Source organism: Cornus florida, unplaced genomic scaffold (assembly GCF_030987335.1).
Source record: "Cornus florida cultivar Cherokee Brave unplaced genomic scaffold, ASM3098733v1 CherokeeBrave_3.0.0_Hap2_Chr04, whole genome shotgun sequence".
Lineage (NCBI taxonomy): Eukaryota > Viridiplantae > Streptophyta > Magnoliopsida > Cornales > Cornaceae > Cornus > Cornus florida.
This window is the reverse complement of record NW_026775574.1, coordinates 81,656,811-81,800,989: the sequence shown is the minus strand read 5'-3', so window position 1 is coordinate 81,800,989 and position 144,179 is coordinate 81,656,811. Positions and strand designations below refer to the sequence as shown.

The 144,179-nt window shown below is 36.7% G+C and overlaps 7 protein-coding genes across 15 annotated transcripts; 4 read left to right on the top strand and 3 right to left on the bottom strand.

Annotated features, from left to right (window-relative positions):
- The first annotated feature begins 17,100 nt into the window (after positions 1–17,100).
- LOC132303666 (putative FBD-associated F-box protein At3g50710) lies at positions 17,101–22,275 on the top strand. 4 transcript variants are annotated; one of them, XM_059801021.1, is made up of 6 exons: positions 17,102–17,260; positions 18,831–19,114; positions 19,589–19,695; positions 19,853–19,984; positions 20,086–20,355; positions 22,021–22,275. In XM_059801021.1, exons 3-6 carry the CDS (start codon positions 19,615–19,617, stop codon positions 22,075–22,077), a joined length of 540 nt encoding a protein of 179 aa, XP_059657004.1. In that variant the 5' UTR covers positions 17,102–17,260; positions 18,831–19,114; positions 19,589–19,614; the 3' UTR covers positions 22,078–22,275. The 4 variants fall into 4 exon arrangements, with proteins under 4 accessions (XP_059657005.1, XP_059657004.1, XP_059657003.1 ...); XM_059801020.1 differs by lacking the exon at positions 19,589–19,695; XM_059801019.1 differs by having other exon boundaries at positions 18,831–19,695.
- A 7,750-nt stretch (positions 22,276–30,025) lies between these two features.
- LOC132303665 (probable methyltransferase PMT21) lies at positions 30,026–36,136 on the top strand. 3 transcript variants are annotated; one of them, XM_059801015.1, is made up of 8 exons: positions 30,026–30,406; positions 32,051–32,354; positions 32,449–32,597; positions 32,707–32,902; positions 33,319–33,529; positions 34,074–34,746; positions 34,856–34,933; positions 35,525–36,136. In XM_059801015.1, exons 2-8 carry the CDS (start codon positions 32,073–32,075, stop codon positions 35,745–35,747), a joined length of 1,812 nt encoding a protein of 603 aa, XP_059656998.1. In that variant the 5' UTR covers positions 30,026–30,406; positions 32,051–32,072; the 3' UTR covers positions 35,748–36,136. The 3 variants fall into 3 exon arrangements, with proteins under 3 accessions (XP_059656998.1, XP_059657000.1, XP_059656999.1); XM_059801017.1 differs by lacking the exon at positions 30,026–30,406 and adding an exon at positions 30,498–30,522; XM_059801016.1 differs by lacking the exon at positions 30,026–30,406 and adding an exon at positions 31,522–31,659.
- Positions 36,137–45,735: 9,599 nt separating this feature from the next.
- On the top strand, positions 45,736–54,294 carry LOC132303662 (cyclin-dependent kinase F-4-like). 2 transcript variants are annotated; one of them, XM_059801011.1, is made up of 19 exons: positions 45,736–45,955; positions 48,326–48,580; positions 48,655–48,706; positions 48,815–49,415; positions 49,501–49,579; positions 49,675–49,743; positions 49,831–49,920; positions 50,007–50,145; positions 50,492–50,594; positions 50,697–50,749; positions 50,834–50,900; positions 51,289–51,397; positions 51,630–51,695; positions 52,071–52,139; positions 52,233–52,296; positions 52,394–52,516; positions 53,278–53,309; positions 53,417–53,498; positions 53,874–54,294. In XM_059801011.1, exons 4-19 carry the CDS (start codon positions 49,408–49,410, stop codon positions 54,089–54,091), a joined length of 1,371 nt encoding a protein of 456 aa, XP_059656994.1. In that variant the 5' UTR covers positions 45,736–45,955; positions 48,326–48,580; positions 48,655–48,706; positions 48,815–49,407; the 3' UTR covers positions 54,092–54,294. The 2 variants fall into 2 exon arrangements, with proteins under 2 accessions (XP_059656994.1, XP_059656995.1); XM_059801012.1 differs by having other exon boundaries at positions 45,737–45,955; positions 52,403–52,516.
- Positions 54,295–55,301: 1,007 nt separating this feature from the next.
- Positions 55,302–64,765, bottom strand: LOC132303663 (protein BREVIS RADIX-like). Of its 2 annotated transcripts, none has more exons than XM_059801013.1 (6): positions 64,277–64,765; positions 62,670–62,829; positions 57,405–57,823; positions 57,050–57,182; positions 55,786–56,150; positions 55,302–55,673 (listed from the first exon to the last, which is right to left on the bottom strand). In XM_059801013.1, exons 2-6 carry the CDS (start codon positions 62,772–62,774, stop codon positions 55,595–55,597), a joined length of 1,101 nt encoding a protein of 366 aa, XP_059656996.1. In that variant the 5' UTR covers positions 62,775–62,829; positions 64,277–64,765; the 3' UTR covers positions 55,302–55,594. The 2 variants fall into 2 exon arrangements, with proteins under 2 accessions (XP_059656996.1, XP_059656997.1); XM_059801014.1 differs by lacking the exon at positions 64,277–64,765 and adding an exon at positions 63,955–64,138.
- A 9,585-nt stretch (positions 64,766–74,350) lies between these two features.
- Positions 74,351–95,586, bottom strand: LOC132303661 (glycerol-3-phosphate 2-O-acyltransferase 4-like). Its single transcript, XM_059801010.1, has 4 exons — positions 95,262–95,586; positions 75,286–75,344; positions 75,131–75,194; positions 74,351–74,596 (listed from the first exon to the last, which is right to left on the bottom strand). The coding sequence occupies exons 1-3, from the start codon at positions 95,449–95,451 to the stop codon at positions 75,141–75,143; spliced, it is 303 nt and encodes a 100-aa protein (XP_059656993.1). The 5' UTR covers positions 95,452–95,586; the 3' UTR covers positions 74,351–74,596; positions 75,131–75,140.
- Positions 76,874–81,901, top strand: LOC132303660 (receptor-like serine/threonine-protein kinase SD1-8). Its single transcript, XM_059801009.1, has 7 exons — positions 76,874–78,332; positions 78,420–78,533; positions 78,772–78,983; positions 79,781–79,991; positions 80,102–80,339; positions 80,451–80,598; positions 80,725–81,901. The coding sequence occupies exons 1-7, from the start codon at positions 77,018–77,020 to the stop codon at positions 81,031–81,033; spliced, it is 2,547 nt and encodes an 848-aa protein (XP_059656992.1). The 5' UTR covers positions 76,874–77,017; the 3' UTR covers positions 81,034–81,901.
- Positions 95,587–136,027: 40,441 nt separating the features above from the next.
- On the bottom strand, positions 136,028–139,754 carry LOC132303659 (receptor-like serine/threonine-protein kinase SD1-8). 2 transcript variants are annotated; one of them, XM_059801007.1, is made up of 7 exons: positions 138,273–139,749; positions 138,069–138,179; positions 137,670–137,893; positions 137,250–137,460; positions 136,928–137,165; positions 136,669–136,816; positions 136,028–136,549 (listed from the first exon to the last, which is right to left on the bottom strand). In XM_059801007.1, the coding sequence occupies exons 1-7, from the start codon at positions 139,618–139,620 to the stop codon at positions 136,238–136,240; spliced, it is 2,592 nt and encodes an 863-aa protein (XP_059656990.1). In that variant the 5' UTR covers positions 139,621–139,749; the 3' UTR covers positions 136,028–136,237. The 2 variants fall into 2 exon arrangements, with proteins under 2 accessions (XP_059656990.1, XP_059656991.1); XM_059801008.1 differs by lacking the exon at positions 136,669–136,816 and having other exon boundaries at positions 136,325–136,549; positions 138,273–139,754.
- Between the last annotated feature and the right edge of the window lie 4,425 nt (positions 139,755–144,179).

Sequence of the window (144,179 nt, the reverse complement as noted above, 5' to 3'; positions counted from 1 at the left end):
AATTTGGAAGCAATTTGTGCTATTCTCTTGTTTTATGCTTCTTCTGCTGCTACTTTTAAGCAGTGGTAGAAAAAGAGTAGTTGCTTCTATTTAGTTTATTAGTTAGTGTTTTGTCACGCCCCGCTTATGGAAGTTGTGCCACGCAGGCGACACGCAGACATTGAGGAGGACGCTGCCTGGTAACTGCATGGCAAATGGAGTTTCTAGAGTCTTTCGGAGTAGTCCAGAGTTATGTGGAAGATTCTAGATATGTGTAGTATATTCTAGAAGTGTGTGGAAGGTTCTAGAATTCTCCAGAATTGTGTGGAGTAGTATGGAGGGTTCTAGAATGTTGTAGATATGTATGGACATGTGTAGAAGGTGGAAGAAGATTCTAGAAAATCAATCTCCACCATTAGTTAGAATGCATCCTAACCATCCATTAGGGATGGGAATGCCTATAAATAGGAGTAGGACTTCATTTTGTAACCAACAAGTCCTAGAGTGAGTCTTGAGAGCCTTGTAGAGAGCTTGAATGCTAGCCTTGTACAAAGCATTCTTTGAAATAATAGAAGTGTTCTTTCCTTGCCAACTTAAGTGTCTTAGTATGTGTGAGTGTGCAAGCCAAGTGAGGAGAGGGCGAGTGCAACTACAACACTAGTAAGCGCACGAGGGGAGTGTGTTGGCTAAGGTGTGCACGGGAATTAGGCTGACCAAGTACTTGCGAGAGTGGAAGCAACGTCTTGGTGCCGCACGGGAGCAGCTAGAGTGGTGCTGAAACTTTAAGCCCGTGACAGTTGGTATCAGAGCAGGTTCGTCAAGGGAGCTTTGTTGGAGTAGACATGGCTAGCAGAGGAGACCACCAAGTCCACGTCTTGGAGCAGAGCTTGGAGGAAAAGCTTGCCACACACTTGGTCTACATGGAGACTAAGTTTAACAGGCTCGAGAGAAAGATGGCGGAACTCTACGAGCTGATTGACGGCATTGCCAACAAGGCGCGAGAGAAGGAAAGGGACTTGTATGATCAAGTAGACGACTTGCGCGTGGAGATTGCCGAGTGCAAGAAGGAGTTCTCCCAGGCGCGTGAAGTCGTGGTGAAGCCAAGGAAGAAGAAAGCGCCAGAGCCCAAGGAGTATGATGGGGCAAGGAATGCGCGCCAGATTGATAACTTCTTCTGGCACATGGAGCTGTACTTTGAGTGCATGGAGATTGAGGATGATGAGGAGAAGGTGCAGACAGGCACCATGTACCTCACGGACACTGCCGCTCTATGGTGGAGGCAGCGCTTCACCAGTAGAGGCGCAAGAGCAGTTGACACATGGGAGGAGTTCAAGAGGCAGCTCAAGAGGCAGTTCTACCCTGAGTGCGTTGAGGACTTGGCCATGATCAACCTAAGGTGCCTGAAGCAGAAGGGCAGCATAAGGGAGTATGTGAAGGAGTACTCCAACTTGATGCTGGAGATCCCAGAGATGCCGGAGCGGCAACGCGTGTGCTTGTTCATTGATGGGTTGCAGTCTTGGGTAGCCACAGAGCTAAGAAGGAGGGAGCCTAGAGACTTGGCATCCGCAATGGCTATAGCGGAGCGTCTTGAAGACTTTAGGCGCGATGACAAGAGGGCCACGTCTCCCAGGAGGGACCACGGCAAAGGTGGGGGAGACCGTCGCTTCAAGAAAAGGGGCTCGCCCAAGTCAAGTGATGATGAGCACAGCGATGAGGAGAGACGCCCACGCCATGATAAGGGCAAAGACCATGGAGAGAGGTCTAAGGCTAGTGGCAAAGGGGAGCGCCGCGATAAGGGCAGGTGGGAGCCGAAGTGCTACTTGTGCGAAGGGCCACACATATTGCGACACTGCCCCAACAAGAAGACCATGAGCGCCCTTGTGAAGGATAAGGGCAAGGGCAGGGTGGACGATGGGGGCAGTGATGAAGATAGGTGCATGGGGGCTATGCAGATGCTGAGTAGCATGGCGCATGACACCAAGAAGAAGGGCAAGGCAAAGAAGGTAGCTGGGGTGCGCTATGTGGATGCGCAGGTTGGTGGCAAAGCCGTGCAAGCGTTAGTTGACACAGGCGCCACACACAACTTCATTACCCCAGAGGAGGCGCAATGACTTGGCTTGGAGATGCGCAAAACGGAGGGATGGATTAAGGCCGTCAACTCCGAAGAGGCACGCGTGAGTAAAGTGTGCAAAGAGGTGGAGTTATGCATGCAAGGATGGAAGGGCAAGGCCGACTTCCAAGTTGCGGAGATGGACGACCATAACATAGTGCTGGGGCTGGAGTTCATGGACAGGAACAACGCCGCGCCACTACCATGCCTTAGTGCATTGATGATACTTGGAGGTGAAGAAGGCAAGGCCGCATGCATGGTGCCGCTCGTGGGCAGGAAGGAGAGTCCAGAGGTGGCAATTGACACGATGGAGCTCGTGAGGACCTCACATCTCCCAAAGGGCGCTCGTACATTTGGGCCAAGGACATATGCGCAAGTGCTGATGACCTGCGAGAGGCAGGGTCAGCTGAAGAAACCGTGACAAGGGCGTCACGGAAATGGGTGGGCGAGAATGTCACGCCCCGCTTATGGAGGTTGTGCCACGCAAGCGACACGCAGACACTGAGGAGGACGCTGCCTGGCAACTGCATGGCAAGTGGAGTTTCTAGAGTCTTCCGGAGTAGTCTAGAGTTATGTGGAAGATTCTAGATATGTGTAGTATATTCTAGAAGTGTGTGGAAGGTTCTAGAATTCTCCAAAATTGTGTGGAGTAGTATGGAGGGTTCTAGAATGTTGTAGATATGTATGGACATGTGTAGAAGGTGGAAGAAGATTCTAGAGAATCAATCTCCACCATTGGTTAGAATGCATCCTAACCATCCATTAGGGATGGGAATGCCTATAAATAGGAGTAGGACTTTATTTTGTAACCAAAAAGTCCTAAAGTGAGTCTTGAGAGCCTTGTAAAGAGCTTGAGTGCTAGCCTTGTACAAAGCATTCTTTGAAGTAATAGAAGTGTTCTTTCCTTGCCAACTTAAGTGTCTTAGTGTGTGTGAGTGTGCAAGCCAAGTGAGGAGAAGGCGAGTGCAACTACAACACTAGTAAGTGCACGAGGGGAGTGTGTTGGCTAAGGTGTGCACGGGAATTAGGCTGACCAAGTACTTGCGAGAGTGGAAGCAACGTCTTGGTGCCGCACGGGAGCAGCTAAAGTGGTGCTGAAACTTTAAGCCCGTGACAGTTTGGTAACTATGTATTTCATGTCAAACGAACTTCTCTAAAATGCAAAGGTGTAGGGATTATAGGGTCTTCTAAGAAGGTCAGCAAAAAAGGAAGAAAAAAAAAAAAATGAAAAAGGCGGTTTTTCAAAAGTTATCCCAAACAGCGCCTTAAATAATGTCATAGAGAACTTTGCATTTGTCAAGTCACTTTTATTTAGCTCCTAAGATGATATTCATGGTACACTGCAGTTTTTAGTACATGCTAGTAAATAAGAAGATCTTGAAATGTTCATTAGATGCTGAGTTTGTTCGACTCTAATTGAGGTGAAAACATACTCTTTCGAAAAAGTCCGCATTTTCTTTTTTAACCTTCAGGAATAATTTTCTGCACCAATTATAAAATATTATCATTCGTCTCTTAACTTGGCTAATACTCAAGATTTTTACAACGAATGGTAGCCGTCCTCCCTTAATATTGGGTCGCTTATATATTTCATTGGTTTCTTGCTTGTTGGCATCAGATCATTGACGAATCTTACCGGAACTCACTATTGTTCACTATTGTTCACTGTTTCGAAGTTACTGGACTTAGTTGGCTTTTTCTCATATCTTTAATGTTGGGTCTTCAATCACGTTAACATTTAGCACACAAGACCAAGCTTAAAACGCTCTCTCCATATTGTTCGCCATGCTTTCTCGGTGGAAGTCACTGAAGCTTTTCTGCTGGGTCTTGATGCACCGGTGATGATATATCAATGAAACTCACGCTCTTAACTGTAGAATGTGGTCTTTCTAAAGTTGGGTAGCTGAAGCAGAAGCTCTCAGCGGTCTACCGTTGTGCCAGAACTGTTGCAGCTATCACTGTTGAGCATGAAAAAACCGATGGAGTTCGTATGGACAACTGGGTAGGATCGTTGGACTGATATGGGTTTCGCCGAAGCTTGGAGTGTTTCACGGAACTTGGTCGTCTCTGTTAGACTGAATTGGGGTCATCAAGTTAAGTCGTGGTTGGTTGAAGCGTCACTAGACTTAACCCACTACATAGGCTGCAATTAGTTGATGTCTTTTTCAAGATAGTTTGTGAAGGTTGCAACCGTCTTTTTACTTCTTTTAAGGGTAAATTGGGTATTTTAAGTATAAAAAAATCGTGACATCAGTTAAAAAGGTCATTGACCATATTTGACCAGAAAATTGATGTGAATCAAAAAATAAAAAAAAAAGTAAGGGGTTTGATTGAAGATTTGTATATTGGGGGGAGTATTGGTAAACCACGTGGGGTTTAAATGAATTAAACCTTTTTTTAAAAAAATTACGTTTCTAAAAGACCTTCATATTCTAAGAAAAATTATGTTTCCAAAAGTCCTTCATATTCTAAGTCCGAAAACTATCACCGCCGCCACCTCTGCCACCGTTATTGTCGCCGCCGCCGCCGCCGCCACCACCACTATTGCCGCCGCCGCCTCCACCACCACCACTGTTGCCGCCACATCGATGCCCCTGTCACTACCACTGCGACCTTCATTGCCTTTCACCACAACAACTTTCACCGCCACAACCATCGACTTCCAGTACCGTAACCACTAGTCTTCCGCTACCGCTACCTCCACTGCCTTCCCGCTCCCACCAACACTGTCATTGCCATCACCGCCACTATGACGGCCCTGGTTTTTAGGCCAGTGCGTCAGTGATGAACCGAAATGATGATCCGGTAACGGATCCGAAATGCGAAAGCGAAAACAGAAAACAAGACTCTAAGAAATCAAAGTGACCTTCCATGAGGTTGTGGAACTCAATGAGAATTGATACGGAAGCAAAAGATCGAAAATATGACAAATAAGTCCCTAGGGGAAAAATAATAATTTCTGAAACTATGGATTCGAGTGCCACCGAGCACACCGCTGGAAAGACAACAGAAAAACAATTAAGATGGACTCAAGAATCACTTGATTCGGAGTCCGGATGAAGAAAATATGAAACGTCAAAGTTTCAAAAAAAATCAACTTTTCGGGTTTCAAATTAGTGCGGCAAGGGTAATTGACGAGGGGTAAAATTGTCTTTTCAAACAAAAATAGACGTAACTAAGCATACCATTAGATAGACAAGGGAAAATTAATAAATTTAGACTCAAGAATCACTTGATTCAGAATCCGGATGAAGGAGATATGAAACGTCAAAATTTCAAAAAAACTAACTTTTGGGTTTAAAATCAGTGTGGTAAAGGTACTTTACAAGGGGTAAAATGGTCTTTTCATATAGAATTGGATGCAACCGTGCATACCGTTAGATAGACAAGCAAAATTTAATAAACTTAAACTCAAAAATCACTTGATTTGGAGTCGGGACGAAGAAGATATGAAGCGTCAAAGTTTCATCAGGACCTGCACAGATTTTCGGAATTCAAATGGGATTTTGGGGGGCTTAAACGATATTTTTTGGAAAAAAGTTGTGACGAAATGCCCCCTCTCCAAATCATGTTTTCTACATGACCATGTCAAGAGAAGTTTTTATTTTCCAAGTGAAATACCCGAAATGCCCCTAAGATCAGAACATTTTTCGGAAAAACCTGAAACGCACCAGGTTTCCAGATCTGCGAGTTATTTTCGGCATCAAAACGATTTGTTTTGCAAAAACACAAAGAAGAACCCCCCCCCCCCTAAAATCATGTTTTCTACCCGACAATGTGGAAGGAAATAAAAATATATATATACTGTGAAATACCCAAAATACCCCTAGATCAGAAAAGGGCAAGAGGGTTAAAAAGCTGCTATAAGCATAACAGAAAAGTGAACTTTGCACGGGATTTCTGGCACCAAGACGAAATTTTCTAGGAAAATACGAAGAAGAAACCCCCCCTAAAATAACGTTTTCTAAGTGATCATGTGAAGACCGGAATTTATTTCTCGAAGGAAAATCCCAAAATGCCCTTAAACCCTAATATGCAAGAAAAATATGAAATGAATCCAAAGGAAGCTCATTTCACCAAGGAAAGGGTTTTCCCTGAAAACGATCATGCACGCAGACGTAACTTACCTATTAGGATGAAGTACAATGATCCGCGGCTTAAAAATACCGCCGATGCAAAATTCAACCCCCCTTCCCCCCACTGCCAAAAAGGCAAAAATGAACTAAAAATGGGAAATTTGAAAACTAAAATCAACAAATGATTTCAAATTACCGTTTGGCCCTTGGCCACACTTCATGCATAAAAATAAGTCCTAATGAATGTGCTCGTACACACTTTGCACCACCCGATTTGGAAATGAACCTTTAAAAGCTCAGACTTTACTATTTTAGCCCAAAACACAATATATGAAACTAAAATGCAAAAATGAAAACAAAATGGTGTTTGGCCCTTGGCCACACCTCATACATATAAAATGAATGTTAGATAGTGAATTTCACACCCAATGCACACTCCGGCGCATAAATGACATATTAAAACACATAGTTTTCATAATATTCTCATTAAGGCAATTTTAACATTTATGAATATACATGAATTTCAAATATGGTTTGACCCTTGGTCTCATATCTTATACATAAAATGAGAATCAAAAAGTGTACTTAGGCACACATTACAAAGTTAGGATCAAATAACACATTTGACACATATAAGACTACAAATGGCTTTTCAAGCGAACCTTTGCAAAATGGAACCTTCAAGTCCATAAATCATCCAAGCATGATGAGAATCTCAACCTAGATTCCTATACCTGAAAAATGTCCCCACTACGTGGATGAGTAACATAAAGCTACTCGTAAGAAATGAGCATGCATCGACCTAGTATTCTACAATTTTATCACCTTAAGGTGAAACATGTTAAAGGGGCCCATGCCACCTAACGTCTATGCCAAGATGAGACTCAAGAAACATCCTAAACTACCTTAAATCATTTCTAGGATAAAACATATCATTCATGCAATTTAAATAACATAGAAGCATATTATACAAAGTAACAAGATATAGATTCTCAAAGTTCTCAACTTGAAATCTAAAACACGAAAACTACTAAAATGGGTCATGCCACCAACGTCTATGTTCTAATGAATCTATAGGATCATTCCTAAGTTACATTTGAACATCAAAACACAAATCACAACATGAATGCCATTTAACCAACATTGGAACTCCCAATACAACGCATAGAGCCTGATTTCTCAAAGTTAACATCATGAAACTCAAAATAGGAAACCAATTAAGGAACAACAAGTTACGATATCATCTAATTATCAACTTGAAATGAAAAGCGAAATCAAACAAAGTGGATACTTGGACATCACGCCGGATCAGACCGACAATATAGTTACTTTAGGGTTACTAGCCCATGGGTAACCTCCCTATGTGCATACTAGACTGTAGAGGGATAATCCCCCGTACTAGAACCATGTCCTAATTGTAGTCAAACAACGACATCCCCAAGTTTCCAAAATTAACAAGTTGTGCAATAACGTATATATCAACAGGAATATACAAGATAATCAACTATCTACCAAGCACAACCAAATTTGGAAACACATACACTACATACACTAAGTCCACAACTACTATGAGATGACAATGTCGAATCTTCAGAGTGCGATTCGTTACACGCTATAATAACATCACATGTCGAATCTTCAGTGTGCGATTCGTTACACGCTATAACAACATAATTCAATATTGAAAACATAACCCATGAATATAAATTTAACAACAATGTTACTCAATGCTTAAAACATAACCAAGTGAATACGCAACAAGTCCAAATCCATGATCTAAGTATAGAAACAACTTCTAAACCATAATTAGATCCATGAAACAATGCGATAGAATTTAATTAAATAAAAATAATTTAATTCTCTAGATTTCAAATCAATTTCAAATAACCTCAAATTTATATATGTTAAAAGACATAGCATAGTCATCACATATATCACATCAAAAACTTAAATAAGCCCATGGAGCCATTAAATAGATTTTAATTAAGCCTTTTAATTGAAATCTCTAGATTTTCATACTCATCCAAATGCTCTCAAATTAAAGTATGTTAGAGTACATGCCGAGACTTAATTTAAAAGCATATCACAAGTTAATTTCATGTAAGGTATGTAATACCCCTAATTTTGAAAAGATAGTTTTGGTATTTTAATTAAGTATTTGGTTGCATTTTTAATTATTTAATCATTTTGTTACGTGGTTATTTGCATTATTTGTTATTATTTGATTTATTTGAATTTATTTGAATCATTTGGATTATTTGATTTAATTGACTTATTTAATTTAATTGGTAAATTGTTTTTATGTGTCCTTTAGTGTTTTCTTTAATGGTTTAATTAGGTAAATAAATGAGTATTTAAATACGTCAGTTCTTTAGGGTTTCTGTTTGAAGTCCCGTAGGTGTATCCGACATAGATTAACTTGAGTTTTGTTCTATGGGCCGACTCGGATGTAATTAGGGTTCTATCGCTAATCATACAGGGACTAGGGTTTTATTCAAGCCTATATATATAGAGAGCAACACGTTTGTTAAGGTTAGAAAAACCCTATTCACGTACCTAGCATATTAAGAGAAAACAGAGTAAGACTTATGAGAATACAGAGAGGTTGCAGTCGGGGTTTCGGCTATGAATTAACGAACGAACCTAGGAGGAGGGAAGGTGGAACAGTAACAGGTTGAGTTGACAGTAGTCGGACATCGTCGGAAAAGCTTAGAAAGACGGCAACAAGGTTTTGAGTCCAAAACTGCAAAGGCAAGTTCTTTTCTTCCTCTCTCCCGTTGGCTTAATTGGACATTAACTGAACCATGCACGATTTTTATATGTTAACTTTGATTATCTGTTATCTGTGAAAACTTATCTGCAATAATTCTAACATGTATGGTTGCATCGTCTCTGTTTTAGCATAAAAAGTTGCCACTGTTTTAATCTTGTATTGAATTTTACTGTAATAAACCAAGGTCTGAATTAATACTAGATGTGATTTAAGACCTTTAAGTTTAATTTAGAGGAAGAACAGTAAGGTCAGAAGATGCCAGAGATGAAGCAGAAGACACGTAGTAAGCAAAAAGAAGGCTCTTTGATAAAGAGAAAGCTCTGGATTTGAAAGAGAAGGCTCCATGCCAAAAGAGAAAGTTCTTTGATTTAAAAAAGAAGGCTCCAAGCATAAAGAGCATGCTCTCAAAGTCATGGAGCAGGCTCTCTCTCAATTTTGGTTTTTAGATTTGTTTTTACGAATTGTTTTTAGACTGTGGAGGGTTTGAACTGTTTGGATAAATTCTGGGACTTCACAGAGGGGTTAAGTAGTTAATCTTGGGTGTTATTAAGACCTTAAATTGATTAAAGTTTACCTCTGAGTTAATGGAACAAACAGTATAAAATTAATGTACTTCGTATGCTGTTAACGAATGGAAAACGAATTAATTGCTTAATTAAATTTTAGAAATTTAATGGGATTTAATATGTTTATAAAACTTATTTTAAATGCATGATAGGGTCATTTATTTATTAGGTTTGATCTATGCATACTCTGGATGCTAATTGTTGAAATATTAAATCTTTTTCTGTAATTACATGGATTATTGTTTGGATTTCAATTGTTAGAATATTAAACGTCTTTCTGCAATTATTTGGAGGATGGTTTAGACTGTAAATTGCTAAACTTTTATTTATGTGTTGTAATTTACATTGATATTGAGGATTGTATGCACCGGTATGGGACGGTGGCATACTCGGGATGGTTTAGCTCAAAATACTAAGACCTAACCTATCAGATTAAAGGAAAGGATTATAAAATATTGAATCCTAATTTTTATTTAAGTCAGATCGACTGAGTAAGTTGAGTGACTATCTGGATTAATTGTTGTTTGTGGTTAAGTCAGATCGACTGAGTAAGTTGAATGACTATCTGGATTTATTGTTATTTGGGGTTAAGTCAGATCGACTAAGTAAGTTGAGTGGCTAACCGGATTAAGAGTCTTATGTCAAATCAACAAAGAATTGAATGACATACTTTGGTTTTGGACGGACTTTATATATATGATTATGGTACCACGATATGAGCTTGAATCTCAGAGTCGATGGTTAGGGCGCGTATATGCAGTGGATGCGTAGCTGACTATGATAGGTTTAGGTATACCCTGTTAGGCTTAGGTACTCATACCTACTTAGGTGCGTTTTGCATGTTGCCTTCTATTCAGGTTGAAACCCCCTTATATAGTCCAGTGAATGTCCTTAGTGTGGATATATATATATATATATATATATATATATATATATGGATTAGATAGATATTGTTGAGATATCTAGGGTGTATCTACGTATCGGGTCACTGTATGGATTGCAGTTAGATTAGAACTTGTTCGTGGGCCTGACCCACTCTTATATTTTTCAGGTAACGGACGATTCCAGTCTTAGGGCTTGTTCAGCTCAACAGAGGCGGTCATTCACTCTACCGACGACGTAGGATTTCATTCCATGTTTTAGACTTGGTTTTATTTCCGGTTATTCAGTTTCGGTTGGGATTTTATTTAGGGGTCCACTGGATGGATTCCCGAGTTGTACACTTAGAGGTTTTGGAAGGATTGGATTATTTAATCTTTATTGGTTGAGGTTTTTATAAGTAGTATTTCTTTCAGCTTTATTCTATTTCATATTTCATTTTTATATTCTGTGTTCGTTTTAAAATACTTTAATTGTTTGATATTCCCTCGGGTTTGAACCTGGGCCTGATCAATCCATGTCTAGGATCTGAAGGGTATCACAAGGTACGTCTATGATAATTAAACTTTCACAAAAGATAATTATTAAATAAAAAGTGCAATTCTTTTCCAATTAATTCCAATTTAATATATGTTAACAAACGTATCCAAACATAATTTATTGTCATGCTACAATTCAATTCTAAGCTATATACATCCTTGTAAATTACATTTCATACAAAGAAATAAATATTACTAATTTTTTCTAGATTTGATACAAGGCATGCAAACAAGTTGTATAATCATGTGAAACACTCAATACAATACATATATAATCCTAAAACATCCCCTACCTCAATTTGAGATAAAAATCTCAAAAGACACCAAAATGAAACGGCTCCGAATTCGACAATACTTCGGAGTTTTGTCGGGAACATGTGACACCCCACATTTTTCACGCATAAACAAACATGGAATACAAAATGATAATAATAGAAGAACTTAGACCGGAAAGGAAAGCCAATTATTAAAACATTCATCCATCCTTTATTAAATACAATACTCCTTTATACAACTTGGAAATCCTATGTCAAGGATCCCTAAATATAAACCTGAAAGTTCAACGTCGGAAGTAAATAAAACTAAAAGCAAAATAATACATAAAACTTCTACCCTGGATAAGACCGTAAGAGTAGATGAGTTCGGATGGTGGTCCCACACTGCTAAGCCTCAACCTTGAAACGGGTACTAATCGTGTCCTGAAATAACAACAATGGTGGATCAACCCCACGAGTAAGTCCTCTCTACTATGACCCAAATCAGATAATCAAATAAATTAATCATTAATATTAGGAAGTATACTATACCTGTATACACCCTAATGAAACTACACAATGTATAATATAACCTCAACCAGAATAGACGGTGATCACTTAGACTCACATGAGGTGGTTAAGTGTCTCCTTTCCCTACCTGGGAAATCAGCTATTAATACAGGGTGCACGGTACTTACAACACAGACTATAAGTCCTACACAGTGGTAACACATCTCAAGGTACTAATGTATATACTGAGTATATCACTTAGGCAACACATGCCAATAATATTAAACCACATACCCCGACAGCCACACATCTGTCTATAACAACGAATGCATAAGGTATAAATGAGTCTCAATTTATTAGTCAGCTTACATGGTTCTATATAGCAACAAATTCATATAATATAAATGCGACATAATTTATTTAGCAGTCCATTTACCTCCTGAAATGCACACAGTATAATAATAATGATTTGTATATCATTAACAACATAAATAATTCTGTAATGTATAATGGACAATTTATATGAATCAAATCATGTAATCATTTCATTTAACATTAAATAATAACACAATTAATATTCAAATATGTCATTACATTAATTACAACTATACCATAGCGATCCAAACTGTAAATGATATAATTAATGTTTAGAAATATTAATCAAACATAATAATAATTAACGGGTAATAAAATAATAATTTAATGTCCCGTTAATCCCGAAAATATCAACCCGAGGTCCAAAAATACAAGTTGAAGGTTCTAGAAATTACAAAACAGTCCTTAGGGGTATTCTGGACTTTTCCAGCAGCTGTAGAGGTCCCACACGCGCCCTCACGCGCCTCCCAGTGCCTCCCCACGCGGCCTAAGGTTTCTCACACACGCACGCTCTTACACGCATCTCCACGCGCTTTTGGAGTCAGCCACGCGCGCGCACGTGCTGCCACGCGCGCTCTAATGGTTCCTGCTGACGTGGTGTTTCTTGGTTCGTTGATTGCATGGTCTTGCTATGGGCGCGCTACACTGGATGAATCTACCTTATCTTCACCTAATCCAAAAGTTCTTGATACGGGTGTACTGTAGTAACATGGACTGCGATGCACCGGATCAATCAAATTCAACTAATGGCCAGGATGCGGGTTTACAGTGCGCCGCATCACACCGGATCACTCCGGTCACCTTCCTCACTGCCGGTGGCCGGAAAGCTTGCCGAAAATTTCAGAAAAATTCCGGAAAATTCCAGAAAATTCAAAAAAAATCCCTAAAGTCTTAAATAATTATTTTTAGCTATATTTTAATTACATAGACTAATAAATAAATATCTAACACCCTGATAATTAAAATTTCATTAATTTAATAAACTAAAAATAATAATTTATTAAAATCCTAGCATGCTCTTTATGCTCCAAAATAATCTAAATAAATTAAATAATTAATTTATGGATTTAAAGGAGAAAAGTAGATAATAACTTGCCTTATGGATTTGAAACAAATCCGCCGGTTGCGTGTAGTCGGGTAAAATCACCTACGCCGGTCCAAGCTTCTCTCTCTCTCTTTTCCTTTCACTCTTCTAGAATAACTCACTGTTATTTTTGCTCTTCTACTTACGTGAGTTTTCCTTCAAATGGTAAGTTAGCTAACTATTATATATACTAACTAATATAATATATATAATACAAATATCTAACTTTATATTAAATAGCCAAACATTCCTACCTAAACTAAGTTAATGGAAGGCAATCTAAGTCAAGTTATTTGACCTAAAATTCTACCATAGTAAATTTAATCGTATCCTAATATCAAATTTACATCATGACATTGTTTTATTATTATTATTTAATCTTAATACACTACAATACAAATATAATACTTTAAGAAACTAATATTAATTAATATAAAACATAACCAATTATAATATATAGAGCATCTAATCTATATTACATGTACAAACCAATAATATTAATTTAATAATTTAGCATACACAATTCAAAGGTGAATAAATCTACACATTAAATAATTAACCTAATACAAAATTGATTTAAATAAACTCTTTAAAAATACGGGGTATTACAGGACAACGCCATGAATATTAAACTCTAAAAAGGACCTACCAAAATCCTAACTGCACCTCAAACCCGAACTCAAAATTTTGGCCAAAAACGGGCTCTAATAAGGGGGAAAGATGTGTGTAGTCAAGACAAATACAAAACGTAAAGGCACTATGACTTTATAACAAAAGGAAGGAGGTTTAAATGGGAGGAGAAGAGTGGCAGCCTCCCTTGGGCTGCCATGGGAGCTGCTGGTCGTGCTTGAAGAGAGGAGAATGTGACTTTTTAAATTTTGTAACCCCCTATTTATTGTAAAACCCTAAAAGTGCCCCGAAAGAATCTCGCCGGGTCCGGAAAATTGAAATTTGAGCAAACGCACTCAAACGGCAAAACTCCGTGAACAAAAAAGATTCAAAATGAGAAAATATGAATAACAAAAGAAACGGCGTCAAAAACTGAATCCCGAGCAGAGAAATATGTCCCGAACAAGTTCAGCGGCAATTAGGGGCCAGAAACACTAAAAGTGGGGGAAAACGACCAGAAGTCAATTCTAAGAGTATACAACTCGACAAAAAGTGAAAATGAGTCCCGTACAAGGACCCAAGCTCAAAATGAGACATTTTTGCAATAACTTTCATTAATTGCACAATGGCCCATCCAAAAAGTGAAAACTGCACTAATGACCCAGAATGAAAATATCTTCCAAAAATATTTTCTTAAAAACCCCTGAAATAAAATATTTTCAAAAGATATTTATGAAAAACACTCTAAGAAAAGAAAAAGATTATGAAAAACTGTGCATCCATGCCCCTACGGACACCGGGAGCAACCAGAGTACTTTCTTACAAAAGTAAAGATACGTATTTCGTGGAAACCACTTAGGATGAAGGTACATGAAGTTGAAAACCAACTCCGAGCATGAAAAGTGAGGTTGTGCCAAAAAGTGACAAACGGAGAAAAGACAAAATAGGGAAAAAGACTAAAAGTGAATAGTGTCCAAAAAGTGAAAATGTGAAAATGACGCAGTATTCAAAGGAAGTTGTCAATCCACATGAAAGAGTCTCAGAAACCATTTCTGTGCACTCGAGATGACACTAAGTATCGAGACACAGAACTCAAAAAGGAAAAGACAACGGAAAAAATTTATCCGCAAAATTTGAAGAAAGGGAAAGGAAGGAAAATGATCATATCATTATAGCCACGGTCACCACCACCACCACTTACACGACTGCCACCTTCCACCATTACCACAACTTCCTTCCACCACCACCTTCCACCATTACCACAGCTTCCTTCCACCACCACCACTTTCATTGCCTTCTACGCTCATTACTGCCACCGCCGTTGCCTTCTACCATCACCACCTCCACTGTCTTTTACCACTGTCATTGCCACCATCACTACCTTCTATCACTACTATATCCATCGCCTTCCATACCATCATTGCCACCAGCACCGCCTTCCACCACAAACATTGTCACCACTACTGTCATTGTTATCGCCACCAGTATTGTTGCCTTCTTATTGCACCATTGTCATCGCCACCGCATTTCACCACCATTACCACCACCACCTTCCACTTCCACCACCATTGTGCCCGCCATCCACTGACACCCGCCATTTCTTTTTAAAAAATTAAAGATGAATGTTATTTTGTTAATTTAATATATTTGTCATTGAAAATGATCATTTCATTCCACTCTCGCACACCAAACAACATAAGAGTTGTCATAAACAGTATTCAAGTCATACCTCCACTCAAACTTTTCTTAACATGAGCATTTCAATTGTCAAGAGCCTCATCTAGCCTATATATATATATACACACATACACATGCGTACACACACTCAAGAGGAGTTGAACATTAGACTTGATACTTCTCGAGGCATTAGGCCAAGTGACTTACCCACTTGAATCAACCCTTTAGAGTTTATATATATATATATATATATATATATATATATATATATATATATATTTATATTATATTTATATTGAAAAGAAATTATCATTTTACTAAAAATGCTATTAATCAATTCAAAAATATAACTCTTTGACCTTTGACTTTGACTCGATCTAAGTTGGATAACACTAGAGCCCAATTGTTGATTTTATAAATAAGGGTTAATTTCATTGACACCCCATTAGATTTGGCTAAATATCACATTAAAACACTTTTCGAAAATTACTATCACTTAGGTTTGTATTCTTTTCTTAGCCACTCTCTCCACCGACCAGCCACCATAGATATACACATCTCATTGGGTCAACAAAATTTGATACGCATATCAGGAGAAGATAGAATGAAATTTGGAGTGAAATTTACACAATTAGGAAGAGAGAAAGAGTATGTGTATATATATGTGTGTGTGTGTGTGCGTGTGTATATATATATATATATCAGGTTCTCATGAAAAATTTGAAGAATTTCTCCATCTAAAACAAGTATATATAATGTAATTGTAAATTTGAAAAACATTATGGGATAATTTAGTCTTTTAATATAATTTTTAGGTTTAAAATTTCTTTTGACAAAGTCAAAGGTTAATTGTTTCTTTTTATAGGGTGTCAGAACTCTGCAAGCGAAGGTTGGGGTGTGAATGAAAAACGAAACAAACTTTTGTAATATGAGTGATAGTAATTTTCAAAATGCTTTTTAATGTAATATTTGGCCAAACTTAAGGGGGTGTCAATGAAATTAATCCTCTATAAACAAAAACTCCTTCGAGGGCTTCAAAAGTCTCAAAGTGGCCCCTCTCTGCTATTGTATTAGGATATGTATGATATTACTCAAAAGAATGAAAAATAATATATCTATGAATTTAATAATTTTGTAGGTAAAAATATAAAAGATTATATAATAGAATGAACTATATGAAAATCTAAGGCCTTATTTGAAATGCCTAATGATATTGTTTTTTGTTATATTGTTCTTCAAATTTGGAACTATATCATTTTTGGAATGACTAATATTAGTTGTTCATAACATATTAGCTTTTTTGGCTCAAACTTATATCACTAAATTGGTGATATTGTGTGTTTTGGTGTTGTAGCAGAGAAACAAAAACAAAATTTTGAATTTTCCAAAACGAATTTTCTTTACCAAACATAATTCCAATTTATATCAAAAACACTAACACAAAACAATTGTTTTGGTATTGACAAAAATATATCGCCTAAATCTACAAATTACAATAATTACTTGTACTATATACATTGCTTTATTGTACCATTCACCCTTTTAAGTTTTAAATGAAACAGGCCAAGCCCATGGTCCATCTAATCCATCTCGTTAAAATAATATAGCCCAAGCCCATATAATTCACAAGCCCATTATCCATTTTTGCAATTAGGCAATTCTCTACCCCCGTCTCTCTCATTCACACGACCTAATCTGGTAGAGTATTCCCAATTACGCAAAATCGACGGACGACGACCACCATAGGCCTGGTAACCACCGATCGCCGACCAAAATGCCGACAATACTACTTCGCGGTTGAAATTTAGTCGGTTTCCAAGCAGTTTAAGGTATATCTCTTCATCTTTCTCGTTGTTTTCGCTTTAATTTCTCTATAATATTTGTTTCATGCAATAAGAGTTTGATATGTTAGATGAATATTTGAGTTGAAATGATTTATATACGCATTGAATTGTGTATATTACTTGATCGCAGATATGTCTTTTCAACTTTTCCCATGATATACATGTACTTTGAATAATGTTCATCAATTCATTCCCAAACTCTATTTCTTAATTAAGGGATTAATACATAAATAGAGTTCATATTACTTGATTTCGTTCGATTATTGTCAAATTGAGCTTGATTATCGGTAACGAGTTCGATTGAACACGAATTGAACTCAGACACTCTCTTAAGTTTGACAAGCTGAGCCCGAACACTCCGAAACTCGGCTTGACTCTTTTACACCCCTGGACTTACCCAACCAATTGTTAATTATCATTATTTTATCATTATTTTTGGTTGACACCTTCAGAAGTTGGTTCCAGTCATTTCAAGGGAATTATTGTTTATATATTTAAGTGGTACAAAGGCAATGATGATGATTAGGGTTGCAAATGAACTGAGCTCGAGCCGAGCTTGAGTCTGTTCAGGCTCGGCTTGTTCGAGCTGGAAAACCTGAGCTTGGAGTTGGCTCGTTTAATAACAAAAATAATTCAAGCTCGATTTGAGCTCGTGTTCAAGATCGTTTTGGCTTCTTCATGAATGTATACGAGCCTACCCAAACCTATGTTCATGAGCTTACGATCATTAAGTTATTAACATACATACAAACCTATGTTTATAAACGTATTCATAGTCCTATACGAGGTTATGTTTACGAACATATATGAGCGTACACGAGCCGAGCTCAATGTTGTTCAGGATTGACTCGTTTACTAAACTAGCTAAGAAAACAAGTTTGAGCTCAACTTGTTTACTTAACGAACGAGCTCAAGTCGCGCCTTAAACGGGCTAGTAAACGAGCCTAGAAAACAATTTTGAGCTCGGATTGTTTACTTAACGAACGAGCTCAAGTCGCTTCTTAAATGAGCCGAGCATGAGCTTGAAGTTGCCCAATGCCATTTTCTATGTATAAAAGATATGGATTAAGAATATGCCCAGTAACTATATTGTGTGATTCATTAGGATTTTGTTATTTAGTGGTTATCTTTGAGGAATAGGTTTACTGAATTCAAACAGGTTAAGAAAATATCTCATTTTACGGTAAAACAGTTTTTTCAAACAAAAATTTCAGTCTATGTTTTCGGCAAACAAACCCAAAAAATAAAATAAAAAATGAAGACATGTCTATATTGGGTGTGTCACCATTTTTGGTTAACAAAAGTAGGTTTTTGAAGAAGGCGCTACACTTTTTTTAGAGCATTATTTTTCATGTGGCCGTTGTCTATTCAATAGATTATAGATATGACAACCTTCCTTATTATTATTATTATTATTGTTACTACTACTACTGCTACTACTACTACTACTGCGACTACTGCTACCACTATTTGTACGTTCAAAACTCTATATATAGACTATAAGTAGTTCACATTGTTTCACTTGCATTATTTTACTAGTTCTTTTTTTTTTCAGCACCAATTGTCACAGAAGTTATGGATTCAATTACAAAACGTCGCCTGGTGCATAATGAGAAAGTTAGTGTGGAAGGTAATGAAGACAGGATCAGCAACTTGCCAAGAAGTCTTATAGGCTATATCCTCTCTTTCCTTCCAACAAAGAATGCAGTGGCAACTAGTGTCCTGTCAACCAAGTGGAAGTACCGCTGGACCTCAATCACTACTCTAGACTTTGATGATGGGTTGGTAGTTGTACCTACAAATCCTTCTAAGGATTACAAACGAAGAAAAAGTTTAGTGGTAACGAGCTTCATAAATTTTGTCTACCGAGTACTTACACGCAACGTATCAGATTTGCAGAAATTTCATCTGAGATGTACTCGTTATTAAATTTTGTTCCTACTTTGCTTCATCTACAGAGTCTTAAAATTCTCGTTATTAATTCACTTAGATTTTTGGATGATGGCTCAGTTTACAGGCTGTTTTCTAGCTGCCCTTTGCTTGAAGATTTGTCCATAGAAGAATGTGATTGTAAAAATATTAGTGTTTTTAACATTTTTGCTCCGGCTCTCTAGAGTCTAACTATAATTTGTCGGGTGTGCTTTGATAATTCTGGTATGCCTGGTGAATATGATTCCGATGATGACTATAAGTACAAGTTTGTGCTTAATACACCAAATCTTCAAGAGCTTAAATACAAAGAGGTTGCACCAGAAATCTACTCAGTGAATAAATTAAATGCTTGTGTCAAAGCTGACATTAGTTTCTTTCAAGGAGACGGACGTGTTCATGATGGATCCATGGAAAAACTTGCTATAGCAGAATTTGTTGAAAGAATATGTAGAGTTCAGTGGCTTTATTTATCTGATAATTTGATGCAGGTTGGCTTGCTCAACTCTGCTTCATATTCTTCTTCTTCTTCTTCTTTTCTTTTCTTCTTCATTTTTTCCTCCCCATATTTACTTTTGAGACAACAGGTGCCTGTTACTTCTTCAAATATTAATTGACTTAAGTTCGTTTTCTTTTGGCATCTTTCAGTTTTACAGGTTTCCATTGCCAAAGTTTGACCATTTGACTTATTTGGAGCTTGGTTATCACCGAACTGTTCAATGGAAAATGCTACTGGATTTTGTTCAAAGCTCACCACGGCTGGAAACTCTTATTTTTGGGGTAAAGCACTAGTTTTTATCAAACCTCTTTGTTTTAATGGAAAAAAATTACTTGAGCAATTAAATTGGAGTTGTTACTATTTATATATCTCATCTGATTAGGGACTTGCAAAAGAGGGAAACCAAACAACATCCCGTTGGTATCAACTTGAACACATTCCTTCTTGCTTGTTGTTTCACCTAAAGATAATTGAAATTAAGCAGTTCTCAGCGGATAGTCATGAGCTTAAAATGGCAGAGTATTTCTTGAACAATTCAAGAGTTTTGGAGAAACTTATTATTCATCCTGTTTGTCTTCCTGATTGGGGAAAGTTGGAGATCTGCGAAAAAGTATTGATGTTACCAAGGCGCTCCAGGACTTGCCGAGTTGAGGTTATTTGATATTTCCTCGTGTTACCTTTTTAGAAATTTTATTTTGCGAGCAATTTGTGCTATTTTTGAAGGGAGTGTGCATGGTTAAGATATTATCTCGTTTTATGCTTCCTCTTGTTTATGCTTATAAGAAGTTGAAAAATAGTTTCTTCCATTAAGTTTATCAATAAAAAAACACTTCAACAAAATGGAATCCTAGGGGGCAAGAGGGAGAAGATAGGATCAACCCTAACATAAGATGCTTTTGGGCCTAGTTTTGAGGGGGTGAGAAGAGATAGCTGAAACGCTGATGAAGATCTTTGTTGCTTGGAAATGGTTGGAATTTCATTTTTTTCACTTAACAGAATGAGAGGCACTTGGTCTGATATATGAAACGTCCATTAAACCATGAAACAGTTTCTCAAATCTGTTACGAAGAGCTGTCCAAACAATTCAAAAATGGATCTCTATAAAATACAAAGGTTGGTGGATTAGGGGATGCTTTAAGAGGGTCAACAAGAAAGAAAAACAAAATAATAATAATAATAATAATAAATGCAGAGGTGGCAATTCGAAAGTAATCCCAAACAGGGCCATAAATGATGTTATAGAGAATTTCTCATTTGTAAAGTTGCTTTTGTTGCTCATACCATGATTTTCATGGGATACTGCAGTTTTCCTGTACATTATTAACTAGTAAAGAAGAAGATGAAAGGTTTGTTTGGTCTCTATTCCATTTTTAACTGATCTCCTTCTACACGGGCTGGAATATCCTGAATTTTTATTCTTTTCTTTTGAGCATAAATCTGCATGTTTAGTTGAGTTGGTTTACTGTGAATATTGCATGTTTATTTTAGAAAAAGGAAATCTCATATCAAGCTTTATAGGACCAAAGGAAAGAAAAAGGAAAAAAAAAAAAAAAAAAGTCTGCAAACTTCAAAGCGTTACAATTCAGATAGGGAATTTTCTTATTCTAAATTCCATATAGAAATTCATTATTTAACTTTTAGATTATTGTCCTAATTACATTGTTCATGCATAAATATTATATCTTCCATTGTTTTATGTTAAATTGAGTTGTTAAATTATATGAATTGAGATTGCACTTGACTTAATTGTTAACCTATCTGAATTTTGAAATGAAATGTGATATATGTGTATTTGGTTGTAATTCAAATGTTATTTGAATGAAAATTATTATGATGTTGAAATCACTGCAGGTTCTATATATGTTTATTGATGTGAATCAAATTTGTAGTTGATATGAAAGACGGTTTGTATCTTAGGTTGACATGAAATGAAACTGAGAAATTGTACAGACTGTGGTATTGATAATTTAATGTGGGGCACCGTCGCAGGGTTAAATAGTCCCCAAAAGGAAACGAAGACTCACACGAGGGGCACAGTCCCAAGGTAAATGGTTCTGAAAAGGTTTTGAAGATAAATAAAAATTTTGAGGGTTAGCAAAAATATAAAGGAGCCTGATGAGGGTCCTACAGGTTTAATTGATAACCAGGGAGTATGTCCTTGAATCATAACTTTCTATTTGGAGTTATTGTTTATATTCTGATTTAGTTTGCTAAATGTTCATTGTTCTCTATTTATTTTTGTTTTGCATATTAGGCTGTTAGAAATCGGAAGTGTGTTACTTCTCTATTGGCTAACCGTATATTTTCCTCCTCCCAGGTTCTGCCTGAGATGGATGATGAGGATGAGGATGACATATTTGTTCCCGACCCATAGCCTAGAACCAGAGGAGTATTTGTATATTTTTCTGTGTGTATGTATATATTGGCTTTTGATTTTTAACAGATTGATGTAAGAAAGATGGAAATACTTGTAAACCTACACTCGTTTTAGTCGTGATTAGGATCTAATCCTAATCAGTCAATATAATGTAAAACCATGCTGCTAGCTAATTTCTTTTCTTTTTTATCCCTACTGCTAGTGTAAAACGCCTACACCTGTTTTTGTCGTGATTAGGATCTACCCTAACCGGTAAAATTTCCACCCACAGTTTCCTCCCGTTAGACCTGGTTGTCTCTCAATTTAGCGTTCCTGTAAGTTCAAGGTAGAGATAGTTTACCGGTAAAGCTTTGATCTCACGTCTTAAAAGTCGAGAATATTCACCCATGTAAAATCATTTGACGTCTTAGAAATTGAGAATTCATGTTACCTTTGTGTTACTTTCGGGAAATTTTTCAAAACATATAATGTAAAATCATGCTGCTAGCTAATTTCTTTTCTTTTTTTTTTTATCCGTACTGCACGTTGAACGCGCCTACACTCGTTTTAGTCGTGATTTGCATGTATCCTAACTGGTAAAATATCCACCCATGGTTTCCTCCCGTTAGACCTGGTTGTCTCTCAATTCAACATTCCTGTAAGTTCATGTAAGTTCAAGGAGGTGTAATTTATTGGTAAAGTTTTGATTTCACGTCTTAAAAGTTGAGAATGTTCACCCATGATTTCCTTCAATTAGACCCGATCATCTTAAGCGGTGAGGTTTTCATTTCACGTCTTAGAAAATGAGAATTCAAGTTACCTTGGTGTTACTCTTGGTAAATTTTTCAAAAAATATAATGTAAAATCATGCTGCTAGCTAATTTCTTTTTTTTATTATTTTTTTTATTTATTCCTACGGCTAGTTGAACACGCCTACACTTGTTTTAGTCGTGATTAGGATCTATCCTAACCGGTAAAATATCCACCCATGGTTTCTTCCCGTTAGACCTGATTGTCTCTCAATTCAGCGTTCTTGTAAGGCTGTAGGTTCAAGGAGATGTAGTTTACCGGTAAAGTTTTGATGTCACGTCTTAAAAGTTGAGAATGTTCACCCATAATTTCCTTTAATTAGACCTGATCATCTTAAACGGTGAGGTTTTCATTTCACGTCTTAGAAAATGAGAATTGATATTACCTTGGTGTACTCTCGGGAAATTTTTGAAAAATTTTTTAAAAAATTGCGTTGTGCATATGAGACGGAAGAATGGCAAGTGTCGAATGGTAGATTATAGGATAGTTCTCTAAATAAATAGTAAGCTATGATTAAGTATAACATGCCACCCTAGTAGGTACATTTTAATATAATAGTGGCAAAAGGTTAGTGGTAACAACTTGATGGCAAATAATTTAGTATAATTGTGGGTTCAAAACCAGTTGGCAAGGCAATTTGTCATCATAAAAAAGAAGGTAAGTGGCTTACACGGAAATTTAAGAGATGATTGGATTGAGTAACAATAAAGTCACCATTAATTAAACAACAATATATGTGTGTGTGTGTGTGTTTTTCTTTCTTTTTGGGTAAGCAAGATAAATTATAGACAATGCTTGATGTTGGCCCAAGCAAATGTTAATTCTTTTATTCAAAAATTTAAATATTATTAAAAGGATTCTAAAATAGATTAAAATTGGGTCTCAAAAGTTTTTGCTGGTTTTGGCCATTCTTTGATATCTTAGAAATTTTGATGATTAAATTTTGGTTAATCATCAAAATTGGAGAGAGAGGGGCATTGAATTTTCAAATGGTTTCCTTTGAGACCCGGTGCAAATAAGAAAAACTATTATACTTTTTGTACTTTTATTAGTAACATATGAACAAAATAATATTTTAAAGCCTTTTAAGAGTAGTATCGAGTTTTAATTAAATTTTGAGCATGACATCAACACACAAGAATATCAAAATTTACAAATTTGAAGATCATTGTTACTGAAACAAATGTATTGAAATTAGAAGGAAGATCCTTGTTATTAGCAATCTTCTAATAGGATAGGAGGGAAGTATTTTCCAAAAAAATAATCTTCCAAAATTCTAACAGCACATTGTAAAAAAATTCACCCAAATTAAATAGGAACAATAGAGTGGTTTCATTTAGGTGATAACATGCCCCAAAAATCATTTTTTGATACAAAATATAATATGGGGCCCATTCAATGTTTGACTTGTGTTGGTCTTTATCTATATTTCAGCAAAGCATTTTATATTGAGTACGTTCTGGTTCTCCTCCACCAAATCCTCTAGCTTCATGCTTACTTCTCAAAATGTGTCTAAAATAGTCAACTAATAATATGTAAATGTCAAACACAAAACTACCAGCATCCATCCAAAATTTTACCTAATTTTGACCAAAAAAACAAGTAATTTGACGTGGTTTTTCCACCCAAATGTTCTTAAATTCGAATCAAACACTAATTCGTGAAGAAATTTTCAAAGATCAATTATTTAAAATTATCATATACGTCTTGTTTTCCGAAAATGGGGAAATGAATTTGGCCACTTACCAAACATTTTAATCAAAATGGTGTTATACATTCTTCCCAAAAGAGTAAAACTAAAATCAAGCACCGAACAACTAAAAATTTACTAGTGAAGCGAAATCAAGTATTGAACAAAATTATCATTTTTTTTTAATTAACCTCCATTGATAGAAATTATTTATTTATGTATATATATCATAGTTCGTCGAATCGGTCAGTTCGTTGTTCAGTCGGTTTATATCGATATTCGTCCGATTTCGTTACACCGTGATCACGATCAATACCGTGATTGCCAACTATGATACACACACACACACACACACCCACACACCGTGGTTTGTAGTCACGGTACTAATTGCGATATCGGTCTCAATCGTGGTGTAACAGATAACATCGGTGTAAACAGATTAAATCAGTCAATTTATAAAGATGTAAAACAATATCGGACATTTAAAAAAAAAAATTACGAATCAATCGATGCATCGAATATAGATCGAAAGAGCGAATCATGATATACACAACTAAGAGAATCAATTTATTTATTTTTTTAGTTGTAATCGAGTGAGAAAGTCAAGAGACATACTTATGCCCCGGCCAAACACTATCTCTAAATTAGTAGGCGATATTGATTTGCAAGTACTAAAACGAACAAAGACGTCGTGATCAACACAACGTTTTGTAACAAACTTACAAATATGTGGTATGTAGCCTGTCACATGGGATGGCACATGCCATGTGGAATCATTGGGTTCCATCGAATATATATATATATATATATATATATATATACACACACACACACACACACATATATATATCGTATATAATATCATAACGTGGAAATGTAGTAACGCGTTGATATCAGCACCGGCTGCACCGCCAAATTCTATCACCTTAATCTAAGACCACCTCAATTGCATTACACCATCTGGAGGTTCACCTAACCATGTGAACCCATTGAAAACTCTCTCTCTCTCTCCAATTATCATTGACGGTGTCTATACATTTGCAATATCAGGCGTTTGCATTTGTCATTTCATTTCTTAATACATGTGATGTTGGGATGATTGATGATGTTGATATATGTATACCCACTTTGTTTAATTTTTGCTCCGACTAGCACATGATGTTATGATTTAAATGATGTTGAAATTCATATACATTTGATTTAATTTTTGCTGCAACTAGTACATGATGTTAAGATATAACGTTTGATATATATATATATATATATATATATATATATATATATCAATGGGTCGTTAACCAAGTATAATCACTCCTCCGTGATGAAGAGTTCGAGAGAGATAATAGACAATTTGTGAAATGAGCAAGTGGAGTGTATGTTATATAAGAGTAAATACATATAGATATATGAAAAAAGCAACAAAGAGCTGCGCAATGTTTTTTCATCCGAAAATAATTTTTAGATCAATTACTTAAAGCGAATTTTTAAACTTATATATTGTATTTGGTCAAATTATAATTAAGTGGAACCCGGACTTGTGTAACAACCCTCATCGTATTCAGATATAATATTGTTCGTTTTTGGATCAGAGACTTTTCGAGAGGTCACCTATCTTGATACTATTCCAGAATAAACAAGCTTAACTTTGGAATTTTGATGAGTTTACAGCCATTACGTCTTTAAAACGCGTTAATTGTAAACACTAATTTATATGTATTATGGCTCCGTCTTTGCCTTCCTCAGATAATGTGGGATCATAAGATCACAACACCTTGTAACCTGTTAGTGTGGAATCATGAGATCGTGACACCTTATAACCTATTAGTGTGATAACTCGTCCGATGTCTCGCACCCGTCCATATCACACTTTGCTCACAGAGATCGTCATAACTTGTAAGTTACAGAATTCATTCTAACGGATCGACCTAAGTATCACGACTCTTTTCTACCATGTATGTTTTAGAGTCTTCAATTGTTTATTCTAATGATAATTTGCCATATAAAACAAATATTTAGGTTGAAGTGTCTAAATGAATTATTTGACCTATAATTTTTTATGATTTTACCAAATATAACTATTCCACTTCCTTATATTTTCATGCATGATAATTTTTTTTTATTGAATATAAAAAAATCATGATACATCCTCCTAATTCAGAAGCTTGAATGAATGGAATGTGAGAGCACTGAGACATCAGTGGTTCCCACCCTACCACGCGAGATCAGTCCCCCCGCCCCCGCGAGATCCCCCCTCCACCGGTGCACACGACATCAGTGGTGGGGGCCTTCATTTGAAATTCTCCAAATTTAGAGAATATATTTTTCCAATGTACACTTCTTTTAATTATTACAAAAAATTAGAGATAAGTTCCTAGTGTCTAAACTAAGATAAAAATACCAATTTTTACAACAATTTGAATTCATTTCAACCTTCAATAAAAATCTCAAAAAATTTGTCTAACTTCCTATAATAGTAAAAAATGTAACTTGGGATCTTAAACGATTGAATTTAGTCAAATAAATAAATAAAAATAAAAATTTGTAGCGAGATAGTGGAATATGACGGGAACAAACTATTGATTATTGCGTCGTATACAACCAAAGATATGTATATGTCAAAACAACATTCACGAAATTTAATTATTTGGATTTCAAATTAAAAAATTTAGTTTCCATACTTTGGTTCATGAAGATTGTGTATGCATGTCGGTTGCCATAGTTGAACAATTGAATAGCAACAACTCAACAAGAGAGGTCAGCTTCCTCAGACAGCTCACATACATGGGATGTGAAGAAGCCAAAATTAAAGAGTTCCTAAAACAAGAAATTTGAAACTCAAAATGATATTATTCTTAATATGTCGGCATTTATTTGTTTGAATTTAATGCATGCATACATACATACATACATACTTTGAAATATTTGTTTGAATTTAATGCATGCATACATACATACATACTTTGAAAACAAAATTCAATAAACAATTACATAGAACATACCACTTGTTCTTCAAGTCACTCGAACTTGATTTTATGCCGAAATGGAATCTTATGATATTTTTACTTCGTGTTTTTTCTTTATATTAGGTTTGTTGTCATTTAAGTAGTACCTAACGTTTTTAAAAATAGGTCAAAATTATAAATATAAAAATTATGTTTTTGATCGCTTTTTTAGGACATCTATAATCGTTGTGTATATTTTTTTATTTATATATATCATAATAGATTTACACAAAAATTTTGAATTATTTATTTTTAGCTCCAACATTGTTTTATACAAAAATATATTCCCTAATAACAACCCACCAATGTCATGCTTGGACCTTATATAATTTTTACAAACTTACTTCATATATAGTTGATTTGTTAATGGAATAATAAAGAGGGAGGAAAAAAGAAATACGCTGAACCAAATATGTGTAAAAAGGTTGCATAAAATATATAACAATTTTACACATTGGTGATGTGGTAGTGTTTCTTAACAGACTGTTGGAAATATTTTACACAAAAGAGTGTTTTAACAAATTGCTGGAGATGCTCTTAGGCAGTAAAAACACTGTCAATTTTTTTTTTTCTTTCTAAAATGACATTTTTAACTAGTCATTTAATTTTTCAAACTTGGATCATTTTTTACCAAATATGTTTTTTGTGTTTTTACTCTAAAAAATCTATCAACAAATTTATGTTACAAAATAAATTTTGAAATAATATTAAACACACTCTAACATAGAAATATTGTTTCTGATCAAAATAAAAACACAAAGAAAAAACAATTGGCAAATGGGCATAGTAAATGAAACAAGTGAAGTAGAAATTTTCTTACTTGTTTTTGGCCTTTCCCTTTCAAAACAAAATATCAAACAAAATGGGTGTATATAACTTGGCAAAGAAAAAAAGAGGGTAAATTACACTCGAATAAACAGTTTAACGTTTATTATTTTAACTTTCCCTAAAACCATTGGCCAGTTGTTAAAAGTAACTTTGTGTGTGAAAATTACACAGTAATAGACCGTTTATAACGTTTATTATTTTTACTTCCCCTAAACTCGTTCGTCCATTGTTGAAAAGTGACTTTGAGTGAGAAAATCAATAATACTCTTATATAATAATAATATAATATATTACATTTTATATAACAAAAGGGCAAAATTTTTATTTTTCAAAAATTGATTAACAAGTCTTCCAGAAATAAAATGATAAAGGTATAGTCGAAGACAAAGTTAAATCTCATAATAGGTTAAAGTAATAAACGTTGTACGATTTATCTATGTATAATTTGTCCAAATTTAAAGAGAGAGATCGTTATAATTTATCTCAAAGAAATAAATATATGTGTATATATATAGATCAATCCAAATTTTAATTTCTTGGGTAAACAAAAAATTTATCACTCAAAAGAAATTACAAAATTATTTATTTAATCATGCATTGGTAGAATGAGCTTTTCCAAAAGTAATATATAATAGCATTTACTTTCTAGGTCACAGAATTTTTAACCACGCTTAGGGGAGCTTTCCTAAAACAAGATCATAATAAACTTTTCCTTTTCTCATTTCAAATAGTACAATAAATTATATACATAAAGAATAGTTGTGTGGCATTGCCCAAGCAAAGAATAAAATAAAGTAAACAACCAAAATGTAGTGTCGGTGACATGTATTTCGATTTTCTTATTTATTTCTATATTCATTTAAATAAAAGATTAATAGAAGTCTAAGTAGACCTAGTCTCAAATTTTTTTTTTTTTCATTTATTTAATGATCTTTCCTTTTCATGGACGTACAAAGAGGTAAAAGGTTGGTTTCAAAGTCATTATCGAGTATTATGTTAGACTTTTTGAAGAGAATTAATTTTGATAATCATGATTTGCAACGACCAAGATCATCATTGAACGTTTCGTAAATTTGACTGCATTTAATGGTATATAGTATTTTTGAAAAAAAAAAAATTTATAATTCAATTGGACTAAATAAATCACTTTTCAAATAACGGGCAATATGTTTCACCCTTATATTTGGTTCAATATCAAAATATTTGTTTTCTTCCTTGGTAACTCCACAATGATTAATAAATTTTCTTCAATCATTCAATTTATTTTTTTTCTTTTTTCTTTTTTCTTATATATAACATGAAATTTTCATAATATGTTTCTTACTAACATTTTTTTTTTTTTTTTTGGTCAATCAGACTAACTTCAAATGTCACTGGATCATATTTTCTTTGGTGTTATTAAGCCAACTTATTAATGTTTGAATTTGACCAGCATTGATCAATGACAATCTACAACATGGATGCTTACGTGGCATTTCATGATTAGTGGAACTGACCCTTCCTTAACAGTCTCTCTATTGTAACAGTTTGAAAAGCTTTTGCCAGCATAGTTTTAGCTCACCATTGTAATAAAAAATAAAAATCCCAAAATGTCCTGTTCTGCATATAATTCTTTTACCCAATCGATTGACATTCTTGACAGAGAAAGAGACAATGTCTAGAGAGAGAAAGTGAGAAACAGGAGGATTGTGTAGAGAGAGAAAGCAAATGAGATGAAGGAACCTTGAAGGTGTAGTATATAATAAGAACAAGAAACAAGACAGCTAAGGCAAGAGTCACTTTATTTAAAGCTTTTAGCTCTCTGTATACTTGTGTGTGTGCAGAGTCTAGACTTCTCTCAGTTATTGTCCCCCATAACCTCTATATCATAGGTGAGAGAGAAATCTCTCTCTCATCGACCTGGTTTGAGTTGCTGAAACAATTTGGTTGTCCATTTGTAGGACACATTGAGTGTTCACAAATTGTCTGTTATCAGAAGCTGAAATATATCAATCTATCTATACACAGAGAGAAAAAGGTACTACTAGCTTGATTGTTCTCTGCTCTCATCATCATCGTCTCTCACTGTTCTGTTTTTCTGTGTACCTCTTTCTTTCTCTGTCAGATCTCATTCACTGCATTCTGTTGTTACATGTACAATACTTCATCTCTCTCTCTGTTTTCTTGATTTGTTGCTCAATTTGCTTTAATCCCAAATGGGTTTCTTTAATTTTGCAGAAAGGATCTGATTTTGAAATGGGTTCAAAAAGAAACTTACAGTGGGTTTATTCAGAAATATATATATATATAGTTATTGCTCAATTTGCTTCTTTCCAAGTGGGTTTTCTTTAATTTTGCAGAAAAGATCTGATTTTGAAACGGGTTTCCTCCAATTCGATTCTACTTTCCTTAGTTGATTTAGCTTTAAAAAAAAAGAATTAAAAATTTGGAAACTTACAATAGTTTATTGACGAAAAAAATTAATTTCCATATTTAGTTCCACATATGTTTTCATTACTTTCCTGTTATTTTCATTCATTACATATAGATATTTGTGTGTGTAGATTTAGAATTATTTTCTATTATTTGTTCAAGTTGCTGCACAACATATTGTGGGTTATTCAGAAAAAGAAAAATTGAATTTTCATAGTTTTCCTGTTCTTCTCATTCTTTTATATATATTTATATACGACGGTGAGTAGATTAACTTTTTTTTTTTTTTTTTTCTTTTTAATACTTAATTGCTTAATTTGCAGCACAACTTGTTGGAATTTTATGCAATTGTTTGGTGGGTTTGGTTTGGAACTATGTGCTTCTTCTTTTTTTCTCTCTCTTTTTCTCGGTAAATTGCGCTTAAAAAAGGTCAATTTGCTATTGGAATATTTAACAGTGTATCTATCTAATAATTGCGGTTTTTCTTCGGTTTGAAGGAAGAAAACTTGAGTTAATTGCGCACTAAAACACACACAGTATGTGTATATTTTTCTCTTTTCTGCATGGTTAGGTATGAGATTGATTGGTCTCTTTCCATCTTTTCTGACTGACTTTAATGGCCAAGAGGTCCCTCAATTAGGGTGGCTGAATTTCATGAGTTGGGCCCAAAAATATCATGTGAAAAACATAAAAGCATGGTGACATGTAAAGTGAGACTTGTGGGTAGTTGTTGTCAGATCCTCTTCTAGTTTTTACAGGTTTTTATAGTTTGTTTTCATGGACTGTTTTGACCACCAGATCTTCAATCCATCTTTACTATTCTTCTTTCCTAGATGATCTTGGTTTGTTGAGATTCAGGTCTTTAATTTTGTTTATTCCATGAAATTAATTAATGGGTTTTGTTTAATCAAGTATATTTAATCATCTGTGTGTGTGTTTGTGTGTGTTAAAGTTCTGAAGTTGTTACCTAGATGTCAGTTTCTTCTTCTAGAGTGTGACTTGTCTGGTCTTTTTCAATGGTTATGTAATTAAATATTTGATTATCAGTCAAGAATCAAGACAACTTCTGTACTTGTTTCAATTCATTCAATTTATTCCTTCTATGATTTGTCTCTGATTGCCGAGAGGACACAAGTGACTGTTATAAATATTTGCAAAATTTTGATCTTCTGTTGTATGCTCTTTTGACAATTCACATGAAATTTATATTAGATTTTCGTTCTTACAACTTGTGTTGCATATTGTGCAGATAGTTGATTAAAATTGGGACCATGAAGCATAAAGATGGAAAACCAGCTATTCATCCCGACAAAACCTCAAGAATAGTCCCCATGACAATAATGTTTGTTGTGCTATGTGGATTCTCGTTTTATCTCGGAGGAATGTTCTGTTCGGGGAAAGACAGATTGGTTGCTAATGAAGTTGTCAAGGCAGCCAAATCTTCGAAGGAACCGGCTACTAGTCCAACTACAGGCTCTCTCCAAGTGAAGCCAGTTGCTTTCCCTGAATGTGGTAGTGACCATCAAGACTACACTCCGTGCACAGATCCAAAGGTATTTCCAAATTTCTGGTGTCAAAATTTGAAGGCTTTGTAGTATATAGTATTGAATTGTGTAGATAGCTGACATATCTTTATTTTTGTTTCAGAGATGGAGGAAGTATGGTCTTCACCGGCTTACTTTTATGGAACGTCACTGCCCTCCGATATTTGAAAAGAAGCAGTGCTTGGTTCCTCCACCAGATGGGTACAAGTCGCCAATCAAGTGGCCTAAGAGCAGGGATGAGTGTTGGTACAGGTACTTTGGCATGTTTTTAATCTTGTTTTTGAAGGGTTCTTATTTTTAGCTTGATTTGAATTGCTCGGCCTTATAAATTAACTGTTGTCTATTTCGGATCTGGCTTTAGAAATGTGCCTTATGATTGGATCAACACCCAGAAGTCTAATCAGAACTGGCTTAGGAAAGAAGGGGAGAAGTTTCTCTTCCCTGGTGGGGGTACTATGTTCCCGAGGGGTGTTGGTGCCTATGTTGATTTGATGCAGGATCTGATCCCGGAAATGAAAGATGGGACTGTCCGAACTGCCATTGATACTGGATGTGGGGTGAGTTTCATCTTATTATCTTGTTTATGTGATTGAGTATATATAAAATAAAATTCTTGCCGGTTTGCAATTCTATAATGCTGATAGTTTGCTGACTACTATATTCAATTCAGTCACTGAAAAGTTAAACTATCGTTCAGTTCATTGGAACTGATGATTTATTTTTGCTCTTCGAAATTCGTATGATCTTTGGAAAGATGATGGACGTATCTAATTTGTATCTCATTCACAAACAGCTAAATTAGATAGACGAGGCAATCTGCACAATTTATGCTTGATGAAAGAATTATGCTAAGCAAATAATAGTAATAATGCTGTTGGAAAGTCCCAATATTGTATCTTAAACAATAAAGGTAGTTATTTGTAAAAAAATTTATAAACTTGTTGTTTGATGTTTGCAAATATTTTGTGCATAGGTTGCCAGTTGGGGAGGTGATTTACTGGATCGCGGGATTCTAACAGTGTCTCTTGCACCTAGAGATAACCATGAAGCTCAAGTCCAATTTGCTCTGGAACGTGGGATTCCTGCAATTCTCGGCATCATTTCAACACAGCGGCTTCCTTTCCCTTCGAACTCATTTGATATGGCTCATTGCTCAAGATGCCTTATTCCGTGGACTGAATTCGGTAACTACTCTCTCTCTCAAAGCATGCTTACTGTTTACTTTAGACAAAACTGCACAATCAACCACGCGGTGGGAGTAACAAATTATATGTTTTTCTCTCTCTTTTAATTATGGGATTATAGAAAAAATGAAACATCCAATTTTGAATGCCTTAAATAGATACATTTACATCTATCCTCCTTAAAAAACTTTATATTCAATAGCAGCACACGATATAGTTCTTTGGCATCTCTCATTTATGTGTAAAGTAAAGAATATCTTTTACTAAATTCCTCCATCTGATATGGAGTTTATAGTTAACTATGCCGTAGGGAAAAAAAAACGTGTATAAAATCCGTTGCTAATTAGATTTCTTCGATTCTGTTTTTCAAAATTTTGTGTGTGCTTTATAGATTACAATTTCATTACCATTATATTATTTTCGAACTTTACCACTGTATGAACTAGTTGCAAGTGTACTTGTTGAATTCAGGGATCTCCTGCCTCTGTTCAAAATTTTGTTACCACTAGGCATTTTTCATGAATGGAATCACCATTATTTTCAGGTGGTATTTACCTTCAAGAAGTACACCGTATACTTCGTCCTGGAGGCTTTTGGGTTCTTTCTGGTCCTCCTGTGAACTATGAAAACCGGTGGAGAGGATGGAACACGACTGTGGAAGAGCAGAAATCAGATTACGAGAAGCTGCAAGATTTGCTCACTTCAATGTGCTTCAAATTGTATAACAAAAAGGATGACATTGCAGTGTGGCAGAAATCTTCAGATAACGACTGCTATAATAAGCTTAGCCCAGAGACCTACCCACCCAAGTGTGATGATGGCACCGAACCAGATGCAGCATGGTACACTCCACTTCGGCCTTGTGTTGTTGTTCCAAACCCGAACCTTAAGAAACTAGCTTTAGATTCAATCCCTAAATGGCCAAAGAGATTGCACGTTACACCTGAGCGCATCTCAGATGTTCATGGTGGCAGTGCTGGTACTTTCAAGCATGATGACAGCAAGTGGAAAGTGCGGGTGGAGCATTATAAGAAGCTACTTCCTGCAATCGGGACAGATAAAGTAAGAAATGTGATGGACATGAATACAATTTACGGAGGTTTTTCTGCAGCTGTGATTGATGATCCTTTGTGGGTCATGAATGTGGTGTCTTCCTATGCTGCTAACACACTTCCTGTTGTATATGACCGGGGCCTCATTGGAACCTACCACGACTGGTAAGTCCGAATGCATTTATAAACATAATTAAGCTATGAATCTATAAACCTCGTTGTTTGAATGGCACTAGGTGCACATTGTTAAGTTATTTATGTTTTCTGTTTACAGGTGTGAAGCTTTCTCAACATATCCACGAACATATGATCTCCTTCACCTCGATGGCCTCTTTAGTGCTGAAAGCCATAGGTAAGGGTTTTTCATCTCCTTACTTTCTTCAGTTGATCTATGCATAAATTTGCTTAGTCATTTACTTTAACATACTGAAAGTGTTAATAAGAACTCTTTCGCCTGGAACTATTGGAGTGCTAAACAGGCTATATTAGTCCTTAGAATACAAAAATTGAAACAAATTAGCTATTTGTTTCATGAATCACCGAAGTCAAGAAATAAAGCATTAGTACTTAATGTTTAGAATTGTACTTTATCCGTAAGAAAGCTTACGAATTGTGAAACTAACCACACTTCTCCATGCTATGTAACTTTTCTGTTTTCTATACTAATGGACCGAGATGACCTAGGAAATGGTGCAGCTCATCGGTCACTGCAGCTAGTTCTTGCTGAAGAGCAATGACATACAATGTTGCAGCCTGCATGACATGTCCATATATATCATTTTTTATCTTAACTTAATACAAAAATACCTAAAAAAAGATAAATTAAGTCAGAAAGAGCGAACACAACTATTACAATAAAATAGAGTCAAATAGAGGTGATATATTCATTCTCATAGTGACCGGCAAATACATGTGGTTCTAACATTAATTATGTCTTGGGCAGATGTGATATGAAGTTTATGCTCTTGGAAATGGATCGGATACTGCGCCCTAATGGGTATGCAATAATCCGGGAATCCAGCTATTTTGTGGATGCTGTTGCTACCATCGCCAAGGGGATGAAATGGGGGTGCCGTAAAGAAAGCACAGAGTATGACATGGAGAAGGAGAAGGTATTGATTTGCCAAAAGAAACTTTGGTATTCCTCTAAGCAGAGCTCAAGATAAAGAAAACACAAAAAATTCAAGTTCTGGTGACAAGCCTCTTGCTGGGATGAGTTATATTTATAATACAAGGCCTAGGACAAAGAAGTAAGTTCCACACAGCTCATAAAGAGATTTGATTTTTCCATAAGAATCTTGCAATTCAAAATTTATCAATTGAAAAGTTATTTAGCCAATAATCTTATTTTGTTATTTTTTAGTGCCTTCTGATATAATGTATTCTTTCGCAAGGCATACCGGGAAATGTCCCATTCATTGTTGGGTTTTTCCTCTTTCCATTTGTTGTTTACTCTTTCACTAAATGTTCGTTAAATCCGGATGTGAAATATATATGTAAGGGGTTGAAAAGTAATACCAATTACAGGGCTTTAATTTTTATGTAACTAATGAAATTTGGTCCATTCATTATATACTGCAATTGTTTGTTTGCCCATCTTTTCATTTATGTCACATGTTTAGGTTTTTGTTTGCAAAATGATCTCACTCCAATCACGGTAATAATAATAATTTTATCTTCAATTTTGATATTTTGATGTGGTATGGATGGTTTGAGGTTGAAGAATTGGAGTTGCCTTTCAAGAAACATAGCTGCTTTTATTTTGTCTTTGAAGGTCACCTTCTTGCCCGTGGTTTGTAATGGTGAAGATATGGTACCTTTTGCAAACTTGCCAATTTTGTCTAATGGAGTGTTTTAAAAAACTAAATTAGTGGTTGTGGTATCATCATTGTAAAGCAGTATTTAAAATAAATTTCACTTTCAAGGAAGAAATATATAGGGATTCTTGTTCACAGATTCCGTTAGAAACGGCATGTCGTGAATAAGGACCAGCCTGAGTGTTATATGCCACAATATATAATTATCAATTTTACAATTTTCTGCTAAATTTTTGTTAGTTTCCGCGCCAATTGAAGATGCAAGAAATTTGTTCCCCTCCTTCTCTCTCTAGAATTCTTACACCTCAACTTCAAAAAGATCCCCCTCCTTTCCATTCCTTATCCTATTTATAGATATTTACAAGATATTTACTGATTGCTGGATCTGGGCCTATTCCTCCATAAGTCCTGGTCACCTTTGATGGGCTTACTCGCGTTCGGCCCATATGGCAGTGTCTTTATATGGGCCGACTCAGCTGTACGGACTGAATGTAGTGTTTGCAAGTCGGATCCGGCCCATGTCGTCCGGGGCCTCCTCAACTGCCCCCATAATTGCCCCTTATTTAATAAGGGGTAATTATTGATGGCGTCTCATCATGATGTTGACGGCTCGAGATAACCACGTGGGGGAACGGACGGTCAGATCCAGAATCAATGCTCCGGGACTCGAGGAATTTCTCGCCTTCCCGACGCTTCGGCCCTCGGGCCCCCTCGCCTTTATAATGCTCTAGAATTCCACTTCACGTCCTTTTACCGTCTCCATCATCAGTCAAGTCTCTCTCTTTCTAGAACAGTGCTAAGCTTTTTCTGGTGAAATCCTTCAAGAGTCATTCTTCCAGCGATCTTGCAGTCCTCCGAGGTTAGTTTCGTTCTTTTTTACTTTCGGCAGGCTTCCATTTACCCCCTTTTAGATTCTTCAAGCACTTCCACCATGGTTGTAGATCTGGATGTTCTTCATATGAGACTTAGACTTCCTGACAACATCGAAGTTAGGGTTTGCCCCCAGGACGTTAACATTATGACCGGCGCCGGCCTCCTGCCCGGCGAAGTCTTATTCACAAATCTTCAATTGAATGTTGTTAGGTTCCCTCTGCACCCTTTCTTTAGTTATGTCTTCAATAGATTGGGGATATCCCCTCTGCAGGTCAACCCCAACTTCTTTAGAATCATATCTGTTATGCTCTTGTTGATGCGTGACAGAAATCTGGACCTTGACCTCATAGACCTCCTTCTGTGCTATAAGGTCAGTAAGATCCGTACTAACGAACCCTTCTACCATCTCTACCCGTTCGAGAAGATGTCCATATGTACGGACACAATAAAATCTGAGAAGGGTTGGAGGGATAGCATCGTGGGCATTAGTGGGGCTTGGTCTTCGCCGGCTGCAGAGGATTACCCAATCCCGAGCGCCTTTGGTGTCTGTTCTGTCTCCTCCTATAAGAAATTCAAATCTCATAAACATGACTGCCCCTGCGAAACATGCGTTCCTCGTTTTTGCACTTTCTTATGCCGTTCCTTAGGAATACCTTGTGATGACTTGAGCTATAGTGTTTGCAGGGATAGGAGTAACTACTTGAAGAAATACGTTCTGAACGATATTCCTTCCTGCTCAGATCTCCTCACTTCAGACAACCTCTTAGCGCTCTCATCACTCGGCTACAACATGAGCAGACTTCAGATTCCTTCTTTTGGCAGGAAGAAAAATACTCCCCCAGCCACTCCTGCTGCTGGGGTGACCTCCTCTCCAGCGTCAGCTTCTTCCTCAGCCACCATCTCTGACACTGTCCCGAGCACAGTGGCTATTAACCCTGTTGCCAGCGCCCCTGCTGCCAACCAGAGCGCGTCCCCCCAAGCTACCATAGCTCCTGCTGCTGCGGGGGGCGGTCGGGACAAAGAACGAGGCAAAAGGCCTCATCCTGACAGTGAAGTCGATCCTGAAGAGGAGCCTCTCATTAGAAGGACCCGGGTCTCCGGGCCGGGTACTCTCTTGCACTGAGCGATCAGAGCTCCTTGTCACGGGCCTAGAGATTTGGCGCAGCGGCACGGCCCGTGCGGCACCAAGGCGTTGCTTCAGCTCGCGCAAGCGCCCTAGTCAGCCACCACGACCTGCCCTCCCAAGGATACATGCTGACTGGTTTCGGCCTGCCATGGCCTTGTCAGGGGAACGGCTCCAGCTCCCGACCAGTTTGTGCAGGGATGGCCAACTCCCTTCTTCATAATCAAGTCCAAGACTAGCGACAAGCACCTCGAACTGAACCGAGTCGACCTGCCTGAACTCTGAAAAGGTACCATCCTGTGGTCCTGCACGCCCCTTCCCTGGAACCATTCCCAGTCAATGAATGTTCTTAGCCAACCAGCATGCGTATCTTCTATGCTCATGGCGTCGTTAGGAATCGGATCGTGACATTCTCCCCCACCCAAATCCTGCGACGCCCTCGTCGCAGTGCGGCGCTGACTCCGCTGCGTCCAACTTTCCAAAGCCTGTCTCCTCCAAGTGGTATGCTCGCCTGCCCACCATCGCTTCCTTGTACAACCCCTGGCTGCACTCGCCCAATGATAGGGTTTCGGGCTAAAGGGACGCCCACTTCTTCGGGACGCAACCCCACGTTATGCCGCCTCCGCGACACCCCGAGCAAACAAGCGCCCTCCGGCTGACTTGATACCCGCCCTTCACAACGGTTTGCACGCCTCTTGAACTTGCAAGAACTTTGGTGCGCGCGGCCCTCCGGCCATCCGATGCGCGCGGCCCTCCGGCTTAAAGGACGCATCTTCATGGGGAGATGGAGGCTCTCCTCCAACAGCATTGATTACCCACCGACGCTTTTTCAGTGCACCGTCTTCATTCTCAAGACCCCGGGATCGACAAGGGGGCACACCTTTGTGCTTTTCCCCAAGTCCTGCTCTGATACCATTTGTCACGGGCCTAGAGATTTGGCGCAGCGGCACGGCCCGTGCGGCACCAAGGTGTTGCTTCAGCTCGCGCAAGCGCCCTAGTCAGCCACCACGACCTGCCCTCCCAAGGATACATGCTGACTGGTTTCGGCCTGCCATGGCCTCGTCAGGGGAACGGCTCCAGCTCCCGACCAGTTTGTGCAGGGATGGCCAACTCCCTTCTTCATAGTCAAGTCCAAGACTAGCGACAAGCACCTCGAACTGAACCGAGTCGACCTGCCTGAACTCTGAAAAGGTACCATCCTGTGGTCCTGCACGCCCCTTCCCTGGAACCATTCCCAGTCAATGAATGTTCTTAGCCAACCAGCATGCGTATCTTCTATGCTCATGGCATCGTTAGGAATCGGATCGTGACATCCTGCTCCCTCTGGGCCTGCTGCAGCTGGTGGCTCCGCTTCTGCTTCAGGCCCCCCTTCTGTCCCTACCTTGCCGCCATGGGCCCCTCGGTACACCCGAACGGATGGGACGTTCGTGAAACCGAACGAAACCATGCTGAAGGATGGCCAGACCGCTATGGCCTACTACAGGAGCATGTGGACTCCGAAGGACCTTGAGGCGGCAAAGGGCCTTTCCCAGAAGGACGTGTTCAGCCGCTTTCCCCAATCTGCTATGGAGGTGACTTTTATTTTCCAACTCATGAATTCTCTCATATTATTTGGTCTTGCCTTCGCCCGACCTGACTATTGGCTTAACCGTTTTTAATGTGCACCTATGCAGACATTGTTCGGAATGATGGCCATGCAGAAGCAGGTGGAGATGGGGAACGCCAGGGCCCGTAAGTTTTCTGACAGCCTGGAGGTGGCTAATAAAGAAAACGACCTCCTTGCCATGAAGAATACCGAGGTACTAGCTCGGCTTGACAAAACCGAACAAGAGAGAGATGTCCTGAAGAAGGAGAATGATTCCCTTCAGGATGAGAAGGATGCCCTCCAGCTTGAAAAGAGCGTCTGGCAGACTGAGCGTGAATCAATTAGAGAAGAGAAGGCAGAACTCCAGCGCCTTCTGGCTGACGAACAGTCTGCTCGGATGGCTTTCGAGAAAAGAGCTCTGGACGAGCGTACCGCTCTCATCGAATATGCGCTCCGCTTAATTTATACATAAAAGTCATGTAAAAGTTGTGACATAATCTCTTCATACTAACTGCAATGAAGAATTGTAACTTCTAAAGAATATAATTTGCATTTCGATTAGATTAAGTTGGGCTTTAGCACCTTGTAACTCATCACAATTCCATTTAGATTCATCAGAAATTTCTCAATCCATACCAAATGTTGTTCATGATTTAGCTTCATGTTGTGTTAAAACTGCCTATTTATTAAACAAATCAATCATATCATTTAACTTGTTTAAATACCACTTTTAACACACGGAGATAGTTTTACTTTTAACTACAGCAGCAATAGCTGATAGTTTTACTTTAGTATTTTGGTGATTGAAATTGTAAATTCCATTTGCATTTATTGTTATGACAAATATTGGCTAAGAACAAACCCAATCAAGAATTGAAGAAAAAAATAATCTAAAAATCAAACACCATACAAAACACAGGGATTTAACATGGTTCGGTTTATATATAATCTATATTTACGATAAAGATCAAAGAAGAGAGATTACAGTCTCTCGAGTCCCAGTACACCCTTTGTCTCACTCTCCGTATGTTTCCTCTGATTTGGAATTCAATAAAAATTACTACGTAGATATTAGATCCAAGATATGCAAATAGGTCAAAACTGGTTAAAAGAAAATTGAAGCCACAACTCAACATTCATGCATGTAGTTGTAACGATTTAATGAGAAAAAATTTCTTCACTATGAGATAAACTAGTTAACTTTCTTTTGTATCCTAGACGATATAAACGATATTTGTCTCCACACCGAATAATTGCAAAGATAATTTCTTAATGAGAACCTAGATTCCTTTCAGCGTTCTGCATCATTAGTGTAACGCACTATATCATAGGACAATAACCTCGTACAAAGTTTAACACTTTAAAATAATGATATAATGTAATTACTACATAAGCACATCATGAATCGACACTCTAAAAACCATTCAAACACTGCTTGAGAAAAAGAGCCTCCAGATCCAAGATTTATGTCATTGGATTCCTATTTGAAGTCCCATCTTGAAATTACTCCATAGTTAGTTCAAGTCCACCCATACCATCATACTAACATGGTTGATAAGAGTAATCAGAGGCTCAATAAAATTAAAATTAATACTATATATATATATTAGTGTTTGTCTTTTGTGGTTAAAAATGTTGAAAGGTGTCATCAGGGTGCTTTTGGTCCCAAAACAGTGAAACCAATTTTCAATCTCCAAACTATAAAAAGGCCCTATTATAGCCAAAACCAAGAGGCATCTGTGAAATTAAATGAACTGGGCCACTATAGCCCCATGGGTGGTCCATGGACGCATGAATGCCTCTGCAATCGCCATTCCATTTCACGTGTAATGTTTTGTGTAGGCACAATGGTGGTCTCTCTGATTGCATGTAAACTGTAGAGTAAACAATTGGGTGATGAAGGGGTGATGATATGACCATTTTTATCTTCTAATGGAGGGCTATCCTCTACCAAACTGTACTCTCTCCCTCTCAACCAAGCAAACCACATCCTAGCTCATGTTGTGGTTTCACAAGGTACCAAACTCCAAAGGCCTTTGGCATAGCATTATAACCTACTTATCCTCAAAGAAGATGGGAGGAATTTGAGTCCATTCGTGACAAAAGGGTGTGTATATTTATTTTATCTTTCGAAAAAAACTTAACAGGATAAAAAACTACAGTTAAACTTGTTAGTTTTTTAATTTTAAATCGTCATATTGTATGACTCCCTACCCGTACCATATGGGACAATAGCGGATGTTTTTTTTTTTTTATTTTATAAATATATAATTTCAAAAAAAAACAAAAAAATTTCAATTGACGCAATTATCCCCACTGAACCCATGACAGGTCGTCCCTAATGAAGGTCCAACTTATCATGAAATTACGGTCGCCAGCCCACTGAACTCCAGTTTTGTTTTTGTTTTTTGTTTATTGTTTTTTTATAGTATGGGGCAACCGTTTCCATAGAACAAGCCCACATGGTTAACGATGTGACTTGCGAGCAACTTAATGATATGTGGTCCAAGAACCACCTGAATGTCTATGCAATTTTGAATTTCATTTCAAGAGTTTTAGTGTTCGATAAAATAAAAAATTAACTATTGAAAATTTTAATAATTAAATTTTAGGTGGACAAAAATAAAATAAAAAATTAGTATATTTTTAAATTTTTAGTGACATTCAAATTATATTACCAAACCTATTTAATTGAATAAAAGTTTAATTCATTCAAAATTAAGTGCTAAATTAAAGTTATCAAATAACACATAGTTATAAGTATTTTATACACACTTGCAAATGTTTATATACAAATAATTCACTTTTCAAAAAAATTGCAAAACTTTTATCTTTATATTTTCTCTTACACAAAATTAATTTTGCAATATCGGTAATATCCCGATCCCATATGCATCAAACAATTATCAAAAAATTATTTTAAAAGTAATTTTTTATAGAATTTGAACTCTCAATCTCTAAGATATGATGTGATATTCTTATTAGTATTATAATATTCATTCGAGTTATTTAAATTTCTTGTATTTTCACTAATCACACCATCACATGCATACTCAAACACTCTCATAGAGTCATACTCTGGCCTTACCTTCTTCGCTAATCACTTTCAAGCACCCTCATTGAAATTTTTTTATTTACAAAATTACCTATAAATTTTTGTAAAAATCTTAAAAATATCCCCACTTTTTTGTGAAATGATATTTCACTATATATTTATTGTTGTTCAAGGCCATCCCTTCTCATACAATTCTTTGGATCCGTTAATGACGGGTGGTGCATGCTAAGAGCTTTTCGACAATCAAAGACCGTCACCGTTGCACTGAAACTCTAAAATAAAAGTAATAATTTAATGTCTTAATTGTCTTGTACCTTATTGGTTATGCAACTTATAATTTTTTAACATTTCGTTCGAGTTAGAGTTATTGTAATCTTGGAGGGATTGTTAAAAATCCCATCTTGAATTTTGAATTAACAGTCATCCTTGTTACCTTATCAGCTAGTAGGGATGGACCCATGGTATAATTGTCCCCCGCGAAATTTTTTTTTTTTCATTATTTTGGCCTACTTTTTGTCATTTTGATATATCTACTTACAAAATATTAGTTTTGCCTCCCTAAAATTATTAAAAAATTCAATATTGCCCCCTCTCATTTGAGTTTCTGTGTCCGTCCCTGTCATATGGTCTCATCTTGCTATTTAAATTCAAGCTATTCTTCCGAGCTGTATCTAGTCTTCCGTATCATAAGATTTTTATCCATTTGGCTCCTTTATCTGAACGGTTCAACTCCGTTATCTTATTTGCACAATATAAAAATATACTTATATTGTTACATAATTCCATTTAATTTATCCAATTGCTCTTAAAATATGGCCTATTGGACCCATTGAAAAAGAAAGGGCAATTTCCTAATGGTTTATACTTTCTTTGAGTAAACCTTGATGTAAAATTAACTTTAAAAAAATAAATACTAGACAACAACAATGTGAAACATATTAGTCCTTCAATAATTAGATTTTAAAGATAATATATAATTGGACCAGTCAAAATAACCAACCCATGACAGGCCCAGCCCAACAACTTTGTTGGCCATTTTCATGGGAAAAGACCAAAAAGGTGATTCAGTTTGGTAGCCCTATTAGGTCACCCCATTTTGAAAGTGAAGCTTCCTCTTTCTTCTTTACACATTTGCATGTGGTTGGACACGTGGCGCCACCTCGAGACAAAATCAGAACACCTCAGCATAATACACTACTACTACGATTTTTGTTTTCCCACAAAAGTTAATAAATTAGTTTCATGGAATAAATAAAGTAATTGGGATAAGGTAGAATATTTTGCCAGCCCACACCCATCCATGACCTAACTAATTCCACAAATACCATGTGTGTATAATGTAGTATTTTTTTTTTTTTATTTTATTATTATCTTTTTTTTTTTGGGAGGAAATGGACATCATGGAACCACACCTTCAAAGAACAAAATTTCACCAATATGCGGAGAAAAATTATATTAAAGACGTTATCATCAACTAATTAAATATTAACATTTATAATAAATGGATCACGTAATGTCACTAGTCCGGAATGGACATCATGGAACCACACCTTCAAAGAACAAAATTTCACCAATATGCGAAGAAAAATTACATTAAAGACGTTATCATCAACTAATTAAATATTAACATTTATAATAAATGGATCACGTAATGTCACTAGTCCGGATAAGTTATTATCCAAAATGAGACCTTGAAATTCACCTTTTTTTTCTTTCACTTGCTGCAAAATCAAACACGCATTTATGTCAATATATGGAAGACAAACCTCCAATTCCTTTGACTTTGGATTTTTTGTTTCTTTTATTATTGACCTCAATTTTTAATTTGTTTTAAAAATTTAAGAAGGAGAATAGTTGATTGACCTTAATGTTAGGAGGAATATTCCAACCTAAATGTAATTTGGATATTCTCCTTATATTCCTCTAAAACAATAAAATCAAAGAACGTCAAAAAAAAAAATTTGTTTGACACAAAAATTTAACTTATTTTGAAACAAATATTCAACTTATTTTGACAATGTTTAACAATACAATTTTTTCTTTTTTTGGTAATGAATAATCAATCCGTCCAGTAATTAATTTGGACTCTCGAGAAAAGAAAGAATAGATAAAAGGGAAAAGGGAATAGATGGATGAGGCCATCCATAGATAACCGATGACGTCTCTTTTCCTTTTTGTCGGGTTGAATGACACTTCTTTCATATTTGATTAGAAGAAATGAAAAGAGAATATTTATAATCTTATTACCTTATTACTTTTTTGCCTGGTTAAATGACACTTTTTTCGTATTTGATTGAAAGAAATAAAATGATAATATTTATAATCTTATTACTAATATACCCTCATTATATACCATTACAAAAAGTAAATATTTATTTCAAATTTTAAAAATGGGAATTACATACTGGTAATTATTATTTCTCTCTTTTACAGTATTATTTATTTTTGGTAAAAGATAAATGTCATTTTTCCAAAGTTGGGTATGGGTTGATATTTAATGAAAACCCAATTATTTGAATTGTTTCTTTCTCATAAGTAATCATGGAAGGGGACCACTGGCCACATGATAACCAAGTATCCCATCCACCAACCATCAGATCTGGAGCGTGCCCATCATGAAACCGTGGGCCGCGGAGCACAGAGCCACATCCCGTCCCTATAAATAGACAAAGACAAGGGTACGAAAAACAATTCCTTGTGTCTGTGATAGGAGAGAGAGTCACATCATTGCGTTGGTATGAATGGTTGAAGAGGGCGATAAAAGGGCATAAATTAGGTTTTCTTGCCCACGAAGTGAAGATAGAGATAATTTGGTGGGTGGGTGGTTTTGTTTTTCTAGAGAGAGAAAGTGGAGGAGGAGCTCTGGGTCTCGACCTTTCCCCCCGTCCCTGGCCACTGATGTTATGCCGTTAACCCCAGAGGTACCGCACCTCTATATATCTCTCTCTCTATATATATACGTATATGATTATATGTTGTATTGTTGTTTTTGGATGAAGATGGGTTTGATTTGGGTATATTTGATTTGAATCAGATCTAAATAGGTTGGTTCTGTTTCTCCCAGATTTTCTTTCTATTGAATTTGCTTCGATGAGATCCAGAGTTAGAGTTTGAATTTCAATTAGGGTTATTGTTTTGTTTGTTGTAAGAAACGTTGTGTTTAGGAATGGATTATTGTGGGTTCGGTAAATTTTGGTTTGATTGGGATGAGGTGATTTTTTAATTGAATATGCTTGATGAGATTTAAGGTTAGAGTTTACATCTCACCGAGGGTTATTGTTTTTTGTTTTGTTTTTTATTTTTTATTTTTTTTATAAAATGTTGTGCTTAGGTATTGTTTTGGTTTAGGACTATGCATTTGGTATTGTTTTGGTTTGTTCGCCTGAATATTAAGTTGAATTATTGGGATGAGGTGATCATCTATGTTTTTTTGTTAATTGTGGTAGATTTGGTTTTTGGGTTTCTTTTAATGATCGCAGGGGGTTTAAATTTATTTCTTTATTTATTTTTATTGTTTGTGATAAGGGATCTTTGAATTTTGTTGTTGGTATAGGGGGTGCGAAAGAGTTTGATACAATCCCTATTGGTGAGCATTTTGATTTTCCACGATTTATGAACTATTAGAAATTTGGGTGTGTTACTTTTGGGATCTTATATTTTATGTGGTGGTTGAGTAGACCAATGCTTGGTTCATTTGTTCATAGATGTAGATGATTTCTTGATTTTTGGTCTGGTCCAATACTCCAATCGTCGTGTGGATATTAGCTTTGAGCAAGTGCATTATTAGTGTAAATGCTGATACTTTTGTGGAACCTATATTGTTAACATTGACACCAGCATATCCGCTACGGGCCAGCTTCATTTTCAATTATGCACGCCACTTTTATTGGATGACTGGATATCCACTAGGCTAGATAGCTGATGATCTGTTATGAGAGCATTCACCTAGAGTTTCTAATAGATGTGCTCTAGGTATGATATGGATAGTTCTTTCTAAGACTTGCTTGGGTGGAGATTATGACTGTGCCTATGGCAAATTAATTAGTTACCTTGTGATGGTTCCTTTAGTAAATCGCTTTGCCTATGAAAACAACTTTGCTGATGTAGCATGATAGAAATATCAGTGGACGCTACCAATTGGAATATAGAAATTTATGATGGATGCTAGAGTTTATGGAGTCCATGTATATGGAAAGAGCTGTGTTTTGGGAAGGGCAAGAATAATTGTTGTTTATTCACTGAATTTCAGTATTTTTGTAAAGGAGGGGATCGTGTTGAAAGCCTGTTGTAGTTTACCATGCCCTTGGACTATGCTATCCAGACTTAGGGTACAAGTGTTGGGCACAGGTGCGTGTCCAGGGGTAGGTTCATTCATTCAATAGGATATATGGACTTGGCTAAAAAGGCTCCAAAAATTGAATGTGGGTATTTGGATACGGTACGCAAAAGGGAGATAACGTAGCCTTGTAATTAGTCATTCACATGCCTTTTTTGAAAAAAGACATGCCCATGGTGTTTATAATATTATAATTCTATGATCTGAAAGATTCTATGTTCAATACACCACTATGTAGAATTATATTTTAAGATATTCCAAAGATTAATGGTTCTGCTGACATTGTTTTTGATGTTAAATATTGGTTTGGAAGTATATTATTTTCCTTGATTGTCTGAATATCAAACTATGTTGTTGCAACTCTTGTTAATTAGTTAAAGTATCATGATGCAAGTCTCATGTATAATTTACAACTGCAAAAAGGTGCTGTATGACATTCAAATTCTCATTAATTTTAAAACAAAAGGAGTACGACAAGCAACAGATTCGTTGTTGCTATGCTTTGGTAATTTATCATGTTATTAATCATACTGAAATTGCATTTTCGTAGTTACAAATCACATGCTTTTGGGGGTGTTAATTTTAATTTGGGGATTTGTATGTGTAATATAGTGTGTTAGATGGGGTCAAGAGTCGTATCATTTTGTATGACTCAAAAGGTGCTGTATGACATCAAAATTCTCATTAATTTAAAATGCAAGGAGTAAGACCAGCAACAGATTTGTTGTTGCTATGCTTTGGTAATTTATCATGATATTAATCATACTGAAATTGCATTTTCATAGTTTCAAATTACATGCTTTTGGTTGTGGTAATTTTAATTCGGCGATTTTATATGTAATATGGTGTCAGTGTCATATCATTTTATATTTTTGCTAGCTTCTAGTTGATTATAAGTTATTCTTCGTGATTGTCTATTTTGATGCAAGCTTGGATTCCTTATTTGTGCTTTCAGGTTGCGTCGGACTTTGATTTCAGAGGCTTATATTTTTTAGTTAAGACATGGAGTACCTTTGGTCAGCTTGCTATCATTGTCAGGTTTCTTCATTCCAGGAAGTGCTCGATTGGCGGTGTCTCTTCATTGGAGATTTTTTTCTTGTTTCTTTTGTCAACTGCACTTAGTGGAAAGCTACCCTTAAATGAAAAGTACAAGAGTTCTGATGCAAATATTTTCTGAGAAATGCGTTGGATCTTTAGGGAAGATCTGCAAGTAAGCTACACACTCATTTCCTTTTAAGCTAGAATTATAAGATGAACTTTTGTCTGACAAATTTATCGCTGTAGTGCGTTGTCGCTGCAACATCAAATCGAGATCCTTGGGAAACCGTCTTCTTGGGTACGTATTTAATCATGCTTTACTTTTTTGCGTGTTTATTTTTTTCATTTTAATATCTCTGAAATGGCAATACCTTCATCTTTGTGACATTTTTTCTTATGACTGTAGGGCTGAATTCTGCAAGTAAAGGAATGAAATTTGCGTTCGTTTTTAATTTTAGATGAGCCTGTTACACTGAATCTTTGCAGAGTTGGTTGTTCTGATCTCTGTCTTCGTCTTTTCTCCTGATGGGTACTGGTTAAAAGTGACAAGATATCATCTGTAAGATGCGACAAAGATTCTATGTAGATCAGCTGAGATAGATCTTTTCAAGTTTGTGATAGCATCGTGTGATTGTCTGGAGTATTGAATCCTATCTGTTGGTTGAATTGATAATCAGCCTCAACTCTTCTTGGGTTGGTGTCAGTATGTTCTATAGTACTTGGAGTTTTCTTCTTTATATGCCTAGCAGTTTTTTTTGGAGTCGTTGGTCGTAAATATTTCATGAATAAGGCTACAAAGTCTATCCATTCGTTGTTCCATGCTCATGGACGTTGCAACAGCAAACTGATGGTGGAATCAGCTATATCAGCCAGGCAGTAGTTTATATTTTATAGTTTTCTTTTAGAGTCGTCTACTAAGATAAGCGTCATAAATTTGTCCTATCAGCTCATTTTTTGTCTGAATAAATAAAAGCGTCACGAGCCCTTGCAATTGCAGAAATGGAGAGGTACATTGGTTTTTTGTGGGTCTTGTTTTGTACTAATTTCTGATTTGATTTTACTGATCCATTATGTCAATCGTGTGTGGTACAGGTACAAGATAATCAAAGAAGTTGGTGATGGAACATTTGGGAGTGTATGGCGAGCTATAAATAAGCAGACCGGTGAAGTTGTAAGTACTTTTTACGATTTGGATCGCCCGTGAAGTTAATTGTGAAAAAAAATGCTTTTAATCTGCTGTTCCAAATTAATCTTTTATCTTGACAGGTTGCAATTAAAAAGATGAAGAGAAAATATTATTCGTGGGAAGAATGCATAAACTTGAGAGAAGTTAAGGTAACAATTTAACTGCTGCCTGTCCTTGGCACCTTGCCTCTGGTTATGTTTTCTGTATTCTATAAATTGTGTTTGTTTTGTTGGTAGTCGTTGAGGAAAATGAATCATCCAAACATTGTGAAGCTGAAGGAGGTCATTAGGGAAAATGATATCTTGTACTTTGTGTTTGAATACATGGTAGGTGTCACTCCAGATCCGGTCAATATCTCATCATCCATTGATTACTTGTTATTAAATATTTAAAATGCTGATTTTATGTCCAGGAATGCAACCTATACCAACTTATGAAAAACAGGGCAAAGCTTTTCTCAGAAGCTGAAATAAAAAATTGGTGCTTCCAAGTATTTCAAGGTCTTGCATACATGCATCGTCATGGATACTTTCATCGCGACCTTAAACCAGGTGATTATTTCTAGCGTTCAATAATATAGATAGGGAACTAGATAGTTGAAATGAAATCAAAAGACACTGCTGTAGTGTAGTTTTGGAAATGTTGCATCTAGTTAAATCTACTTTCTAAATATGAGGCTTTTCAACTATGAGGATTTTCAACACTTGTACATGGTTGATGTTACTTTTGGAATAATTGCTTGGCAGCAATATGTGAAACATCTCTATATCAGCAGCGTTTAAACAGACAAATCAACTGGTTGTGGGATTATAATTTTCAAATATTGTACCTGCCAATTTAACTAGTGTACATTATTGTGTTATGCATATAAAACATTTAGCGTGCGCATGTTTGCAGAGAACTTGCTGGTTTCAAAAGACATTATTAAAATTGCTGATTTTGGCCTTGCTCGCGAGATCAATTCTCAACCACCATATACGGAATATGTCTCAACACGCTGGTGGGTGATTTTTCCCACTTTTCTTATGTATTTGTATTCTCTTTAAACCTTAGTTCTGCTTGTTGCTTTTGATTATTGATTCGTAAAATGTGGATTTGATAGGTATCGGGCCCCTGAAGTTCTGCTTCAATCACCAACATATAACTCTGCAGTTGGTGAGTAGAAAATTTGGCCTCTATTTTTGAAAGGTTTTCAACGAATTACTTAAGAATTATAATTTATTCTTTTCCTACCTCTAGATATGTGGGCAATGGGGGCAATAATGGCTGAACTGTTCACTCTTCGTCCTCTTTTTCCTGGTTCAAGGTACATACATATCGTATCCTTTCAATCTCCTTTGTTTCTTTTATGGTTACGAAAAGTTAACTTCAAATTACCGTATTGATTGATCTGATTGGGGATATTTGGCGAGGTTGGTTCTCTAGAAGGGTGTACTCCTTCGCCTATCTCTTGATTGATGCAAACCAAGATTATGTTACATCATACATGATGTTCTAAATAACACATCTGAAATTTAATTAGCGATATATGATTTCCCCTCCCTCCAATTCACATGTTAATTTTGACATGTTCAATGTTGCATTTCATGCTTTGAATGCGATTTGAATATTGATTTCAATGGACTCTACTCTTTACAATTTTATTTTTGTATTTGTTTATAGTTGTAATTCTCTTTGTGACAATGTGGATGCAGTGAAGCGGATGAGATATACAAAATATGCAACGTCATAGGCACTCCGACTGAAAGTGAATGGGCTGAGGGACTTCAACTAGCAAGTGCTATAAACTACCAGTTCCCACAGGTCAGTTGAGCTTGGTTTTTGTGTGCTTTTAGTGCAATAAAAAATGTTACATGTTTATGTTTTTTTTCCTCGCTAATTTATATTAATGAAAAGCTTACATTTTTGTGATTGATTTAGTATTGACTTTGTTATCGGTAATTGACTATAGTGTTATTATGTCAATTAATGTAATATCCTGTGTGTATTATATAAATAGTCCATTGTAACCTTGCTTTTAAATTTGAAATTGCAGCTTACTGGTGTTCATCTCTCTGTGTTGATGCCATCTGTAAGCGAGGATGCAATCAGTCTTGTTAGAGTAAGTACTGGTTTTTTACAATTGTAGCAGCTGCTATTCTTTCTTCAGTCATTTTCCATCATATTTGTTTAATTTTTCTCTGACATGCATATGAATATAAATTTGGAGAATTTATTATCAATTTTTTGAGGGTATATTACACTGGACCCCATTTTGGTTTACTGTAATTACATGAAACTCCCTCTTGTTTGGTAATTACATAGAAGTTTCCAACCGGAGGACTGTAATTTTTAAAAAATGAGGGAAGGTCCTTGCAATTGTATGGCAAACCACAAGGGAGTTCAATATGATTGACCCATTTTTTGAAATAGAGTTTGATGATTGTTACCATTGAACTTATAATAATGTGTTGGTCATTTCTTCTCAAATATATAGTTACTATGTTCATGGAATCCTTGCAAGAGGCCAACCGCATTGGAGGCCCTCCAGCATCCATTCTTCCAGGTGACATATTATAACATGCATTAGTGTTTCTTTGAGTTTATTACCTTTTGGATTTAGTTGTAAAGCATTGATTTGCATTCTTTGATGTGGCAGAGTTGTTATTATGTTCCACCATCTCTTCGTTCCAAAAATGTTATTGCTAGAACACCTCCATCTGGTTTGTCCTTTTCCCTCACAATGTTATTTTTCTGGGACAATGAATGGATAGCCTAATTCGTTTCATTCTCGTTTCTTCTATAAATGATTTGTTTCAGTTGTTGCAGCTGGAACTAGGGGATCTTTTGAGCAGAAAAGTGCCAGGAAGCATTCTGGGACTTTGTCTAGTATGAAGCCCACAATCAACTCAACTGCCAGAGCTAATGTGTCTCTAAGCACAGGTGATGCATTAACTTATAAGGAATGATACTCGCCCCTATTGTATGATTGTTTTGGTATCTTAATTGATGGTAACTCCAATTTGAATTTAATACAAGATATTATTGTTCTGTGTTAATGTCCTAGTTTTAGTCTTCACCCTATATTCAGTTGAGACCTAAGTCACATAAAGCGGGAGCGTCACAGATCGTGAGAGCGGTACCATTTTAAAAAAATTGTGCGACTTAGGTTGAGGCAACAGAAATAAAAAGGGAAACAATTTAAATGCTGCATCTGTAGCATCTGCTCCTGAAACTTGACAAGGATTTTACCAAAAGCCAAAGTATGCATCTATGCCTATTCCTAGAGGGAAAATATACAAAAATGACATTGTTAAAACATGAGATGCTGGTAACTGAAAAATATTTAGGGTTCTCTGAGAATTGTGTTGATAACAAATTTCCGTGCCAAAGCTGATTATTATAGCCGACAACTTGAAAGTGGAAAATTCTGCTGTTACCATGGAAACCACATTGGTTTTCTGATTTTGAAGCCAGATAGAATAATTATCTCATCGGTTATCAGGATTATATGCTTATTCCCATGGTTATTTTTTTATTTTGTTTTTTTTCCCTCTTCACACTGCATGAAAGAAATCAGAGGTGATGTGCCAGTCGTCGTCGGACATCTGTGTGTGTGTGTGCGCCTTTTTCCCCTCTTGAATTATTTACTCTGGTGCAAGTTGATACTCATATATTCTCATCTTATTCTGACAATTTTCCAGGTGTGCAACGGAAGTTGGAAATGAATAATCAGGTGACTTGTCATATACTTTGCATTTTAGTGGGTGCACATTTGTTGATTTGTTGAGGTCATTATTGTTATTATTAATTCTTTGTCTTTCTTTCTTGGGTGGTTCCTAGGATGCAATTAAGAACGATAAATATTTGAAGAGCTCTGCCAAACCTCCACCAAGATATGGACCGCCTGCAAGGAACAGTCCAAGTAAGTTCTGTCCACGATAATATTTTAGTGTGTTTTTCTTTCCAAGTATGAGAACACAAGTGACTTTCTTTCCAAGTATGAGAACACAAGTGTGACATTAAACGAGTTTGACCTCCTGCAGCATCACAAATGGAGACTCGTGTGTATAAAAATTTTAGTGAAAATTTCTAATTGCTGAACCATAACATTCGTTTAGCTCAAACCCATAGTTTCCTCACTAAGGTTTTGCTCAATATAGATTTTCAAGTGCATGAAAATTTATTGGGCTCATCGTGCAAATATTTGTGTTCCAGTGTTTTCTGGTTTTGCTCACGAAAGAGCAATTTAGTTTATATTGATTTCAATCTAAACATGATTAACTGCGTGGGTTGGCAGCATCCATTTACAGCGGTAAAGGATCACGCGGAGTTTCTGATACAATTGAGAAGTTGGCAAACATGACGGTTGGTTCTGGTAGAGTGCCCGTGCCCGCAAGGCAGCCCTTGCCACCACCTCTGAAGGCTGGAGGATGGAATGGCCACTCTGATTCGTTTCTTCGACGATCGCAGGACATTCAACCCGGAAGAACTTATTCCCGGAAAATTGTGGGATGAAGAAATGTCTGATGGGAGGTGAAAATGGATTATGAAATAACAATGGGATTGTTGTTCTCTTGCGCAAATATTGCCTTTTCTGTTTGTGGCTTGGTCAAGTTTGTTTGGTTACCAATTAACTAAGTAAATGTTACTTCGTGTTTTGTGAGATGTTTGATGATTGTTTAATATAATAATATGGTTCAAAGTTGTGGCTTGTGTTATATCATTGTTTTTACTACTGCTTGATTTTTTTTTTTCCGATTCCTTTGAAGGGCATTTGATTTGAATTTGATCTGATTTGCCATTGTACCATTACTGCAATTCGGCGCTAAAGCAAGGCTATCCTATTCCTGTGAGGATAGGATAGGATTGAAAAAGATGGATGTGCCCCTTGTCTTCTGATAAAAGATAAATAAAAATACTATGTATTGTTTGGTTGGAGGTGGGAGGAATGGATGATCCATTTCTTCCCATCCCATTCTGTTTGGTCTAAAGAGATTTTATATGTTCTTTTACCAGTTCCACATGTTGGTACAGTGATTTTTTTAATTATTAGAAGCTAAAAATGGTTATATTTCTATGTAATGGTTTTTCTTCTTTTACTCCTCTCTTCCATAGATGGAAAACGTGTCGTTGGACTCCTCTCCTCTTTCTTTCCGTTCTTCATTCCAATTAAACAAGACATTTAAGCAATAATTTTCAAATTGATGATATTTTTGAAGTCACTGTTACTCTAGATTTTATTTCATTTTGTATGGTACTTATTTCATAATTAAAAGATTAAGTGATGAATTAAGTCAAGAAAATAAAGCAAAGCATTGTCTATATGATAGGAAGACTAGAAAGGAAGTTGTGTAGTTATCTTATCAGTGTCAGTATAACGGTAGATATACACACTTTTCTTTCTATACTAATGCAATTACATTTGTCTCATGATCTCATCCAACTATTTCAACTTGATAATATCAACATAAAAGGAGATTATATATAAGCTTTCCGATTCATTTCTCATCCGATAAATAGTAAGTATTACAAAAAAAAAAAAAAAAAAAAAAAAAAAAAAAAAAGAAAAGAAAAGAAAAAGAAAAAGAAAAAAGAAGCCCAGATGTAAATGTAAAGCCGAATGATGATCCCATAACATCTAAAACAAATAAAAAAATCTTCAAAATGTTGGGTATATGGATCAACTCATTAAGACCAAAAAAAAAGAAAAAAAAAAAAATTGGCATTTGAAAATGAAATTGATGCTCCTCCTCTGGAACAGAATCTTGGTGAAAGAAGAAGATTGAATCATTACCACATATTGTTAGGTACTGTCAAAAAGATTATATGCCATCTGAGTGGTGGATGGCCAACAAACTGGTGGTTGATCGCATTCATTATGCTGTGTGGATGGATGGATAGATATAGATGTACTCTCTCCATCACTTTGCTAATAAACATGAAATTTTGAATTAGAAAATTTTGGTGGAATGTCCAGCTCTCTGCTGCTTCTGAAATTCCCATTCACTTTCTATAATTTTAGAGGTATTGTGCTTGAATTCTGTCCCTGTTCTCTTCCCACCAGTGCTTTGCGTTCACCTCTCCAAACTTTTCGCGGCTGCGCGGGAAAAAATAAATTTAAAAATGAAGAATATAAACATTCATACACAGGAAATCTCTATATAAAGTGTGTGAGAGAGAGAGATTTGAGATTGGTTAAACTTGAATACCTGAATCTGACACGCCGGAGCTCCCTAGTGCCATCGGCTAATTGTCTGATGGTAATATACACCCCGGGCTCATCTTGTTCAACCCACTCCGACTCCAGGTCACTGGCATTGCTGATGGAAACAGAAGCCTCGTCTCTGGAGTCGGTGGTCATTCGTGCTGCATCCATGGATTGACCACCAGCGCCATAAGCACTTGAACCACCGTAGTAGTGCTGGCTGCCAACTTGATCCGAAGGGTCGGATGGAAAATACCCTTTACTGCCGGAAGGTTTATAATAGTTTCTCGGCGTCCATTCTTTCTGTAGTGATGAAGCCATAGGGCTTTCCCTGGCCGATCCAAGCCTCGTGTAGGAAGAATCTCTCACCTGCTCAAAAATTGTGAAATATCAGTAAGCTGTGACGATCCTGTATCATTCTGTATCAGTTTATTTGTAGATGTATGTGGATGTGAATAGCCGAGGATGTTACTGTTGAGGAATGTTGAGGTTGGAAGATGGTATTAAAGAAGTTATGTTATGTTGTCTCTCTCATCTCTCACTGTCAGTCTCCAGTACTGTCCTTAATTTTGTACAGTATATTGCATATATATATATATATATTCCCACTGTTCCAGGTTCTATTATTTTGAAGAATTTATGCCTTTCTTTCTTGTGGTGGTTATTGGACTGATTTTGTAGAAAATAAATATAAAATTGAATAGACTAAGTTAACTAAATGCCCATATGAGTGGGTAATTCATAGAAAATGAGCTTATCAGTAGCCATGCATAGCTGAAAAGTCGATGCTTCTACAATAACAGTTGTCAGAATCATTTTTCCTGCCAGAGTTATCCATCCATTTGTCCCCAAGAAAAGTGATGATGCAAAATTCAGCACCGTCTAGAGCCGGGGGCCTTCCTTGCAAGAAAAGATAAGTGACGACCGGTGTGGTGCCAGCCAGCCGGGTGCCACTCTAGTCTGTCACTTCTCTTTTCTTGCAAGAAAGGCTCCCGACTTTGGATCGTGCTGAATTTTGCATCATCAAATACTAAAATAAATAAAAATCTGCTATAGAGCGGTGCCACCTGAACTACACATTTTTATCACTCCGAAGGGCGTGAACATTCCTCTTTTGTCCAGTTAAGTTTAATAGTTTAGAGGTTTCAAATGGAAAAAAAGCTTATGCTGTGAGACGCATATCCATGGTCAAGAGTAGGAATGATCCAGTGATAGTTAAGTTAATCAAGAGACGATGGAATGAACATGATTAGAATAATGTGGTTTACCTCATCCTGATCAGCCCTGGGGGGCGTGTTAAGAGCTTGCCGATTAAATCTCTGAACATTGTAGAGCTCCATGATTCGATCAAAATTCTCACCCCACCATCGTTGAGCTTGCCATTTATTAAACATCTCTCGGCTTCAAATATTAAATTTCCAAAGTAAAGTCAGTGATCATGGAAGTTAAAAGCTGAATTATTCAACTTGGTGTCGTATTGGTCCACATTTGGACCCCATGCATCAAATAGTCCAAGAAGTGGTTTGTAAGTTTTAGAGCCATTTTCTCAGTTTGGATCCATTTAGGTATTAATGTTTGAATGGGAAATCGGTTAACAAGACATGGTAGAGAACAAGAATGTACCTGAAGCGAATTCGTTTTAGATCATTCCCGCCATGAGGAAGAGACACAAAAGTAATCTGAACACCAGGCTCAACCTGTGCCATCCACTCCTTAGGTTCATTCTCATCCTCTAGCACTACGTCACATGACTGGGCTGAGATGGATTCTCTTCCTCCAGGGGTCCGATCACCACCAAATCCTCCGGTGTACCTTGAAGCAGATCCGAAATTAGGGTGTCCGCCACTAGTAGTAAAATCCCACGCGGGCGTTGAACTTGCGCTTCCTGGTTGCATGTAGGGGTAAGGAACCCCTTCTGAAACGGTATCGAAATCCGGGTAAGGTCGCTGTCCTTTCTTGTAGCCGCTGCTGCTGCTGGAGCCTCCTGGGCAAGGTTTGCATTGCTTGTATGCACCCGAGAATTTCAATGCCATATCCTTGATCTGCACGTTGTAGAAATTAAAGGCCATGTTAGACCTCAAGAATTACAAGTCGCAGATTTTATTTGATTTTTACAACTAATTCAAAGGTGTAACCACAATTTGAACATCACAGAAGTTGCTACGAAAGCAAAGGCTTATAATGTGACAAATTAGTTCTTTAAATCATTGTTCGAATTTTTGAAAAGCGTTTTGAGTCACTTCGAGGAAAGAATTTGGCATAGTTCATCCAAAATATGAAAATTATTAGAGACTAATGTAATAAAAAAGGTTAAGATTGTGGCAAAGTTTACACCTTAATAACCCTTGTCAGTCTAACGTGGAAACATATCAAGATTAATAACGAGCTAAAGAAACAATTAACAAAAAGACCAAAAAGGCCTTAAGAACAATCAATTTTTTTTTTCAAGCCACCTATTTCATTTGCACAAAAGCTTAAAATGTTGTTCCAAGTATTGGTTCATTTACTTGGAAAGAAACATGAATCCATCTTTATTAAGTGAAACTCAACTACTGGCGGAAATGTTGACAACAAACTGATATGGTACATTTTCATTGGGTGGATATACCAGTGACGTCAGATGTCTGATGTACACAATATCTTCTATGGATGAAGGCATTACTTCTGAGGACATTAACCACTCATAAAGACATTGCCATTACCCTCTTTGCTGCATTATGTTCTCGAAATTAAATGTCACGGTACACCATGCAAGGACGACCACAGTAAAGGCTTATAATCTAGCAGGTGGTCTCGGTCTGAAACCACCATTTACTTCTGTAGCTGCAAAGGGAGCCTGGTTTGGCTGTCACAAAATTTACTTCACTAGCTAGCTGATGACATGCCAGCATTGTTTGGCCATTTTTGAATAGTTTTGAAGAACACAGTGGGTCGACAAGAATTCAATGGTGGGTCACACTAAGGACATAGATGTGTCTTTTCTCGATATTCCTCATCCTTTTTCTCCATTCCCCTTCACCACTAGGCCATAGTGTGGAATATATTCTCTGTACTGTGTCATGGAATTTGCTTATTCTATGGAGAATTGACCAATACTTTTTTTCCACCGAACAAAATATGGTTTTTTTTTTTGGGAGAGGAACTGGGATTCTGTCGCGTACTTGCAAGGTTTTGAGGTATATAATTGAAGGGGATGGTGGAGAGTTTAAGATAATCGGAATGGAATGAAATCAAGGTTTGGTCCCTTATTTCCGGGATTAGCTGAATAATAAACGAACAGAACTTGCTGAGTTCACTCGTGGACAACTCTAAACAAAGCGTACTTTTGAATCACATGATATTCGTGTTACCCACATATGACATGTTTGGATGAAACATGAAACAGAGGAAGTTTGGAGTCGATCCCTTTCTTTGGATACAATTAAATAAATAAATAATAATAATAAATAAATAAATAAAAACAAGACTGTGTAAAGATGAAGCTAGACATGAATACTTGCCTGTATGATCCTTTCTTGAATGGATCATCTCGTGGAACATTTAAAAAAAATTGGTTTCATCTTAAGTCATAAATGGAACTTCTATGGGAAAGGGCTGACAATAAATAGCGGGGGTACTGAGCTAATCTTTAGAAATCTGAATGCAATAATGCTTTTCAAATCCTCCAGCCGTTAGCCTAGTGGAGGAGTGGTAATTGGGTGGATTTGGAGAAATCTGAATGCAATAATGCTTTTCAAATCCTCCAGCCGTTAGCCTAGTGGAGGAGTGGTATTTGGGTGGATTTGGGAGGGTTTGGAATGAGTTAGGTATGAATTGGTAAATAACTCATTCTCAACTCATCATCAATAGTGGATTATAAATAGGTAAAGACTCAAATGGGTGGGTCAAAACTGGCTAACCCATTTCAACATTTTTTTTTATTTTGGATAAAGTACAGTCACAACCCTTAAAGTTTGACATTAGGACACACAAATGAAAGTTATTCATTTTTTGGACAAAGACACCCCTTCAAGTTTGAAAAATGGACAAAGAGACCTCGACAATGGTGAATTGACTTTATTACCCTTTAATATAAAATTAATATTTTAATTACCTTAAATGCCCTTGGATTAAACCCAAACCCATTCTTTTCTCTTTGTATATATATTTCTTTCTTGCAAAGGCGGCCGCCGATGATGCAGATGTTGTCTCCCATTGATATCATGGCAAAATCCTTCAAAACAAGATTCTCCTCTAGGCCAGGAATGGAGGTGACATGACTCCAAGTATTGTTACGTGGATTGAAAGAGTCTATCCAAGTAGGTATGTTTACATTAGGTGCTGGCTCTCTGAAGCAAACTGAGACATAGATTTGAGGGCGTGAAGTGGAGTTTTCCGGCAATGCAGGCGGCGTGGAGTGTGACGAAGGGGATGGGAGGGAACCCATTGAATTGGTGGTGGGGGGTGGTGGTAAATTTTAGTGTGCAAGTCTAGGTACATTATGATTGTCAAATGAGTAATGTAATATAGATGGAAGTTAGATATATAGTATTAGTGTAGTGGAGAAAACAAGAAAAGGGTGATTTGTGAGCCATTGACTAGTACGAATGCTGGGGGCAGCATCCTAAGCAATCTTGATGGTGAAACCTAGGGTTTTGTTCATGATTGATTGAATTTTTATAGCGGGTCGTGGTCTCATGTGTTGTTGTTCATGGTGGATTTTGGTGAATTCAATGTAAATTTTAGGGGATTTCAATACACATACACTACATAATCGTCGCCGCCGCCAAAACCCGCCTAATTCCAGCCCATCACAAATTGCCGCCGTCGCCACCACCCACACAATCCCAATCATCAATTGCCGCCACCACCCACACAATCATCGCCTCTTAAACCCACCACCAATCCACGGCCTCTCCCTTAAACCCAGATCTTTTTTTTTCGTGTAACTTACCGGGTTGAAGATATATTAGATGGCTTTCTCCTCCAACTCATCAGCCACAGATAGATACACGACGCTGTCCGGCAAATAGGATTGAATCGATGACAAGGGACATATGCCTGTGTGTGTATATACATATGATAGCAGATAGAGAGAGAGGCGTAGATTGTGTGATTGGAAGAGAGAGTAGAGAAAAAAATAAATAAAAGGCTCTTATGTCATTTTGTATGGTCTGTTATTTTGTAATATATTTAAATTTAATATAAAGGGGTAATTTTGTTTTTTCATATGACTTAGGTCTTGTTTGGATAGAATTTTAGAGGAGGGGGTGTCATTGACAAAAAAATGAGTAACTTTCATTTGTCTGTCTTTTTGCCAAACCTCAAGGGGTGCGAGTATACTTTACCCTTTTATTTTTTATTTTGCAAATTTTTTACTTTCCTACCATCTATGACTAAAAAAAAAATTTAATAATTTGTTCATACATTAATTTTTTAATTTCAAGCATTATAATTTTTTTTTTTTCTTTTCCTTTTTATCCTTTGGGAGAAGTCACTATAAAACTTAATCAACAATATTAATTAATTTTTTGATTTCAACCGTTACAAATTTTTGTTTTTTTTTTAAATTTATTTTGGGAAAAGTCATTATACAACTTACTCATTAATATTAATTACATATATTTTAAAAAATGAGTTTTGAGCCAGAGTTGTAATTAATTGTTGATCATTTATTTTATACAATAAAACAAAATTTGAAGGAAGAGTGAAAAGAGAGAATTATCATAGGAAAAAAACAAGAGGAGAGAGGCAGAAAAGAAGGAGATGGAAGAGAGAGAGATGGAAGAGGAAAAAAAGATGGTTTTGTTTGAGTGTGTTAAGCCCATTTTAACCCCTCATTAACCATTGAATTGTATGAGTACCCACTTTTTATCCATTATTATTTACCCACTTAAATTTGAGTGCCCAAATAATTTAATTTTAGTGGGCTAGTTTGGGCTTAAATTGCCACCCCTAGCCTAATGGAATAATTCTTTAAAATGGTAGTCACTATACCGAGTTGGGATTCTCTTCGTGTTGTGTTGCATCAAACAAATTCCAACCCACACATGTGCTAGTGTTGAAATTCGTACTCCAGCCCACACACGTGATACATGTAAGTGCTGAAATTTGTCTGATACGTGAAAGTGAAAATGAGGTGTTTGCTAGAGAAATTAATTTGTCAGGGCTTATTAATGTAGTTCATGGATCATGAAGTTTTTATTTCTACGTTTTAAGAAGAATCATTAATAACTTTTTTCTAAAAACAAACATTTCAATTTCTCTGTCGACTTTACAATTCATGCACTTTACCTAAATGTGAGAGAATAATAGTGATGTCATGTCAAAAAAGTACAATTCTATGATATAAGCGGGTGCGAAACATTAGACACTTACAAATTATGAGATGTCATAATCTCATGTCGTCTCGAAGAGGTGAAATACTATATATACAGTTTAATGCGTAATATATTTTAAAATTGTGGTAAACATGAAACCACTACAAATAAATGACTCTAAAAAGTGTTTAATTTGAAAAAGCAAAAAACTAACAATGTGTGGCTGGTATCAGTAATATCTTTAACGGTTACACATCATTCATAACAACGTATGGCTATATCAATTTTGTAGAACCGTGTCATAGACTCATTGACTCGTGGTCAACAAAGTAAGCGACTTTGCTTTGCACAATGCTAGGATAATATTGAGAGTTTATTTACACATATTAAAGCTGACACCATCTAATTTATAATGTGAAAATAATGTTTTACCCTTATATATTATGTTAAATCTTAGAAGAACCTTTATTTGATTGAGTTTTTATAATTTGGATATAAAAAATTAAAAAAATAATAAAAATTAAAATGTCGCGGATTATATATATATATATACACACACACACATATAGGTAAGGTGTAGGATTAGTACCTGCGCCGTAAGGCCTTTGACGGATTCTTTTGTATTTGGTGTCCCACGCGCCCCTTCCTCTTCTCTGTCGTCCCGTTGCTTCGAACACGTAATACACGTCAACATTTTTCCTATCTCTCTATTACTCCTCTTTTTTCCTTTTTCTTTTTCCTACTTTCACCTGAAAAAGAAAATAGTAATAATAAGTATTGTATTTTCTTTTTTACTTTCATACAAGAATATATATATATATACACACACACACACACGAAAAAGTTCTATCTCTCTCTATATGCAAATGAGATAACGACTGATTCATTAATTTCTCGATTTAAAAAAAAAAAAAAAAACGGTAAGATTACGTGCTAACAAATGCATTTTAATTATAAATAAAAAATATTATTATTTTTATTTTTCTTAAATACATGAAATGAAATAACATTACTGGTCCCAACTTAAAAAAGCAAAATTAGGTGTGTTATGCATGATCTTACAAAATTCCCCTTTTATGCATGGACAATACAAATTTAGTCTTTTCAAAAAATTCTCTTTATTTTGGAAATCTTATTGTCGAATTACTATGATACCCCTGAAAGGAGGGTTTCCAAAAGGGTAATTTTGGTGAAATGCAAGGGAATTAGAACATTCTTTCAAATCACATGTGATACGGGACAATATCATTTCCTAGAAGATATCAATCCTGTTTGGTATCCCGGAAAACAGAAAGGCTAGAAAATCCGGAGGGAAGTAAATAAAAAACAAAAAAAAATCGCAGGAACCAAACAGATGTGGAGAGAAAAGAAAAAGAGAAAAGGGAGAGCTCGGGATCAGAGGAAGTGAAATGGATTAAATAATTGAGTCAATAATTGAAAGGGAAATTTGAAAGTGGTCGCAAAACACACACTGTTGCGTGGTGTGTGCGTGCTTTAATGCAATGTAAAGAGGGTGAAATAAAGGGGAATAAAGAATGTGATTTGTGCACACCGAAGTTTCTGACGATGAATTCATTAAAATAATTGGACCCTTTCTCTTTTGTTCGTTTCACATCCATTTTCATTTTTCAAGAAAATCCAAAAGTAAGTCATACTAATATATATATATATATATATAATATAATCGCATATATAGAGAGAGAAAGTAGAGAGAGAAACAGAGTAGAAGAAGAATCTCTTTCTCAGGCTGTTGGGGCAATCGAATCCGAATCAATGACCGATCGCTTTAGGAATCTGCGAATGGTTGAATCGGCAGAGAGAGACGAAAGAAGCAAAAATGGCAGAGCATACACAATTATTCGAAAACGACTCACCTAAGCAAACACGAGCCTCCTTTACTCTCTCTCTCTCTCTCCTCACTACTTTCTCTCTCTAAGCACGCACTCCAAACAAGCTTCAGATAACTTGTATAAAACTCAAGAATCCAAATCGAACTGAAATGAAAATTACCAAATTAACGCTAATAATGTGTAATTAATTTCTCTATTTCGCTTTGAATTTCTATATGAATTTTTTTTTTTTTTTGATGAACTCCGAAGCAAAAATAGAGGAATATTGGCAGAAATGAATACACTGAAAACCTATGTGTATATATATATAGATAGTTTGAATATATATATATATATATATGATTACCTCGAGAATGAAGTCCTCTGTTTTCTCATGCAACGACTCTGAAAATAGCTGAAACTTGTTCAAAATTGATAAACATCTTCAATGCGATTGAAACAGAGAAGTTTTGTACTCTTTCGATCGTTTTTAGCTTGAAACAGAGCAGAAAAAAACCCTAGATTTTCCAATCAGGAAAGCATTCTCTTAACCGGCAATGAAAAGATGATGAAAAGTGAAAATCCCTCCGATTTAGCTTTTCTCCGAATCAACTCAGATACATTGATGTCGCAGTTTCTCTAAATTTTGGAGAAATGAATCACCGCCGGTGAAAAACGCCGGCGAGATCCGGCAGCTTGTTCGAATTTAATTTGTAAAGGCCTAAAAACGGAAAGCTATCGTACACCTATTTCCAGGTTTACGTTACTCTATATATGTGTGTTTATGTGTGTGAGAGAGAGAGAGAGGGTTGCCTATATATATATATATATATATAAAGATATATATATATATTGGAGCTGAAGAGCAATACAGACAAGAGAAGAGAACATCTGAGAGGGCTTTTATATTTATAGGGGGCGTGACGCCGTCATCTTTAGCCGTTAAATAAAGGAATACTTGTGCGTATATTGTGTTTAAAAAATGGTATGAAATGTAATTAAATTGTGCAGTTTAAAATTTTAAAAATAAAATCTACCAATTCAATTTTTCTTTTTTACTTTTCTCTCACTCATTAAACATAATAAATTGTGCATATATAATACACACACACACACACACTAAACAACATAAATAAATTCGTTCTCTAAATTATCAAGACTTTTAATTAAAGTGGTATCTATTCTTAATTTCTTACCATAGAAGTTGGGAGTTTAAATCTTCAAAGATCATAATAGGTAGGTTTGTTAGTGAATTTAATTTTGTTTCAAAACAAATTTGAAATTTAAAATATGAATTGAAATATGATAATTCTTAAAGATTCAAATTTAATAATTAATTAAATTAATTTCTTAACTTACTAACGGGTATGTCTAATAATAAGTGTGTTTGCATTTCACTTTGACAAAAGAGGAGGTGTCACATAAAATATTTTTCTCTGTACATCACTACAATAAAAGATTGTCATTAAATTTTCAATTCTTTAAAATAATAATATTCTTGTTAAAAAATTAAATAAAACATTTTATATCTTGAAAATAAAACTTTGCTTTCAAAGGAAAAAAGGACAATATTTAAAAATTTGTTGGTACTGTTTTTGTTTTTTGTTTTTTTTTTTTTTTAAAAGGGAAAACTATCATCAATACCAGAGTTTAAAATATTCCAATTTCAAAAAACAAGAGTTTTTTTTTTTTTTTTTTTTTCGAATTCTTGAAAAATATTTTCAAATTTCCCAAAATCTCTTTTTAAATCCATTTATGGGTACGAATTTTGAGTCTGAAATAAAAAGGTACAAAAAAAAAAAATTTACCACAAAGTGTTCAATTTAATTTGTATCTGGCTTTCCTTTCAAAATGAAAGATCGATAATTCAAGTTTAGAGTAAAATATGTGCTTTTTTTTTTTCTCGTGCATAGTGGCATATATTTGTTCAATTTACTTATTAGAAAATAAAAAACAAAACCTAATAATATATATATATATATATATATATATATATATATATATGTATATACTACTTTATTATTTTAGCATTTCAAAAAAAAAGTTTGTCCATGTATGGATCTATAAATAATACACGGTGGTAACTGTTAGCAGACAATTGGTCAAGAGTAAAGACCAAATGGAGAAGTAGTGACCCACATGTCTAGGTGATTCGTAGAGCTCTACCGTGTCTCGTAAGTAGGCCACGTGTCTCCATGCAGATCGATCTGATCTGTTGGAGTGGGGGGTGGGGGATCAATGATCGTGATTCGTTTTAGAAGGAAGATATTGACAGATCAAGAACCATCAAATCAGGTCTCTTTTTGTTTCGTCTACGATTGCTTTTTAAGAATGTGAGTAATCAACTCGTTCAGTCCGTATGATCTATCTTTATGAAATGAATTGGGCTTTGTGATGAGAAAACTTTTTACTGGCCAGTAGACTCTACTCTAAGTTGCAGATTTCATGGTTTTATTCAAATAAGGGAGGGTTGGTTGCTCACTGCGCTCTAGGTCACTTTTACCCCTTGTGACTTATCCATGTAAGTAATATATATACTTATACTCTAATATATATCTATATATATATCATGATTTGCAGATATCGATCGCGGTATCGCGGCCGCGGTGTAATAGAATATCGATGTGAAGTGGCTGAGCCGGCCGGTTCATGGAAGTGTGTTACAATATCGAACCTTTGAAAAAGGATTTCGAACCGACAATAATCATGATATGTACATATTGCAATTAAAGATAGAGTGATGATAGACTAGCCGATTGAATCGGCTAGTCAAATGGGGATTCAAAGTGTTCCCCGTCCGCATAACTAGTTGAACCAACCAACTGAATGGGGAGCACTCCGAATGGGGAGTCAAAGTGCTCCCCATCCACAAAATCATTTGAGTTGCGCAAGATGAAATAATTGTGGAACAAGAGTATGGAATTAATATCTAGAGGAGGTGAATAGGTTCAATTTGCCCTTTTACTTTTGATTTTATCAAAATTAAACTAAATTAACATCCCACAAAGGAAAAATAAAATGCAAGTAAGCAAGAGTTAGAGCTCAACACCGGAATCTTAGTGAGGAAACCCTAATCGGAGAGAATCATCCAATTACGGGGAAAAATGTTTGAGACTGTCATGCGGTCTCGAGCAAAAAGATCCATTATAGTTGAAGCAAAATACAATAGATTTCGATTTAGGCTCACACCCTATCTAATCTACTAAGAACCAAGTACTGAATATCTTCGGCTTTGTGACTCACTCCGTCCAAATGCTCTTGACTTTAGGCTTATTCCATTTATCCTTGTAGAATGATTACTTGTAGATCATGAACACTCTGCGAATGCTTTGACACCTTCAAAGTGTGATTTTCTTCAAACTTGAATTGTTGAAGTTGAAATAACAATTCTACTTTGATGATCGATATCAATGGATCTTCGATTGGAACGAACAACGATCACAAAAGCCGTAATGATTTTTTGAGATAAAAAAGAGTATATAGAGGTGTTTCGAGAGACCTAAAAAGGCTTGAAAAACTTAGCAATTTCGTGCAAAAACTTCTCTCTAAAACCTGATAAAAAAGTAACTTGAATTTGACTATAATACAAATTTCCTTTTTTATTAGAACAATTTCAACTGGTTAGACTTTGAGTGAGTGCGTCTTTTTTGTCTGCATGAAGTTCAACCGGTGAATTCTAAATAGAACTAGTTGGACTTTGGTAGAGTGCAAAATAAAACATGTTTGAAACTTAAAAACTCAAAGCACTTAATCCAACTTAATTAAAATATATATGTGCAATGTGTGCCCTTACTCTCATACATGTCTAAGTGATGTTCTTATTGATCCGGAGTAGGCTTGCACATACAGTTCTGCTTCTGATATCAAAACTCAAAAGTGAAGAGTATGTAACCTTAATTGAAATTGGTGGTTGAGATTGAGTGGTGGAACAACAATAGTGGAGTGATTGAGTGAATGGTAATAAGTGGATTCTCTATTGTTGTAATATTTACGTCTTGTTTCTCTCTGTAGGATTGAACCACGTTAAATATTGTATTGCGCTTGATTGATTTATGATTGTATCTTCATATATGCTTATTTGATGATATGTTTCTGCTGTGCTTGAATGAAGGGGGAGTTAATTCCCAACAATTGGTATCAGAGCTAGTTGGAGGGAATTAATATTTCTAGGACTTGACAAACGAGTAAACTTGGTCATTAATGTCTGTGGCGACCTTGTGGGCGGGTGTGTGTGAGCGTGTGCAGGGGGCACCAGTAGGCTACCACACTGGGCGAGCTACAGGTGCACAATCCCACATCGTCTGGGTGTGGATGGGGCAAGTGCTATATGTAGATTCAACACCCTTCTATGATACAACGCGTTTTAAAGCCGTGATGGCCGTGAACCCATCAGAACTCTGTAATTAAGCGTGCTTAACTTGGAGTAGTACCAGGATGGGTGACCTCCTGGGAAGTTTCTGGTCTGGGTGAGCCAAAAGCGGACAATATTGTGTCTGGCCAGGGTGAGGGTCGTTACAAATGGTATCAAAGCCTGACCCAGCCGGAAGTGTGGCTAACGAGGACGTTGGGCCCCAAAGGGGGGGTGATTGTGGCGACCTTGTAGGCGGATGTATCGTCTGGGTGTGGATGGGGCAAGTGCTATATGTAGATTCAACACTCTTCTATGACACAACGCGTTTTAAAGCCGTGATGGCTGTGAACCCATCAGAACTCTGTAGTTGAGTGTGCTTAACTTGGAGTAGTACCAGGATGGGTGACCCCCTGGGAAGTCTCTGGTCTGGGTTAGCCAAAAACGGACAATATTGTGTCTGGTCAGGGTAAGGGTCGTTACAATGTCATTAGTGCGAGTTCAAGCCTCATGGCAGAACGGTACAATATCACTTATCCTTTATCTCTTTTGAATAATACTACTAAGAGAGTTTTCTCGTAACAAGAAAAGTGAGTTTTTTATACTCTTTCTCTGTTCCATATTAAATTTCAATTCTAAAAGAATATGACTAAAAAAAATATCAAATGATTCAAAAATAAAAGGTGGTAGTGTGTCAAAGTTTTTCAAATTAATAATTATTATGGGACGGAGATGGCGTTTAATTATTGAATTGAAATATGTATAAATCATTCACTTGACATTTACAAATTTCAAAAAAACAGTTTCAATTTAATGACTAGAAAATGGAATAGAAAATGTTGGTGTTAATATAAATAACCGTGTCCATATAGATTGTAGGGTCCAATCATATTGCATAATCGATGTCCTTACATCATCTAGAGGTGATGCAATCAAAGTACATAAACTAAATCATAATTGGAATGTAGGAAGATTTTCAATCCCTTCAAGTATAGTTAAGATTCTTAGAAAGAACACATATATAGATATATATTTCTAGAGAGAGAGAGCTCTCTCTCACCTCTCTCGATGTTTTCATGTACTTTGTCATACTGAGACCACCCACCAAGCCAAGCCAAATGCCAATGGCAATGAGTCAGACACAATTTAGTACGGTACGTAGACAAGCATTTTGCTCTCACTGGACTGACTGACTGACCACCGGCTGTGACCGGTGACTGATCGTCCAATTGTGTAGACTTCTTAGGCAGAGTACTTTTACGACAGAGGAGAGGTGGTACGTGGTTACCTGCTGTTGTCGGTTTGTCAGTTTCTACATTGCTGATTTGCTGCCTTCGCATTGTGGGCAATTTTGCTTTACCTTTAAACTAATGTTGTGCTGTGTCCCTTGGCTTTATTCCCTCTTGGGGCTAACCTAACCTCTCTCTTTAAGCAAAGAAATTGATACTTGGGATAACGAGACAACCAAACAATATCATCCCTTTCTCTCTCTATATGTATATCTGTATTTGCGTAAGTCCTGATCCTCTACTGTAACATTTTTTTAACGAGTTTTGATACATCAACCAACATCTCTATAGTATGAGATGAGTCCCACCATAGTATGAGGTGGGACTCACCTCCACAGAGAAAGTCTACAATTTCATGAAGGTATCTTACTCCAGTGCCTCTTAGTTATTAGATTATTTATCATGTGAGTTTCATCAACATATTCAACAATTGAGAATTTCGGAAGTATTGTTACTCGGGGTATTGTAGATTTTCACCGGCCATGCCTTGCAGTCATTTGTTTTAGAGTTTCCACTTCACATTTATTTTTAAACCATTTATTTTACATTTGAACACATAAAAAGATAAATTGAAACACGAAATAATGTGTTGAAAATAGATACTATTGCTTTAAAAAATTCTACAACACTAGGCATAACGGAGGATCTGAGCGTGTATTTATATATGTGTGTGTATATAATATATACGTATATGTGTGTGTGTGTTTTTTTCCTCTCTAAAAGGAATCGGGTGGTGCTGGATGTAGGGGTAAGAGGAGCCAAGCTTTCTCTAAAGAGGCACTCATAAGATCTTCTTAAGGAAGAAAAGCATAGTCAAGGTCCAAAGCAATTCTCTCTCTCTCTCTCTCTCTCACACACACACACACACACACTTGGTTCAGATAGGAAGCAAATTCAAAAACAATTACTTTAACAGTCACTTTTCTATTATTCACATCTCTTTATCTAATGTCTATGTTGATTGTAAAGTGAGTACTGTGTCCCAATAATGTTACCATTATATCAATGCATGCCATGCCACAATGAAAATATGGACAGCGGACCATTTTGTTGTCATCCCAAATTTCGTACCAACTATTAACATAAACTGTTCATCTGTCAGTCTAAAAGGAGTGAAGTGTTCCAATTCCTATTAAAATAATAATAATACTAATAATAATTTCATGATAAAATTTTTGTAAGTACAATGGTAAGTAGTTGCTGTAATTATTGATATATCATACAAGCTTAACAAAAATGCATTGGATAAACAATCCCCCTAATGAGTTATTTAACCATTTTTCATCTAAAATCTTTGAATCAAAATCCTCTCCATCAACTTTTCTAGGTGGTTCCCGCAGTTTCAAATTTCATCACTTTTGTTGCGCAGTCGAACGAGTCCCGTATTAATTCGTTTTCACCTAATTAATGGGTTAATCTTTTAGTTTTGATACCCCCAATCTAACAAGTGAATTATATCAATGGCATGCCATGTCATGCCACAATGAATGCCCATTGGTTTGTGAAGATTGATAGAGATTTGGGATTTATATGGGGCAAATGTTATTCTACCTAATGAGTTAATTTTTTAATTTGGATATTTCAATCTAAGTCACACAATTCTTTTCAACAGATATCGCTCTCACGCTCCGAACGTGCTTTCGCTCTTACACTTCTCACGCACTCTCGCTCAAAATCTCACTATTTGTGACCTAATTATGCCGCTCTCCCGCTCGAATTCGCTTTCGCTCCTGCTCTCGCTTTACGTGACGTAACCCCCAACTCAACAAGTGATATCATAGCCAGGTTATTCCCTCTGAACGAGGCTCTCCATGGCTCTTTAGTGGATAGAGCGTCATCGGCCTTGAGATACGGGACTTATTCGATTGCCGAACAACTTCCAATGCTAAATTTTATAAATATTATGAAGAAATTTCACCTTTTTTGTTTTACTCCCCTATAAAAATGATAAAATTTATAATTTAAAACTTAAAAAATGGTGATGATTATGGTGTTGAAATTTATTAAAATGATGAAATTCACCGTTCAAATAGTTAAATTTCAAAATTGTCAAGTTTATGGTGATGAAATTTCAAAGAAAATATGGTAAAACTGCACGGGGAAAAAATATGAGAGAGAATTCGGGTTCCAATCTTTTGGGTAGTCAATTTAAATTATAAGCTCTCTCTCTCACACACACACTAACACAAACAAAAACACACAATGAAGTTTAAAGTTCAAACTCATATTATAAAGGCTAGCATGAAAAGCATACATTATTGTCGAGATTAGACTAGTTTTTAATGTTAGGAATGTTCGTTACGGAAGTAGTATTAGTAGTAATAATATGTACTTTGAAAAGTGATTATAAAGCCAGTATATAGTAAGCTATCATTTTATAAAGTAGATCTAATCTCAGTACTCAAATCTTTCCCCATTTCCAACGTTTAACTACACTTTGATTACATATTCTTTCTTTCTTTGTTTCTTTTATGTTTGTGTTCAAAATAAAAACATTGTTGCTTGCCAATGTAAAAAGAAGAGAAGAGAAGAACATATGACAGTTTCAAACATTACTTAGTTGTAAATGTCATCCGTACCATTGTGTTTACATCAAAGTTTAAGCATTTGAGATTTGTGATTGGTGGGAAACATAAAAGGATAGCTTGCTACATCATGGTGTCTGGTTTTACCTTCTTTCATGTGGGTCAATTTTTTCTTTGGGGTACACACACACACACATGGTAACCATTGGACGAGTAATGATATTTGGTTTATCGGTGAGTAAGAAATTCATTCGTACCATATATGATAAGAGTATTTTCAGTAGTCTGTTAAAATATTCTTTTGTGTAAAATATACACTGTTATATATGATGTGTAATTTTTTTTTTTTATCTCCAGCAATTTGTTCAGATACATTGTCACGTCATTAATATATAAAATTGTTGTGTATTTTACGCAACATTTTTACATAGTCACATCAGTATATTTCTTTTCTCCTCCCTCTTTCTCATTTTATTAAAAAATCAACCCTATATTAAGTAGGTTTGTAAAAGTTATATAGGACCTAACATGACACATAGTTGGTTGTTATTGGGTGATATATTTTTACACCAAAGGTATAAAACAACCGTTTGAATTAAAAATAAAGAAACCAAAATTTTTGTATAAATCTATCATGATACATCAAATTTACACAAAAAAAATATACGTAACAGTTGGAGATGCTCTAATAATGGATGTTTAAAATGTAGTTACCAAAATAACATAACAATCACATCCAACGATTACCATGCATGATTTGGATGAATTTGTTACTCACCGGTGAGCAAAAGATTATTTCTGTATATATATATATTGAGAAAAAGTGGGGAGAAAATCAATGAGAACGTGATGAATTTAAGAGAAAAATAATTAAATTATACTCCTTCCGTTTCAATTTAAGTGTCCTCATTAGGAACTGTGACTCATAAATATGAGTCATAATTTTATTTGTGAGTCACAATTTTCAATAAAGACACTTAAGTTGAGACGGAAGAAGTATTTATTATGATTCTTAACATTAATTCTCAATTTGAATTGAAATGCTACTCACGGATGGCTAGCTTCCTTCCAACCCGCCATTCAAAAGTTCAATTGGATGCTCATGCATTCACAATATTCTCTTTATCACACCTGTGTTACTGCCCATTAGTAATTATAACGTCCTCCCACAATGAGCGTAATTAGAGAACACAACCCAATATATGGAGAAAATATTTTAATGCTCCTCATATATTGTTGATATATTATCGTTAATTGATTAAATATTGATACGTATTTATAGGATATTTAAAGTAAATGTATTTTTATTTATGCGACCAGATATAATTGGATGATACCAAAAAAAAAAAAAAAAAATTAAAAAAAAAGGAAGAAGAAGAATTAAAGCCTATAATATGGAGTATGAAATTAAAGAAAAATATTATATCTTTATGTTATTTTAATCAAGGTTCCAATTTTTTTCTTCTTTGGATAAATAATCCCTTCATAAACTTGAAGCTTCCATCTTGTTAATGCATTTTAAACTAATGATTTCTAGAAATACATTGAATTCACCCAATGCCTTAAAGATAATTTTATAGGTCTAAATGGGCTAGAGTTGAAAGGCCTCGATCACTTTATAATGAATTCCAATATGAAATTTTCTAAAGTACCCCAATATCAACTGGGTCTCTAGAGGTGGACCCAGCCTAACCCCACAGTCCTATCGTACATCCCAAACGAGTCAATCATAAAAGCCCAGTACCCACTTTTAGTTTCTCCCATTCCTGTCCATCTCAAGGATTCTTCACAAAAGAAGCCCAACTGCCTATATAATGCGACCATCCTACAAAAACATCGAATTTGTTAATTTCTTAAAACACCTCATAATCCACCATCAGTACTAGCAATTTCTTCATCCCAAATGTACCGGGCATAGGGGTACAATCTGAGCGTGCCCAACCTGAAATCAGGTCAGGCCAGGTTAGGTTGGCCAGGGTCACTCAACTTGGTCTCTAACAGTAACCCAAACCCTAATATTTTTGGGTGGATATTTTTTATTTTTTTATTTTTTTGAAAACAACACTTATTTTGAGAAAATTTTAAATTTTAATTCATTAATACTTGCCATTTTTTTCGTTAGAATTTCTTTAGCATTGCAACGACAGAACATCTACATATCACTTAATCAAGCATATACCCTTTTCTATGTATTACAACTGATAAAAACATAGGGACACTGGATATTGGATGAGAAGGTAAGATATATATATATATAGTATACATGACTAGACAAGAGCTAATAAAGAACAAGCCTATATTTTGCAAAGTGGTGGACCAGGTTCATTGTTAGGAATAACCAACTAAAATCCCCAATATATAAACATTGCACCACCTCTGTTATATATAATATATATATGAATGTGATTTCCCTGTCATCAATATCAATCAATTAATCAAGTAAAAGTCCACTATCAAAATCCACCATCAGTTTGTTTAGTTTCTTGTTGCTTATCCTCTGTTGGTAGACTTTGCTGTCCTCCGATCTGCAGATAAATAAAGAACCAAAATAAATAAATAAATAAAACTACTTTTGACAGACATCTCAAATATTATAATGACTTGAAAATAAAATGAATAAAAATTACTAAATTATTTTCAAGGTAAAAACCTAAAAGAGGAGAAATTCCATATAAAAACACCTATTAACAATTTTTGTGTAACACTACCCCATGAAATACGATAACGTTGCAAGATATGATAAACTCAACTAGAAATTATGGCCCAAATTTGTCATAAAATTTCCGACAGACTAAAAAATCTAAACACATGAGATAGAAACCGAAACAGAGAAGAAATTAAGAATACCCAATAATCAACTAGAAGACAGAACTAGAGTTCTTTAATACAAAACCAAACCATAACATTTCTATGACCCTTTTTATCTTGTTCAATATCAGTACCAACTGCTGTAAAAAGGTCAAGGACCATATATTCTTAATTTCCAGTCATCAATTATTTCAGGATGTGTTGTTAATTACAATAATAAGCATGATTAAGATGGATTTAAAGACTAGTACCTTATCATTTTCAACTGGCAACTATTGACGGAATGGTTAAGACCTTCAAAACTATAAGCAAATCCTACATAATGCAAATTAGAAGTATGTAAGATTCTACCATTATACACGTATTAAGGGGATAAAGTATTCATTAAAGATTAGAAATGGATTACCTTGTTCAACAAACCTCTAGAGCCTGCCCTTAGCCAATCTTGAGCACAAACCAAACTTTCTACAAATGTAACCTTTACTATAAGATGTCAATAAATTAAGCACCAAAAAGGAGGAAGATATTGAACGTAAGACTTAAATTGTCTGCATCCATACCAAAAACCCCAAGATAGATCTATGGCCTCCACTGTCATCAATAATGAAAACCCAAATTGGAATACTTTTGATCACCATCAAAAGTTCAAAATATCAAATTTCTTGAATAATCATTGGTACCCATATCATCAAAACAGAGCCCAATCAATATTATAAACAACATACATAAAAATTAGTGGAATATGGATCTCAAAAAATTTAAAAATTAAGGAAAAATGAAAAGAGAGAAGAAAAACTAAGGATTTTGACACCACTCACAAGAGTATGGGACTAAAAGATCCTTATGCAAACAAAATATAAATAAATATAATAATAATAAACAAATAAAAGAGATAGTATTGATTGCCAAGCTCCAGAATCTTTTTGTTGGGTTTGCTGCATTAAGCAAGATATTGTCTTCTAAAGTCTTGTAAAATCCTAAAAATTAGGCTTCCTAGAAACAGTGGGCAACAAAATAGAAGGAAAAAAGAAAAGAAAAGAAAATCTATATATTGCCTTACAGAAAATATATAAAAAAGGTCAATTTGAGCCTTTTCAGTCTTATTTTGGAATTCTACACTTGCAGAAAAGTACAGGACAAAAAATTTCAAATTTAACACTTATACCTATTATTCTTTTTATATATCCATTCAATGATTTAATAAATTTCAAAGATTTAATTCTATGCTCTTAGAGATACATTAACATAGGGCTTTTTCCTGTCCAAGAAAATCCAACTGATCAGTGATCACCCAACTATGTCCAATGTTGTCTCCATGCTTGGCAATGAATTTGCACCTCTATGGACACCAAAGCAGCCTGTTTTTTTATTTATTTTTTCATTGGCAAGAAATTCACACACCCGGTGTTCCTACTAGGAATCAAACGCTCACCTTTCCACTTTGGGAGGTAGAAGAGATACCACTAGGCTACATAGTTTTTTTTTTTTGTTAAAATAGGCTACATAGTTTTTGGTAAGCAGCCTGCTTTTTGTACCACTCAAGCTCCGATGAACACACCTAACAAAATCTTATTCATTGGTTTTTACAATTGAAAAGTAGGACTAGTAAGTAATTTTTCCAAGTAAAAAAGGAGGAAAACAAACGAACAGATAACAAGGCCATCTAGTTAATAAGCACACTTCTGCCACTTGCCTCTTAAGTACTTAAAAATCAATTCACCACCATCTCTTTTGAGGATGCCTCTTAAGTACTTAAAAATGGACCATAGTCCATTCACCATCTGATTCTTATGAGCTAGAAGAGAGATTGCTCTAGTCCTGAACATGGTAATGAAAATGCTGACAAATAGACATCACAATACTTATGGTTTTGTCAAGCACTGTTCCCACTAAACAAACTCACACACACAACTCTTGGTTGATGCCTCTGTTTACTTTTCTGTGGGTGTGCTGTGTGTGTTTTCCACCTAAGTTGGTGGAATGAGTGGCATTGGCTGTGAAACATGAGGGGGAAGTAAATGTATGTATCAAACATTTTTTGCTACTATTATTATCTATTTGGAGGTCTCTTCTCCTTCTCATTCCTCTTTATCATCAACATTTTTGTTACTTGAGATCGATCGATCGAGGTATCCAAGATGAGGGAAAGTGAAACCATTACGAGACCATGGTTCTTTCTTTGTGTTTCGGTTCTATTCCTGTCACACAAGTCCTGCTTCTCTACCGGAGGTGACACTCTTCCAATGGGCCATTCTCTCTCAATAAAACAGACCCTGCTGTCTCAAGGTAACATTTTTGAACTCGGTTTCTTTACGAAAGGTCCTTTCCGTGATTCACCTAAAATCTATCTGGGAATATGGTATAAAAATTCTGAGCAGAACAAAGTTTGGGTAGCTAACAGAGAACAGAGGTTGTCTGAACCGTATTCTTCAAAGCTTGAATTCTCTGAATATGGTGATTTAGTCCTGCTCGATGGTAATTATTATATTAAAATTTGGTCAAAAAGTTTTGAGTCACAAATGCCAAATTCCACTGAAGCAGTGCTTCTAGATAATGGAAATTTTGTAGTTAGAAATGTTAAAAAACCATCTATAATATATTGGCAGAGTTTTGATCACCCAACAGATACATTGTTACCTGGTGCAAAGTTGGGCATCGATAAACTCACTAACAAAACTCGGGTCCTAACTTCGTGGAAAAATTCAAGAGATCCTGCTCCTGGTAGGTTTTCATTCAGGATAGATCCAATTGTAGAAAATCATTATTTTATGGAGTGGAACAACTCCAAAAGGTATTGGAGCAGCGGAGTTTGGAATGGTCATATTTTTAGCTCTGTTCCTGAATGGATATCAAATTATTCCTTCAATTACACTTTCATATCAAATGAAAACGAAAGCTATCTTACATTTTCTATTGTGGATTCTTCTTCTGTTTTAATGAGATGTCTGATGGATATGTCGGGACAACTGCGGATTCTAGGATTGTTCCCTGGCAATTGGGATTGGGAGCAACCCCTCCAAACAAAAGTTTATGCTTTTTGCGGGACATTTGGGATATTGAGAGGGAATGTGACCTCCTATTGTGAATGTTTGCCAGGCTTTGAGCCATTCTCAATTGAAGACACAAAGCTAAATGATTGGTCAGGTGGTTGTGTGAGAAAGACCCCATTGCAGTGCCAAAATGGTTCTTATACCAATGGGTTGACTGATGGATTTTTAAAAATTTCAGATATAAAATTGCCCGAAAATTCAAAAATATATTCTGAAAAGAGCCTTAAATGGTGTAAATCAGCTTGCATGCAACATTGTTCTTGCATGGCTTGTGCATATAATAGTAGTGGGTGTTTAGTATGGGAAGGGGATTTACTGAATCTACAACAACTCTCGAATGGAAGCAACACAAAACAAGATCTCTATCTCAAACTAGCTGCTTCTGAGCTTCCAAAAGCTGGAGGTATGTCGCTGCAATTACAATAAATAAAAGTAACTTATACCTAACAATTAATTGTGATTAACCATGATTCTAGTATACTCGTTTCAGGTGACAGGAGGAAGAACTTTAGGGTGATCATAATACTGCCGGTTTCGCTAGCAGTACTTCTTATTTTTGGTGGCCTCATATGCTGTTTAATCATGAGAAAGCTCAAACAAATGGGTATAAGCTGTAGCCATACAACTTTCAGCCCATATTCAAAGAAATCATACATTATGGATTTAAATTAATTAGGAAATGAAAACACAACTCTTTCAAGAACAAAATTTAAGCAACCATAAATTAGAATTGACTTGGACCAAGTGTGTTCCACAAATTGTCACCGTTAGGTGCCTAATATCTTTCAGAAAAGTGTGACTTCCATATAATTAATGATGGCTTCTTGTTTTGTGATAAACAGGGGAGGAAGATTCAACTGAGGACTTACTAATATTTGATTTTAGTGCTAGTGCTATTGCAACTGCTAAGACAAACACTGGAAGTAATCTTGGGAGAAGTGAGAAGAAGAATGTTGAGTTGCCATTGTTTAGCTTTGCGAGTGTCTCTGCTGCAACGGGCAACTTCTCCACAGAAAACATACTAGGAGAGGGAGGGTTTGGACCTGTTTATAAGGTAACGTTGAAGATGTAAACTGAAGCGATTTACTTAAGAACCAATGAGAATTTTGGAACCCTCCAAATTTAAGACTAAAGATTATTCATTTAACAAATAGTGCAACTCTGTTTTTGATTTTAAACCTGTTCTTTAGTGATATGATTTGGCCTCCCTGAAAGGATGGCTTTAGGGGTGGGCATTTTATCCGCCAATCCGCGAGTCCGATCCGATTCGATATGTGTGGATCGAATCGGATTCTTAGACCCACGAATCGGTAGTGGATAATATGAAATCCATAGTTCACGAATCTGATTACGGATTGGGCTGTTAAAAATCTGATCCGATCCGATCTGATCCGTGAAATTTATATGCTCCATATATTCTATGAATGTATTAGTTAATGATCTTTTAAATTAGAATTAGTTAATGATCATTTAATGAATGGCCTCTACGAATGTATTAGTTAATGATCATTTAAATATATGAATTAATGTTGATAAATTGAAATTTAATTTATTGGGCCATAGTTAAAAAATAACAATACTGAGCTATTTGGGAAAACCCTAATCCGTGAATTGGATCCGTTTTTCCATGGATCTGATCCTTTATCCCACGGATCGGTGGCGGATTCAGATTTTCCCAATTTGTTGGGACTGGATCGGATTAGGATTGATGCCTAATCCGATCCGATCCGTGGCCAACCCTAGATGGCTTCCTCATTAGCACTTACTGAATATTCTTCATTGTTGTTATTATTTAGTTAACGTGTCAGGTAACCATATGGAGATTTTTTTTCCCTTTTATTTTTTAAACAGGGTATAATACTTAATGGACAAGAAATAGCAGTGAAAAGGCTTTCCAAGAGATCTGGACAAGGGTTCCAGGAGTTTAGAAATGAGGCAGTATTGATAGCCAAACTACAGCATCGGAATCTTGTTAGATTATTGGGTTACTGCATTAAGCGTGATGAAAACATATTGATCTATGAGTATATGCCCAATAAAAGTTTGGATTTCTTCCTGTTTGGTTAGTGTATGTTCTCCCATATTTATTCATATTTTTAGTTATTGTTCTCTTTTATGCCAACCTTGGATTAAAGTGTTCAATGCATTTTTATTAATGTGAACTCAAGACAGATCCAGACAAAAAAAGGATGTTGGATTGGAGGACACGTGTTCGCATCATTGAAGGGATTGCTCAAGGACTGCTTTATCTGCATCAATATTCAAGGGTTCGAATAATTCATAGAGATTTAAAGGCTAGCAACATTTTATTGGATAGCGAAATGAATCCTAAAATATCAGATTTTGGCATGGCAAGAATATTTGGTGGAAATGAGTCCCAAGCAAACACAGAACGGATTGTTGGAACTTAGTAAGTAGAAACAAAAACCTTTGCTAACAAATACACACCTTATATACTATACATTGAAGAAAGATTTATCGCAAGATACTAAATCTGATTTTATTGTATTTTAAAATTTAGTGGGTATATGTCTCCTGAATACGCAATGGAAGGCATTTTCTCGATAAAATCTGACGTGTTTAGCTTTGGAGTATTGCTGCTTGAGATTGTGAGTGGCAAGAAGAACATTGGTTTTTATCATAGTGACTCTCTTCACCTCCTTGGATATGTAAGCAGCTAACATACTTTCCTTTTCTTTTTGTTTAAAATTCTTCTATCAAGCAAAATTGATGATTTAAGATTAAATGATTAAATGTTTCAGCTAACAGACAAATGGTATAATTAAATGTTTCAGGCATGGGATTTGTGGAGTGCTAATAGAGGGATGGAGTTGATGGACCCAATATTGGGTAGTCCTTCTTCTACCTCTACATCGTTAAGATACATTAACATTGGACTTCTTTGTGTGCAAGGAAATCCAAATGATCGACCTACTATGTCTGATGTTGTGTTAATGCTTAGCAATGAATATGCACCTTTACCAACACCTAAGGAACCTGCATTTTTTACGGGCCGGCGTGTGATGAATACAAATCCGTCATTTAGTAATGCTAGAAACCGTTCAGTAAATACTGTAACACTTTCGGTGATCGAGCCCAGATAACAATTTCATACTACAAGACATTTTGTTTTAAACTGAAATTCTGAATTCTTTGAATTTACTCTTAGATTTGATATACTTTGTTTGGTCTATGCTTTGATTTTTATTTATTTTTTGGGGTGATATACTGATTCTTTTAACTAGCTATACACTATTAGTTTCTGGAGAAACTTTCTCCCATTCCTTTCCCTCACACTATTAGTTTCTGGAGAAACTTTCTCCCATTCCTTTCCCTCTCAAGGATGCTTCACAAAAGAAGACCAACTGACCAAGTAATGCTATACCATCCTATATGGTCTGAAGTGCACCTAGTACGTAAACATTGTTCATTTAAGACTGTCCATGTGGGCCATGTTAAAACTTGTTGCCACAAGGGGCGGACCATTAGTCTTGGGCCTTTCTTTGTAGTGAGCTTGAGAAAAAAAATATAAGTTGCCGAGGAAGACTATTTGGCGATCCATGGCTCCAACTAGGGTGGCTTTCTTTGTTTGGACCGCTGTTTGGGGAAAGATTCTGACAATTGATAACTTGAGGAAAAGGGGCAATTGTATTGTTAATTGGTGTTGTCTATGCAAGAAAGATGGGGAGTCAGTTGATCACCTCCTTATGCATTGCCCTGTGGCGAACAACTGTTGGAATCTTATTCTTGGGTTGTTTGGCATGTGTTGGGTAATGCCACGATCTACTAAGGAATTGATTCATATTTGGAGAGGATGTCATGTGAGAAGGGATGTACGCGACTTCTGGAGAATTGTCCCACATTGTGTCTGGTGGTGCATTTGGAAGGAGAGAAATAGTAGAAGGGAAAGAGTCGTCTACGGCAATGGTGAAAGTTCACATTCTTCGTTCTCTTTTCAATTATGTGAAGAGGAGCTCTTGTTCCTCTTCTGATGCTTTAATTATTTTTTTGGATTCTTTGGGGCCTTAGCCCCGGTTCCACTTTTGTATAAGGGATGCGTTCCCCTTTTGAACGCCTTTTTATGTTATTATTACTTATCAAAAATATATGTATATAAGTTGCCCCTCAACCCAAGTCCATAGAGTATTTTAATGCCTCCCAACCCAATCCTGTAAAATATTTTAACTTGGTCCCTTTAATCTGGTTGAAACAAAACCCAAATCCAAATAGAAAATAAAGCCTATTATAATATATTAATATGTACATATATCAAGAGATAATTTGCACCAAATGCTCTAGTCTAGTGTACTTTCTCGTATTCCAAAGTAAAAGGTCGAGAGTTTAAGTCCCACTAAGACAAGTGATTGTGTGAGTGCGTTTTTGCCAAGGAAAATAAAAAAGAAAAAATATATAATTTACAATCACCCGAAGGTGTTTGGGTCTGGGTCTTCAACGAGAGTGTTGCGGGAGAGGGTGACGGATGGGGAGGGTCTTGTGCTTATAAGAGTGTGAAGGCAATAGGGGAGCAATTCCAAAAATATTGAAACTGAACAGAATAGTAAGAAGTAGTGGAATCGAACTGCAATGATTAGTTTGGCTCAGTTCTACAGTTATAAACTTTCCTCTGGATATATATATATAAATATACATGTATATATAAATATATAACAATAAGATGAAAAACCAAAATGTAATCAATGGTTCTCCATTAATTTTTCAAATCTATATCTTGTAATCCATTAATTTTGGTATTCTGTGGGTTCTTAAATTTTAGTTAACAGACAGTAATTAATAAGGAGACACCACTCACAAGAGAATGGAAGCTAAAGAGACGAAGTGGCAGACAAGCAGACAAATTCATGTGGCAATTTTTTCAGTAAATGGTCTAACAAATTGTTTCCAGAACCAGAACTATTTCCTTATTGATTTGTTTTCTTATTTATGAATTATATTTGAATGCTATATGACTTCTCTAAAAAAAATTTCCTCGAAAAGTTGATTATCCTTGCTGAAAACTTTAAATTTAGCGATGACCTCTTTTCTTTTTTTGGTAAATTAATATTTACTAAACGAAGGAAAAAAAAACATTGTTGTTCAATGCAGTAGGGTTTAACAAGTAGACTTTTGAGAAGGTTAAAAAATGAAAATTACATATTTGTTGGTTATTATCCTTCTTTCTCTCTCATCTTCCCCCAATTTTGAGCGGATAGAAAAATATACAACGAAGAGGAATGAAGCATCCCTCCTTTCTTCCTCTCTCTCTTCCCTTCTCTCCAACCAAAGTTACCAAACACGAAAAAGTTCTTTTATCCTCCTCTCACCCAACCTTGCCTCGCTCAATCCTTCCCACCAACCAAACATACCATTAGTTTTATTAATTTTTAAGCCTTTTGATTCTAGTGTTGTTCTCCAAGCCTCTAGTTTTATTGCTAAGACTTCTTTACATCCATACAATGTTACTATGTCATCCGCAAATAGGATGCACCATGAAAGTCAGCCTTGCAAGTCTTTTGTTATTTCATTCAAGATTATCTAAATATGGACCGAGCGCCAACTCTTGGTGATCCTACTCTAATATGAAAATCATTAGTCTTCCTGTTAGGAATTATGTCTCAAATTCTATTGTAATCAGGTTTCTATTTTAAAGTGTAATTTATATGGTAATTTCTTGAAAGGCAAGTCTTGGTCTCTAAAATTGTAATCCTTGTGCAACAAGGAATTGGGTTTATAGATACCTAGTTTTTTGTTGGGAGCTATGAGTTGGGAGAGATGTAGCCTCGTAAGGGGTGGAGTTGATGGGTAGAGGTGTAATTACACGTTGGGTAGAGTGAACACTGATGGCGAGGGAAAGTCTTGTGGAGTACACGGATAACTCAGTCAAGAGTTTGTGTGCAAGGTCCGGAGTTGGAAATTCTCTACTGTTGTAATATCTCAACATATATGGAATCTCCTTTCATCCGTGGATGTAGTCCTGATTTTGGTGAACCACGTAAATCTTGTGTTTGTTGTGTGATTACTTTATTTCTTCTTTGTTGTTACACTTCCGCTGCCCCAACAAGTAGTATCAAAGCAATTGGGCTCCAATAAGTGGTATCAAAGCCTATGGTTCAACTTTGGGACATTCTAACCTTATGTTCGAAGAAGATCTATAAAACACAGGGAGTCTCAACAGAGTTTGCAACGGGCTTCAGTTGCAGTTTGAGTCAATCAACAGACTTGTTTGATCACGATTATAAGAAAATCGTGATTGGTTACATGGCATAGAGCTCGAATAGTCAAGGTGGAGCCTAAGGGGTTTGACGGATTGAGCAACATACAACGGGACAATCAAAGTTGGTGCAAGATTCAAGTCGTATAAATTGTCTGATTCAATTGCCATTAAAAGCGATGATTGATGTGATAGAATTTGAGCCAAGGTGAAGATTGTTAGGAATTATGTCTCAAATTCTATTGTAATCAGGTTTCTATTTTAAAGTGTGATATTGTGGCCCGAATTTGGTCAACGCGACCCGCTTATAACCCAACGATAGGAAAAAAATTTGACCCATTTTTTGCTCATGGGTCGTGGACCCTAATTAGTCTCTTGTAGCCCAATATATAAGGGCGCTTAGGGTTTGGAGTGGTGTAAGAGAGAGATTTTGAAATTCGTACAGAAACAGTCAGAGGAGCTGAAAACTTGTACTCTCCGATTTGACATGGTGAAAACTTTCATCGGATCCCAACTGTGAACGTAGGTTGTTGCCGAACCACGTATAAATTTTGTGTGGCGTGTTTACTGTCGTGATTCTTGATTCAACTTAGGTTTGTTGCGTTAGTCATAACAAACTGGTATCAGAGTTTTCAGTTTGAAGCAGAAATGTCGTCCAAGTTTCTAGAAATCGAAAAGTTTAACGTTAAAAAGTTTGATGGACATCTGGGTTATAAGTATGTTGCTGGGCTTGGCCAGTTTCTCGCAAACCCAATTCCAATGGGTTAAGAGGTGCTACCTCTAAAGAATCAACTGAGGTCAGTATTGGGCCTCTTAAATTCACACGGGCCTTGAACAGACAGGACGCTAGTAGTGGAAGAGGGAGGTCAGTTCTACGAGGGCCCAATAATACTTTAACCATTTCCTTGGTCCACCCAACGTCATCCACACAATCTGATTCTACAAGGTCAGAAGGAACTTTTGGCAAAGTGAATGATCCTCCTTCATCTCAGACGACATCAAAGTTAATGAAAGTTCAGACACACTCCAGATCTGAAGGTAGACAGTGGTCTACGACGGAGAAGTTTAACTGGGTAAGGGTTATTGATAAAGTTGCTGGTCTAGGAAGAAGAAAGAGGTCATTCCGGCATGATATGAGTTGTCAGAAAGTCGTGTCTGACAATCCGTTCGGACCTCTTACTAAAGAGTTAGAGATTTCCGACGCCTCTCGCCACACTACATCTTCACAAAAATGACAAGAAAAGAAACGACACAGAAGTCGTTTGTCACGCTTCGACAAACAGAAGTGGATAGCCGTTACTATTGATCCGGGTAAGTCCTCTGCAACTCAACCTCAGAGCTCTCTTCTAGCTCCTTCTTCTTCTACTCCTTCTTGCGAGGTGTTGAGGAGTGGTGTCGGGATGGAGAAGGGAGGAGAGTAGTCAGTTTTGCCAATGATTCCGGAAATTGAGTCGGAGTTGTGTTCGGAGGTGTCGGATGAATATGGGTCTTTTCTTTCCGGGTCTTTTCTTTCCGGATGAATATGAGTATGTGTGGGACGTGACCTTCATTTCCGGGTGCATGAGGAGTTGGTGGCGGCTTTGCTTAAGGATCTTCGTCTTTGTGTACCCCCTAAAGATCTCCATTGCTTGCTAACAGAAGGATTAGGGGAGTCCATCTCTTATAGGAACACATACTTCAGGTCAGAGTCGAATGATTATGGGAGAGGTGATTCGGATGAGAAGGATGATTCTCCGGCATCCATCCAACCAGTATGTTCTAATGTCCTTGTTCCATGGTCGGAGATGGATCAATCTAATCTGGGTCTGGTGGAACCTTTGGCTGTCCTACTACCCGACGAATCAGATAACAATCCGGATGAGGGGAAGGATTGGGTAGCTAAAAATATTAGTGTTACTAGCGAAGCACTGACGAGATGCAAGATTCAATCCATGTTATCCATCGATCCCCAAACCCCATTTGTTGTTTGCAGATGATACCTTGGTTTTCTATGATACCTTGGTTTCTGTGATGCTGATGTTTCCCAACTCAGGTATTTGAGGTGCATTCTTACATGCTTCCAAGTAGTGTCTGATCTTAAGATTAATGTTGAAAAGAGTGTGCTTGTCCCAGTGGGAGAGGTTTCTAATATTTCTTCTTTAGCTGCTGTTCTTGGGTGTGGAGTGGGTGCTTTTCCACTCCCTTATCTGGGATTACCTTTGGGAATCTCCTCCAGTAGAGTGGGGACTTGGGATCCGGTGATTAACAGGTATGTAAAAAGATTAGCGGGATGGAAAAAACAGTATCTTTCGAAAGGGGGGAAGGTCACTCTTATTAAGAGCACCCTCTTGTCCCTTCCCACATATTTCTTATCTCTATTTCAAATCCCGTGCTCTATTGCTGAACGAATTGAAAAAATTTAGAGAGATTTTCTTTGGGTGGAAAAGGAGAGGAGTTTAAGTATCATCTTGTTAATTGGGAACAGGTTTGCAAACCGATGAAGTTTGGCGGGTTAGGTATCCGGAAGCTGGTCCCTTTTAATAAAGCCTTATTGGGGAAGTGGTTATGGAGGTTTGGTAAAGAGTGTCATCGACAATGGAGAAGAGTTATCTCGTGTTGTTTTGGGGAGGAGAGTGGAGGTTGGTCCTCTCGTCCTGTTTCTATTACTGGGGGCGTTGGCGTTTGGAAGTTCATTCGGAAAGGTTGGGATGTGTTTTCCACCCATATTCGGTTCAAGGTTCGTAATGGTATGTATGTTAGATTCTGGGAAGACTTATGGTGTGGTGATCAACTGTTGTCTCTTTCCTTTCCTCGTCTCTTTAGCATTGCCGAGAATAAGCATGCTTATGTAATTGACTGTTATCATCTTGATAACAGTGGAGTTACGTGGGATGTGCGTTTTAGGCGTTCTTTTCAGGACTAGGAGATAGCAGAAGTTTGCGTCTTTTTGGATCTGTTGTATAGACAGAAGGATGTTGGCAGAGGTTGTGATGATATTTTGTGGACCCCCTCTCTTTATGGTAGATACGAAGTTCGATCCATGTTCTTGTGTTTGTCTAATTTTATTGGACATAATTTCCCATGGAAATGTATTTGGCACTCTAAAGCTTCTATTAGAGTTGCCTTCTTTGTTTGGACTGCTACCTAGGGAAAAATTCTAACACTGGATAATCTGCGTAAGAGAGGTAATACCATTGTTAACTGGTGCCGTCTCTGTAAAGCTGATGGTGAGTCCGTGGACCATCTTCTTATGCACTGTCCTGTTGCATTTGATTGTTGGAATCTCATATTCAGTATTTTTGGCGTTCAGTGGGTAATGCCTAAGCACTCTTTCCAATTTATTAATGCTTGGAGACGTTGCCCTGTTTCTGGTCATGCTCGTGATTTTTGGAGGGTCGCCCCACACTGTGTTTGGTGGTGCATTTGGAGAGAGAGAAATAACAGAAACTTTGTAGGGAAGGAATCGTCTTTTACAAACTTTAAGTCTCTTATTCTTCGCTCTCTTTTCTGTAATGTTAGAGGCAGCGCTTGCTCATCGATTGATGATTTTCTTGTTCTATTGGACTCTGTTGGTCTATAGGCTTGGCTTTTGCTCTTTCGTTTTTGTGTATTAGGGACACGTTCTCCTTTCGAACGTTTTTCTAATATATTGTTACTTAACAAAAAAAAAAAGATTTCCATTATTATGGCACTTCTGAAAAGTCTTTAAATGCATCTTTTATTGCCCTTATTGTCCTAAGAAGGGTGGTGCTTCTAATATAAAGGACTTTAGGCCAATATGCTTAGTGGGATGCATCTATAAGCTTATAGCTAAGGTTCTTGCCCTTAGGATGCGAGGTGTTATGGATGGAATCATTTCGGAATCCCAATATGCTTTTGTGGGAGGGCGACATATTTTGGATTCTGTTCTTATTGCAGGCGAATGTGTGGATTCTAGGTTGAGAAGCGGGGTCCCTGGTGTCTTTTGCAAACTCGACATTGAAAAAGCCTATGATCATGTTAATTGGAGTTTTCTTCTTTACTTGCTACAGAGAATGGGGTTCGGAAGTAAATGGAGGAAATGGATTGAGACATGCATTTCATCTGTTAAGTTTTATGTTCTTGTGAATGGTACTCCTGCTGGTTTCTTCGGGAGTTCTCGGGGATTGAGACAAGGTAATCCGTTGTAGTCTTTTGTTTTCCTCATTGTCATGGAGGGTTTGAGCAAACTTATAGGGAGAGCAGAGAATTTGGGTTTCATCAGGGGGTTCAAAGTGGGAAGAGATCATGCACATCAAATGGAGATTTCTCACCTGTTATTTGCGGATGATACCTTGGTTTTTTGTGATGCCGATGCTTCCCAACTTAGATACTTGAGGTGCATTCTTGTTTGCTTCCAGGCAGTTTCTGGGTTGAAGGTCAACATTGGCAAAAGTGTGCTTGTCCCGGTCAGAGATGTCTTAGATATTTCTTCCCTAGCTGCAGTTCTGGGATGCGGGTGGGCGCTTTTCCTATCTTGTATTTGGGACTTACTTTAGGGATCTCATCTAGGACGGTGGGGAGTTGGGATCCAGTTATTCAGAGATTCGAGAAAAGGTTGGCAGGGTGGAAGAAGCAATATTTATCGAAGGGAGCACTCTTTCGAGCCTTCCCACTTATTTCTTATCCTTGTTCCAAATCCCATGTTCTATAGCGGAAGGATCGAAAAGATCTAACGGGACTTTTTATGGGGCGGAAGGAATGAGGAGTTCAAATATTATCTTGTTAACTGGGAACATATTTGTAAGCCTATGAAGCTAGGATGTTTAGGTATTCAGAAGATGGTTCCCTTCAATAGAGCTCTTCTGGGTAAGTGGTTGTGGAGATTTGGAAAGGAACGTCAACGCTAGTGGAGAAAGATTGTTTCTTGTCGTTTCGGGAAGGAGAGCGCTGGTTGGTCCTCCCTTCTAGTTTCTATAACGGGAGGCGTAGGCGTGTGGAAGTTTATACGAAAAGGTTGGGATGTCTTCTCCACACATATTAGATTCAAGGTACGGGATGGTCGATGTATTTGCTTTTGGGAGGACTTATGGTGCGGTGATCAGTTGTTGTCACTTTCCTTTCCTAGACTTCATAGAATCGTCGTCGATCGACACGTCTTTGTAGCTGATTGCTATCACCTTGATAGCGGTGGGGTTACTTGGGATATCCGTTTTAGACGTGCTTTTCAGGATTGGGAGCTGCAAGAGGCATATGCCTTTCTGGATCTGTTATATCAGCAGGAGGTAGTTGGTAGAGGTAATGACGACATTGTGTTCCTTCTTCCAATGGAAGATTTAATGTTCGGTCGATGTTCCTATGCCTTTCCAACTTTGTCGGTCCTGTCTTTCCTTGGAAGACTATTTGGCGCTCTAAGGCTCCACCTAGAGTGGCATTCTTTGTGTGGACAGCCATCTGGGGCAACATCCTGACTATAGACAATCTGCGGAAGAAAGGTAATATTATTGTCAATTGGTGCTGCCTATGCAAACGTGATGGAGAATATGTGGATCATATCCTTATGCATTGTCCGGTGGCATACGATTGTTGGAACCTTATCTTCAGTCTGTTTGGCACGCATTGGGTGATGCCTCAATCTTCCAATTATCTTATCAATGCGTGGAGAGGATGCCATGTCAAACGTCACGTTCGGGATTATTAGAGGATTATTCCTCACTGTTTATGGTGGTGCATATAGAAAAAGAGGAATTACAGAGTTTTCGAAGGGAAGGAATCACGCTTGCCGATTCTGAAACTTCATTTTCTTCGCTCAATTTTTTGTTATGTAAAAGGAAGTCCTTGCTTCCCTTCCGTCGACATTGTTGAGCTTTTGGATTCCATGAGTCCTTAGGTTTTTTTGGTTCTGTACCCGGGATGCGTTCCCCTTTTGAATGCTTTTTAATTGATTATTACTTATTAAAAAAAACGATTTCAAGCTGTGCGGGTTAGGATGCAAGCTTTGTTGGTTCAATAAGGGTTATCCAAGGCGCTGAAGGGGAAGGATGCACTGCCAGAAAAGACAAAGGACAAAGATGAGGTTATGGAGAAAGCACATAGTACGATTTTGTTGTGCTTGAGTAACGAGGTTTTGCGAGAAGTTGCTGGAGAAACTACGGCGGATAGGCTGTGGCAGAAGGTAGAGTCCCGGTATATGACAAAATCTCTTGCGAATCGCTTGTATCTAAAGAAGCGGTTGTTCACTCCTCATATGCATGAAGGTTCGTCTCTGAAAGACATCTTGACGACGTAAATAGTATCATCATGGACTTGAATAATATTGATGTCAAGATAGAGGATGAAGATCAGGCTATTATTCGGTTGTGTTCCCTACCACCCTCGTATGAGAACTTTGTCAATACAATGATGTATGACAGAACTGCTTTGTCTATGGAAGACGTGAAGGCAGCTCTGAATTTTGAGTTACAGAAAAGGGCGTTTGAGGGCAATACAGAAAATTCGGCAGAGGGGTTATTTATTAGAGGGAGAAGAATCAGAAGGGAGGGTCCGGCAGCAAAGGTCGTTCTAAGTCTAAGAACAAAATGAAGGTGTTGAGATGCTTCATCTGTCACAAGGAAGGGCACTTCAAAAAAGATTGTTAGGAGCGTAAGAAGGGAAAGGTAAAATCCTTTGAAGTTGAAAGTGTGGCTGTTGCAGAGGGTAATGATTCAGATGGTGGTAATGTTCTCACAATTTCAGTCGGCAGCTCTTGCGGTGAGTGGATTCTTGATTCGGGTTGCTCGTTTCATGCTTGTCCAAACAGGGACTGGTTTACCTCCTATTGATCTATTGATGGAGGGGAAGTTCTGATGGGGAATGATGTGATGTTAAAGTTTGTAGGTATCGGTACAGTTTGAATCAAGATGTATGACGGCATAGTGATGACACTGACTGATGTCAGGCATGTACCAGAATTAAGAAAGAATTTGATTTCCCTGGGTACGCTGGATTCCATCGGGTGCACTTATAAGGCTGGAGGTGGAGTCATTCGGGTTTTCAAGGGTCCTCTTGTGGTGATGAAGGGACTGAAGAAGCATGGTTTATATGCTCTGCAGGGTAGCACAATCACGGGTTCAGTTGTTATATCGTCCTCAGATCCGGATTTAGATACTATCGGATTGTGGCATATCCGACTTGGGCATATGAGTGACAGGGGGATGGATGTTCTGAGTAAGCAGGGTTTGCTTGGTGGTCAGAAAACTGGGAAGCTGGATTTCTATGAGCATTGTGACTTCGGGAAGCAGTACAGAGTGAAGTTCAGTACAGGAATTCACAGGACCAAGGGTACGGTGGATATATTCATTCTGATCTTTGGGTCCCTCTCAGGTTGTTTCACATGGTGGTGGTAGATATACGATGACGCTGATCGATGACTTTTCTCAAAAAGTTTGAGTTTATATTCTGAAGCATAAGAATGAGGCTTTTGTTACATTCAAGCAGTGGAAGACCTTGATTGAGAAGCAGACAGGAAAACAGGTCAAGCGCTTGAGGACAGACAATGACTTGGAATTTTGTGATGGAGAATTTAATGAGTTCTGCAAGATTCACGGGATTGTGAGACACCACACATTGAGGAAGACTCTGCAGCAGAATGGAGTTGTAGAACAGATGAACATAACGCTATTGGAGAGGGCACGATGTATGTTGTCTAATGCAGGGTTAGATAAAACGTTTTGGGCTGAAGCTGTTTCTACAGCTAGTTACTTGGTGAACTGGTCTCCATCGACTACTATCAACTATAAGACTCCAGAGGAGGTATGGTCTGGTTCTCCTGCTAGTTACAGTAATCTGAGAATATTTGGGTGTCCAGCGTATGCTCATGTGAATGAGGGGAAGCTTAAACCGAGGGTTAAGAAATGCATATTTCTTAGTTATCAGCCTGGGGTCAAGGGATACAGATTATGGTGCCCACAGGCTTCGGGAAAGAAGATACTTGTTAGTAGGGATGTGACCTTTCATGAGTCTGCGATGCTTACTCCGCAGAAGGAGGTAGTTGATTCAGGGAAAACTCAGGGTGGAGCATGTAGAGGTTCATTTAGAGGATAGTCCTGTTCGGTTGACTCACAAGCAGGTGCAGTTTCTGGTTGAGGGAGATGCACAATTGCAGCAGTATAGTGTGGCTAGAGACAGACCTAGGAGGGATATTAGGCCACCTGAGAAGTAATGGTTTTCACATGCTGATTCGGTTGCTAATGCACTTAGTGTGGCAGAGGATATTGATGAGTCATGTACTTATCATGAGGCTATCACAGGTGGAGAGTCAGCACAGTGGTCTGTTGCCATGAGTGAGGAGATTGAGTCTCTTCATAAGAACTAGACTTGGAAGCTAGTTAAGAAGCTTAACAACCAGAAATTTGTGGGCTCTTCAAGAAGAAGAAGGAATTCCAAGGGTGGAAGATGTGAGAAACAAGGCACGCTTGGTGGCAAAGGGCTATACACAGAGTGAAGGGGTGGACTTCAATGAAGTTTTTTCTCCTGTGGTGAAACATAGCTCAATCCAGGTGTTACTTGCTATGGTTGCTCCGTATGACTTGGAGCTTGAGCAGCTTGATGTCAAGACTGCTTTCTTGCATGGTGAGTTGGAAGAACAGATTTATATGCATTAACCTGAGGGGTTTGAGATTATGGGAAAGGAAGATCATTATTGCCTACTAAAGAAGTCCTTGTATGAGTTGAAGCAGTCTCCTAGACAGTGGTACAAGTGATTTGACACCTTTATGGTTGGGAATGGCTACTGTAGAAGTAAGTTTGACAGTTGTGTGTATCATAGTAAGCTTTTAGGTGGTTCTTATTTGTACTTGTTGATGTATGTTGATGACATGTTGATAACTTGCAAGAACATGTCTGAAATCAACATGTTAAAGGCTTAGCTTAGTTGTGAATTTAAGATGAAGGATCTTGGAGCTGCAAAGAGGAAATTGGGAATGGAAATTCACAGGGACAGAGGAGCGGGCAGATTGTATTTGTCACAGAAGAAATACACAGAGAAGGTGCTGGAACGCTTTGGTATGCAGGCATCAAAACCTGTGAATACTACATTGGCTGCCCACTTTAGACTTTCAGCACGATTGTCACCATAAACCGAGGAGGAGGTGGAGCACATGTCTCGTGTTCCTTATGCTAGTGCAATTGGTAGCCTTATGTACGCTATGGTGTGTACTAGGCCAGACATTTCACATGCAATTAGTATAGTAAGCAAATATATGGATAGACCTAGGAAGGTCCACTGGCAGGTTGTGAAATGGATATTACGATACTTGCGAGGCACTGCAGATGTTGGGTTAGTCTATGACAGAGGCAGCGACATATGTGGGAATGTTGCTGGATATGTTGATTCGGATTATGTTGGAGATCTTGACAGGAGAAGGTCCTTGACAGGGTATGTCTTCACGCTTTTTGGGAGTGTGATATGTTGGAAGGTGACAACTTTGTAGCCCATAGTTGCATTGTCTACTACTGAGGCTGAGTACATGGCAACTACAGAGGCAGTGAAGGAAGCTATATGGTTGAGAGGTTTGGTTGGTGATTTGGGTTTGCAGCAGGATGATTTGACTGTGTTTTGATATAGCTAGAGTGCCATACATTTAATTAAAAATCAAATGTACCATGAGAGGACCAAACACATTGATGTCAGGTTTCACTTTATCAGAGATGTGGTTGCACAGGGTGCTATTGTAGTGAGGAAGATTGGGACAGCAAAGAATCCGGCAGATATGATGACAAAGGTCATTCTTACACTCAAGTTCAGACATTGTCTGGACTTGATTGGTACTTGCAGTTGCTGAGGCCTTAGGGGCATGTAGAGGCGGCGAAAAGAGTAGCTGGAGATTGTGGAGCTTGGCATAATTCGAGCCAAGGTGGAGATTTGTGATATTGTGGCCCGAATTTGGTACCGGGTCGCAACGACGATAGGAAAATTTGTTGACCCATTTTTTGCTCATGGGTCGTGGACCCTAATTAGTCTCTTATAACCCAATATATAAGAGCACTTAGGGTTTGGAGTGGTGTAAGAGAGAGACTCTGAAATTCGTACAAAACAGTCAGAGGGGTTGAAAACTTGTAATCTTTGATTTGACACATAGTGAAAACTTTCGCCGGATCCCAACTGTGGACGTAGGCTTGCCGAACCACATATAAATCTTTGTGTTCTTTGTGTGGTGTGTTTACTTTTCTGTCATGATTCTTGATTCAATTTGGGTTCGTTGCGTTTGTCATAACAAAAGTGTATTTTATATGGTATTTTCTTTTAAGGCAAGTTTTGGCCTCTAAGAAATTGTAATCCTTGTCCAACAAAGAATTGGGTTTACGATTCTATAAATAGATACCTAATTTTTTGTTGTGAGAAATGTAGTCTCATGAGGGGTGGAGTTGATGGGTAGAGGTGTAGTTATATGGTAGAGTGAACATTGATGGCGAGAGGGAGGCTCGTGGAGTACACGGAGAACTCGGTCAGGAATATCTCTACATATATAGTGAATCTCCTCTCATCCGTGGATGTAGCCCTAATATTGGGTGAACTACGTATATCTTGTGTTTTGGGGTGTGCTTGTCTTTCTTTTTTGCTTCCGCTGACGCCAACGCTTTCCACATATTACATATAAGTATGAACTCTAGTCTTAGTATCGTTATACATATATATCTTGAATAAGTTCAATAAATCTAATTGGAATATGTTATTTTTTCCTAAAGCCCACCAAATCATGTCGAAGGAACTCTATCGCATGCTTCTTTTAAGTCTATAAAAGATGTGTAGATCTTTTTGCTTATTTCTACAATCCCTCTACTAACTGTATTAATAGGTAATAGCCTCTATAGTGGATCTTCCTAGCATAAATCCATATTGATTCTCGTTAAGTACATTATTTTCTCAGTTTTTTTTTTCCCCATAATTTTATAGTATGAAGTTTTTAAAAATAATAATACACACACTTTGAGAGGGAAAGAGAGTTTTCTTACATTTTCTCAGCAACCAAACAATACAAAAAAAAATCACGATTTTACAAGTCCATACCTATTTTTAATTCAGAAAATAAAAGCAAAAACATATAATTATTGAACCTGCATTTGGTTTTTTTTTTTTATTTCAAAATTTTACTAACGAATTTAGCCTTCACTCGAATCTAATTTAAATAATAGCAACAGAGAACAAACCGTGCAAGTCGGGCATGAAATCATGGTCCAACTCACGATCTCGGATCCCAATATCAGGCGATTGGTCCCCAAACTCGTTGAGAACCGCCAATACACCTCGCGTCTTCACAATCCCCATTGCATTCTTCGTCTTCGGATTAACCTCGATCTCAGTCCCCAACGCGTGCTCCCTCATGAACGGCTCAACCATCACCGTCGTAGAACCTCCCCAACACCGCACGCGACGCCAGCTCGATGACTTCGGCGAATGAGATGAAGATTAGCATAAAAACCTCCCATTGATGAAGCTTCTGAAATCTGAAAAATTGGATCGTCAGTAATCCCATTTCTCTAAACAGGATCAGAGGGGCATCTCTCGGTCTTTTAACCTTTAAAAGGAGGGCATTTTTGTCTTTTCAACACAACTTTTTTCAATTTTCAACCAAGCACGTTTGCATTTGCCTAAAACATTTTAATGTGCTAAAAATGTATAATGGTGTTCAAAATTACTAAAACAGCCATACAATACCAAAATTTACAGTAGAAGATCCGGACGCTAACTGCAACAGCAAAATGTGGTAATTTAAGAATTTTTGTGTAAAAAATTTAGTTCAGGGGTTACATGCAGTTGGAGTTGGTTTATTGTTATTAACCACTCAGTCACACAATTTTTTTCCAGGAGTGTCACTTTTACGTTCTGAGAACTCCGCGCACGTTTTGAGTTAAATTTTCATTATTTATGACTTAATCTCTCTCGAATTTGCTCTCACTCTAACTCCCGCTTTATATGACTTAGATTAACCATATATAGATTTTAGAGTTTACATAAATCCATCCACTTACTCAAAAAAAGAGTTTATATAGATTTAACACATTTAATTGAACACATTTAAATTGTAATTTCAACACATTACTTTTAGAATTTCATAAATACACCGCTAAGTTTGTTTACATAAAATATTTTTTTTGAAAAATATATATTTTTTTAAGTAAAATATATGTATATATACATATAACTTTTTTTTTTATTTTTTGATATTTGTCAAAAGTTTAGATCGAGATAGAGGTCGAATTTATCGGGTGGGGCGTGTAAAATACTTGTCTAAAATTAATGAATTAAGTTATTTTTGTTAAGTTTTAATAAATTTTTTATTCCTAAATATTTTATAACTATCAAACATCAAAAAATAAAAATCATGGTCTAAAAAATATTTTTCATCCAATCAAACAAAGCCAAATGAAGTCGTTTGACTCAGTGCCTCAATGTGTGGAGACAGAGTCATATACTAAAAGTAAGATTGGCTGAATGAGAGGAAGAAGAAAAGAATACAAAAACAGAGAGACAGGCCTACAAGTTAATGGACAGACAGAGACTAATTTTGACAATGTTGAAAGAGTGTTCAATTAGTGTTACAATCAACCTACCAATTGATTAAGTTGTGGAATAAGTGGCAGAGAGTGTCAACATGAGGAGAAGTAAATGTATGCATGTGTAATGTGTATATGTATATGTAGATATAGTTGACCACCCAAAGTTACATGAAACATTGTTTTGGTAAGAGATGATTTGGAGGTCTCATTCTTCTCTATCACCATCATTCTTTGTTAATTGAGATTGAGGGATCCAAGATGTGGCAACTGATGAGGGACAGTGGCACCATAACAAGACCAGGCCCTGTTTCTCGATCGGAGGCGATACTCTTTCAATGAACCAGTCTCTCTCAGAGAGCCAAACCCTGGTTTCTCAATGTACCAATTTCGAACTCGCTTTCTTTACAAAAGGTACTCCACTTAGCTTCTATCTTGGCATATGGTATAAACATTTTGCTGAGAAGATCATGGTTTGGGCAGCTAACAGAGAGAACATGTTTTCTAATACATTACCATTAATCCTTGAATTCTCTGAAGATGGTAATTTAATCCTGCACAGTCGTTTTGATAAAGAACCAATTTGGTGAACAAACTTTGTGTAACCAAAGTCAAATTCCGCTGAAGCAGTGCTTCAGGATAACGGAAATTTTGTTGTTTGAAATGTTACAAATCCATCTATAAAATATTGGCAGAGTTTTGAAAGATTTATGTGAATTTTCAAATGGGAGACCCATTGTACATGAGGTTTTACATGAACAAAAATTTGATATGAGTGCAAAATTTACATTAAAATCAATCCATAAGCCCATAAAATATATTAAGGTTGAAAGCACACAAAGCAAAAATTGTCTTGGTGCTTTATAAAGAGCACAATACATTAAATTTTTTTAAAATATTCAAAATAATTTAGTCACAAAAATCAAAATTCAACTTCATATTAAAGTAAATGTGACATTCTTTACATTTTGAGATGCAAAGTTATAAATTAAAGTACTCCAATCACTGTCATAATTTTGTTGTTTGAACTGGTTTGAGTTAAAAATTTGACCATTGATTGCATACATGAGTTAAAAATTTGATTGTTTGAACTAGACTTAACTATCATACATGCACGTTGGCCCAAAACTAATATAATAATAAAACATAAATTAGTTTCTTGTTTAAATATAAAAAATCATTTTTTCTTTTGAAGGAAAGGGATAGAAACAAATTATTTCTACCATACAAATTATTATATTACATATATAAATTACTATTATAAGTACGTGTTTATTGTAATAAATTTTTTTTTTGAAAATTATTTATTACCATAAATTTACATGACATATGGTTATGTATTATTTTTTAATTTTTTAATTATGACTTGAAATAGATGTATTTTAATTGATTAAAAGGCTAATTACATTCATTTATGGGAAGTAGTGATATTTCAGACAACTTCATCACTCTTCTCACTATTTACATAGGATTTTATTTTATGTTTTAGTATTTGGTTCAGACATTTATTCATGTTATTTATTTTCAGTTGGGATTTATTAGGGGTTCACATGGTATGAATTCCCGAGTTGTATTCTAGAGGATTATTAGTATCAGAGATGGTTATTATTTATTGGATTGATTCCTGGAAGATTTAATTAATTATTATTTAGTTTTCTTTCAGCTTTACTTATTCATCTATTACCTAATTGTCTTGATATCCCTCGATTTTGTGCGTGACCTGATCAACCCGTGTTCTGGAATCGAGGGGTATCACATGAGGTGTATAATGTAAATGAATTTTTGGTTTCCTTTATGTTATATGATCATGGAACTATCGTTAAGTATGGATGTTGTGACTGTTTGGGACAGGGTTAGGCCATACATAGGCTCCTCGGATATGTACAGGACTTTAGAAACCATGAACCTGCTTACTTTTTTTTCAGTTTCTAGTTTCCAACAGGACTTTGGGTACAAAACCTTCAAACTAATACCTAGGGTGATTAGTGATCATGGATTGTGTTTAAATGAAAATTTTGTTGCCGTTGGATCATTTTTTAGGATTTGGTTAAGGTTTTGAGTCATTGATCATATTCTTCATGATAATATGTGTGAAAATTCTTTCAATGAATTTATGATCTATCTTTGAACTGCAACATGATGATTTGATAAAAATAGATTCTTGGATTGTAATCTATACAATGAAAAACAATTTGCATTGATTGAGAGATTTTTAGATTTGAATCTTTTGAGTTCATAGTTTTTGTGCACTAGTCCATATCTGAAAATTTTGATTAAAAATCTTTGAATTGTTGACTAGGTTTTATTGATCACAAAACTATAGAGGTTATTAATTGTTTAAAAAAAATAAAATAGGAGCATAAAAAAACAAGGAAAAATTTGCTGAATTCTTTGTTAAGGAAAAGGCTACCTATTGAGTTTGGGTCGAAAGCTCCCATTAGACTTTGAAGTGAAATTATTTGAGTAAAAAGAAAGGTGGAGATAAGTTGAACTGGGAAATTGCTGTCTGCTCTTTAGAGTGAAGGCCACCTTACTTAGAAAAATTGCTCAAAAATTAGAAAAATTGCTCAAAAATAATCTTATCTTGATACTTTTCGATCCATATGATTTAAGACAATGAATTAATGAAATTTGATTGAAAATTGATAAGATTGGATTCCATAATCACACATGAACTTGTTAGATAAATTTCTAAATGCTTCTGTAAAATTTGCAAGTTGTATTTCATGTTGTAATTGCTTTATGAGATTTCAAATAAATTGAAGATTCTGTGGAGTCAAAAATTTGTGTTCATAGATACTCAGAAAATTATCTAGAAATTTGGATCATATATGGACTTGAAGATTAAAATGCTCAAGTGATTTGTTTGTTTGTTTGTTTTGTTTTGTTTTGTTTTTTTTTTTTTTTTAAAAAAAAAAAAAAAACCTGAAAAAAATTCAAAAAGATTTTGATTTTTAGGTTTTAGATTTTTTTTATGGTTTGTTTTGATCATTGGGTATTTGAAAAATCTGGGAAGAATTTTTTTTTTTTTTGAAAATTTAAGTCTGTGAATTCAATTACTGTCCAGTTGCTATCGGTACTAGCTCCCTCTATCGGTTCAGGGTTGCGAATTAGTAATGCCAAACACACTGTCCATTGGCTACCGATACCCACATTGGCTACAGGTTTAGGATTGCCAGGTATTGAACAAAATTCACTGGATATTGGCTACCGGTACCTACCTCTGCTACCGGTTAAGGACTGCGTTGTAAAGCACGCATGTGACTGCCGCTTGGGAACCGATTCCCAAACTGGATACCGGTTCCTGGCAGCAGGTTTAGGCACTACTGTTGGGCTTGTTGCATAACTTTTTCTCTCTCTATATTGCTATCTCTCTCTCTACGTACACTTACTCCCATCATATATATACATCTCATACATCTTCAATAATGCTTAATTGTCATCATATTTGTGCACACATCTAATGATATACTTTGATTATTGTCTTGACATTGTGGATTGAAGATTGAAGATTGAAGATTGGGTTTTGAGATTGAAAATTAGAGATTGGGTTTGAATTTTTTTTAGAGGATTGGTTCAAGCATATATTAGTGAAAAGATTGAAGACTTCTGGTTTGATTGTGAGGCCTTGTTTGCATTGCCTTGTTGTTGATTTTTGGGAGTTTTGAAGATCCAAACCAAGCTTTCTCAAGAACAAAGTTCAGGGTGCACGCCAAGTGTTCGATAAAATTCCCAAGAGAAGTTAGAAGCTTCAAACCAAAATTTTTTGAACTACAAATGGCACCTAGACTATCCAAAGAAGTTATTTAATTAATTATTTAATTATTTGATTTATTCTTTGCTTGTGACCTTAGGGTTTTGAGTTCGGTTTTGAGTTCGGATTTGACTTCCGACTCCACGTGCATTTTCATTATTTTAATTCCATGAAATATGTAACGACCCAAAATGATACCAGTCATAAAAAAAAATTCAGCATGACCTTTGTTAAAAAGGGTCCTACCACAACCTGTTGAAATGCATAATTAATAAAAAAATAAAAATGTAATGGCCTCACTTGGCCTTAAACTAATCTATCATGTCTCAACGTATAATGCAAATAATATAAAACATTCCCAAAACAACAACATACATATATAAAAAAGTCTCGTTCCTTTAATTCCTTCAAAAACATGGAAGCACCAATCCACTACTGTAACATTACCGATTTTTCCTATTTTCTAATTTCTAAATTTATTTAATTTTTCTGGATTATTTTAATCCTTGCCTCGTTTTGCATGCCACGTGGGCCCCGAGGGGCGTTATCGGCATTTCACATGTGTATGTGTATTTATATACATGTATGTATTTGCATTAATGGTATAATATGGAGGGTGGTATTTAATGGCAAGGTTGATGATAAAAAGAAGTTCAAGGGGCATTTTCGTCATTTTAGCTCCATGGAATAGCCTAGAGAATTCTAGAGACATGAGTGTGGCTTTATTTATTTTTACCCATTCTTTTCTTCTTTCAATTTCTGGACCACACCCACCCTACAAGCTCTCTTCCTCCATTTTCTTCTTTCTCTCTCTATCTCTCTCTTCCTTCTCTCTAAAATTTGTTCATGCTAGAAATGATTCGGTTTAGGCAATAGTTGGCAAATTGTAGAACATTGCAAGGACTACGTCTTGGTATTGGTATTGTAAGCTTTTAGTGGGATTTGAGTTTGGAGTTTGGAGCTAGAGCTTACTAAGGACTTGATTGGTTGCTATCTTAAGGTAGGGGAAGTCTAACTTACAAATTCCTATGGTTTTAGTGAGTTTCTATATGCCTCCTTACATGAAAATTTTAAGGTTATGAAGCATGCTTAGTTTGTTAAAATTTTGGTTGTGATGTTGAGCATGAATTGTGATGGCTTAATTGTTGAAGGATGAGAAAATGATGGTTTTTTTTTTTTTTTGTATTTATGCGAAGCATGCTACTTTTCTATGAGAAAATGTAAAAGTACGACATATGTTATCAATTTCTGTGTTTGGATGTTTGATATCATAACTTAAAGGTAAAATATAACTTGTATAATGATGATTGGTTGTATGACATGCATATTCATGGCATAAGGGTGAGTTGAGAAGATGAAGGTTAATGTGGAAAAGAGGGTTAGAGAATGAGATGGGGGTTTGTGTGGTAAGCCAAGGTGATGATTAGGAAGGTGGTAGTGAAATTGGGTTGGAAAGAAAGAAGGAGACATTGCATTTCATATTTGATGGTACAATCTGTGAAAGTCTGAATTTCATAAATGTTGAAATGATTTAATCCCATGATCCCTTTTTCTTGAATCCCATTCTTTGGTTGTGGCTCACAGGATTTTTAGGAATGTGATTTAGGCTTTACTCTACTGAGCAGTTGAGCTCACCCCATCAACATTAACATTTTTCAAGGACTTGGAGATCAGCCGGTAGTTGATGTGCATCCATGGACATTGATGTAGTTAGGAAATTCACTTCCATCTTGTTTATATTAAAGTTTTGTGAATATTGGCTATGGAGCCCCCAACCTTGTATTTAATCCTTGGAAATTGTATAAAATGAGACTTATGTAATTCGGTCTTTAAATGATGTATTGGAACTTGTTATGTATCCTACAAAATTTTTGTTATCAATATATATTATTTTTCCAACATGTAAAATGATTGGATTCATTTTGTATATGGCCCTTGGAGTAATGTAATTAAATTTTATTTACACTAAATCCTTTAGTGGGTTTTAAGTAACGTGTTATGATTTATGTTTTTAATGGTTATTGTATTTTTATTTGATGTTAAAATGTGAATAAAATTTCACGTAAGTGTAGTGATGTGGGTGGTTGAATTACCAATGTTGGTGTATTTGGGTTATCACTGGACAGTGGGAAAAGAAGTGAGAGTTTCCCAGAACCGGTCGACGTGTGGCTTCTTATACGTCGACCGGTATCTTCACAGTGTGGGTCATTGTGACTCACGTTGCAAACCAGTCGACGTATGGCTTCCCATATGTCGACCGGTATCATGTCCCAAACCAGTCGACGTATGGCTTTCCATATGTTGACCGGTATCTTGGCAGTGGGTATCACTACTGTTCACGTCTCAAACCAGTCGACGTATGAAGCATATACTTCGACCGGTTTCTGTTTCATATGTAATTGCTATTTTAAATTCTTAAATTATACTTTGGTACCCAAGTGAGGTTACACGTAATTATTTTATGACCCAAATAAATGCAATAATTATGTTTTGACCACCGAAAGAACTATATTGCCCCGAACTTCTTTTTTTTATCTATTATGTAATGCAAGTAAATGACTGTTTTACCCTCTGAGTCTCAATTTATTGAATTATGGCAAATTACTATCTTGCCCTTTTTGGACTTTGATATTTAAATTTAGCGTGAAATGACCGTATTACCCTCGAACGTTTTTGGGTCGGGTAAGGAACCGTTTAATGATTTGGATCCATGAGGAACTGGGTTGTTACAACTATCTAGTCCCATACTCCTTTACAAGGAACATACTTTAATTACATCAATTTACAGTCCATGAAATACAGCTAAAATCAAAAGTCCAGACTATACAAATAATACTAAAGTTTTACAGAAGTGTCAAGATTTAGATTTACAAAATATTAAAGTTCTAAAACAAAAATAGTAAAATATAAATCTCCAATCCTGTCTAAACTTGTGATGGATGGTCGTTCACCACCTCCTTTCCGTGTACTGAAAAATATTAATAATAAAGGGGTGAGCACAATGACTCAGTAGGAGGTGCCTAAGACACATCTCTTCTAACCCTGTGAATCCAAATAAGGAATAAGAAAAAGAACCGGGATCATGCCATTTCTGGGAAAAATATAACCACAACATCAACAACAATAATCCAAGTCATAAACCAACTATGCAATACTATAGAATGCAATGTCATGGAATGTCGCTCCCCATTTCCAAAACCTTTTCCATTTCCTCACTTTTCAAACCGTTATTGTAACCCGTCCCTCGGTGACCCCTTGGCGACACGAGAGAAGGATCGACTACTGTCCCTGACCCTTGGTAACCTTGCGACGTCATTTGGGGCCCAGATAGCTCAACCACGCTAAGGCGATCTCCGTAGTTCCCTCTAAGCTACATTAACGCCACGGACCCTCGGTACCCCCTTGGCGTTTGGGTTTTTCACAAAAACCTTTCCAAAACTTATTTTCCTAAAATCTTTTTAATTTTTATCATTATTATTATTAGTATTATTATTATTTTTCCATTTCAAAACATTTCTTTCCCATTCCATACCCAATGATATACATGTATGCATCATGCCATGTCAATAATCATCATTCTACAACTAATTCAAAATTAACCTACATAACATGCTTTACAAGAAATTTCAAGGAAATTACAACATGCTTTCATTCAATCATAATCTAGCATGGTAGGCATATAAAACATGAATTTAACTCATTCAATTATGCGATTTCATGTAGCATAAACTAGAACACATAATTACACATTTTATTTACAACAATTTATACACTTAAAGGAAAAATCAACACAAGTAGCATGCTAGGCAACAAATTATAGAATTTAATTCACAAAGGTGCAAGACAACATGAATTAGGAACCCCTACTTCACTTAGATGCAAAAATTCTCAAAGTGAGCCAAAAAAATTGAAATCCCTAGAGTGCACCAAAACTGAAATTGCTTACACCCACTTGAAGATCTCGCCGAGCTCTTCGATTTGCCGCAAATGGCACCCAAAAATTTCCAATGATGAAGGAGAAATCAAGACTTGAAATTTAGAAGAAAAGAAAAAGAAAATAAACAAGGAAAGGGGGAGAGAGATGCACAGCCGGGGAAAGAGAAAGAATAAGACCAAAGTGGTCTCTAGGCCATTAAAATGGTAATGGTGGGTCCCACCACTTTTTAAAAGGTTTTTCTTCTCTTCTTAATTTTATTTTCATTCTTCTTTTGCACCACGCAATTATATATTTATACACAAACTATATATAATTCACATAAAATACATCAATTAAAATGTATAAAACGCAAATGGACCCAACTAAAATTCCCGTACAGAACAATTCCTGTAGTGGGTCCCACACGGGACCGTTCGGCCCGAAAAACTGAAAAATGCCAAAATGGCAACCTTTGCATTTCAAAGAGTCCTGAACTTAATGAAATGCCCCAACCATCTCTCGGACATAACCGACACACCCCACGGTGTCTGGTATACAAAACAAGAAAAGACGAAAATGCCTTTGCAACGACAAAAATTCTGAAAAAATAAAAAATGACGAAAAAATGACGAAAAATAGAAATATTACAATCTACCCTCCTTCAAGAGTTTTCGTCCTAAAATCTACCCTCCTTATGGAGAAGTCCCACAGCCACACATTTTCTGAGAACACCTCACAAAACTCCAAAACTATAAACTCACCGATATTATTGCTTTTGACACCGGACGTCACCAGACAATCACACACCACTGCCACCAATACCTAAGGTAGTTACCCATCTCTCCCTTCTTTGTAACACAAGATTAACTAGACCTTATGCTTGACTCAAAATGGAACATCAGTCTACTCTACACAGTCACAAAAGGCTCCAAAGCTCGAGAAAAGAACAGTCACCAAACTATCAAAAAAGACAACATCTAACCTCAACACATCCTTCAAAGGATACATTAAACCCTAAACAAGGAATCCTGTCCATCTTTCAATCAATCTCAACTCTAATCTACACATCCCTAATAAACCAAACACTTGCTATCTAGTACGTAACTACACTACCACATAACCATACCAACGACTACTAATCATACTATATGATAATCATTACACTTAACAACTTCAAGATGATTAAACAATGAGTCCCCCAATGACTGCATAAACATTAGTCACCAAATCAGTAAAACGCACTATCCTGCATTTAGGGCACAAATCCTTAAAACAAGATCTTTAATAATCAAATGGATTGGACACTTGGTCCCACCTAACACACCTCGTCAACAAACCACCGGAATTCACACTACCACACTAACACAGGCCCAATACCACACTTTCACCATTCGTGTCAACTCAAAACAATCATTGACCTTTGACCCGACATCGTGCTAAAGAGGGATTGATTCAGGAGAAATGGTTGGCCAGGCCATCCTCATCTTTGATCCGGTTTCAGCATAGACGTCGTTCCTATCCTTAGGTCTACACCTCAAATACAATCTCACACAGTCCACAAAACAACAATGAGATCCACTCACTATTAATCCATCATTTTACATAACCACAAGCCAAAAACAACACGACACCAAACGTCATAATCGTTAACCAAGATAAAAGATCTCTAATCTTCTCATAACACCCATACTAGGTAAATAACTCACAACATTATTTAATTCAATTCTTACCTTGTCAAAACACATAACATGACTATCTCATGTCTGGAACCTCAAAATTAAAGTCAATCACTCATATTATTCCACAACGGAATCCCACATTCACTTTCTTTAATCACGTAATTCTAGAGCAACTTTGACACTTGTCCTCAAGACACTATTTGAAACAAACGCCTATAAAAATATCCAAGTACATGACTCACGTCACATCACCTAATCATCCTCAAACTGTCGTTCACGACATATCCGCTAACCATCATTATAGTACGTACCAAACACCAGAAACGCAACCCCCATTTGTCAACTCGTGCCTCACATTCCACCAATCAAAAATTACTCTCAGAACAAGCACTACAAAGACCCATGACTCCACCTCCTTCCATAGAAGTGAGTCAACCCATTCAACCAGGACCTCCACCGATAAACTCTAACAACGCAACAAACCACACACAGGTCCTTCCAACCACGAACGTACACAATTCCTAAATAGAGAACAAGACTCACGACAAATGACGTCCTTACCAGGACTAAAATAAACGGAAAGGGTAATAAACCCCACTCTCAATGGAGACTGACGACTTGATAAGTGCTGAAAAGTGCGTATTTAAACCCCTTAAGCCTAAGCATTCTAGTACCTTTATCTATCTTACTTTACCGTATTAGATTGATTTCGTATTATTTCTATTTTCAGGCACTTATCCCGAAAATAAGCTAACTCAGCCAAATAAGAGTAGAAATGAAGCAATTCTGGGATAAATCAAAGAAAGGAGCCAAGTGGAAGCAAAAGGAAGAAAAAGGTGGAAATCAACATCTTTGATCGATCTCAGATCAAAGTTCAATCAATCCAACATAATCGATCTCAGCACTTCAAGATGGATCAGAGCCATGATGACATTTTCAGAGATCTCAAAAGTTTAATCGATCCAACACCATTCTTCGATTGATCGAACTACCTTGTCCTTATCCAAATGATTGATCTTATCTAGTTGTACCACCCTACTAACCACTTTTGTCCTTTTCCTAAAAATATCTCCAAAATATCTCAGATTTGTCTTTATTCAAAAAATGCCACCATTGAGGATCGATCCAACTTCAGTTCGATAGATCTCAGCCATGTTCGATCGATCCAAGTCCAAGATTCGATCGATCGAACTTTCTCCAGTGCGAAAAAGTTAAATTTCCAGCTCATTGAAAGTTGTCTTTTATCCAATCATTGGGGAATATTTTGTGCACGACCCCAGCTCATTTTGTGTGTCATTTGACCTACCTATATAAGGATAAGGATTACTTTTTACATAAGATGATACCATATCACATCATATAATCTCACACCTTCTAAGAACTCTTGGAGAGCAAGCTTAGAGGAGGAGGAGGTTAGAGACACCATTGGAGACTCTTCATCAACCAAGGAGCAAATCTCTACTATGGAGTTAGCCCTTGAGGGTTGGAGAAGCACCACCATGAGTGGCTAGACATCTTCTTGGGGCTAGAGTTAGCCCTAAGCATGCTTTCTACATCTTGATTTTGTGTATTATTGAGAGATTAGTGTTGTAATATATGTTTTGGCACTTTTATATATATAGATCTTGTTTATTCAATGATTTATGTGGTTTAATGCTTCCAATTGATCATTTCATTTTATCCATATGTCTATGTATGCTAGAATAGATGTTCATGTGTTTGTCTTTATTTCTTGTGTTATTGGTGCATGTCTATGTGTATTAATGCCATAGATCTAGAGATTGTTAAAACATTGTGCTTAATGGAATGCTCTTGTAATTTTCTAGATGGTTCATGCTCATTTCTTGATGGATTGTGCCTCTCCCTTAGCTTAATTAGTTTAATTTCATGTCATTAGCTTAATTGTAGTATAGTGGTAGCATAGTTGTTAGATGGGAGGACAATCCATGCTTGTTGTTTTATGTTCTATACTTTTGAATGCAAGTAGCATATGTCTCTAACCTTGTGGTGTATTTGACTTGTGAGCTTAATGAAAGGATTAATGACTTGCTAGATATATTGTGCTTTTCAAATGCTATTTAGACAATATATACTTAATTGCTAGATATATTGTGCTTTTCACATGTTGATTAGATAATGTATACTTAATTGGTCACCCTTACTAGTTGAATCAACCAAACACACATATACATCAATGTTGTAACACACATTTCCCTTATTAGTCACTTGTTAAGGGTGTAGAAAAGCATTGTTTGGTGGTGACCTCTAAACCCCAAGAACTCTCTCTCTCTTACTTACTCTTTATTGCATTCAATTATTTAGTTTAATTTGCTCTCTAGTTCAATCAACCAACCAACCATTTATTTGATCATTCGACCTACTAACCCTAATAGCGATTCCACAACCAAATTCGACTCCAATCCCTTGGGACTATCCCTACTCACCCTAACTATATTTTTAGTGAAGGTAGTAGTGGCTTCTATAAATGTAAAACTTGGCCCTCGCCTTGATGCACACTTTCTAAGCTTGTGGTAGGAGGACGACATAGACATAACCACCAAGTTTTTGGCGCCGTTGCCGGGGATAGGGTAACTTCGTATTTGTGGAATCAATTAGGAATTAGTACTCTTTTGATCGTGTCTTTACTTTGTTTTTATTTTTCTTTTTGTTACTTATTGTGTTTGTTCATCTTTTACAAGGAGCATTGAGCTAGGAAGCAAGCAAAGGAGCATCCCAGCAAAGGAGCTAAGCAAGCAATGAAAAATGCTAAAAAAATTAAAAAATTGCTAAGCTAAGCTATAAATTTGGAGTTGAAGTGCTAAAGGACCTTTGTGAGAATTTTTTTACTTAATCCCTTAGTTAAATCGTCGGCCTGCGTGGAGGCTTGTTTTTAAATTCTTAGATAAATCATGAGCCCGCGTGGAGGCATTCTTAATTGTTCTTTGCATCATTGTTGTTAAAGCATAGGAGTATGGGTTAAGTGTTTGTGGAGGAAGATTCATTGAATTGTTGTGAAGTCGAAGTGTTTGTTCATTCATTGTGTTTGTGTGTTTTTACATTGTGCATGTATGGTCGTAGATCACTAAGACCAACTCTTGTCCCTCTTGATTTGCATCTTGAATTTGTAGTTAGAAATCCTAGGGGAAGAGGAAGTTCTAGTTCTACCCAATCCATTACATCAATGGAAAGCCATAATGAAGAGTATGTAGAGGACCTTGTTCACATAGACCAACAAGGTATCCTCCATCCAAATGTACATCATGAGAACATTCAAGCACCATTAGACATGCCTAGGCCATTTATTCACTAACCACAACAACAACAAGGCCAAGTTCCATTTGGAATGCCAAGGCCAATGTATGCTCCACAACCTCCCATCATTCAAGGAAATCAAAATCAAGGTGCCCATGTTGCACCTCAAATTGCTAATCCTCCACTTGCTTTAAGAGATCACTATGTGCCTAATGAATATAATGCACCCATATGCATTCAATTGCCACCATTTAGAGCACATCACTATGAAATTAAGCCACAAACCATTCAAATGCTTCCTACATATCATGGACTTCCAAGTGAAGAACCTTACAAGCATTTGGATAAGTTTCTAGAAGTATGTTCCACCCTAAAATATATGAACATAATGGAAGAGGTCTTTAGATTCAAACTTTTTCCATTTACCTTAAAAGACAAGGCAAAGTATTGGTTTAACAATCTTAGGCTTTTTTCAATCACTTCTTGGGCAGAAATGCAACAAGAGTTCTTGAAGAAGTACTATCCGGTTTCTAAGACCAATGCCATGAGAACCTCAATTCGGGAATTTTCACATGGGGATGGAGAAACGTTTCATGAGGCATAGGAACACTTCAATGAATTGCTTAGGAAGTGTCCACATCATGACATGCCCAAATGGCAATTAGTTCAATATTTCTTTGAGAGCTTATCGGACAATTACAAAGGCATGGTTGATGCTTCCATGGGTGGCTCATACATTGATAGGTATGAGGATGACATGTGGCGTCTTTATGAGAGCACGAGTAAAAATTCTTTGCGTAGAACATTATCATCCAAGAATGGTTAAAATTCACAAGGTAGGAAGAGTGTTAGCTTACATCAAGTCGACCATTCAAATGAAATAGCTGCCGAAATGAAGTCTTTATCTCAAAGGTTTGATCAATTTTTGATTAACCAAAACTCGGTGAACCAAGTATCTTCCTTCCCTAACCATTCTCATCGTGCATCAAATGAAACATGTATGAATTGTTCAAGTGTTCTTCATTCTACTTCTCATTATCCTCACGGAAAAGTGCAAAATGAACCTAGTGAACAAGTCAATGCAGTTTTTGTGAACCAAGGAAACAATCCTTATGGTACTCATTATAATCCAAGTTAGAGAAATCATCCAAATTTCTCTTGGAAAAACCAAAGAGAGGGCTTAAACCCTTCCCAAGGTGGTTTTCAAGGGAAGTACATTCCACCTCCACTTCAAAACCAAGGATCCCATGGTTATAGACCTTATCAATCACAAGGGAATCAATTTTCTAACTCTCATTTTCCCAACCAATCTTATTCCCAAGGAAATGCTAGAAGTCCTGCCTTTGAAGAAAAAGTTTTGAATGCTTTGGGCACTTTAGAGGCTAACACACAATTGCTTCATTCCCACTCTCAATCTATTGCGAAGCTAGAAACCTAAGTAGGGCAAATAATAAGCACTCTTAATGCTAAAGAGAAGGGAAAGATGCTTATGAATGCCCCACCTAAGCAATAATGTATTGTGGAAACCCATTCCTCATCGGAAGGCCACACCGTTGAACATGTTAATGCGGTGACTACCTTGCGGAGTGGTAGGATTGTGGACAATCAAGTTGAAATGTCCAATGAAGAGAGTGAACCGGTGCAACCTCAAGTTGTCACCCATCCCGTTTCATATCCCATTCCTCCTTCATTGCATATACATGATCTTGTGAATGAGAAAGCTTCAAAATATGATTTGAAGAATGATTTTGAAAATGATTTGAAGAAAGATTTGCCAAAAAATGAATTTGAAAAGGTTTTGTTGAAAAATGATTTGAAATAAAGTGATTTAAAAACTTCTTGTGTTGAAGAGACTCTAAAGAAAAATTTTAAAAAGAGTTTTGAGCCAAAAGCTCAATTTTCGGGTGCCTTAAAAGGATCCATTTCGAAAGACAAGCAAAAGGCAAAAACCAAAAACCAATGAAATCATGGAAATGTTTAGGCAAGTGAAAGTCAATCTTCCACTTTTGGATGCAATCAAGCAAATTCCAGCTTATGCCAAATTCTTGAAAGACTTGTGCACCCAAAAGTGGAAGAACAAGAGCCAAGCACCAAGAAAAGTGGTTTTGACCGAGCAAGTAAGCTCAATTTTGCAATATAACACTTTACCAAAGTTTAAGGACCCCGGTTCACCTACTACTTCATGCATTATTGGTGATTATATCATTAATCGGGCACTTCTTGACTTAGGAGCAAGTGTTAACCTTCTTCCATACTCGGTTTATGTCAAATTGGGCTTAGGTGAATTGAAACCGACTTCGGTAGTTTTACAACTTGCCGACTGATCCATTAAGAAGCCTAGGGGTATAATTGAGGATGTATTGATTAAGATTGACAAATTCTTCTTCCCCATTGATTTCGTTGTCATTGACACGGAATCGGTCCCCAATCCTAAAAGCCAAATTCCCGTTATTCTTGGCCGTCCTTTCTTGGCAACCGCTAATACCAACATCAATTGTAGGACAGAGATAATGAAGATCTCATTTGGCTACATGAAGGTGAAGTTGAATATCTTCAACCCCACACCCAATTGTTAACGCGGGGTGCGGAAGTTATTAGTTAATTTTAATTGTGATTAACTCCTTTAATGACCTAGATCTAATTATTAGGTCAACTTGCTTAATTTATGATTGATTAAAATATCTAATTAATTAACCATCCACAATCATAAATATAAATATTGAAAAGTAAGGCAAGTTAGAGTTAGAGAGATTGCACCAGAATTTTTAGCGAGGAAACCCTAGTTGATAAAATACATCAACTATTTACATGGGAAAAACCTCATGGACTGTTCAGTCCAAAGTAAACTAAGCCACTATATTTGAAACAAAGTACACTGAACTTTGACCCTGGCTTACACCCTATCATTCTACCAAATACCAATTGTTAACAATCCTCTGGCTTTGCGACTCCTCATCTAATAGAACTTGACCTCAGACTTATGCTTGATCTTTGTAGAAGAGTAGCAGGTAGATAAAAGTTGTAATTCTTATTTAAATAATCCCAATTTAATATATATCAACAACCATACCAAGGCCTAAATTTCTAACATGCCACAATTTAATTCTAAGTTGCATACCATCATGAGAATTAAATCTTACACAAAGAAAATAATTAAATTAAATTTTAGATTATGAACAAAAGCATGCATACAAGTTGTATAAGCATCATTAGCATGCAAGACAACAAAAATATGAAACTATAACATCCTTTACCTCAATTTGAGATGAAATCTCAATTCCCCACCGAAAAAAAGTGCTCTGAATCCGAAGATACTCCTAGGTTATGTCGGGGACAACGCGGTGATCATTAAACCCCAAGGAGGACATACCAAAATCCCAACTTGGCTTCAAACCCGAACTCAAAAAATGGCCAAAAATGGGTTCTAATAAGGTTGAAAGGTAGAGCACGACGAGGCCTACGATAAATGTTAAGGCGGAAGACTTTTTACAAAGGAAATCAAGTGGAGAAGAAGAAAGAGTGGTGGCAGCCCCTTGGGCTCCCATGGCTGCTGGCCAAGAGCAGGAAGACGGGCTGAAATGTTGTCTTTAAAAATTAGGGCAACCTATTTATAGAAATCCTAAAAAGTTTTCGAAAGGGCCCTGTCGGGTTCAGAAAAGTGCAAATTGAGCAGATGCACTCAAATGGCAAAACCCCGTGAATGAAAAGAATAAAAATGAGAAAAATATGAACAACAGAAGAAACGGTGTAAAAAATCGAGTCCTGAGCAGAGAGATATACCCCGAACAAGTTTGGCGGTAACTAGGGTCAAAAATCCCTAAATCTGGGGAAAACGACTGGGAGCAAATTCTAAGAGTACACAACTCAATGAAATATGAAAATGAATCTCATACGAGGATCCAGGCTCAAAACGAGGCATTTTTACAATAACTTTCATGAATTGCACAGTGGCCCTTCCAAAAAGGGTTAACGGCATTAATGACCCAGAATGAAAATATCTTCCAAAAATATTTTCTTAAAAACCCCTGAAATAAAATATTTTCAAAAGATATTTACAAAAAATACCCCAAGAAAAGAAAAAGTTTCCAAAGAACTATGCATCCATGCCCCTACGGACACCGAGAGCAACCAGAGTACTTTCTTGCAAAAGTAAAGATACGTATTTTATAGAAACCACTTAGAATGAAGGTACGTGAAGTCAAAAATCAACTCCGAGCATGAGAAGTGAGGTTGTGCCAAAAAGAGACAAATGGAGAAAAGGACGAAAAGTGAATAGTGTCGAAAAATAAAAAATGTGAAAATGATTCGGACCTTAAAGGAAGTTGTTAATCTAAGGAAAAGAGTCTTAGACACCATTTTTGAGTACTTAAGATGACACTAAGTGACGAGAAACCAAACACAAAAAAGAAAAGACAACGGAAAAAATTTATCCTTAAAAAATTTTCGCTTCCGCATTCAAATCCGTTATCGAGTCAATCTTCGGTTCATTACAGGACGCACTGGCTTGAAAAACCAGGGCCGTCACATGGCAATTCTCTCATTTCCTCTCTTTATTTTCATTTTTATTTTCTTTTTCATTCAAAGCTTTAACTCTTGATTAATCTTCAACCGGTGAGAATTTTTGGGCATCGTTTACGGCAAATCGAAGATCTTGGCGAGATCTTTAAGTAGGTGTAAGCAATTTCAGTTTTGGTACATCCTAGGAATTCCAAAAATTTGGACCCATTTGAGGGTTTTCTACAAAATTGAGGTAGGGGTGTTCTAATCCATGAATTCTTGGATTTTTGTGAATTTTCCTCTTTAATTTGACCATAAGTATGCTTAATTTTAATTATCTTGTCCATTGCTATTGTGGTTGTATGTGCTCAAAATGAAAAATGTGTTTTACATGCTAATTGGGTTATATAAATGGCTATTTACATTATTGTAAAGAAGCATGCTTAATTTTGGTATATTGTGTGACTTGTAAATTCTCAATTGTTATGAAAATTGATGTTGTGGTTGTGAAATAATTGTTTGGAATTTCCTATCAATAATAATAATAATAATAATAATAATAACAATAATAATAATAAAAAAATGATGATGATGATGTAGAAGAACATATAGAATTTTATTGTTGAATTGTGCTTAAAAGCATGAAACATTCATGCATCCATTGGGAATAAAAAAGAAAGGGAAAAGTGTTTTAGAAAACAAATGAAATTGCTTTTGGGAAAAAAAAAATTTTGAAATGTGTTTACGAAAACTGGACGCCTAGGAGGCGCCTAGTGGTCCTTGGTGTGTGATGAGCGCTAAATATATGCACATTCGAGCCCCTAAATATACGTATGTTAAGACCTAAAGTGATACTTCTATCAATAGTTAGACTGATTTATGTTTAATGTGTGTTTACAGGTACTTTCCCAGAGAAATGGTTAAAACCGGGACTTTATGATGATATCGAAGCTTATAGAGTTTTTGCCGGTCGTTCAGAGCAAGCTGAGAGCTTAAATGGTGAAGTTTGAAGAAATTCAAGCACTAGGGCTCGAGCCTAAGTATTGAGGCTCAAGCATCACAACAAAGAAAAGAAGAAAAGTCAACAAGGCATTAAAGCTCGAGCCTTGTACCTTGGTACTCAAGCCCTAACTTAGGGTGCTCGAGCCTTGCCTAAGGGTGCTCAAGCCTTGACCCTCAAGCTCGAGCATAAGGCATCGGAAGTTGAAGAGTTGATTTTAACAGAAAGGCTATGCTCCCAGGTTTCGTGCCTCACCTTCAGGATCGAGCACCATTCATTGAAGCTCGAGCTTGGAGTCCTAAATGCTCGAACCTGGTACCTAGTGCTCAAGGCCATGAAACTTTGATCGAGCGATGTTAAAAGATTTCAATCCCAAGAATATTCTAAGTGTTGAAAAAAAGACGCTTCAGAAAATAGTTAAAGAAAATTGGTTAAGTGTCAAAGTGAAGATCGAGCACCAATTCTTAAAGCTCGAGCATCTATCTAGAAAAGCTTGAGCCTTGTTCCTGAAGCTCGAGCCTTAAATCTTAAAGCTCAAGCCTTGGTTCCTAAAGCTCAAGCCTTCCAGGATATGTCAGATTAAGTTACGGAATTGCTTCCTTTTCAAGCCGTATCTCATTCCAGATGGGCCAGAAGACCTAAAAGCCCACCAAATCCTTATTTTCTTCTATAAAAGAAGGCATAAGCCTTGATAGAAGAGGTCCAAAATTTCAAGTCTTATTACGGTGTTATTCAGAAGGCCGGTAGTGTGGTGACTTTTAGGTTCCTACAACCTTAGAAGGTGAAGATCTTGAGTAGAGAAGTGTCGTCTGTGACGATAGAGATAACTCCAACACAGATAACATCCGACATCGTCATGAGTAGCTAATTCCTCTTTTAGGATACTGATGTAACCCAATATGATATTATGGTTTGATTGTTTTAACTCTGGGATTATTTTAATATATAATATTTTCTTGCTTATATGACTATGAGCAATTGAGACAACTCAATTGGTTTTTATGCTTTAGTAGATTATAAACTGTTATTCCCTTGTCTTAGATGTAATAGTTTATTGTCTATTCTCAACCTATCTTGTTGTACGGTATCTGGCGGAGCCCTACCAGACACAAGAATAGAGGTCATATAATGGTATTCTAATAATTTTTGCAAAAGAATGTTTTCATAGTCTATGCTTGTGACGGCCCAAGTTTTCAACCTGGTGTGTCAGTGATGAACCAAAAATTGATCCTATAATGGATCCGAAATGCGGAAGCAAAAGGTAAACCAATGTCTTAAGAGGTAAGAATCACTCATACGACACAAATGTGACCCTCCATGAGTTCACAAGGCTTAAAGAGAACAAAAACGGAAACAATGGTCAAAAGGGACAAAATTTGTCATCCAAGGGGCAAAAAGGTCAATTCACAATTCAAAGGAGAAATTTGACTCCAAATAAGTCAAACAAGGTCAGTACAACCTAATCTAATCATTTTAAAATATTCCAAGAGGTTCCATGAGCATTGGCTAAAAATCCCACATAATGCCCTATCCCGATTGAAGTGAAAACTGACACTACTTCACTAAAACATGAATAACTCCCACTGTGTTTGGAATCTAAGGATGGGATTAGTATCATTGGAAAGCTGACTCAAAATCCTTGAGTTTAAGCTTAACAATCACCCCATTTGGATTTGAAACGAAGAAGTTATGACCCTTTGAACTCGGATGATCAGTGCTGAAACTCAACAGAAGCAATGCTCGGGTTCTAGCTATTTTAGTCGACCGAAATGAAGTTTTGGATGACCGAAATGAAGATGCTGAGAGCTAAAAACATGAAGAAAAGTGCTTGCTTGTTTCGGTCGACCGAAATGAGCTATCGGTCGACCGAAATGGTCCTAAACAGTAGAAAAGGCTGGAATGTGATGTTTACTATTCATTGGCAATTCCATTTTCCATCGGTCAACCGAAATGGAGTTTCAATCGACCAAAACACCTTAAAAACCTACTGAAAAAGCTGCTATGAGTCCAAGGTGCTAAGGTTCAACCTATACTTTGAATCCCATGATGTTTTGGTTCAAAAATGAATGTGCAAAACTGATTTTTCAATGAAAACTGAGTATGTGAACATGTCAAAAACTTTGATATGAGTACATAAATATAAAACAATGGCCCATGACCTCATACACATCATTTACAAGATCTTCATACGTCAAACCTCCAAAATTAGTTTAAATACATTTTTGATGCAAAGGTTGATACCGAAAGAGTGTAGATACAAAAGTAAACATGCTTGGCCCTTGGCCTCTTTACATACATGTTTATAATGTCAAAAGCAAATATTTGAGTGTCATTACATATCAAGAAAGCTACTAAAGCTCCAAAAGTACCATACACCCATGGCATTTAAAATATGATAACAAAAGAAAGGCATGCTAAACACTTGCATGTCAATATACAAAAATGTTTCATTTAGCTCAAAAGTTTCTAAGGATGATGAGCATCTAAGAACATAGTCTCTTTACCTGAAAAACAGCCCAAACCACTAGGGTGAGTAATCAAGTTACTCGTAAGAAGAAGAATATGCGTATACCCTAAAGTTCCAATATCATTGCAAAATCAATATAGACGAATACAAGCGATCATTCCACTTAACGTCTCTGTTCAAGGTATTCTAAGGGATCATCTTAAGCTAACTTAAATGACTCTTTACAACACATAATAACATCAATGTACTTAACAACATCAATTCGCCAATGACAAGAATTTCAAGTTACAATTAAGCATTGGTTGTCAACTTGGAATTTAATGCGAAATCAATTTATGGAGGACTTGGACATCACATCTCGGACTTAACCAAGATCAATACGGTTATTCTGGGCATTAACCCGCTAGGAAGACCACCATAGTGCGTACTATCTCAATTGGAGAGAACTCATACCTCCCGCACTAAAGCCAAACTAAAGCCATGTCACTTATAACAATGTCCCAAGAGAATCCAATATATATATATATATATATATATATCAAGTTCAAAACTTATATATATTAATTTAAGTCATATAAACCACCTTCCATGCACAAGTATTTTTGAAACCTCACAAACCATGTCTTAGGGTTCCAAGTCTAGAATGACATGTTAAATGACAAGTACTCTTCATGATATTATGCATAATACAATACCACTAACTTATCAATTCAAGTCATGCCTCAACAATAAGCTCTATATACTAATCATCAACATTTTAGCAATAAGCTTCTAATTTAATCACAATTTGTAATTCACAAGAACATAGAATTATTATCACAACAAATATAGCAATTCAAGTCAATAGAATTTGCATATAATATTCATAATTCTACAAGAGTTCCATGTCACAACACATGTGAAATTACTAGAATTTGGCATATCACTAAATTATATAATCCTTCTACAAATGGTTTACGCATATCATACATGCTAAAATCAATAAACCCTAAGTCAAGATGTGAGGGTTTCCTATAATATGCAAGACTATCATATTAAAAGTATGTATACAATATATATTAAACCCCAAGAATTATAAAACACTTAAAATATAAACATACTACCACCCCTACCTCAATAGAGAATTGAATCTCTATAATCCAAGCTACCAAGCACAAAATGGAAAACAAGCTTAGGGTTATTGAAGAGGAGAGTGAGCGAAATCTTTTCTCTCCTAAGGTTTTCACTCTAAGGTGAATGGAAGTGAGCCAAATTGAAGGGATAAGCTCTGAACTAAGCTTTCCTTCAATGGTGGGTTGTCTAGGGTTCATGAGAGACAATGAAATGAAAAAGGTAAAGTGTAAAATGGTGAGTGGAAGGGCTAGAAATCCTCCACTCACTATGTGCTCTTGCACTACCTCTCTCTCACACACAATGGAAGACTAAATCTTGATCCTACACTTGTCACTAATCCAATGCTCCATCCTAGGCTTAAATCCTAAGCCTACACTTGTCATAAATCAATGGCTACATATGCACCAATCTTAGGCCAATATGTGGGTGAATCTCCACCCTCCAAATGTCAAGAAGTCATGGTGCCAAGTCTCTTCACCCAAATGCCAACAAATGGTTCCATGAGAGTGTGACACTTGTCACACTTTCCAAAAATTGCAAAATGGTCATTTTTCAAAATATCTTCCAAAATAAATTGCAAAAAGGTCCCCAAGACGAAAATTAATTATTCTACATAATTACACTAAACCCCAAAAGTTATGAATAATTACACTAAAGTATGCATTCACGTTCTTTACAAGAAAAGTAAGCAACTAGCATGCTTTTCTACAAAAGTAAAAATACCAATGTCATAGAAATCAAATATCATGATTGCATGCAAAACTGGAATCAAATCCGAACACAACAAGTGAGGTTATGCAAGGAAAAACGAAAAAAATGGGAAAAAGACGAAATAAGGAAAAGACAAAATAGGAAAAAGACGAAAAAAGAAAATCGCCGGAAATGGAAAAAGCGGAAAAAGACCGGGTCATTACAACCTACCCTCCTTAAAAGGATTTCGTTCCCGAAATCGAGTCGTACCTAAAAGAGAGAACAAATGGGGATACCGAGAGCGAACCTCCTGTTCGAGCTCCCAGGTAGCCTCCTCAACGCCGTGATGTCTCTACAAGACCTTAACCAATGGAATGGTCTTGGTCTGCAAAACCTGCTCCCGTGAATTAAGAATCTGGACCCGACTTCCTCGTAGGTCACGTCCTCATCAACAACAATTTCTGTCCACCGTAAAACATGCGATGGATCCGGCTCGTACTTCCTCAACATAGATACATGAAGACATCGTGAACCCTATCCAGTTCTGGCAGCAATGCCAAGCGATAAGCAACTTCACCGATGCGTTCCAAAATCTGAAATGGTCCAATGAACCTAGGAGACAACTTGCCCGTCTACCGAAATCTCAGAAGTCCCTTCCGTGGAGAAATCTTGAGAAAGACGTGGTCCCCTACCTCAAAAGACAATGATCTCCTCCTCTTATCAGCATAACTCTTCTGCCTGCTCTGAGCTGTAGCCAACCGCTGCCGAATCAACTTAATCTTCTCTGTAGTCTCAAAGATAATATCGGGACCCAAGGCGACTGTATCACCTACCTCGGTCCAACAAACTGGAGATTTGCAAGGTCTGCCATATAACACCTCAAAAGGTGCCATACCAATACTGGTTTAGTAACTGTTGTAGGCAAACTCAACCAAGGGTAAGTAGTCTTCCCAACTACCCCCAAAATCCAAAATGCAAGCCCGTAGCATATCCTCCAATATCTGAATGGTACGCTTCGACTGACCATCAGTTTGAGGATGGAATGCCGTACTGAAATGAAGCCCCATGTCAAGAGCCTCCTGAAAACTCTACCAAAAGTGAGACGTAAACCTGGGATCCCTATCCGAAACAATGGATACCGGAACCCCGTGAAGCCTGACAATTTGTCCACATACAGTCCACTAAGCCTCTTTGCGTCATCTGTCACTGCCATAGGCAAAAAGTGAGCCGTCTTAGTCAATCTGTCAACAATGACCCAAACGACATCATTCCCTGCCTTGGATCTCGAAAGTCCCGTTACGAAATCCATAGTGATGTGCTCCCACTTCCACTCTGCCACTGGTAATGGTTGCAACAACCCTGCCGGTCTCTGATGCTCTGCCTTCACTTGCTGACAAGTAAGGTATTTAGCCACGAACTGAGAAATATTCCTTTTTATGCCTTTCCACCAAAACTGTCTTCGCAAATTGTGATACATCTTTGTACCACCAGGATGAACTGCGAGTCGAGAATGGTGAAAATCCCGAAGAACAACATCACGACAAGGCGAAGGAACAAAAATCATTCCTCTGTACCTGAGACCACTGTCTGAATGCAAGGTCCAACCCTCTACATTCCCGCCGCCTGAAATCTGATCGTGGATGGACTTCATCTCCCCATCCTCCTGTTGTGCCTCAATAACTGTGCTAACAAGAGCCGGTTGAGCCACAAGGCTAAACAAAATAGTCGGTGAAACATCTTCATACAACTGTAAACCAAGCTCTGCAAGCTCTTCTAGCATCTTCCATCTGTGAATGGAAATGCTAGCAAGAGTCCCCCGTGACTTCCTACTCAATGCATCGGCCACCACATTGGCCTTTCCCGGATGATACTGCAACTCAAATTCGTAGTCCTCCATGAATTCAACCCATCTGCGCTGTCTCAAGTTCAAATCCTTCTGAGAGAAGAGATACTTGAGACTCTTGTGATCGGAGAAAACTTTGAACTTCTCCCCAAACAAATAATATCTCTACCCTTACAAGGCAAAGATAACTGCTGCCAACTCCAAGTCATGTGTCGGATAGTTCAACTCGTGAGTTTTCAACTGTCGAGACCCATAAGCTACCACCCTTTCAGTCTGCATCAGAATACAACCCAAACCTTCTCGCGAAGCATTACAATAGACCACGTAACCCAAACCACGTTTAGGTATGATCAAAACTGGAGCTGATGTCAATCTGACCTTCAACTCTTAAAAAACAAAATTACAAGCCTCATTCCATATGAACTTGACTCCCTTGATAGTAAGTCAAGTCATAGGTGCTGCTAAACGAGAGAAATCCTGAACAAACCTCCTGTAATAGCTGGCTAGGCCAAGAAAGCTCCGAATCTCGAACACTGTCTTCAGACGCTCCCAATCCATCACAGACTCAATCTTCGATGGATCCACTGCAACACCACCCCCTGACACAATGTGTCCAAGGAATTTCACTTCCGGTAGCCAAAATTGGCATTTCTCGAACTTGGCATACAATTGGTTATCCCTAAGGATCTGCAAAACTGCTCTCAAGTGATACTCATGCTCCTCCTTCGAAGCTGAGTACACGAGAATGTCATCAACGAACACCACTAAAAACTTATCAAGATAGTCACTAAATACACGATTCATTAAATCCATAAAAGCTGTTGGAGCATTGGTCAAACCAAATGGCATCACCAGAAACTCATAATGGCCATACCGTGTGCGAAAAGTGGTCTTGGATATATCCTCATCCTTAACCCTTAACTGATAGTAACCTGATCTCAAATCAATCTTCGAAAAACATCTCGCTCCATTCAACTGATCAAATAAGTCATCAATCCTCGGCAAAGGATACCTATTCTTGATCGTAGCATGATTCAATTTACGATAATCAATGCAAAGTCTTAAAGACCCATCCTTCTTCTTCGCAAAAAGGACCGGTGCTCCCCATGGTGAAGCACTAGGACGAATAAAGCCCTTAGCTTTCAAATCATCCAACTGACCTTTCAGCTCATCAAGTTCTGCAGGTGCTATACAGTACGGTGCCATAGAGATGGGCGCTGTATCAGAAATGACATCAATGGCAAAAACAACTTCCCTTAAAGGAGGTAACTCTATCAGTTCCCTTGGAAAGATATCAACAAAATCCCCAACAACTGCTGGAAAAACACGACCCAAACTGCTATCTTCGTCAACTAGAAAACTAGCCAAGTAGGATCTGTGGCGACTCCAGTCACCAATGCTGAAAACCATCGCTGGGTGGGAATCACTCCGATCTCCCACAAAATGGAAACAATCTCCATTGGGAGTGCAAACGGACACCCTCCCGCGGAAACAATCAATCGTAGCCTAAAAGAATGACAACCAATCCATCCCGAGAATGACGTTAAAGCCCGTCATTAAAAGAACAACGAAATTAAACTCTAAGGTCCGCCCAGCTGTCTCAATAGCACAACCCCGACAAACACAATCTAAAGACACTCGACCCCCAACTGGTGTGTCAACACAAAGAAGACTGTCTCGAAGTGTGACCTCCAGACCTAATGAATGTGCAAATGATGCAGGAGTGAAAGAATGTGATGCACCTGTGTCAACGAGAACCCGTGCCTAAGAACTAAAAACTAGAAAGATACCTCGAACTAAAGAGGTGCCTGTGGAAGCATCTGCCTGTGGAAGAGCATAGGCTCGTCCCTGAGCCCTGCTGTGAACTGCCCTGATAGTCTGACTGATGTGTAGAAGCAGTAGGTGTAGAACCCCTGGCTAGATAAGTGCCAACTGGCGCCACTAGTTGTGGTGCCTGAGGAACTCTGAAACCAGACCGAACCATTGCAGACTATGCCGGTACCATCTGTGAATCTGTGCCACCACGTGACTTATTCAACAACCTTGGACAATCCTTCTTGAGATGACCTGGCCGCTTGCAATAGAAGCAAGCTCCATGCCCTGTTTTTGTAGAAACTGAAGTCTGACTGGCCTGTGCCCTAAGCTGTGGGCAGCGAGGCTTGATGTGCCCCGGTTGCTGACAATGGTAACAAACTACTCCCTGGGCTGATCCCGTAGATACAGGAACTGTGGGTGCAGAGCGATTCTGCTGTGATGCCCTTTGTGAGTGAGTATTGTTCCTTGCCCTGGCCTTATTCCACTGATTCTCGGAAGATGATAGATTATCTCTGCGAGGCTGCTTGTGTGAACCCCTGATCCGTAACTGATCCCGTTCCTCTGCCCCAACTAGCATAGCCCTCTGGACCACTTCCCTGTAGGTTTTTAAATCTAGAATTGAGACCCATGGCCTGATGTCAAGATGTAGCCCATCCTGAAACTTCATTGCCCTGGCCTCGTCTGTTGCTACCATATCCTTGACATAACGAGAGAGAGAAGTAAATCGTGTCTCATACTCAATGACACTCATGGTGCCCTATGTTCTCATCTCCCGTCTCATAGCCTTAGGAAAGAAGCGCTCAAAGAACAAATCCCTGAACTCGTTCCAAGTCATCAACTCAACATTGTGAACATTGGTCATAGACCTCCACCAAATATCTGCATCCCTCACAAACAAAGAAGCAATCAAGGAAATCCTCAACCTGTCCGTGGGTACTGCCATACTGTCTAACTTATGAACCATAAGGTCCAACCAAGCTTCCGAGACTAGCGGATCTGAACTCCCCGCAAATGGATCAATCTTGACCCTCTGTAGTCGCATAAAGTACTCTAGTGCCTCATTGACTATTGGTGCTGGTGCTGGTGCCGGTGCTGGAATCTGTATCCCTGCCACCTGCCTGAGTATTATTTCCTGTAGGGATTCAGCAATTCCCTGAGTGATTCCCTGAGCCACTCACTCCTCATAAGTCGGTGCCGGTGGCGGATTAGCACCCACTCCACGAACTGGAATCCTGGGCCTCCCCGGACCCCTCGTGAACTCTGTGTCAGCCACCTGTTCCTTAACGCCTTGACGTGAAGACTTTCCACGTATGACAACCATGATGCTAAATGTACATAAGGAAATAGGTCAATAATAACACATGTTATTATAACCGAGTGCAACTCACACTATGAATGCACGAAACATGAAGCAAGACATGGTATGCACATACAGTCATGCTAAAGCAATCAAAGAAAGTTGTGTAAATAGTTAAGCACTTAAGCAAGTAAGCATACATGTCAAACAAAGGTGCTTTTAAACATACAAACATGTAAGCCTAAAGACATGTCATACTATTAAACATGTTATAAAGACAAAACATGTTATCAAAAGCATGTGAACACATCAAAGTACATCAACAAAAGCATGAAATGCACCCAAAACCCGTTGTCCTAAGGTATTCAAACCTAGGAGCTCTGATACCACTTGTGACGGCCCAAGTTTTTCAATCCGGTGCGTCAGTGATGAACCGAAAATTGATCCTATAACGGATCCGAAATGCGGAAGCAAAAGGTAAACCAATGTCTAAAGAGGTAAGAATCACTCCTACAATAGAAATGTGACCCTTCATGAGTTCACAAGGCTTAAAGAGAACAAAAACGGAAACAATGGTCAAAAGGGACAAAATTCATCATCCAAGGGGCAAAAAGGTCAATTCACAATTCAAAGGAGAAACTTGACTCCAAACTAGTCAACAAGGTGAGTACAACCTAATCTAATCATTTTGAAACATTCTAAGAGGTTCCATGAGCATTGGCTAAGAATCCCACATAATGCCCTATCTCGGTTGAAGTGAAAACTGACACTACTTCACTAAAACATGAATAGCTCCCACTGTGTTTGGAATCTGAGAATGGGATTGGTATCATTGGAAAGCTGACTCAAAATCTTTGAGTTTAGGCTCAAGAATCACCCCACTTGGATTTGAAACAAAGAAGTTATGACCCTTTGAAGTCGGATGATCAATGCTGAAACTCAACAGAAGCAATGCTCAGGTTCTAGCTATTTTGGTCAACCGAAATGAAGTTTTAGACGACCGAAATGAAGATGCTGAGAGCTGAAAACATGAAGAAAAGTTCTTGCTTGTTTCGGTCGACCGAAATGAGCCATCGGTCAACCGAAATGGTCCTAAACAGTAGAAAAGGCTACTGGAATGTGATGTTTACTGTTCATTGGAAATTCCATTTGCCATTGAAACACCTCAAAAACCTGCTGAAAAATCTATTATGAGTCCAAGCTGCTAAGGTTCAACCTATACTTTGAATCCCATGATGTTTTGGTTTAAAAATAAATGTGCAAAACTGATTTTTCAATGAAAACTGAGTATGTGAACATGTCAACAACTTTGATATAAGTACATAAATATAAAACAATGGCCCGTGGCCTCATACACATTATTTACAAGATCTTCATACGTCAAACCTCCAAAATTAGTTCAAATACATTTTTGATGCAAAGGTTGATACCAAAAGAGTGTAGATACAAAAGCAGATATGTTTGGCCCTTGGCCTCTTTACATACATGTTTATAATGTCAAAAGCAAATATTTGAGTCTCATTACATATCAAGAAAGCTACTAAAGCTCCAAAAGTACCATACACCCATGTCATTTAAAATATGATAACAAAAAAAAAGGCATGGTAAACACTTGCATGTCAATATACAAAAATGTTTCATTTAGCTCAAAAGCTTCTAAGGATGATGAGCATCCAAGAACATAGTCTCTTTACCTGAAAAACAGCCCAAACCACTAGGGTGAGTAATCAAGTTACTCGGAGGAAGAAGCATATATGTATACCCTAAAGTTTCAATATCATTGCAAGATCAATATAGACGAATACAAGGAATCATTCCACTTAACGTCTATGTTCAAGGTGTTCTAAGGGATCATCTTAAGCTAACTTAAATGACTCTTTACAACACATAATAACATCAATGTACTTAACAACATCAATTCGCCAATGACAAGAATTTCAAGTTACAATTAAGCATTGGTTGTCAACTTGGAATTTAATGCGAAATCAATTTATGGAAGACTTGGACATCACGTCTCGGACTTAACCAAGATCAATACGGTTATTCCGGGCATTAACCCGCTGAGAAGACCACCATAGTGCGCACTATCTCAATTGGAAAAAACTCATACCTCTCGCACTAAAACCAAACTTTACCCATGTCACTTATAACAATGTCGCAAAAGAATCCAATATATATATATATATATATATATATATATATATATATATATATATATATCAAATTCAAAACTTATATATATTAATTTAAGGCATATAAACCACCTTCCATGCACAAGTATTTTTAAAACCACATAAACCATGTCTTAGGGTTCCAAGTCTAGAATGGCATGTTAAATGACAAGTACTTTTCATGATATTATGCATAATACAATACCACTAACTTATCAATTCAAGTCATGCCTCAACAATAAGCTTTATATACTAATCATCAACATTTTAGCAATAAGCTTCTAATTTAATCACAATTTGTAATTCACAAGAACATAGAATTATTATCACAACAAATATAGCAATTCAAGTCAATAGAATTTGCATATAACATTCATAATTCTACAAGAGTTCCATATCATAACACGTGTGAAATTACTAGAATTTGGTATATCACTAAATTATATAATCCTTCTACAAATGGTTTACACATATCATACATGCTTAAATCAATAAACCCTAAGTCAAGATGTGAGGGTTTCTTATAATATGTAAGACTATCATATTAAAAACATGTATACAATATATATTAAATCCTAAGGATTATAAAACACTTGAAATATAAACATACTATCACCCCTACCTCAATAAAGAATTGAATCTCTATAATCCAAGCTACCAAGCACAAAATGGAAACAAGCTTAGGGTTATTGAAGAGGAGAGTGAGAGGAATCTTTTCTCTCCCAAGGTTTTCACTTTAAGGTGAATGGAAGTGAGCTAAATTGAAGTGATAAGCTATGAACTAAGCTTTCCTTCAATGGTGGATTGGCTAGGGTTCATGAGAGATAATGAAATGAAAAGGTAAAGTTTAAAATGGTGAGTGGAAGGGCTAGAAATCCTCCCCTCACTATGTGCTCTTGCGCTACCTCTCTCTCACACACAATACAAGACTAAATCTTGATCCTACACTTGTCACTAATCCAATGCTCCATCCTAGGCTTAAATCCTAAGCCTACACTTGTCACAAATCAATGGTTACATGTGCACCAATCTTAGGCCAACATGTGGGTGAATCTCCACCCTCTAAATGTCAAGAAGTCATGGTGCCAAGTCTCTTCACCCAAATGCCAACAAATGGTTCCATGAGAGTGTGACACTTGTCACACTTTCCAAAAATTACAAAATGGTCCTTTTTCAAAATATCTTCCAAAATAAATTGCAAAAAGGTCCCCAAGACGAAGAATAATTATTCTACATAATTACACTAGAACCCCAAAAGTTATAAATAATTACACTAAAGTATGCATTCATGCCCTTTACAAGAAAAGTAAGCAACTAACATGTTTTTCTACAAAAGTAAAAATACCAATGTCATGGAAATCAGATATCATGAATGCATGCGAAACCAGAATCAAATCCGAACACAATAAGTGAGGTTATGCAAGGAAAAACGAAAAAAAGGAAAAAGACGAAATAAGGAAAAGACAAAATAGGAAAAAGACGAAAAAAGAAAATCGCCGAAAATGGAAAAGGAGGAAAAAGACCAGGTCATTACAATGCTTAGGAAAGGTGGATTGTTTACAAAGTAGTTAGAGTAGGTAAGTGGATAGTCCTCGCTAACCGCAGATAAATTATAGTTAACTGAATTTTGTAAAATATCTTTCTTTAAAATCCGAATTGAACGAATGTTATTGAATTCAATTCATTTGAAAATATAATTGGTTAAATTCCTAGAGTTAATTCAATTGACCATAGTATGATGATTGTGGTGAAGTCAAAGCCCTAAGATTTCTCTCTCTAATTACTTAGTTTAATATTTCAGTTTAATTTAGTTTGTTTTTAATCGTAACAACCAAGCAAACTTTCCAACCAATTACCTGTAAATCAATAGGACTAAATTAAATATTGAATATAAATCTCTTTTCCCTGTGGGTTCGACATCTCTTTCTATAGCACTATTCTACATGGAATCGTCCTATTGCGAGTGGTAAAATTAGATACATCAGTGTTAGTGTAGTCTAGAAGGGAGTATGGTTGAATTAACTAGGCCGAATGCGACGCCTTAAAGGTGCCTTGGGTTGGATTACACTAACAGTTTGGAAGTTGAAATGGAGATGTTTCAGATAAGGGGAGCGACATGGGCATGGCATTGCATTTCATTTTCATACATGGTATACTTGTGACTTTGATGACAATTGTGGTTATATTTGACATTGTGGTTATGGATTGTATCCCTGGTATAGTATGATCCCGTTCTCTTAATTTTTATTCTATACGTGGATTCATGGGGTTATAAGAGGTGTGTCTTAGACACCTCCTACTGAGCTTATGCTCACCCCATTATTTTAACATTTTTTAGGTTTGGGAAAGGAAGTGGCGGACGACGTTTCTATACAGGTTTTGATGGGTTAGTGGACTGTTTGACCTATTTTGTAGTTATGATCTCATATTATTATTATTATTATTATTATTTATAAACCCTGGGATGACACGTATAATATGTATTGCCATAAGAAAGAATGGTAATGTCTTTTGTTAACCTTGGGTTCGGGTTAGGACCCGATTAGCGATTCAAACCCTCGGGTTCGGGTTGTTACAAAAATAGTATCAGAGCGATGGTTTGAAAACCATTAGGATGATGGGCAGAGGCCTATCTAGGGTTGTGTGGAAGTTGAATTGCATGTTTACGTGTTTATGTGTTAAGGTGTTTAACTGTTTAAGAAGCATGCTTCATTGTTTCCTATTTTAATGTTTAATGTTTGACAGACATACCTATTTGCTAAGTGCTTATATGTTTAAATTCCAGTATATATAAATGAAGTGTACATGTTATTTGAAAGCATGTTAATTGTGATAAGATGACAAGTATGAGGAATGTGGTGACGGCAAGTGGTAGGCATGGTATGTGCAGTTTCATTTTAGTAATAATACGGCAAATGGTAAGCACGGTATGTGCAAACTTGTTTCATATGGTACTGTGGGTTACAGTCATTTTGTGTGTGTGTATATATATATATATATATAACTTAATGTAATTATGTGTATATGCGGTTAAACATTGGCATAGTTGTTAGAACGGCAGAGTACTGGATGAAACAGAGATGGTTGTGTGACTTTTGACCTGAGTAGGTGAGGAGCTCGGTTGCTCCAGGGTTTTTGGGTGATGGTTCTTATCGAACGAATGGCGCGGGCTTCTAGCTCGTGGATTGAGTCATTTAGTGTGTAGTTATTTTGATTTTCTTGATGCATTTTGTGCGGTACTTAAAGCACGACTTTAGAACGGGTTTATATTTTATAGCATGGTGTCTGCAGAGTATGTGAGTTTCATGCATCGGTGGATGGGTTCCTGTGACCGTGGAGGTCAGGTGTGTGAGTGAGGGTTTCGAGGGAGAAAGGTATGACCTTAGAAGGTTAGTGTTTGTGATTTGGGTCACAGTTTGGTACGGAGGTTCTTTTCGAACCGGTCGTGGTAGGTGTGACAGAAGTTGTTTGAGTCACGAATGTAGTCTATGGGATGTAGATACGTATCTTCTGGTACTGTCTGAGGAGGCGTGTTGGTTCTGACTGTCGTGGATACTTGTTAGATTTTGTAGGCCTGGGGTGCTATAAGACCGATTGTAGGGTGTGGAGCATTTTATGTCTTGTAAGAGCCTGCTTTGGAGATTGGGTTATCAATGAGTGATTCTCATTTTGGATAGTTGTAGGAGCGTGTTACGAGTAATTAACTCTCAGTGAGTTGATTATATGGTTCGGTGGATGAGTGGGGTTATAGGTTGTCACGGTTGTCGAGAGAGTCTTGAGGTAGTGTATGGTGATTAGTTTTAGTTGTGTAGAGTAGGATTGCACTATAAGGTAGGTTGTATGAGGTCATTGAAGTGCTCGGTCATTTACGGATGAAGTGATTGATGGTAGGTACGGTGTTACCAAATAGACTGTGTTCTAGGATTTGAAAACTGTGGACTGGAGTTGGATTTTATGTTATGTCTGAGGTATTAGGAGCTTGTGCTTAACTGCTTGGTATTTGAGGATTCAAAAAGGTAGACTGATGATTAGAATGATTGGGACGAAGTTGATTTTGTGGGTTTAGTTGTTAGCCCCATTTGACCTTTGTTGGGGCAAAGGGTGTTATGAGGAACGGTAAAGAGGGGAGGTAATGGTGTTGAACTTAGGGTATTAAGTTTTCTTGTTTAGGCATGTAGATCCCTTTAGAAAGAGTGGTTTAAGTAGTTGGCTAAGTATTAATGATTGATTGCATAGTTGGTGGTTTTGAGGAGATTGTTGGATGTTGAGCATTCTGAGATTGTGCCCATTTTATTTTGAGGATTTGTCAGCATGGCATTGCCGTATAAAGGTTCTTTCCTAGTGGTAAATAATGGTTGTTGCGGGGGGAGTATCGAGAGGAATGGTTATTTCTTGTTTTGATGGTGTTACATTAAAGATGTTTGAAGAAGAATCGCTTAGTTGTGGCTTGATGGTCTAGTAGGATGATAGGTTTGAACCATTGTTTCAAATGAATGGTAGTAGAGACATTATGGTGTGATGTTTATCATTGATGAGCATAATGGTTTTAGGTATGATCTGAGGATAGATTAGAATTGTGAGTGTTATTGTATGTTGTCAGGTAGGTGATAAGATTGTGCACCAGTTGAGGCGATTGTGGATGGCTTAGTTTTTAGAACTAGCGAGAGCGGTGTTGCCTGATAGGCACCTTTTTCTTTTGAGGATTCAGTGGATTGTTGTGACTGAGGTCACGGGTCTAGTGAGCATGGCGTTTGAGGGAGTGTCACCTAGAAAGGTAGAGAGGGAGTGGATGGTAAAGTGTCATTTTATGGCATAGAGGTTATTGGTTGGGAGTGACTGATTCTAGGTAGAACGGGACGTGGTGTCCGAAGGGCTGTGATTGTTTCTAGTTTTAGTGTGCCATGAACGTCGGTGCTCTTACCCGATTGGTTTTGATTAGTACGGGTATCGCGGTGTATAGTATGTAAGATTTCTGTGTTGATAGAGCGTGACGGTCCGTTAGTGGTGAGGTCACCTGGAATTGAGGTCATAGTCCTATGTGTGTTTCCAGTTGGTTCTTCTTCTTGTGTGTAGGGAGTTCATTTTGTCTTAGGTGAGATTGGGTATCCATGGTTGGACGATTGGTGAGTAGCGTGTGATAGGGTGTCGGGTGGATTTAGGTATGAGTGGTCAGTCTTTAGTGAGAGCGGGGTCGTTACCATTTCCATTTGCTCTACTCCTGGCAAGGACGTCATTTGTCATAAGTCTTGTTCTGCGTTTACGAGTTATACGCGTTCGTGGGTGGACGAACCTGTATGTGGTTGTTACGTTGTTAGAGTTCATTGGTAAAGGTTTGGTTAGTTTGGTTGACTCACTCCCACGGAGGGAGATAAAGTCATTGGTTTTTAGTAGCATTTGTTTTGCGAGTGGTCTTGATCGGTGGAATGTGAGGCACGAGTTGTCGAATACGAATTATGTTTTCGGTGTTTGGTACTAGCAGAGATGGCTAGGGAATGTGTATTGAACAGCAGTTTGAGGACGATTAGGTGATATGATGTGAGTCATGTACTCAGAAGTTTTTATAGGCATTTGATTCGAGTAGTGCCTTGAGGACAAGTGTCGATGTTGTCTTAGAATTTTGTGATTAGAGAAAGTGAATGTGTGATTCTATTGAGGAATAATAGGAATGATTGACTTTGGTTTTGAGATTTCAGGCATGAAATAGTTACATTGTGTGTTTTGACGAGGTAAGAATTGAATCGAGTAATGCTATGGAGTTGTTTACCTGGTATGGGTGTTAAGAGGAGATTAGAGATCTTTTATGCTAGTTGATGACTGTGGTATTTGGTGCCGTATTGCTTTTTTTTTTTAATTTTATTTTTTTATGGTTGTTTGATTAAAATATGATTGGGATTTTTAGAGCAGGTATATGACTGTATAGTTGTTGAGGTTACGTAGGATGATGGATTGATAGTGAGTGGATCTCATGGTTGTCTTGTGGACTGTGTAAGAGTATGTTTGAGGTTGGACCTGAGGACAGGAATGATGTCTGTGTCGGGTGATGAGGTGTGTTAGGTGGAATCAAGTATTCGATAAAGGTTTGTGGTGCGACCACTTGATTATCAAGGATTTGTTTTGAGGATTGTGTCCTGAGTATGGGATAGTGCGCTATACTATTTTGGTGACTAATGTCTATGCAGCCGTTGGGGATTCATTGTTTAGCAATCTTGAGGTTATAGGTGTAATGATTGTCGTATAGTGGGGGTATTAGTCGTTGGTAAGATTATGAGATGGTGTAGATGTGTGTTAGATGACGAGTATTGGTTTGATAGTGATATGTAGATTTGAGTTTGAGCTTGATTGTGAGATGGATAAGGTTCCTTGTCTGGGATTTTGTGTATCCTTTAAAGGATGAGTTGAGTTAGGATGTTGTCATGTTCAGGGGTCTTGTGACCATTCTTCTTTCGAGCTTTGAAACCTTGTGTAGCGGTGTAGAGGGGACCAGTGTTGGTTTAAGTCGAGTGTTGAATCCAGCGGGTTTTATGTATAATGTTGTGAGTGGTGAGTACCCTCATAGGGTGGTGAGCATTGGGTCCTTCTGGCAGTAGTGTGTGATTACCTATTGGCGCCGGGTTAAAGGCAATAAGGTTGTTGAGTTCCTAGTCTTACAGTTTGATGAGGTGTTTCTCGAAAATGTGTGTGGCTGTGGGCCTCCTTCTTTAAGGAAGGTAGATTTCGGAGACGAAATCTTTTAAAGTTGGGGAGAATGTAGTATTATGACTTATATATATATATATATGTATTAAATGGAAAAAAAAATGGCGGGGACCCACCATTTTATTCATTTGTGGTTAAGAGGCATTTTGGCCTTACCTTTTTCTCTTTAACTCTCTCTCTCCCGGCAATTCTATCATTTCCTCTCTTTATTTTCATTTTTATTTTCTTTTTCATTCAAAGCTTCAACTCTTGATTAATCTTCAACCGGTGAAAATTTTTGGGTGCTGTTTGCGGCAAATCAAAGAGCTTGGCGAGATCTTCAAGTGGGTGCAAGCAATTTTAGTTTTGGTACATCCTAGGAATTCTGAAAATTTTGACCCATTTAAGGGTTTTCTACAAAATTGAGGTAGGAGTGTTCTAATCCATGACTTCTTAGATTTTTGTGAATTTTTCTTTTTAATTTGACCATAAGCATGCTTAATTTTAATTATCTTGTCCATTGCTATGTGGTTGTATGTGCGCAAAATGACAAATGTGTTTTACATGCTAATTGGGTTATATACATGGCTATTTACATTATTGTGAAAAAGCATGCTTAATTTTGGTATATTGTGTGACTTGTGAATTCTCAATTGTTATGGAAATTGATGTTGTAGTTATGAAATAATTGTTTTGAATTTCCTATAAAAAATAATAATAATAAAATGATGATGATGTAGAAGAGCATGTAGAATTTTATTGTTGAATTGTGCTTAGAAGTATGAACCATTTATGCATCCATTGGGAATAAAAGAGAAAGGGAAAAGTGTTACAGAAAACAAATGAAATTGTTTTTGGGAAAAAAAAAAATAGAAATGTGTTTGCAAAAACCGGATGCCTAGGAGGCGCCTAGTGGTCCGTGGTGTTAGTGTAGTCTAGAAGGGAGTGTGGTTGAGTTAACTAGGCCGGATGCGACACCTTAGAGGTGCCTTGTGGTCGTGGATAGTTAGTCAATCCTCCTTTCATGACGTCTTCGAGGTGCCTTGGGTTGGATTACATTAACGGTTTGGAAGTTGAAATGGAGATATTTCGGATAAGGGGAGCGACATGGGCATGGCATTGCATTTCATTGTCATACATGGTATACTTGTGACTTTGATGACAATTGTGATTATATTTGACGTTGTGGTTATGGATTGTATTCCTTTATAGTATGATCCCGTTCTCTTAATTTCTATTCTATATGTGGATTCACGGGGTCATAAGAGGTGTATCTTAGACACCTCCTACTGAGCTTATGCTCACTTCATTATTTAAACATTTTTTAGGTTTGGGAAAGGGAGTGGTGGACGATATTCCTCTACAGGTTTTGATGGGTTAGTGGACTGTTTGACCTATTTTGTAGCTATGATCTCATATTATTATTATTATTATTATTTATAAACCTTGGGATGACACGTATATTATGTATTTCCATAGGAAAGAATGGTAACGTCTTTTGTTAACCTCGGGTTCGGGTAAAGACCTGGTTAGTGATTCGGACCCTCGGGTTCGGGTTGATACAACATGGCTCTAAATTAATTTTACATTTGAAATACAACGGAAAAATATAAATTACATTATTGAACTTTCAAATGGCTAAATCAAAGCCTTAATTACATTCGTCTAAAGATAAAATTACATTTAATTAATCTATAAGCTTTATCCATGGCCCAAGTATGCATCATCATCATCCAATCACAAATATACATATATCATCATCATATATTAATATATACATATGCATGTATAAATTTGGATCCATGAATGATGATTTTCTTAAAAAAAAATAAAAATGTGATCTCTAGACATGAATCAAATCTAACTCTGATACCATTGTTGGGGAAACAGAAGTTTTAAAAACTTTTAGAGGGATTTTCAAATAAAGATATTGATTCATGTGTAGAGACAAGTTTTTTGCATAAAGAAGATAATGATCCATTCAATTAAAGATAGAAAACTTACATCAAGTTTGAGTAAACCTTAAATCTTTCATCTAAAGTGAATGTTCTCTCTTATTGTAGATCTCTCAGCTATACGCCTCTTCCTTATTCAGCCATCTTCTTGGTAGTGATCTTGCCTTTAGGAATCACCTATAAACCTTTATGAATGACCTTGGAGAGCTAAGCTTGTGGGAGCCTCCATTAGATTAGAATACTAACCTTAAAATCTTAGAGAGAGAAAATATTTTTTTATCTTCCAAAAAATTAATGCACAAAGGTGTAATCTAAAATATACATGGACCCATGTATATATAGGCAAAATAAAAATAAAAATTGAAGACAATATTTTTCTCAATCTCTAAAATTCACGTGATATCTCAAATCTAATGGGCCTTCAATATCAACTTGGGCTATGGGTGAGAATCCCTTGGGCTTGCTATTTTCTTGGTTACAGTGAATTAATAATTGGCCCGGTCCATTATACCATGGCCGGACCCAATTTAATTAATTCATAAATCAATTTCTACTCCACTAAAAGAAATTAATTGAACTCCAATTAAATAATAAATAACCTCTAAGTCAATATTGCATTTTGACCCCTCTATATATAGTTAGTTATCAGATAAATAAAGCCATCAATCCGACTATTAAATTAATATATTTATTTTGGTACCTTCGATTATTTCCGACTTGATCACAATAAAAATTTGTTTGACAACAATAATAATTTAAATAAATAAATATATAGAAAATCATTTTGTCTAAAACACATGAAGACCTTCGAATTTACTTTGTGATCAACCATAATCAATACAAAATAAATACAAGTAGTAATGATGTTAATATTGAAAATATAACCCTCTAACTATTAATTACATAATTACCCAAAGTGCCTGTCTTTGAATTCTGAAGTATCCGCCGAACAAATTAAAGTAATTAGTAATTAATAAAAGAGTCTATACTTTTCTCTTACTTAAGAATCAAATACAATGACAGTGATAGGGAGCAATTGCATAAAATGTCTCTCGCAATATATTTCAACTTAACGTGGATCCGGTTTATGTCATAGTTAATTAAGAGTTTATCCATAATTACCGACTATGAACTATTTATGATTACTAAAAATTTTACATACATATAAATATCTCTTTTAATCAAGTGGACACTATCAATTCCATAATGGATCGAAACATAATATATTGAATTCACCAATTGTATAAAGCATAAATATTTCAGATATGTTAGGAACATATGTCACTTTAATCCAATTAGGAATTCACTATGCCAGTGCATACAAATCTCAACATTCCCCAAGTTAAAACAAGTAAACTTTTCAGTTTCAAATAGCAAGAAAGTCCTAGAGATGCTTCTGAGACTTTTGAATACAATGACAGAGCAGATAAAGTATATCAAATCTTTGAGTACAATCAAAGAGATAGTTTTTAGTTTGAAACAAAATGTCTTGGAATATGAAATTGTTATCTGGCTTCAATCACTGAAAGTGTTATAGTATTCACTGAATTGTTTTCAGCATTGCTAAGTGACGGATTTGTATTCATCACACATTGGCCGATAGAAAATGCAAGTTCCTTAGGTGTTGGTAGAGGTGCATATTCATTACTAAGCATTGAGACAACATCAGACATGGTAGGTCGATCATTTGCATTTCCTTGGACACACAGAAGCCCTATGTTAATGCATCTCAACAATGTAGTAGTAGAAGAAGGATTTTTACCCAATATTGGATCCACCAACTCCATCCCTCTATCAGCACTCCACAACTCCCACGCCTGAAACATTCAATTATATAATTTATAAGTATCATGTACAATTTAATCTTAAATCATCATTTTTTCTAGATAGAAGAAGTTTGAATAAAAAGCAAAGGAAATGTATGTTAGCTGCTTACGTATCCAAGGAGGTGAAGAGAGTCATTGTGATAAAAACTAGTGTTCTTCTTGCCACTCACAATCTCAAGCAATAATACTCCAAAGCTAAACACATCAGATTTTATTGAGAAAAGGCCCTCCATTGCATATTCAGGAGACATGTACCCACTAAATTTTAACATACAATAGAACCAGTTTGAGTAACTCGTAGGAGATCTTTCTTTAAGATATCGTATCTAAGTTGTGCATGTGTTAGCAAAGAATTTTTCTTGTACTTACAAAGTTCCAACAATACGGTTTGTGTTTGCTTGTGATTCATTACCACCAAATATTCTTGCCATGCCAAAATCTGATATTTTGGGGTTCATTTCGCTATCCAACAGAATGTTACTGGCCTTCAGATCTCTATGAATTATACGAAGCCTTGAATATTGATGTAGGTAAAGAAGTCCTTGAGCAATTCCTTCAATGATGTGAATCCGTGTACTCCAATCCAACATCCCTTGTTTGTTTGGATCTGTCTTGAGTTACACATTAATAAACATAAATTGAATATATATATATAAGTTTAAACAAATATTAAATATGGGAGAACACTAACCAAATAGAAAGAAATCCAAACTTTTGTTAGGCATATATTCGTAGATTAATATGTTTTCATCTTGCTCAATGCAGCAACCCAAAAGTTTAACAAGATTCCGATGTTGGAGTTTTGCTATCAATACTGTCTCATTTTTGAACTCTTGGAGCCCTTGTCTAGATCTTCCGGAAAGCCTTTTCACTGCTATTTCTTGCCCCCTTAGTAAATTACCCTGTTTAAGGAAGAGGAGGAGGAGGAGGAGGAGGAGGGGGAATGAAGAAACATGTGTAAGTGCAGATGAGGAAGCCATCTTATCACCAAGTTGACAGGGAGGCCAAATCAAGTTGTTAAATGAATAGTTTTCAACAAATAATTTGGAGGATTCCAAAATTATCATTTGTGCTAAAGTAAAGCGCTTCAGTTTATTTCTTAAACATTTACCTTGTAAACAGGTCCATATCCTCCTTCTCCGAGCTTATTTTCTGCGGAGAAGTTACCTGTTGCAGCAGAGACACTCGCAAAGCTAAACATTGGCAACTCAACTTCCTTCTTCCCGCTTCTCCTTAGATTATTCCCAGCGTTTGTCTTGGCATCTGCATTAGCACTAGCACTAGCACCAGAATTAAAATCAAATAATAACAAGTCCTCACTTGAATCTTCCTTCCCTGTTTATCACAGAACAAGAAGCCATTGTCAATTATTTGGAAATCACGCTTTTTTGAAAGATATTAAGTTCCTAAAATTGACAATTTGTGGTAATTCTAATGTATGTTTGCTTAAATGTAGCTTTTTAATGAGGTTATGTTTTCATTTCCTAATTAATTTAAACACATCTTATACCCATTAGTTTGAGCTTCCTCCTGATTAAACAGCATATGAAGCCACCAGAAATAAGTAGTACTGCTAGCGAAACCAGCACTGTTAGGATCACCTTCAAGTTCTTCCTGGCACCTGAGACGGTTATAATAGAGTATGGTTAATAATAATTGAAAACAAAATATGTAATTTGCAGGAAGGCATTTATGGCAAATTGCAGCCACATACCTCCAGCTTTCGGAAGCTCAGAAGCAGCTAGTTTCAGATAGAGATCTTGTTTAGTACTGCTGCTTCCATCTAAGAGTTGTTGTAGATTCAGTAAAGCCCCTTCCCACACTAAACAACCATTACTAACACGAGCATAAGCTGTGCAAGAACAATTTTGCTTGCAAGCTGATCTACACCGTTCAAGGCTTCTATCAGGAAGCACTTTCGAATTTTCTGGAAATGCTGTGTTTGGAATTTTTAAGAATCCATCAGTCACCCCATTGGTACCATTTTGGCACTCCAGTGGGGTCTTTCTCACACAACCATCTGACCAATCGTTTAGCTTCGTGTCTTCAACTGAGAATGGCTCAAAACCTGGCAAACATTCACAATAAGAGGTCTGATTCTCTCTGGAGGTCAAATTCTCTCTGGAGATGCCAAATGTCCCGCAAAAAGCATAAACTTTTGTTTGGAGGGGTTGCTCCCAAAAAGTTTCCCAATCCCATCTGTGAACGACCCATGATGTTAGAATCCTCAATTTTCCCGACGTATCCATCACACATCTCATTAAAAAAGAAGTAGAATTCACAGTAGAATATGTAGTGTAGCTTTTGTTTTCATTTGATATGAAAGTGTATTTGAAGAACATATAGATCTCCGATCTGGGAAGAGAGCTAAAACTATGACCATTCCAAGCTCCGGTGCTCCAATATCTTTTGGACTTGTTCCACTCTAGAACAAATTGATTTCTTTCGATTGGATCTATCCCGTATGAAAACCTACCAGGAGCAGGATCTTCTGAATTTTTCCACGAAGTTAGGACCTGAGTTTTGCCAGTATGTTTATCGATGCCAAGCTTTGCACCAGGCAGCAATGTATCTGTGGGGTGATCATAACTCTGCCAATATATTGTAGATGGATTTGAAGCGTCTCTAACTACAAAATTTCCATTATCTTGAAGCACTGCTTCAGTGGAATTTCGTAGAGGTGACACAAAATTTGTTGACCAAATTGGTTTCCTTGAAAAATTGGTGAACATGACTAAGTTACCATCACTAGAGAACTCGAGTTGTAAAGAAGACTGTTCAGACAATGTCTGTTCTCTGTTAGCTACCCAAACTATGATGTCATCAAATTTTTTGTACCATATGCCAAGGTAGAGTTTAGGAGGAGTACCTTTTTTGAAGAAACCGAGTTCAAAAATGCTACCTTGGGACACTATAGTCTGGCTTACTAATAGAGACTGGTTCATTGAAAGAGTATCACCACCTCCAATAGAGAAACACGAGTTGTGTAACAGGAGCAGAAGCAGAACACAGAGAGAAACAGGAGTTGTTATAGTGCCACTGGCCCTCATTAGTTGCCACATCTTGAAAGAAGAATGAGAAGGAGAAGAGACCTCCAAATAGATATCTTTGCAAAAAATGTTCCTCAAGTTCAAGGTCTACACGTACAGATCACAGACGCGTCCATACATTTACTTCTCATGTTCGAAGTCTCTGCCAATTATTCAACAAGTCAACCCTTAAGCTCAAATTGAGTATCCGTAATTTTTTTTTTTACTTAACGTGTATTATCTCTTATGCGAGTCATTTTAAACAAGTATTATGTAATATATATTGAACTACGTTACTAGGGCTTAGTTGAAAAAGACTTATGTCCTGGTGTCTCATGACTCATATGATCCGAATTCTACCCAATAAGAAGAATTTGTCCTTGCTACTTTTCTCATGCATTTGTTTTTTTTTTTCTTCTGTTAATGTAGTATTTTTCTTACTTAAGTTGTAACCAAGAGTTACGATAAAAAGAAAAAATAAAAATAAAAAAATAATAATAATAATAATATATGGGAAGCGAGTAAAATTTTCAAATTAACTTTGTTTCGAGTCACGAAAAAAACAATACCATTAAAATCACAAAAAACATGAAGTTGCAATGACCCATATAGTATTTTTTTTTTATTTTATTATTAATTTTTATTGTTGTCCTGTCAACAAACTCACACAATTGCATGTACCTACTGAAACTTGTCCCCTTGTCCTTCTACTTTGAAGGTGAAAAAATATCACTAGGTTACAGTTATTTGTGATGTAAATATAAATATTCAAAAAGTAATTAGTTGTCTGTCTTATAAATTTTATTTGTGCAACTACTGGTTATGAACATAATTTCATTAATTCTTTTATCTTGGCTGGTGTTGATTCTTCAACATAATTTGCTAGGAAGTAGTCTGTGGACAAACAATTTAATGCGGGTGGTTTTGTAGGTACAAGTTCATTTGAATGGAAACCACAGACCAATAGCTTGATGCCGGTCCTTCTCATGGGGCAGACAATGAGGGACAAGTTCAATGGAAACCAAGTCTTTGATGAGCAGTTGGATTCTTTTATTGTCATTAAAATCTCTGAGACCTAAAATTAAGTTTGGTAGTTGACCTAGTTTGATGGATTTTTTTTTTAATGTATTAAATTCACCCTGAAAAATTTTGCACTCCTAATAATGCTGCAGTAGAGTTCCATCAATATCACCCAAAGTTGCAACTTTCCCCATAAGCCTAGAGCCTTTGTTCTTCGATTAAGGCGTCATTTGACATAGCTTTTGCTTCTACTTTTATTCTGAAGAGGAAGTGAAGCAGAAGTTAGCACTTCTATCTGGCTTATAAATAGTGTTTGGAAACTGTATTTTAAAAGAGTTTTTATGAATACAAAACTTTTTTTTGTTTGTTTGGCACAACATTTGTTAAAGCTCTTTTACTATTAAAATAACGATTTTGTCCTTAAAATGGTGCATTGCTGGTCACATCTTCAACTGTGAAGAGATATTGAGATAATTAATAGATCATCAAAATAAATACGCAAAGCATAATTGCTTCGAGAGTTGTTTAAATAAGTTACTCACACCAAAATCAAAAATTGATATTTGGGATACAACTTATCATTAATTTTATATTTTTAGAATACAATCTTAATTTTTTAATGATAAATAAGGATAAATCGGCCAAAGGCATGAATGAGGCTGCCAATGTTGAGTCTGAATACAAGCACTAGGATCCAACAAAGTTGTAGCAAACATGTTAGCTAGATGGAACTCATGTAAATGAAAAACTGCTCTATCCATTATAGCAACTGGATCCCATCAAAGTCCATATAAAACCTCTGATAAACTGTTATATCCATTATATTCCTACTTTTCCAAATCTGCCAAGAAATAGAATATGCAAGACTAAACAATTTGGTAGATGCTGGAACACCACTCCATATTATTATTCAACCATTCCCACCTTTGATATCAAGCACCATCACAACTGTCAACATTTAGCCTAAGTAGTGGGAATCTAAAACTATAATGAAAAGAAAATCATTCACTCTTCTTTCTGTTAATAGTTATTTCTTCAAACAGGTGGTGGGAAGTGAAAAGAAAATCAATTCACTCTTCTTTCTATCATAGTTATTTTAATCAAACAGGTGGTGGGAAGTGAAAAGGAAATCGATTTTCTATTATATTTCTTTCATCAAACAGATGGTGTGCACCAAAAATTATAATGAAAAAAAAATCAATTGCCATTGACATGGTCTCTAAAGTGGATCGATTGTTATCAACATGTAAGAATTTAAGAAATAGGAAAAATAATAATGTAGAATAAATCCTAATGTGAAGTTAAGAATTCAAAATCATAATAGTCTACCTGTACAAACCAAACTCGAACATATTTTTAATCTGACTTCATCAATTTAACACTAGAAAATTCAAAAAATGCATTTCAATTTCATGTTTGTATCCAATATGAGAATATTGTGGCCGGAATACTGTCGGGTGAGAAAATCATTGCCGGTGTCGAGAGATAATCAACGGAATCGTGAGAAACTAGGCAGCGTGAGCAAAACGTTGACGTCTTGAAGAAAGAATCGCCGAAATTAAACAAAAAAGCATTGCCGAAGTTGGTGACAGGATGTTCTCCTAAATTTGTGGCTGTGGATGGTCATCCGTCCCAATTGAATGCCGCCGGTGGATGTGAGCGTTGATGCTATCGTCGGAAAAAAACTTAGAACCGAAGATTAAAAGAAATCGCCGGAGAAGACAAGTGCAGAAACCTAGGAGATACATTCGTGAATTGGCATCAATGGCAAGGGTTTTGCTTGGGACATGATTGGAATAAACATTTGTTTACCCATAAAACAAAGGGCACGATGGGAATTATAAAAGTTTCACTAAAATAAGAAACGGCTTCCCGTGTCTCTCTTGGAAGAGTGTTTTCCAAAAGCTGTCCCCTACCAGATTCGCCTAGAAGAGATTAAAAATGTCAAAAGCTCTTCAGCTAAGCAATCCAAACACCTTTGAAAATGACTTTTGGACTTTGAAAGAAAAAAGCACCATTTGAGACACAAATCCTAATACCTTCAAATTATTTTTCAAGGATCTTAGTTGGTTAAACTAAATTACATGGTTTTGAAGAAATTTTAAACACACGTGAATGTTTTCTTAATTTCTTAAAGGAAATCAATTTTTATAATTATATAGATGTATAAATACAAACATATATGAATGTTCTTTTAATTTCTTAAAGAGAATGGAAGGCTCAATTCGCAAAAGCAGACAACATTAGAAGCCAGATGGAATGTGATTAGGAATTTAGGATGTTTTGTGTTGCATCTGTTGGTACGGCGGGTCTTGCGGGAGGAATCGTGATTAATTTCACAGGATCAAATATGGTTTTCTTCAGCTATGTCACTTTCTTGGCATTCCTTTCTAATTCTATGAGTAGATTTATATTTCAGAGGTGCCACTCCGATCTCTGACTTTATTTAGAGAAAGTTTTATACAAATGAAACGTTAAAAAGCACTTGGTGAACAAAATATTAAATACATAGATACAGATTTTCCGCTCAATCAAATATGGGTGTGCACTTAGCTATGTTACATTACACTATTGGAGATACTGGTTATACATAGCTATTATGCCTACATTTGATATTTATAAATTAAAGACAGTAAATTGTTCAATGGAACTTCAGGACCTCTTTGCCTTTTCAGAATGTGAGATCTAATTACCAAATTGTTGCAACGTCGTAAACCAGTGATCATGCAGAGTGTGATGACCATGGCGAAGCTTAAATTTGCATTTTGTTCAGTAGTTATTTCAAATATTCTTTACGCATTATTTGGCATCATGCTCACAATACACAATAGTTTCTGTAAACATGCATTCATTCACGTCAATTGTGCAGTCTGATAGTCTTAAAATTTCACAAAACTGTAGTATTTCTTGTAGTGACTTTTATAGATTGCAACAGAACAATGATGCCCATTTGAAACATCATGGCCAGTTTGATGATTTTAAATTGAACTGATTAGCGTACTCAATTTGAGAGTTTGACTATCATTATATAGAAGCAGAAAACTACAAATATGGAAAAAGAATAAAAATCAAATCAAGAATAAAAATCAAATCTCTAAACAAAAGCCTAAAATGAAAACCTAATAAATCTGTCACCATCATCGAGTCAATCTATAGATATGATTTCCAACATTCCCCCTCAAGCTGGAGCAAATATGTTGACCAAGCCCAGCTTGACTATGGAAGACCGAAGAAGAGAAGGCCTAACATGCAATATTTTTTATTTTTGTCATTTTTCATTTACTGGAAATTTATGAATTTTTCGAGAGCATTTATGTCCTTTCTCGTTTTGCGTGCTGAACACCGTGGGGTGTGCCAGGTGTGTCCGAGAGTTGGTTGGGGCATTTCTTTGAGTTCAGGACTCTTAGAAATGTAATGGTTATAATTTCGTAATTTTTTTCGTTTTTCGAGCCAGACGGTCTAGTGTGGGACCCGCTATCGGGATTCTTATGTACGGGAGTTGTGTCACGGGTCCACTACATACCATGCATAATTATTTGGTGCATATTTAAATGGTTGTGTGTCATTTTATG

Excerpts from the sequence above, each read along its gene's own strand:
- LOC132303666 (XM_059801020.1), top strand. The coding sequence starts at position 18,851 with ATGGATTCAATTACAAAACGTCGCCTGGTGCATAATGAGAAAGTTAGT. Across the intron at positions 19,115-19,852 it reads AACGAAGAAAAAGTTTAGTG|TTTTACAGGTTTCCATTGCC; the intron begins GTAACGAGCTTC and ends GGCATCTTTCAG. Across the intron at positions 19,985-20,085 it reads TGGAAACTCTTATTTTTGGG|GGACTTGCAAAAGAGGGAAA; the intron begins GTAAAGCACTAG and ends TCATCTGATTAG.
- LOC132303659 (XM_059801007.1), bottom strand. The coding sequence starts at position 139,620 with ATGTGGCAACTAATGAGGGCCAGTGGCACTATAACAACTCCTGTTTCT. Across the intron at positions 138,180-138,272 it reads TGAGCTTCCGAAAGCTGGAG|GTGCCAGGAAGAACTTGAAG; the intron begins GTATGTGGCTGC and ends TAACCGTCTCAG. Across the intron at positions 137,894-138,068 it reads GAGGAAGCTCAAACTAATGG|GGAAGGAAGATTCAAGTGAG; the intron begins GTATAAGATGTG and ends TGTGATAAACAG.
- LOC132303663 (XM_059801013.1), bottom strand. The coding sequence starts at position 62,774 with ATGTTGACGTGTATTACGTGTTCGAAGCAACGGGACGACAGAGAAGAG. Across the intron at positions 57,183-57,404 it reads CTAAAACGAATTCGCTTCAG|CCGAGAGATGTTTAATAAAT; the intron begins GTACATTCTTGT and ends TAATATTTGAAG. Across the intron at positions 55,674-55,785 it reads CTCCGGCGTGTCAGATTCAG|CCGCGAAAAGTTTGGAGAGG; the intron begins GTATTCAAGTTT and ends TTTCCCGCGCAG.
- LOC132303660 (XM_059801009.1), top strand. The coding sequence starts at position 77,018 with ATGAGGGAAAGTGAAACCATTACGAGACCATGGTTCTTTCTTTGTGTT. Across the intron at positions 79,992-80,101 it reads TTTGGATTTCTTCCTGTTTG|ATCCAGACAAAAAAAGGATG; the intron begins GTTAGTGTATGT and ends AACTCAAGACAG. Across the intron at positions 80,340-80,450 it reads GAACGGATTGTTGGAACTTA|TGGGTATATGTCTCCTGAAT; the intron begins GTAAGTAGAAAC and ends TTTAAAATTTAG.
- LOC132303662 (XM_059801011.1), top strand. Across the intron at positions 49,921-50,006 it reads ACTTTGTGTTTGAATACATG|GAATGCAACCTATACCAACT; the intron begins GTAGGTGTCACT and ends TTTTATGTCCAG. Across the intron at positions 51,398-51,629 it reads TAAACTACCAGTTCCCACAG|CTTACTGGTGTTCATCTCTC; the intron begins GTCAGTTGAGCT and ends TTGAAATTGCAG.
- LOC132303661 (XM_059801010.1), bottom strand. The coding sequence starts at position 95,451 with ATGGTTGAGCCGTTCATGAGGGAGCACGCGTTGGGGACTGAGATCGAG. Across the intron at positions 75,345-95,261 it reads TTTCATGCCCGACTTGCACG|AAAGTTTGGTTTGTGCTCAA; the intron begins GTTTGTTCTCTG and ends TTACATTTGTAG. Across the intron at positions 75,195-75,285 it reads CTAGAGGTTTGTTGAACAAG|GATTTGCTTATAGTTTTGAA; the intron begins GTAATCCATTTC and ends TGCATTATGTAG.
- LOC132303665 (XM_059801015.1), top strand. The coding sequence starts at position 32,073 with ATGAAGCATAAAGATGGAAAACCAGCTATTCATCCCGACAAAACCTCA. Across the intron at positions 32,598-32,706 it reads AGGGATGAGTGTTGGTACAG|AAATGTGCCTTATGATTGGA; the intron begins GTACTTTGGCAT and ends ATCTGGCTTTAG. Across the intron at positions 33,530-34,073 it reads TATTCCGTGGACTGAATTCG|GTGGTATTTACCTTCAAGAA; the intron begins GTAACTACTCTC and ends CATTATTTTCAG.